The following is a 144,179-nucleotide window of genomic DNA, read 5'->3' as shown; positions in this document are numbered from 1 at the left end:
TAAAAATTTATTCTTTATCATTTTCAAGATCCAACGCAGATCTAAAGATGCCAACTGGTTTATGTTCACTGATTTTCTACTCATTGAGTTTCGTGTTTTGTATGTCATCTCTATTTATCTTTCATAGTATTGCTTGGTAACCAAGCAATGAGACACCTGATCGGAAGTGGTCATCACTGTCCATAGACATTGGCACGTAAGAAAATTTAATCATATCATACATAACCGATGCGCCACCAACCATGGGAACTGAGATGTTATGTCCCTTGTGCCTGTTACACTGGCTCACTCATCCTTCAAACCGGAACACAACAATACTAATTATTACTGTTTGCCTTTGGATATATGATGAGCGGGTAGTATCTAAGCAGGCGGGCTTGCACAGAGTCCTTCCTACTAAACATTTCGCAGTTCTACCACTCAATTGTATAACAATAAATATTAATCTCAATTTTAAAGTCTCTAATTAAAAAAGCTATGGCATAATATGGACAGACGGATACAGACAATTTCGCCATGTGGGTCCAAACTTAAAAAAAAATTATTGTCAGATGATTCATTTTGGAATAAGATTAAATTTTATTTGGCATTTAATTCATTTCTAATTTACAAACAAAGACAAATAAAGTCTTAATGTTTTGGCTCCAAAAATTATCGTAACGAATTATTAAATAAAGTATCGTCGAGTAATATTCCCACGTATCAAACACTGAAGCCTCACCAATGGCCCTATAAAGTCGTAGGCCATTATTTTTCACTACAACCGAGTATCGTACTATCGCACAGCCTATATAAATCGCGCCGTCCATCGCCTCCGGCACTTTTGATCTGGCACGTCCGCTTAAGTTATGGGCCCCTGGTGGCTGTCCTGCCTTTTGGTGATACATGCTCTGTTTACTTGCTTTGTCCGATCGACGAAAGCACTGCCTTTTGTTACACAGGATATATTCCCTCAAAATCTTCGTGATCAATACTATTTAAAATCTATATACTATTTATCTATACGATATACTATTTATCGTCAAAACTATTTAAAAATTTACTTGAACATATTTTCATTCAAATTAAATTGGAAAAAAATGTCAATCTTAATATTATAAATTTATAATTTTAAATATAATAAAATTATTAATATTATTTAATGAATATAATTTACATAAATTCTGGGAAAATACATAATAAATAAATATTTTTTACTTCTCATGTTAGTGATTAAGTCTCTGTAATAATTATCTGCAGTGTATATTTAGCGTTTTTCAATTAACATTATACCAATATACCTTAAATTTAAAACATAATAAAATTTTAATGAAATATTTTCCAGTATATAGTCAATTTGTAACGATATAGTACCGTCTTGAGACTTTACCGAGCTCTATATTACAGAGCACCGCCGAAATGTTCGCCGAAATGGTCCATAAAGATGACACATCGCGTTGGAATACACCAATAGTTTTAATATATTACTTAAGACGAAGGTACTTTATGTGAAAAATACATTTTATATGGTTCTGAATGGTGAAAAAGAATCGCCGTTTATATGTATAATAGTATTATTTAATTTATACTATTACGTTATGGTTTAGGGAGTTAATTAAAATATGTCAATGTATTTATTGGCAGGAGTATTGTACTTTAGGCAAAGATTATACATATGTATATATAGATATTGCCTAGTTTTGTGCAAGTCCGTCTGGGTAGGTATTATCTACTCATCATATATTCTAGCGTCAAGCAGCAATACTTTGTACTGTAATGTTCCGGTTTGAAGGGTGAAACGGCCAACGTAACTACAGGCACTAGGGTAACTCAGTTTCCAAGATTGGTGGCGCATTGGAAATGTAAGGAATGATTAAGATTTCTTACAGCGTCAATGTCTATGGCTGGTGATAACCACGTACCATAAAGTGTGTCTATATTATATATAGGTCTATATTAATTTGGACTTAATAAAAATTAACGTTACGTACTTAAAAATAAATTACGCAAATTACCTTGACGTGTATATTTAAACCTTAAGTTGTATTTCGTGATAAATAGCATAAACCATTACAAATTCAACGATATTCTCTAGGGAATAAATATTTTCTTTATGTGACTTAAAATTGAGATACTGCAACACGACACCTTCGGTCATTCGGACAAAAAGACGTCAAAAGGTCGCATAATAACGAGCAATGTCACACGCTATCAATAATTTATTTCATTGACTTTTCGGCGCTTTTAATGTTCCGACACGCATAGATAGAAGAAATTAATAATAGCTTGACGCCTACAAATCTATGACATTTTTATCAGTGGCCTATATTTTTCAGTCACAATATTTATAAAAATAAAAGTCTCTTTCTTTAAAAAAAGGAATACATTTTTATAATCGAATCCAATTTTATGTAAAGAGGTTTGTATTAAAAACTATATCATGCAACAAACACATTGTGTAAAAAAAAAAAAAAAACATTGTAAAAAAAAGTGTTCCAAAATCAATTCAAAATAATTAAACAGCAACACAAGAAGCAAACATGATAAAATAACATCTTGTTCCATTATTATAACAACCAAAACAAGTTGAGTGCAAAGGTTCTAAGATAAAAGTCTTGTATTAATTTTCTGACCAGTATAGAATTATTTTTATAAATACACAGATAAAAATGTTCTAAGTAATTTAAAGATAAATAATTAAACTCAATAAGAATAATACAACTGTGCACTTATTTAATATAAAGATTAAAAAGAAATAAAAATACTTATAGGTACGGCCCTCTGAGAAGGTAACAAACAAAATTAGTAGAGTCGTGTTTCAGTTTGAAGGGTGAGTTAGCCAGTACAACTACAGGTACTCAATGCTCAAGATATGTGGTGCGTAGACGATGTAAGGAATGTTTTATATTTTTCACAACGACAATGTCTATGGGCGGTGTGAATCACTTACCATCAGGAGATCCATTTGCTAATCAACCTATCTATTATAAATAAATAATATCTAGCGTGTTTACTTGAAGATTTAACATAGATGTTTAAACAGGATAGCCCTTTTCATATCTCCTGATAATCCACAAGCAAAACAACACATCGGCCATGTGACATATCATTACGAAATAATAAAAAAAAAACAATATCAAAAACGTGCAAATAAAGATGTGAATAAACTTATAATTTATTATATGTATTAGTATTTAATAATTATTAAAACGATATATAACGATAATATGTTGATTAATACTGCGTTAGTCAACTTATTCCGTTCGCTGTACCAAGATACGTAGGTTATCTGCAACCACTAAATTGTTACACGATATTTTTTTCATGTTACCGCCTCTGATAAAATGTTTATTGAAATATACGAATATTAATATATCTCAACGCAATTTAAAATGAGGTTGAATGTTTTTAGACATCACGATAACACTGTTGTTTTTCCATCGATATTAGCCAATTTAATTTAATTTTAAATATATAACTATATCAATTAAAAAAGGAGTTAACATAAACAAACCTTATATTTACGTATTCTATACGATTTGCTATGTCCTAGAATAGGACATGGAATTTCAACTTTACATAAAAATGCTACGTTTTAGTTTACGGACAGTAAAGCGGCTAACAAATATATAAAATACATAATATTTTATTATAGATAATATTAATCCTGTACGTGATGGGATTATTAGTGTATAGAGTATTAGAGTTTTTTGGTAACCTGCGTTATAGACTACTTTCCATATTTAAAATTTAATAAATTACACACTTCCCTATATACTTTCGACTCCAATCAAATTGTCTATACAGCTTCCATTCCCTTTTTAATCCTTAAACATAAAAGATGAGTTATAAAAAATCCTTTTCTTCTTATCTTGATATGATCTTAATGTTCGTCAATGTTCCATAGCGCCAAGCACCACTACGTAGTGTTGTTTGTATTCCGGTTTCAGGTATGAGTGAGTCGTTGGTAATACAGGTGCAAGATACATAACATTTAAGTTTCCAAGGTCGGGAGTGCATTGGTGAACTAAGGAATGGTCAAATTATTTTACGGCGCCAATGACTAGGAGCAGTGGTGACCACCTACCATGTGAAGGGCCAATAGCTCTACCTTTGACTTAAAAAAAAAAGAATTACTGTCACAAATTTCATATTGTTAAGCTCGTTCGTCCAAGTTCGGTCGGTCAGGGTGTGTATTCTATATCAGTTGGTCATTTAAATTTTAATTGTATTGATTATATAAGGAAATTAAAACACTCATCGCATAAACACGACAGTAGCGACAGTTTTAGCAATTGGGAGATTTCGAATAGGATTATATTGCACAAGCAAAACCGTCGGCAGATTTGGTTTGTTTTATATCATATTCCGTAATAAGTCTCGATATCTTATGCTGTAGGTTTTATGTATATTTATTGATTTAGTAGTTTTTTAAGCAATACAAAAAAACGTCTCATTCATCAATATAAATTAGCGTTTGCAATATTTTTCTACACTTTTGTTTTTAAAACATAATAAAAATAAATTGTTATTATTAATGATTACATATTAAACATTAAACAATAATTTTAACTGTACATGATCACATAAATTAGAACAGCTTAGACTTGGTTTCATGGTACATATAATTATATTTGCTATTGATGAAATTGAATATCTAATAAGATTTTTCCCTGTACACCCCAGTAGAACCTATCTCAACCGGTAGTAGCTTTACATTAAACTTAAACTCATGAAATGACTTGAGTATAGTAGATTTTGATATTGGCCCAAAAACTATGAAGTCAGTCAAATAAAATATGAAGCTTGGAACTCGAGCTCCACAGCGGCATATTTAGCAGCTTAAGCAATAAGGTAGTTGATGTCAGCAGTACCTACTAAGAAACATGAAGTGTTAAAAAACCATGAATACAAATTGAGTACGTTACCTAACAAGCCCGTCCACGCCAACTGGAATGATTTGTTGCTCTCGTACGGTTACTCCCATTGTATTTTGCATTGTCGCTACTGACAGCAGCCCTAATGTGATGTCGACTTGTTTACGAACATACATTGTTAACAATGACGATAGAAAATACGAAGACCGCGGAAATTACCTGTTTAAATCTACATATAAATATATTTTTCTCTAAGATTTGATTTATTTGTAAGTAGGTTTGTAAATTAGAGAGGGCGATTTATGCCACGTCTCGACGGTTTTAAATTCAATAAGAAATGATAATCATTTATAATCATGAAATTCAACGTGACATACCCAATTTTATTGAAAGAATCAATTTTCAACCTGATTACAGCAATTAAAAATATTATACAAACTATTACGATAAATAAATGCTTCCTGGTAGAACTTTGTGCACGCTTGTGTGGATAGAAACCACCAACTCATCACATATGCTAAAACAGCTATACTTAGTATTTTTATTGCGGTATATAAGCCAGCTTAACAAGCAATACACCCATATATATAGCAATATGGACATAACATATTAGTTCCCAAGACTAGTGGCATATTGACTACGTAAGGTTAATGTTTCTTACGAAGCTTTAATTGATTTAAAAAAGGAACAAAAGTCCAAAAATGTCCCATACAAGCACACAGACACACACAACACATGCAGATTTCCTAACGATGATCACGCTGAGCACGAGATGAATTATTATAAACATATGTAGATTAAGTACAAGGAAAGTCGGTTTTTGTATCCAGATTGGATCTCGCGATCAATGCTTGAGTTTCATATATCTACTCATAATATGCTACTATGACCAATATATATAAACCCATAACATTATATAGGTACCGATATAAATATTCGAATAGAACATTAATAACAAATATAAAAAGGTAAAAAAATCATAATTTATTACAACAACAAGAATTACATTTTTTTTGTAAATGATTTGTTGACAGCTTGCAACATTATTACACTTAAAATTAAACATGTTAAATAATACGAAACCACTATTTTACAATACAATACAACAATGTATTGTAAGAATAATATTTTTAAATAAAGAATGTACATTGCAGAGCATGCAGACGCTCAGAAGTGCCAACCAAATAAAAATAAATCACTCGTGATTTATCCTAGCGAAGTCGTTCCGGCCCGTTGCTGAAACGCAATGTATGACGCTTCTGAATTTTACAATACTACTACAATATGTACAACGGGCAAAGAAGTCTTAAGAAGAAATTATATATGTATACAATCTATCACTTGATAATATTTTTAATGAACTATTCAGTTACCAAACAAACCATTAATTAACCATTTTTTTTAATGATACTAATAATAATAATAAATGATATTATTTATGGTTGGTTTGAATGTATATTCTACTTAGGAGAATCGACAAGAACTTCAACAGATATTCTTTTTTATTAACTAGATACTTTACTGTGAATAAAAAACATAATTATATTGCTTTCACTATATTTAAATATATTTACGATACATATACATTGCTTTAATCACACTCAACCTTGATATTTATATTAGAACTGTATGAAGCTTCATTTTTAATTAAATACAAATTTATGCTTTTCACGCCTTAAATACGATGAGTAGCAAACTCATTTATTTAACTTGTGATTATTTCATTATCTGTCAACTAGCTATTGAATATGTTAATTGTAAAAATATATTCTAAATGCAACACTGGGAAAGAGAATCAAGTTTTAATTAACTCTATAATATTCTCTCCTCTTAACTTGACGCTACCGTCAAGCCCTACGGCTATACAAGCTATGCGCTTGCGCTCTCTGAGTAGGTATCACCCACTTATTCTACCGCCAAACGGCACTATGTACGTAGTATTGTGATGTTCCAGTTGGAAAAGTGAGTTAGCCAGTATAAATATAGACACATGAAATATAACATTTTAGTCACCAAGGTTGTGGTACATTGACGATATGAGAGACCACGGGACACTATGGATACCACTTACCATCGGGTGGCCAATTCGCCCGTCTGTTTGCCAATTTTAAAGTAAAAAAATATATCATGAGGCGTTCGCAATGTAAAGACCTTTTGAATAAAACAATAATCAGACTTCCATTATTATACCGCTTTACGACATCGCAAAATGAAAATTTAAATCATGTCACATCTCATCCCCGGAAATTGAAGTCCGTGACGGACGCTTGACCGCGACCCTGGGACCGACATCTGCCAAAACGTTTCGAAAAGTGTACGTCATCACAATCATATCTAGAATGACAATTATTTTACTTTTATGTATATTAATTTTTAAACCACTTCATATTTAAATATTTATATTTTAAATAAGGATAATATTTTTAATAAGTTTTTTTTCGAATTAACGCAAATGCTGTTCATCTTAATGATAATATACATCTACAATATTTTAATTTTGATATGTTTGACATAAATATTCATAAAATAGAAAAGTTACCAAGTCACTCATCCAATTGTGATGCGATGTGTTATATTGTTATAATTATTGCTTATTGGTGTGGAATGAAGAATGAGAGATCATTCTGAAAACCGAAAGCAACAATACTAAGCATTACTGCTTCGCAGTAGAATATGTGAAAAATGCATGCTACCTACCCAAACGGGCTAGCGCAACGTCTCGTTCTAAAAACACATTGTGCATAAGTGTGTGTGGTCAGATCGTAAAATGGTACCATAAAAATCAATTCATGACCCGCGAGGTCAGCTTAAACTGAGATCAAAGGAGATAGTGTTTAGACTATGGCTTGATACTGAAAATATACGGTACATGCCCATCACGACTCCGTATCGATATTACCAATAAATTCTTAGCTATATTTCCCAGTGAGATAGTATCCTTGAGTACCGCTGCGTGTGCTCTAGGCTACCTGGTGAGGAGATGGAAACTTATTATTTAGTATTTTTAAATACTAAACATATTTTTTCTACGTGAAACAAACATACTGGCTAATGTACAAAAAATAGCAGGAATTATAATAACTGTTTAACTATTATACGTTGATTGTACTAGACCAGAAATCTTAACATAAGTGCCAACATCAACTACATAATATAAGTTTAAACTTAATCGGTAATATCTTATCGCTGTAATCTGCGAATTTACACGACTCTTCACAAGAAGCAGATAATTGATGCTTATGTCACCGAAATAGTGGCATTGACAGTGAGAGGGAGTGAGGATCTTGCCTCACGAAATCGCATTGCAGCTCTCTGCGTTTCGAGTTTGCATTACACTGATTCGTAGTTTTGTGATTTGGTCGTATTCAGAAATCAGAATACTTACTTTCTCACATTGAATACCACCATTATTAATCTTAATCATTTAAAAGTCAGTAGTTCACCGGAATACCCACCGGGCTCCTATCGATATGATAGTCACAGGTTCGATCCCAGATTCCATGAACTATTGTCCTCGCGCAAGCTATATGATTAACGGGAGAAGAAAATGAAAACGGATATACGTAAGAGTGGTTTGTATTAGACAATACTGGTAATTTTTCGATAATTTCGATATTTATTAATTCGCCTAACACTTCATAAAATAAAATATAAAGACTCCAGCTCCATACAAAGCGATATCTTGTAATGAAGACATAGCGTAGTGTACCACGCCTCCTCTAAGCGGATAATTGAGTCATTATAGTGCGCGCGCGCATACCCATCGATCGAGATAGTCGACCGATATTGATAGAGCCTCGGGAACTTCGATAGATGCTAGTTCTTAGACGTGATTAAAACGTTATAGATTATTTATCTAAGTTATATTTTGATCTCTTATCATAATTTGTATATACATATTAAGGATTTACAACTATTATTATTTATTATTAACTAGACATTCATTTAATTTAAAATCTAAAAAAATAATATCTTAATTTTTTATAACTATCGATACTAACAGGCCAGCAACGAAATAGGAAATAAATAACTCTATAAAGGAAAGAAATAATATTTAGACGTGATACTTGTCAAATTTAACAGAATAAAAAATATTAGCATCGGTTTTGTCAAGAATATAATTTAAAGATCACACAATGATACACAAAAACGAAAAGGCTAAAGAAATGTACGACGCGATTGATCCTTATATCAAACAGAGGCCACAAGGTAAGAAATTAGGTATAAAGTGGGTGTTACATAGCCGCTTCGATCACTTAAATACTGAACATTTCGACCCTAGATTTTGTGACCAAAGGTAAATTTTAATATATTGTAATTTACTTCCTTACTACATAAAACCACCAATTGAATCCTCGCATGTATTGTTACATATCAACCATCAACTCGATAAAACAAATAAATTAATTGAGATCTATAATAAATATCTCATATAGTTTTTTAAATTCAAATTCACTTGGTGGTAGGGCTTTGTGCAAGCCCGTCTGGGTAGGTACCCACTCATCAGATATTCTGCCGCCAAACAGCAGTACAAAGTATTGTTGTGTTCCGGTTTGAAGGGTGAGTGAGCCAGTGTAACTACAGGCACAAGGGACATAACATCTTAGTTCCCGAGGTTGGTGGCGCATTGGTGATGTAAAGAATGGTTAATATTTCTTACAGCGCCATTGTCTATGGACCGTTGTGACCACTTCAGGTGACCTATTTGCTCGTCCGCTTACCGATAACATCAAAAAAAAAGTCAAACCTATCTTATACTATGCTCGCTACCCGTCTCGGCTACACACGGCTACAATATACAAACGCTAAGATTGAAGAAAAAACGTAAAAGTAAAATCCTTGTTTTTTCCGGCTAGGAAAGTTTAAATTCTAGACGTTTGATTGCATATATTATACATATAATAAAACCGCATTAAATTCGTTGTGTAGTTTAAAAGATATAAGTTATATCTTTTAAATATTTATATTATTAATAATTATTAATAGAGATAACCTTACCTAACTATACAATATCCATCATGAAGTTGAATAAGATCAAAGAACTGTATAAAACGCTTCGAGCCATGTGGGCGGAGCGGTAGCCTGGGTTTTGAACCCAGGACCTCGGGATTTGTAGCTTTATAAGCTAACCACAGCCTAACGATACATTGAAACGCTTACTGCGTAACATTTACCTTAGTTTATGTTTATAATATATTTGTGTAGACGTCAGCTATCCGAATTACCGCCAATACGATGACACGCCACAAGAGGAACTCGAGAGTCAGTTTAATGTGTACGAATACCCACAAAATGATATTGACAAGCTTCGTGAGAAACGTCAAGACGCACCGACCCCACCGCCTGAGGCTGATCCGAAGCCACCAGAAAAAACGGAGACAGAGTATGAAACCTATCATACCCCACTTTACGCCATCACGGCATTCTTCACTCTTTTGCTGATACTTGGACCATTGATGGTGAAACAAGGACCAAACCGAGGGTAATACGTTCATCTATAAATATGTGTTAACATCGATAATATAATGTTTATTATGATGCTAAATATTACAATACTTATGATTTTTTAGTTGATTGCCGATTAGGGAATGAAATAATCGCCTCAGGGCCATTTCAAAAATGAAAATACATTTTTTATTAATATATGAAAACTATAATTAAGTAATATGATATTTAAAAAAAATCCACATACAGTCTGTTGCCGGTTCTTTTTAGGCCCTTCGTGTTTATGTCCGAACCGGTGGCAGGTTTTTCACAGATTTAGATTTAAATAAAAGCTAGAAATTCAGGTACAAACTCTCATCGGCACCACTTAGTATTAATTGGATTACTCTGTTTTTAAATTCATTCCGTGTTCGGCGGTGAAGAAAGCGTCGTAAGGAAATCTACATGCGTCGGATGGAAATGCGTAACTGCTTTCATATTAAACATTACACTACATTAACAGCCTGTAAATTTCCCACTGCTGGGCTAAGGCCTCCTCTCCCATTGAGGAGAAGGTTTGGAGCATATTCCACCACGTTGCTCCAATGCTGGTTGGTGGAATACATATGTGACAGAATTTCGTTGAAATTAGACACATGCAAGTTTCCTCACGATGTTTTCCTTCACCGCCGAGCATGAGATGAATTATAAACACAAATTAAGCACATGAAAATTAAGTGGTACTTACCTGGGCTTGAACCCGCAATCAAGGCAAGGCGGGGGCGGCTAGAGCAGATCACCTTTCCCAACTGCACTAGCCGTCGTCGCGTTTGGACTCTACTACCACTTACCATCAGGTGGAGCAGAGTCATTTGCCCTCCCGGGCTATAAAAAAAAAAAAAATCGGTTAAGGTACGGCCATCTCGGCTCTCACATTAAAACCAATACGTTATATTGTTTTTATGTTTAAGTAAACATTCTTCGTGTTTAGGATAGTGCAAGCTTGCGTCATGCTAACCGCATTCTGCATGTGGATCTTGTAAGTGAAAATTCTATTGACTACTAATTATGTAATATTTTAAGAAAATAATATACTTTGTGGTAGAGCTTTTTGCAAGTCCGTCTGAGTAAGTACCACCCACTCAACAGATATTCTACGGCATAACTAGGTCCCAAGTATGTTACTCCTGGTGGCCGTTACTCTAAGACTCAGTTAATAGATTTGTAAAGTAAATTTATTTAAATTTTACACACTTTATTAACTTTATTAGTAAAATACTGCTCAATTCGTCGGTTCGTCACAAATCTGGGCTTCTGAAAAGATTGTAATTTTTTTGATTCTATGTCCTTCCTTTGTGTTCAATCTCGCTATATAAGTAAGTACATACTTACTAAATTTCATCAAATTCAGTTCAGTGATTAACAAACAAATAGATAGAATTACTTTTGAAATTTGTTATTAGTATTAGCAGCCCGTAAATGTCCCACTGCTGGGATAAAGGCCTCCTCTCCCTTTGAGGAGAAGGTTTGGAGCATATTCCACCACGCTGCTCCAATGCGGGTTGGCGGAATACACATGTGGCAGAATTTCGTTGAAATTAGACACATGCAGGTTTCCTCACGATGTTTTCCTTCACCGCCGAGCACGAGATGAATTATAAACACAAATTAAGCACATGAAATTTCAGTGGTGCCTGCCTGGGTTTGAACCCGAAATCATCGGTTAAGATGCACGCGTTCTAACCACTGGGCCATCTCGGCTCTCTTGTTATTAGTAAATTACTAAAAATCATTCTTCATACTTAAAATAAAGGTCTTATTAACGACTAGTTTGTAATATAAGATATTTTATATTAAAATGTGTACAAATTCTGTAATTATGTAATTTATTATGTTCTCAGCTGGTTCACAATCTATTTTGGTCAAATGAATCCCCTAATGGGACCTCGTCTCGAAAACACTACAGTCGCTTGGATCGCATACAAATTAGTAAGCACTTCATCACTTTTAATAATTCCAGCTAACGAACAACTATAACGAGCTTAAAAGAGTAACTACCTAGATTCTCGCCGGATGTTCTTTGTAGAACTCGTTCTGGACCGTTAGTGGAATTCATTTTCATCATTGGATTTGTGAAATGTCAAAACAATTTTTATTTTAATAATCTACTTTGTGTTAATAATTTTTAATCTGTTTTAGGGCAACCCTTTTGAGAACGCAACCTTATAAATATTAAATGGCTATCAAATTAAGCTATTTCGTATGAAAAATCGAGATTTTTTGTTAAAATAAAGTTAGAAGAATTAAATAATTTAATATAATTAAGTTATTGTTATCAATATAAGTAAATGTTTTTTTTTTATTCATTAAGATGTTAAGAGTGATGCATGATGGCGTTTTAGCGTGTATAAGGAAAAAAAAAAAAAAATGACGTATAAAAGTAGATGGCAATTTTGTTTCATGCGTGTTTTAATTAATATTTATGAATGTACTACTAATTAATAACTGGTATACTTGAAATTCTAAAACTTTATTTTTGCAGTAATGAGTATATAATGAGTTATTTAATTTTATTGTTACAAACATTTCTATTAACCAAATGTAATTTTTTTGTAACAATAGTGTTTAGTTTTTTGGTTCTGTAATTTTCAAATACATTGCTTTTTTCCTAAATAGGTATATCTTTTATTTAAACTTATAGTAACGCAGTCATTAAAATACAACAGTTTTTTATCAAAGTAATCATTTAAAATTCATTATCATCCTCATATAAATCAAATATTACGCAAATGAAACCGCGGGCCATAGTTATTAATAAAGCCAAATTAAAACCTTATTTCAATATCTTTATTACAATATGTCAATTGTAAAACGAACAAATTATTCCATTTTCGAATAATAAAACTGGTCCTAACCTTAACAGCATTATACAAAAACGAAAATAGCAATTAATTGTCCGATCACGCCACACAATGCAATCAAAAGGCGAGCGTTTTGAACGCCCCCGCACAAATCCCGCGGTATCGCTAAAGATCAAAATAACATTTGTTCCAAAATCATTTATCAGGACTGATTCTCTTTCCATTTGGCGTCCCCAACCGAAATCAGGCAAACCAATTATTAGGTTGATGCTTTGTTAACAGGCGAAAGCGATTTGAAGTTTGTTTTTCGATGATTAATTCAATTTCAGTGATACTATTTCGATCTGTATAGAAACCACATTAAATTAATAATAATAATTTTATATATGACTTGTAATGTTTTGCTTTAACAAATTGTATGTATGTGTCTATAAATACCTATGTACATCGTCTGAAGTAATCATCTAGGTGTTTGCCTGTAGCCATCCATCGATGCTAAAGCTGACTACACTGAACGAGAAAGTCGTCACCCTCATAGATTTAGAGTAGAAGATTTTTACGGCCTATTGATCCTACCGATCGCACGAGCTCTGCCCGGAATACTAACACGAAGATTCCAGACCCAAATTTAACCCACCACCGTAGACATCACAAGACTGCTTACTGTTGTTTCTTAAATTTTAAATATTCATGTTATTTTATTTGATAAGAGTTTCGTTTTTCGAGTTTCAATTCGTTTATTCCGATCCACTTATGTAAAGATATCGGCTACTATGATAAAGTTCATTTAATAATAGTTCTATATTATAACATCACCAAAAACGTCATCCAGGTAAAAAAAGTTTTGTTTAATATAAAATTTTATCAGAAATATTTTAATATAAAAAATAACCCGTTTTATCACTCAATTAAAGCTGTGATTTTTTATTACTATGATATTTATAAGAAATACAAATACAAAATCATTAAGAAAAGAAAAACAATAAAACTAAACCTCTTATTAACAATTTCTACAGCAATAAATAAGATATATATTTGGGGAAAGGGTAACGATAAAGTTAGTAAATCAAACAAAACAAATAAAACGCTCGTGCGATAAATGTGAACACAGTACAATCAGACTAATGTGTTTCAGGGGAATAGCTTCTTTGTGGGGAGATTGTCATTAATACTTGTTGGTGACGACACTTAGATTAAAATTTAATATTTGTATTAAATCCCGGCACTTGTTATGAATACTTAACTAACTGGAACTATCTATCATAATTTAATCTAGAAAAGTGTTAAAAAAATATAATAATAGATAAATTGTTGTGTTGCCAATGTATTGCATGTCACATAAATACGTACTAATTTAGAAACATTTGAATAACACGCTAAAATAAAGAGAACTAGGTTTTATTTAAACAAAAGATTCATGTTTCCAATAAAGCTCAATCAAACATGATTCGTGTTTAGTACGAAGCAATTTCAGAAAACTAAAAAGGTCACCCTAACTGACAATTGGCGCTGCGTCTATCTATTTTTTGCTCCCGAAATTCGCGCCATATTGCGGACTACCCCATCTAAATGATAATTCGAGGGTCCTCCTTACAATAAAAATTATTGCGGCCAGTTTATTTTATTACACTTTTTATTGTATTCAAATATCAGAAGACAAGCGGATTTTTCCCGTTCGTGGATTTCTAAAATATAGACCCTGGAGATTTGGTAAAAAAGTGGAAACCGGATTGAGGTGTTTTATCATTGGCTGCTTTCATTTCCACACCCTTTTCAGCGAAACGAGTGATTCCAACACGTCTGTCCCTTGAACGTTTTTCTTACCATTATTCTTTAACCTCATGATGCACGGTTTTATTAAGCAGTTTTCTTCACATTTGTTAAAATTTAACATAATGTTTTGTGTAAGTTACAGTAGGTTGAAATTCATTGAATATATATCAAATTTTACTGTTTAAAAACCAATCTATGTTTCAGTGAAATACACGTACATATTATCTTAGTTCCCTAGGGCTAACCTTTGCGCACAGGTGATGTAACAATTATTATTTCTTAGTGACAATTTCTATGGGCGTTAGACCAATTTTACAACCGACATTAAAAAAAATCAAAAAGCATTTCGAGTATATCAATATGAATACTCAAATTGGTACTCTGTGTAATCCGTTCATATTTCTTTTTGCAAGATGGCGTCAGATAATCATATTTATCTGACTGACTACGTACAACAATCTAATATGTTCAACCATCATTAATCTTTACTTTGCTCATTTCCGATGAGGTTGACAAATTTCAGGTGTTGTGCTTCTACTCAAACATAAATTACTGGATTATTAATATCCACCTGAGTTTGAGTACCATCCACTAGTATCGACCAGTTATCCAGTCAAACAATAATAGTTTTTTTCGCTGTTTCAACGTCAACGAGGCTGCGTGAAGCAGTAAGAAGTGGCAATTACAGAAATTATAAATTGGATGATATACTTGACAAGCTGATTATAGGAAAACTATAGCCTTAAAAAAAATTACATTGTCCACCTGCTTATTTATAAATAGCGCAGTCTATGTGACATTCAAGCATTTTAAATTAAGTTTTTTTAAAACACCTAATAGCATTTAGACCTCATCAGCTGAATATACAACATTAACACCTTCAAACAATGCAAATAATCATTATAATAGCATAGCAGATGTTTATTTATTATAACCTACCTACTGTAATAGTCATCAGGCGCAAGACAAAGCTAGCCACCCCATTCTTATCTCTATTTCAGATCGCAATCAGTGCCGCCATGTTTGATGCCATTATGAATCAAGTTCCCGCCTTTTTACTTTTTTCCATTCGCTAGGCACCGGCGTCAGATCTCACAGCCGATAACTTCTTTATTATCCTGGATGATTTTTTAATCTGTTCCTACTGTTAGTGGTCATGTTTCACACATTTTATTATAATAGTTTGTGAAATGTAAATTGCAATGGCAACAATACATATTAAAAGATAAAAAGGTGTTAAACGTATTGTGCTATTTTTTAGATTGCATTGATAATTTATTTATTAGTGCATTTATTTCAGCCAATGTAATTATTATATTAAGTGAAAATAAAATAGTAGGTACGATTTAATAAATTAATTAAATATACGAAACAATATTAGACCTTATCTTTAATAAATAAAAATAAATAACAGACAACAGAGTTCCTAAAGATTTGTGAAAAGTAGAAAATTGGAAAAACAAGGGCGTGGAGGCAAGTTTCAAAGTTGGTCTCTAAGTAGATTTTCCAATTTGAAACTCGTTACAGACGGAAAGGAGTTTTCAAGACTACACTACAAGTTACACGAAACGTATACGATACGACATCGATGTACAAATAGGTTAAATTTAGTTTTCATGTACAATTAGCTTACACTTTACTCACACAGATGCATTTAATGTATGTATTACTAAATAAGTAGCCTAATCACGGTGTAATTCCAATAATTTTTTTAAAAAAAAATTTAACAGTTTTGTTTGATACGACTCGCGCGTCAATTTTTTTATAATAGAAACCGAGCAAGTGTCAGAAGATATGTAAACAAAAATCTACTTCTGTGAATAACCGGCTTGGAAGCAGAAACCATAATTAATTATTATTTCTTTGAGGGTTTTCCTATATTTAAAGATTAAACGAATTGGGAGGTACATTCTTTCTGTCGTTGCTCTAAATATATATATCGTGTCGTTACCGTCCCGTTATATCTAAACCAAACAAAGTCTTTTTCACTTGAACTCGACCCAGGATTTATTGGTGAACTTCACTGAACTTCGAAAGAGAGACGGATGAAAATTGTCAGCGCAAGTTATTTATTGTGAACTTACAAACTTTAAAACCAGTGTGAAACGTGTAACTGTTATAAAAGAACAAGTAATCATAAAATAAATAAGATTTTCTGGATCATATACCAGACAAACCTATCTCCAGTTTCTAAACGTTTGGATGAACTGCTTTGATCTTAACGCTCATCGATCACATAACGTCAAAGGCTGCTTTCGACCAATGGTCATTCAGTTTAAGGCCAAATCCATTCATTCAATTTATATCAGAGATTTCAGAAACTGGTCTTTAGTAATTTGAAATTCAACAATAAATACGCTTTTAATATAATTTTCCGTTAAACGAAACGTTACACGAAATAATTAAATACCTTTCACATAAAACTATTTTGAAACTAATTAACTTTGACAAATTTTGAAAAAAATGACTTTTTAGAAAAATACGTAAAAGCGTTTGTTTTCTTTCTATAAATACATGTTTTAAATTAAGTAGTATAATATTCGTTTGAATAAGTGTAAACCACCAATTCTTATCACCGTTAAGCTCAACGACACCCTAGAGTTTTATCATGGCCAATATCCTTTTAAGTATCGCTATATAAATGTACATTTGCAAAATAAAACTAAGTAATTATTTGATCATCACTAGGGCGTAATGGCGTCGCTTCCGGCGCGGCGGCCATTAGTGGCCATTTCCTGCCGGCTTCCGCTTAAACAGCGCCGCATTGTGGCATTTTCTAACAACTCTGAGTGTTAAATGCATTTGTTAATGTCTCATTAGAAAAATGCTGACGATTGAGCAATTTATAATTTACTTGAGTGTATTATTACGTTTGCTTGTAACTTTTTTTATTACATTTAATTGTTTTTTCTTTTGTTTATGCTGTCAAAATGTTTTTTTTTATTTTGTTATGAAAAATTATTACAAAATAGACGTGTCAAGCAGCTTGTACTTAATAATAATAAATTTTAATTAATTGAAACGATACTTTTTGTAATTGAAATTGAGTTATATTAAAAAAGTCGAATATTATTATCAAAATTACCTGTCAAGCGAATACGTATATAAAAAGACGAAACATCTAACCATAAGTATGAAGTTTCCTGCACTTAATGGAGATATACAAACAGCGCTAAGTGGCGGAAGTCAAGTTAGATCGATTGTCGATGACTTGTAACTTAGCTATAGAAAATATTATTGAAGTGTCAATATATTTGTAACAGGCGTTAGATTATATTATCTATATACATTACCTTTTCAAATATAACCGATGGCCCAGTGACTAAAGCTCGTAAATCTTAACCAATGGTCACAAGTTCGAATCAGAGATAACATTTAATTTTTTATTACAAGAAATTCTGACATTTGTGCGTAAACACTAATCTAAAGTGGAACATGTTGGAGTAAGCTTATAAAGCGCTCTTTTAATACAATGGATGGCCTTTGGATGGCTCTAGTTATTTAAGCAGATTTATTTTCCTTCTACCCTTGGTTTTTGGCGCAAAATAAATATATAAATTCATATGTACTTATTTTATTATATATTGCATATAACGTTAATGTTGATACATTAAAATAATGAATAAAAAATATATTTAAAAACATTATATGTTAGTTACATGTTTTAGTTATAGAAAACTGTGCAAGCATATTTTATGTGACGTATGTGATATTTGGTATTATTTCGGATAGTTTCGGTTACGGATACTTGATTATTTAGAAATTGTTTGTTGGCTATTATTCGGTATTAGATATAATTACAGAAAGAAATCAAATACATTCGAAATACAATTAGCTAAGTATTGCACTATGCAATAATAAAATTGTAATAATTTATTTTATATTGGTTTTGGTTTCGGATAGATTTTCATTTCGGATGTCCGATAATTTCGGTTACGGTTACGGTTGCGGACCCATAACATCTTTGAGTTGAACATTATCAGTTCGTTATAAAAAATAATTCGAATAATAACTCTGAATTCCTCGTCGACTGTTACAAACTACTGCGGTACACTTTACTAATTTAATTATCATGTAATATGACAATTCAATAGTAAACCTTTGATTATTTATATGTTTAAAATAAAAGTTCAAAACGCGTCGAAAAAATTTGTGACCAACAGGGCCGGATCTACCATATGGCTTTTTGGGCTTCAGCCCAGGGCCCCGTGGATTCAAGGGGCCAGCTAAGTCAAATCAAAGTCAAAAATAGACGATAATGCGAGAGAATACAAAACTTTATTAAATTCAACAGATCGTATGGTTTGCACTTTGCAGCCCTGCGAGTCCTGCAATTAATCAAACCCATTCAATTAATTTCATTCAAGTCTTCGTTCAGATATGTCTCAGGTCCCCTAAGAAGAATTAGCCCAGGGTCCTATAAACTTACGGTCCGACCCTGGTGGGCAACCATTGGCGAGTATCAAGCGTAGCTGTTACGCACACCAAGATATTAAAGATAGCTCGTTTGTTTTAGTTCTTTTTTAACTCGACACTCGACTCTAGAATTCTTGGATTTTTCATATACTCAATCTAGGTATATGAAAAATCCAAGAATTCTAGTAAATAAAATATATATTTTTTGTTTATTTTTGATTACCATTTAACATATACGAAGTATAATTTTATACAAATTGATAATTAAGTGGAGGTTTCTCGTTATAAAAAATATTTATGGAAAACCCATTAGAATTCCGTTCGGTCGCAAGAGATGCTGCGGGTGATTGAGCCCGGGAAAAATTCAGATGATTTTTTATCTCTTAGTTAAAAAACATACGCTTAAGCTTTCTTGTTAGTTTGTTACATAATATATTAACAAGAAATGTATCGCCATGAACGCAACGTAATATTGTAATTTCCATAGTTTGTGCTTTTGGATTCTAGTATTCATTGATTATAAACAAGAGAAACCGTCGGCAGACGTTGTATGGCATATAATCTATAGATTATAAACGAAGCCTATAAAAAACTATTTGTATAATAAAGTCTTCTCCGAAACGCTGCATTTTTCAGTATAAGTATTATGAAGAATGATTACAAAAGGAATTTAATCTATATTTATTTGATGAACTAGAGGAATATTTAAGAGGGTGGCTATATCACTAATATATAATTATATGTGATGATTATTCACAATAATTATATAGTTAGTGAGCTATATGTTTTTGTAGTTTTTTTCAGTTTGGGTTACAAACATGGGTTACAAAAAAATGTCTACTTGTCTATTACTTTTATTCTTATATTTATGTCTCCACCGACATATTGCCCTTATTGTATCTTTAATTGGTATTTTCCTTAAGTGGGCCTTCATTACTCGTTTATTAAAGTACATTTTTACAAGACAAGGTATAGCTTAGTACATGATTATTTATTTGAAAATTAATAACATTAAAGAATTTAGTAAAAGTGATGTGATAATAATATATGTATACACAGAGGCTTACTAGTCAGTCAACGCGCTAGCCGGTGACATAGATTGTCACCATGTCATGAAAATCTCAATAAAATGTAAACGACTTTTGAGATCTACAGTCTTGCGAGGCTTAAACTACAAATAGTTTGGTGTTACAAGAGTAATTATTGGTAAAGTGATATAAAAACTAGATTTAAATGGGCGTGGAGCCTCGTACCAGCAAGGCTCTTATAATGGAGCTATTATTGCGTTACCACGGAACCCCAAAGACACTCTTTGCCTAAAAGTCTAGAGACGACAACGTATAGATACTCCAATCGCTCCTGATAGGCAAACAAACTTGCAATGCTATGTATATATCGGTGCTCAAGTTCGGAAATAAATTTGAAATGTTATTGAAAATGTTTAAGCGTAAAAACAAACAATATAATTATATTAATTGGCGCGCTCGGTTAAGCCCAATGATGTTAAATGAGCAAAACCACAAAATGCTAAAATGGCGCTGGCCGCTTCACCATTATATTGATTTCGACGCCATTAAAGCGAACCGGAAATTAAAAAGAAATAAAAACATATTGCTTTCCCGCGCGTTCCGAACTTACCCAATTTGTACATTCGAGCTTCGGTATTTTTGGATAATCGAATACGTCCGACACGATTACATTCGGACGAAGTAATTACAACCTTATCTTTTGATACTAAAGTTGATTTTTATATAGGAAATATTTGGTAAAATTTGTAACGATTTCGATCGGAATATAGGGTAGGTAGATTTTATTTGGCATGCCATTATTGTCAGCGCGATATGATTATTATATTATCGGGCGATAAACGAGCATAAAAAAAGATATATCGGCAATCATCTCGTAGGGCTTATGACGTCATTACACATATTACGAAGTTCCGTATGGGTTTATCGGGCACGTACTGCCTAATTAGCTTTCTGATACAATGGGAGACGATAAATCATAGTGTTTTGAGACATAGGAATGGGATCAAATAGTAATGAGGTGCAGTATGTTGGATACATTTAATTTATTAAAGTGGCAGTGTTTATTGTCCCACTTTGATTATATTTTACTATTTACTTATATTTTGTTGTATTATATCTCTAGCTATCGACGCTTTAAATTAGTATAGTTAAAGAAATGTTTATGTTAATTGTTAAAATTAAAAATTGATAAATGAAATTATTTATATTTTTTTGTGTAATTGTTTAAATATCCATCCAAAAATAATATACAAATAATATATACAATGATAATAATAAATAATATAACACTATATTTAATTTACATATTCTACAATATATAAATCAATTTAAAAAATAATAATCGAACATGACGTTAAGTTAAGTTCAAGAGTGTTACCAGTATTATAATCATAAATACAGAATAAAAACAATGATTCTGTAATTGTCTACTACTAGGAATACTTAATTTAGTTTTGAGTTAACAGATAGAAAAATATTTTGCATTTTTTACATATTATTCCAATGAGTAATGATAAACAAACCCGCTGTGCACTACACGAGAACACTATTTAATTCCACTGAATTTTAATTCCAAAGTTCCAAAGCAAGTGATATCGCGTCAATTAAATGTCAAAGCTGTTTATTTCTCTTTGATCCCTCTTTGATTTGAATAGCTTTATAATCTGTACTGATTTATTTAAATTGTTCGTAAAATTATCGTTTACACTTTAAAATACTTAGACCAGTCATTACAAAATACGACACCATTCGATAGATACGAAAAAATAGGTGCAATAAAGGCTGCTTCATAATATATTTATGGATTATAGATAATATACTTTTTATTCGGAATAAAATAAAAAAATATTCCATAAAAACTGTTATATGAGTACAAGAAATAGAAACAGACTTGTAATCCCTGCTTTTCGCTTACGTTCGGTACAGAGAACGTTTATGGGCAATGGTATACGCATATAAAAAATACCGGAAAATATAATCAATTTACCGCTTAACAAACTTAAAAATTATATTAAGACAAAATTTATTAATAAATCTTTTTAGATAAAGATGTCTGGTTTTAGGTTCGGATTCCAACACATAACTGTTTAAAAACAATCACTGTGAATACTAACATTATTGTAAATCAATGCAAGTTTCCTCTCGCGGGGGGCTACTATTCGAAACGGCGGTAGAGTTGAAATATTGACGAATCAAAAATGCTTTATTTTAAATTTGAACAAAATACATTCGATAGAATACGATGTTTAGAAAAATCATAGATATGGGACTTGCAGCAAGGTGTATCACAATAATCAACATAAATAAATTCCTTAGACTGGTTGTCTTAAGATCTCATAAATCTTATTAAGATTTATTTAACTACAAAATATTATTAAAAGGAAGGTTTTTATTCATTACGGTATAAAATGTTGAACACTTTAGTACCTTTTATTTTATTTACAGTTGTGAACAGTTGATCACATCACTTCGGCAGTCACAACAATTAACACAATATTACACAGGTGTTTCTATAACAGGATTACGAATAATATAATTTATCTTAACAATGTAATAAATGAATGTAAATCTTTGATATCATGACAAAAGAAACTAATAAGTGAGTAAACTGGTAATTCTGGGATAAACCTATCTAGACATAACTGGCCAAACTTCGTAATCATCTCTTCAACGGGTGCAAAAACTTCTACCCAGCTGTAATAAGCAGACACAATTCTCTACTTGGAAAATAGACTTCGATTTTTAATATCTTCTATTAATATAGAGAAACATATTTCAAACAGACCTTAGGGCTAAGGGTTACCCACTCCCGAACTTTAATTCCGTCGCCAAACAAGCATACTTTGTTTTACTGCGTTCCGTTCGTAGTGTAAGTGAGCCAATAACACAAGTGACATAAAAAATTACATCACATAGCTGGCATCAAATTGATGGTCTCTAGAATAGTTTATATCCCAAAGGGAAAATTTGAGAAGATTCAAAACCTCTGCCAGTCTAATATTAAAAAATATATATAATCTTTTAGTCATAAACTAACAAAATATAGTATATCTACTATACTTTCACTAATCTCCAATATTGCTGTTAATTTACAACACCAATAAAAATTATTAGTATATTTACATAACGTCAGATAACGTTTTAACGAATCATGATTGTTTTACCGCTGATTGTCGGCAATGGATCAGTGGAGAGGTACATGTGAAACGCATTAACCGATAAATAGCTAATGGATCACAAATATTTGTGCAAGTCCTCGACGCCACTAAGTACGGTAGATCTACTCGGATGAAACGATTTCATATCACTTCCTTTTAACAATCCATTCGTTTCAGTAATCCTTTTAATAGGTGATTGTTTTGGCTTCTATCTACTAGTACCCATTATGTAAATTAATGTGTTTAGAATAAACGTAATATCACAAAAAAGATAATACGTGTATTAAGTTTATATCTATACATAAGCTTTAATTTAAGCAAAATCTGAACAACTCCGAAACCACAAAATTGTAACCAATTAACTACCAAAATTATTGTATTTATGTATATACATACAGTCGGCGAAACAATTGGTGTAGTTTTGGGAAACTGAAATTATTAGTATGTACTCTTTTTTTCCATTATTCTCAGGTTAATCTGGAATTGCCATTTCTTGACAAAAACAATAACAGTTAAATAAAGAATATATGCGGTGTTTATTTGCATCTCACATATTTTTTTATGTTAAATAAACACAACAACTATAGCTTTAGCAACAGAGTTAGTCAATGTCTAGTTATAATTTGTAACACACTGTTTTGTTTTTGTTTAGAATATAAAAGAAATTAAAAAAATATACATATTTTTATATTTAATAATACTCACCGCCATCCAGTGGTGAGAATTGTAAGCAAGATGTTTGCTATTCAATAATAGATGGCCTAAGTCGAGTGATACTTCGTTAATTTTATATTTCTGTAAGAGATGTAGAAGTTTTGCAATAGATGGCGCTAACATTTATCAACGAGGTCATTGTAATCTATTGTGGCTATATTCACTGTGGCTCAGTTGGTATTCGTTTTTTTTCTCACGAATCAGGTGTACGTTGGTTAAGTTCGTTGTAACATAAAATACAACTTTAAATTATATACATAAACAGTATTAATTCAAATTGACGAAATTACATTTTTGCAAATAATTTGTCTGTATTGTAAAAAAGTTCCGTTGTGTAAAAAAAACTTTTGTACAATAAAAATAAAATATATCAGTGTTTTATGAAAGAAAATTATGATACAAATAAAACTATACAATTTAAAAGAATTAAAGTGTAAAGTGTGACAAAGCAGAAACTTTCTCGTGTTATCAATTTCGCGGTGTTAGACAAAGTTATTGAAAATGAGTTGAACAAACTTCTGCCCAAGTTTTATGAGAATATTCAAATAAGAGTGTGAAAAAAGTACAAAATGACTACAGATAGATTTCACAAGTAAGTACATACCCATGTCACTTAGTATTTTGATTGGAATTCCGATTATCTGACCAGTCGAAAAGATAAGATTATATTATTCATCGATGGTTCTAGCGGACGACAGAATAAGCATTTATCTATTTCTGACCCCTTTTTTAAAACAAGAAACCGTATTGTTACGTTTTTAACTTATTTAAATCACGATTATAAATCAAGCTAAATTAGTTCGCGAAAGTGAAGCCTTATATTGTGTATATACAAAATTTAAAAATGCTTCAGCGCTTTATTCATATCACTTATTCATTAAATTAAATTAGAAGATTGCTAATTAAAATAATTGCTTCACGCTGGTTCACATGCCGCATAGAATTAGATGCCTAAATTGTTAAAAAAAATGTTAAAAAGAGGTATTATATATTTTTTACTACTAACAACAATTTACTAATAACAATTACAACAATATTATTCGTATGAGAGAAATATATTTATAAAAGATTTAAAACAAAACATCTGTTGAAATGCTCTCTATGGTTACTGTTAACAGTATCCACGTACCTATAAGGAGATGCTCGATCAATTTTGTTCGGCACTATTTCGAACTAAACTACGATAAAAAAAAATATTCGTTATCCACTTCAAGTTATAGTACATTAGAAATTTATAGCAATATTATCAGCTATATCAAGTTTGTGGTTTACATAATAAAAGCTTCCAAATTGGCATGAGATTTCCATTATGTTTAAAGATTTACTTAGAAAGGCTAAGATAACATGCATGTAAACATGCCTAGAACTAAAAAAAAAGGAGTATCGCATACTATCAAAAAGAACTTTAAGCAATGGTATTAAGACTAATTATTATTTAACTCTTCCTCCAAGTGCGTGCCAACTAGAAATCGGATATTCTCTAGGTAAGTACTGGAAGTGATATCCAATTTCTATAATCAACTAACTGTTCCGACAGGCTTCTTCCGTATGCGTGTAAAGAAAACCCTCCGCCTTAATGATCAAAACAAATTAGTTCATACTAAAAATATATACCTATTTTAAGCTGAATAATTTTGAGCATCCATAAAAGGAGGTACCAGTTCATTCTCGAAAAAGAAGATTGGTTCCGACAACACTTGTCATGCTGGCCGTTTAAAAAACGTGAATTCTAAGATTGTGTATGGCTATCTAGTAGTTTACCTTAACATGTAGCCATATACTAGTTAGCCATATCTGTGCTTCTAAATCTGAAGTTGACTTAAAAAAAGACACCGGAGATTAATTCTACAAAGCTATTATGTAAATGTTATAGGACAGAAATGATAATTCAGTATGTTATTATTATGAATTCAAATCAACTGAAATGAACAAGCAGACAATGAGTATAACCTGTTAACCAATATGGATTTGTCACGAAAATTACCGCGAATCAATTCGGTTAGTTCGTCAAAATTATTCAGGACATTGAACCGCTTTGACGGCGCATGGACCGTGTTTCCTACAACCTTACACTTCCGTAAGCTGTCCGCTGAGCTCCTGACAAAAGGGCCGTGATAATGAAACGAATACACTATTGCAAATTATGAAAAAAATCGATGTTTAATGACGTATATTACACATAGCTAAAGATATAGGTGAAATTCATTACGTATTTCACCTATATCTTTAGCTGATAAACAGACTGAACATAACTGGAGTCCTGTACAAGTGTGGATTGGTTGTAAAGTTCACTCGAAGACATTGTGAAAACAACAAATATTTGAATATGGAGTTTAGACGTCTGGGACAGGTTAATGTAAATGAAGTAAACTTTTATAAGATTAAATTATAAATAAATAATTACAAATTACAGCTTAACACTTCTTAAAAACTTATCTGGGAAACATATGATACGTTAAAAGGTAACGGTTAAAATTATCAGTCAACAAACAATAGTTCACCCTGCATGTATACGCTTCAGTAACTTCGCCCGTATGAGGGATAAAAATGTTGCAATAATGACATTAGCAAAACTAATTCGAACCTAACGTCGAAGGAATTAGATTCAGTTTAAAACTGATCTAATATTATCAGCGTATCGATCAATGCAGGTGTCAGGTTATTGAAGTAACCTCATAGCGATATACTAAACGCAGAAATTACTAACTGTGGAGAATGTTAGAGGTCTTTGCAGTGACTTGTCTTAAACTTTTACCCAGGTGACTTTAGTTCTAAAGTTAATTATGTCGTAATGATTTTCTACCATCTAATCTAAAATTGAATACGAATCTGGCATTGTAGTCCTCGTCGAACTACTCGATGCATCCAATATCCTAAAAGTTTTATTCTCGCTTGGAATATTAATTTTAATTTCGACGCGATATTAGCAACATATCAGGATATAGTTATGAAGGGCAACAGTTGGATATATAATATATAAAGTTTTAGCGACAATTCTTATATAAGTATATATTCTTATATAACAAACTATTTGTTATAAAAGAATATATACTATTTATTAAAGTGACGCAACTTCTGATTTTGTAAAGCTCTACAAACCTTTACATATATTCGGTTTAAAAGTAATATAAAAATAATGTTAACCGATAAGATCAAAATAAATAACGCGAAACCACGAAAAATAACAAGCTATTTTTTATCATATAGTTTTTTAATGTCCAGATCATGATCAGCAAACAAAAATCCAATGTGTCAAAAAATATTTAAATAAATAACGATATTATGCAATGTTGTCAAATTAATAAACAGGAATAATATATTTGTGAATGAATGAATAACGCGAGCAATTGATTCAAGTTTTGACAGATCTTAGCAATTTAGAACCGTACTGTGAAATAGTTTCATTGTTCGCGAGGTGAATAACCACTGGTACCTAACCATTTGCTATTAGTCATCTAATCTCATCATCAGATGTGACATCAATCGCAATAAATTTACAAAACTTTGAAGGTATTTCCGATAAATTGTTTTTTTTTTTTATAACATAACATGTCGTTGACTGAATTTCGAGGTGTTCCGTTGTTTAAAAAATGTGACTTATCTGAAGATTCCGGCTACCAACCACCAAGCACCACTCAATTATCATGATATTTTTAAAACATCGTCAGAAAACTTGCATGTCTGATAAAAATATATCATTAATACATCGAAATAAGCTTCAAATCTTGCCCTGAAATGACAGATAGACACACAGACATTATAGACATTAATCTCAGTAGTTTCTCATCTGGGTGATTTATATATTAGCAATTGTAATAGTTAATTTTTTTATTTTATTGTCTAGGGACTTTTAAATTATATTATACTCAGTACTTATACTTATTATAATTGGTTGTAGGGCTTTGTGTAGGCCCGTCTAGGTAGGTCCCACTAGTCAGATATTTTTCCACCAAACGGGAATACTTAGTACCTATTGTCGTGTTTCGGCTTGAAGTGTGAGTGACCCAGTGTGACAGGCACTAGGGACATACTATCTTATTTCCAATGTTTGGTGTTGCTGACGTGTTAATATTTTTTACAATACAATCTCTATGTACGATTGTGGCCACTTACTATCCGGTGGCCAATCTGCCTGTCCACCAAAAATAAAATCATTTAAGAAAAATACACTTGAAATAAATTAATGATTAAGTCGCGAAGAAAGTCTTCAAACGGGTATTTTTTTATGATGTTTGGTGTTTCAGATAATACAAAGTTATATAAATGTAGAACTGATAAAACAAATTACTTAGATATTCACAATTAATTTACGATAATCCACCTCAGGCTGGTACCTTTTATCTATTAAATTTTTTATATTATTCTTTTTATCTTAACGTCAATATTGTAAACGTACTAAGTGTAATAAAAAACGGTCATAATCATTTTAATAAAAAATAATAAAAACACGAATTTGGGCGAGAAAATGGAACTGACCGAAATTATACGTAATAATTTTATCTTCTGCTAAGTAGTAGTTAAGCATCAGGTTGCTCCAATGCTGATGGGCACAATGACGATTTAGTGTAACAGCCTGTAAATTTCCCAATGCAGGGCTAAAGCTTCCTCTTGCTTTTTAAGGAGAAGGTTAGGAGCAAAACTCCACTGCTATACTGCTCCAATGTGGGTTGGATTCACATGTAGCAGAATTTCGTTGAAATTAGGCGCATGCAGGTCTCCTCGCGATGTTTTCCTTTACAATGAAGCACATGAAAATTCAGTGGTATTTGCCTGAGTTTGAACCCCCAATCATCGGTTAAGATGTACGCGTTCTAAAAACTGTTTATCTTATCTCAATGACGATTTCCTCCTTATTGATTTCTGCAATTATTGAAAGAAACCTATTATAGAAAATATGTGGTTACGTAAGTGTGATCTGTGTGCATCTGGTGCATACCCTATTTCCTCAAAAAATTAAGAGACGGTAAATCCATTACAATTCTAAAAATTCAGGCGCAGGACCGAGGAGTATAAACACTGCGAATTTCTAGAAAAAAAACTAATAACCTTTCATGATCCGACTCCGTTTGAACCCAAGAGATCGGAATCTCAAAGTTAGCCATTAGGGCAACGATGCATTGATATGACAATTTATCTGACGCCTGCGGAGTACCTCACAATGTTTTCCTTCTCCAGCGACTTCATCGAACACAAAATCATTTATGAACACAAATTACGTGCGTGAGAACCCGGTTGTACTTGCTCAGATTTGATCGGCCTGGTTGGATTGGTTTTCGGTCCAGTAGGCTATCTTTATTTAATTAAAATGACAAAAGAAACTCTTGATGAAATTACACTCGGTAGCCCTTAAAAAAATCTCTATTTAAATGTATATTTCATAAGTACATATACATATATGAGTATAATACATAAATTATTATCTCCTTAATTATTTTATTTTTCTTTTATATATCTACAAACATTTGTTCCTGAACTTATTAGTTGCGTTATTGTACAATAATGTAATTAAAAAAATATATTAAAATGTTAGTCATACTGTGTACTAAGTGCGTTGATCCGCGGCTGCCTATGAGCTGCTTCAGCGCTATCGGCTGGGAGACTGTTCACACGGCGACATTGCCTCATCACGGTGAAAGTCATTCATTATTAGCTATTGTTACACCTTGTCATGACATGCTTCACTTTTCATTGCTTCCGGCCATTTGCGTTAATACTATTGTTATAATTTTATTCTTATTATAGTATTACAATTGCTGGGATATAGTGTATTACGCACAATCGTCATTGTTTTCAACCTAAATCTGTCCAACTGTGCTATTTAAGTTGAAAATAGTTCTATACTGGCTCTATATCTTATACAGTTGTAAATTCCGAGATAGACCACTAAAAGTAACGTGGTTATGGATTTAGAATAATATCAATGGAGTAACGATGTTCTATGCATCAGAGAGCACGTAAAACCGTTATTCTGAATCTGTTTGATTGGGTCGCAACGCCCTCCCATCGAACTATGAGTAAGGGAATAGAATAGCGCGCTTCTGTACTACTTTCAACACACCGGTTACATAAAATCTGTCTGGGTTGAAGTGTAGAATACATTGTATATGTTTTATTTTTTATGATATGTAGGCGGATAGCAGCGGCCCTCTTGATGTTAAGTGGACACCACCGCCCATAGACAATAGAACTGTAATAAATATTAATCATTACTTATATCGCTAAGGCGCCATTAACTTTGGGAGCTAAGATGTTATGTCCCCTGTCTCTGTAGTTCAACTAGCTAACTCAACCTTCAAAATGGAACACAACGATACTTAGTACTGTACTGCTGTTTGGCGCTAGAATATCTAAAAGCCCTACCTACCACCAAGCTACCACCAAGTGGATGTAGTTATTGTAGGTATATATGTAGCTTATATATATATGAATTTAATATATAATCATGATAACTTTACGTGTGAACTTATGACATATGACTACCTATTATGTTATTGTAATTTCAGAGCTGCGAAAGATGGGCTGTTGGAAGTCCTGCGAGAAGCGACGAGAAAAGAATGCAACAACAAAGATGAATCCGGTATGACGCCGACATTATGGGCAGCCTTCGAGGGTCACATAGAGGCGTTGAGGCTGCTGTGTGGACGAGGGTACGTACAGTATTAGACGTGTAACGAATCTTTTGGTTTGTGTATAACTGAATACAAAACAAACACATAAAAAGTAGCAGTCATTGTTGACGTTGATTTTTATGACATTTTCAAAAATCGTGGTCATATTTCGCCCAATTAACAGAAAACCTCAATTAATTACACACCTAACCCTGAATCAATGAATCAATCACTCATGAAACCGTTTAAAAATTGTTTGGTAATTTTTGACTACACAAGCAAACAGATAGGAAAGCATGGCGCTGGAATTTGTTTTATGTTATATGACTTTAAATTAGATACCCCTCGTTTTTAATCAGAAATATTGATTACCTCGCGTTATTTTTTCCTCAAAAGCAAGGAACTCCAAATACTGATAATCCTGTAATGTTAATACGTTTAATACAGCGAAGATTACGTCTATGTAAGCTTATCGTAATACTATTGTAACTCATTTACTACTGAATGTCATTTATTCTAAGAATTTCGATATTAGATAATCTTTCGATTGAAATGAAAATAAATGACAGAATATTTGCAAATGCAAAAAATAAATGAAAAATTTGCTAACCTTATATTTTATATCAATATAGATAAACCTAAAATTTTTGATTACTGATTGATCGCACTTTTTCCAAGATATAATAATTGATAATGTGATTACATTTGAATATGAAAATTATTGTAATATTATATACTTATTCGGTTTTTTTACCTCTGGATGAACGGCCATGTTGAATATCTGAATATTAAATATCTACCGACGATTCTGAGTTCAAAACCGGAGCAAGCACCACTGAATTCATGTGCTTAATTTGTATTTATAATTCATGTCGTGCACGGCGATCATCGCGAAGAACCTCCGTGAGGGATTAAAATCTATCACTGTTCCAAACCACATTCAAGTAGCGCGGTGGAATAAGCTCCAAATCTTCGCCTCAAAGGGGCGAGGAGGTATTTGTCCAGCAGTGAGACCGGTATGAAGTATTCACCAAGACCTAGAGAGATAGGGTAGCGTGATAAAATACGTCTCAATCCATAATAGGAGACGGGAGATTTGACATAGCAAATGCTCTTCTTTTTATTTAATACTAGCGACTCGCCCCGACTTCGAAAGGGAGCAATTTATTAATTATGAAAATGATAGATATAATATAAATGTAATTTATATTCCATAGCAGAATTTTACTACTTGTTTTTTTTAGAATTGAATCATCAGTTCGGTTGTATTATACAAACAGAACAAATTTTACCTCTTTGTCATAGTAAAGATAATAGTTGATCTAAGCTTATGTCTGGTGTTATGGACTCAATATTAGCTCGGAAGTGAAGGAAATCGTAAACGAAAATCAGTATATTTAAAGAAATGCTGATTTTTATCTGCCAACCCGTGTCTGCACGGTAGAGCAGAACAGAACTCTTCCTACTTTTTAATCGAAGATTTTTGCATTTTACTTTACGTAAGTTTGATGTTAATCCACAGTGAAGCATAATGTTATATATTAACAAATATAACAGCGATACAAATTCTAATTAATTTTTTCGCAGAAATACTTTATCTATCTTTTGTGTTGATTCATTTAATTAAAATTAATTTGTAAACAATAATTTTACTGTAAAAGTTACCTTTAAAAAATAAGATACAATTACAAGTTTTAATTCAATATTATTATTTCTGTTATATAAAATCTTAAATAAATAAAAAAAAGAAAGTATATTTTTCATTTAGAACCAATTAACAATAATTTGCACTTAATTTGTATACACTCCAAGCTATTGGAGAACATTGGCAGCCAGTGTCTCTCGTCTATTACTTAACAAAAGAACTGGTATTGATTATATGTATAATACAGACACATTTTAGTTAACGATTTTTATTATTCCAGGGGAGAGCCTGACAAAGCCGACTACTTTGGCAATACAGCCCTACACCTCGCAGCCGCAAGGGGACATAAAGAATGTGTTACGTTCCTTGTCAATTTTGGAGCCAACATGTATTCCATAGACGTCGATGGACACACGGCACAGGAGCTGGCTGGAATCAACGGTCGAGACGACATTTTACGTTTTCTGGACCAAGCGACGGGGAAATTGGAGCATAATGACAAGTATGACTTTATGAATGACTTTATAAACGAGTAACGCTTTTTTTAGGTTGAAGTTTTTTGAGTTTTTTAATTCTATGAATATTATTTAAGCAGTCGAGACCGAAAACATTTAATTCGGTTCATTATATTAGAAACTACAATTAGTTAATTTACAAATTTCAGAAAAAAAGCGAAGTCATTAAAGGAAAAGGCGAAAAAAGATCACGAGAAAGTACAAAAACAGTACACGAAGAGGCAAAGTAAAGCAGAAGTGCTGGCGGAGAAGGAACTAAAGAAACTGGCTAAGGAATGGGAGACTGGATACGAGGACATCACGCCGATGCCTCACAGGCCCAGTAATGTTTTAATGGCATTAAAGCAAAAAATGACTCGATCTTCAAGTCAAGGTTTGTAAGAAAGTGTTGATATTTAACTCCAAAACGTAGTTCATTCAACTACATATAACATCTGTATTAATATTTAAAATGTTTGTTTTTGTTATATTAAGAATCGACGTCGAGTCGACTTTATTTGTATTTACTTTAAAATTGTTGCAAAAACTTTATAACCTTCGATATCATCTATCATTCGATACAGACTTATTTACGATTACTTACGATACTTGACTTTAAATTAAATATACGTATATTGATTGAGACAGAACTTCCCTGGCTTGCGCTCTGTGAATAAATATATAGAGATATTCTTTCTCTCACTTTGTCTTTGAATTTTATGTTTAAATCAAGCGTTTGCAGTTTTGTTACTATGATTATATTGACAACAATCTTTTTTATTTACCAAGGTCCAAAAAGTATGTACTGTAAATAACTGTCTTGACTTAATTAAATATGGAAACATTCGTGATCTTAATTGTTTACGTTAATGTAAATAATTTCTTGACTCAGGGAATCTGTTGGAAGAACAGCCTCGCCCAACGTATAGTGCGCTGGTGGGGACGGTCAACTCCGGGGCGAGGGGGCGCGGAGCGGTGTACAAGAAAGCTCTCGCTAGTAAATTACGAAACGGTACTTTGGGGAAGAATACACCAGCGAAAGACGATTTTAAGGTAAAGGTCAATTTTAACATCTATTCATGGATATTTATCGTTCATCGGAATGAGTACCACTTTCTTGCTATCTATACTATCGCTAAGCAGTAATACAATATCGCTGTTTCAGTTTGGAGGTTGAGTGGTTATCACGTGGTTAGTGATAAATTTAGTGTTAGAATTTTTTTTTCTTACAATGCCACAGTCGATTTTGGATGGTAGAACCACATACGAGCAGATAGCCCATTTGGTTGTTTCCTAAAATAATATTATTTGTTTATTTAATAACGCCTTGTCAGTTCCGAGATTTTTAATATTTAAAATGTTAGTAATTACAAACGTATTTGATATCACGTGATCGCAGTGATTTCGAATCGAAGGCTAAGACAACTTTAGTGCAGGTACAATCAAGCCTGTCTTAACACAGGGTGCAAAGGGGTGCAAAAAACCGGCGTCACTCTTTGAGGGACACCTCACTAGTATAGTGGAGCATAGATGAGACGTCCTAAAACTCTTAAAATATTTTTTGGGAAATAGGGGAGATCGTTTAAAGACTGATTCCACCTGGGCGCTTGTTATACTAAAGACTGGATACAACGAAGCGCCATTAAGCCCGACATGGAACGTTCCAGGTGGGCGAGGTGGAGAAGGGTCGGCGCTCGGTGACGTCACTGAGCGGGCTGCGGCGCGACTCGGAGGTGATGTACGTGGGCACGTTCGGCGCCGGCCCGCAGCAGCGCGGCGCCGTCGCCGACGTCTTCACCGACAACGAGCCCAGGAAATCCACTTTGACGAGGTCATTTTATTATCACGTTTTTGACCGACACTAACGTTTGTCTTTGTAATTATCTTTATTAAATTTGAGTCTTATTTAGTTACTATTTACACTATACGCTGTTTATTACAGACTACAGACTCTTCCAGCATAGACTACTCTAAAATGGAGACAATACTGGAGTACTATCCAATACCTAATCGAAGGCAAAGATATTTAGCCATTGACAATTTTACAAGACAATTTTTTAAAAAATTGTTGCGTTTTCACGGTCAAACCATGAAGGACATAGGCATACTGCTTTATGTCTAACACCTGACAACCAATCTCCTAAAACGCGAGGGACGCAGTCAATTATTTTTTTGTGTTAGCTTATATTTAATTGTCTAATATTTAAATAATTCTTCAAAACTGAACCAGAACTGAACTGTTAGTACTCGTCGATTAAAAAGCAACTGCATCAACCTACTTACAGTACTGAATAGAAATTTTCGTCATGGTTAAACGGTATCAAAATATATTAACACTCAAACGGATATACTAAGATCCGTCTTTGTTTATATATGTAAAGTGAATTTATCTAACAGATCGGCCAGTCAGCCGGACTTCTTAGCAGCAGCGCAAGCTGAGGACAACGGTATCGGGCAGGAAGTGCTATTGCAGGAACCGGCGAGTATATTCGACAGACCGGGCTTCGGGAGCGTTGCATTCAGGTTATTTAAATCCACTATATTATATTTACGACAACTTATATTTTATAGAAAAACATAATCAATAGAATATATAGGTCCAGTCATCATAAATTCAACCGGAACGACGGTACAAAGTATTGTCGTTCCGGTTTGAAGAGTGTGTGACCATAGCCCATGGACTTCAGTTACCAGTGACCACTTACCATCAGCTGGTACCCCTAAATAAGTGGCCCATTTCCAAGACTATGTATGACATATAAAAAAAAAAGTTATCAACATAAAACTTAGAAATGTTATATCTTGATTAATCATAATATAGAATCCTTGAACCTTGGATTTGTATTCCAGGCGGTCCATCACAGCGACTCTGAGTGCGCTACCAGCCAGCGAGGAGCTGTCCATCGGCTCCGCCGGGTCTCTCGCCGCGAGACACGCCTACCAGCCCGCTGAGTGGAACTCGACACAATCCGGTGGGTACTATTACTTACTTAATAGATAAAGTTTAAAATAATTAATGTATTTATAATTAAAAAAATACTGTTACATTATAAATTACGTCACTAAATATACAAGGTTGATTTAAAAACATAGACAATAAAAATGTTTAAGCAAAACAATAGTTCATTTAAATATTAAAAAATCTACTATGTGAAAACGATTATTTAATTTTAGTCTATAAAAGTATATAAAAACTCATACGCTGTTAAGTGTCGCCAAATCGCAGCTGTTCAAATATGATTTTTTTTATTACATATTTAATTCATATGAATATTTTATTGTATTATATCTTAATAATACTCACTAAATATGAAATTATATATGATTACCATACCATGTTTAATATCAATGACATTTAAGGTTATGTTCTTGTAGTGTTTTAGTGCTATTTTTTTTTTAATTAAAAAATAATGACTAAAGTGTAATTATGAACAGCCGAATAACAGGTAGTTAATAACTTTCCAGGAAGCTCAACAATAACATCAGACGAAGAAGCCGAAGCGGAGGAGTCTGGGTACTCTTCACTCGAACGATTTCTTACTGCATGGGGCCTCGCGCAATATATACAGAAGTTTAAAGACGAACAAATAGATCTAGACGCCCTTATGTTACTCACAGAAAGCGATTTGAAATCTCTCGGCCTTCCTCTAGGGCCTTACAGGAAACTGGTCACAGCGGTGCAAGAAAGGAAACAAGCGCTATCTCACCCAGGACCTATGATCGATACGGCTATATGAAGTGTTTTTTTAATAATTTAATATTTTTTACAACAAATCAATTTATATTTTGATAAATGCATTTAATAAGGACCCCAAGTGTGATTTTGAATATTGAAAACGATTTGTGTTGTGATAGTTTAGATAGATTTTCTTGTGCACAATTTAATTTTTATCACAATACACACAGTAAGTGTTTAGACTACTACGATTTTTATATGAAATCGAAGTACATTTTATATTTTTTACTTTTATAAAAAAAACAAATTAATTGTTTCTTAATGTTTTATCGCGGTAATAAAGTTAATTGCATTATTTACACAAATTTATAAGTATATATTTTAGATTTTCTTTTTGTCTGTGTGTTTTTGCACAATTTCATTTGTTTCGTGTATTAAAAGTGATGATTAAGACAAGTCAAAATAATCTTAATGATAAAACTTGTGATGTGATACTCATTCCATTCCATCCATAAGCCATAATATTATATTTATATAAAATAAATATACATTTTTATTTTAGACTGAAAAGTTTTTTTTTTTAATATACTCTAAAGAAACAAACATGTTAATTTTACAATTTTTATTTCGATATTTTAAATACAAATTCAAATGGAAAATATACTAAAATCTCCAATGATAATACATAATACCAAAATATATCTAGGTTGATTAATTTACAGTGATACTTAACTAAACAAATATTTAATGTGACTATGAAATATAAAATACACAATATTCCATGATATTTACGAATATAAGTAAATTTTGAAATGTCAAAGGACGGATTTATAAATTTCAGTCATATTCAAATATAAATTTATTGTGATATCATACAAAACTACAATTACGAATTGCTTCGATCATTGATACATAACATGATTAATAGATTAAAAAAAAAAACTAGAATAAGATATGTTTTATTCTTATATATACGTATAATGAGCATTTAAGAATTCGTAAGGCACTTAATTCGATACGAAAGTATGCATTCAAACCGATTCAAAGGAATAATTACATCTTAAAGTCTTACGCTAAAAAAATTTGTTTTTCGATACTTATGGCGGAGTCGTGAACGACTTACTCCTAAATTAAAGTACCTACATTCATCTAACAAGTACCTTGATACATTTTATAACTAAATTCGTAATAAATTGTTCGAAAAAATGGAAACTCGTTAAGTTTCGAAATAACGGTGGTGTTAGAGTTTCGTAAAGCCGTGCTCAGAGGAGAGGCAAAAGTTCATTCGAAGCTAACATTTACATAGGGATTTTTTTTTCATAATTATTATTTTAGCTTTAGCAAAATAAAACTAACATTTGTCTATTTTTTTCCGTACATAGGCAACCTAAAGTTACCAAGCAATCTTCCATGTGACCTCTAATGGTCAGTGTGATGATTTTGTCAGGTATAATTAAAATAAACCAAATCGAGAACTACATCATTAAAAGTACTGTTCATTTTAAATCTTCGAATAACTTCAGCCTCTGCTTTAATAAAAAGTGCCAATAAGAACTAATTTTACTCTACCAGATTCGGGCCACCCATTATAAAAACAGTGTATGATTGTTACGACAATCGAGGAAGCAACTTTTATAGAAAAACATATGGGTGTGGCGTCATACACTGTAACGGCATTCGTTCGAAACTCGTAACCATTTAATATTATGACTCCATGCAATACAACCGCGCTAATACATGAATGCTAAGAACAAATTATTGTTTTTGGAAGACTGTTTTCTCTTGTTCCCCTTCGATTTATAACGGCTCAGTTGACAATTGTCGTCGTGGTAGTACGCGTACTCCGGATAGGGTATGTACGCGCCGGTCACGGGGTCCAACGGGACCATGATCGGGAGGTCCATCATCGAGGCGGGCCGCTCGTCCGACGAGCCGGAGTCGTAGCCCTTGGGCTCGGCGTAATGCGGACTGGTGCTCGCCATTTGGTTCTCCACGTCCTGACTCTGGTTGCAGACGGGCACGCTACGGCTCGTGTCGGCCGACACGTTGGAGCGCGACCGCAGCATGGGCCGCGTGGACGAGAACTCCGCGGAGTGCTGAAGGCTCTTGGATCTCGGTCGCAGAGTTTGAGGAGGGGTCTCGTCTATTCTGGACAGTGTGTGCCTCCGGACGGGTCGGTAGACCTTCTTGTCGCCGAGTTTGGGCCGTTTTATTTTACGGTGGGAGTTGTATGTTTCTATGGAGGAGGTCGAGGGCTGTCGATAGGGGTTATTGGGGGAGGGGTTGCGCGCGGGTGCCTGCGGGGCGGGGGCGTTGGCGAAGTGCGCCGCCACTATGTCCCTCATCTGGTCGCATGCTCAGTAGTTGTAGGGGCCGTACTGCGAGCCGTGGTAGTAAGGCCCGGGGTAGGCTTGTGGAGGTGGATACCCGGCGTAAGCGTACTGCTGCTTTTGTGGGTACACTGTACATGAAAAATAAGAATTAATAACAAATAATTTTCAAAAATATAGAAATAAATGTTTTATTTAAACTTTACTATTCAGTAAAAAAAATTGGCAAAATTGAGAAAATATTGATTAATTTAATAAACAGATTTCATATACTATTACTTTATTTATAAAAAAATGATATTTTAATCGGTAAGTATCCTCAATGATTATTCATCATGTTATCGCAATCCGTTACAATTAATTAAACAACATGCACCCAGGAATCAGAAAACAGAATTTGAAATTGTCTTATGTACAACAGAACCAATAACGTGTGTATTTTCAACAGTATTCCTGCTTATGGTGGTCCCTTCTGAAATTCGGAAAAATCGTCAAAATCGTAGTAAGCTCTTAGCGAAGCCGATGGAAATGAATGAATGACGGAAGCGTTTACCCGGCATGAGGTACTGCATGTTAAGCGCCTCTTCTCTCTCCCGCTCGCCGCGCAGGCAAATGGCGGCCGAGGAGAACAAGATGGCGGACAGCAGGGACAGGCCCACGCCGCACCACGCCACCATGTACGACCAGTCGTACCACACGCGAACGTTATCTCGCAATATCTGGTTTATACCGCATTACCACGTCGTGTGTGTGTGTGTGTGCAATGTTTAAATGAACATTTGAGTGTGTGAATTTAAAAAGTAAAAGTGTATTTTAATTTATATTTTTTTTAAAGATGATATTGCATATTTTGATTATGTAGAATATGGAGGTTTCGTTATTGAGAAAAGGGCGAATACCAGATGTGCAATTTTCAATTAATAAGTAATAATATTTTATAACGCGCGTAATTTTTGGATAATTCGTAACAAATATTTAATTTCAGAGAACGATAATCAGGAGACGAGTGCGGAAGAGGAATCGGGTGTTCAAACACAAATGTGCAAATTTGAACAAACAGTATGTACGTAGAGAGTCAGTTATGTTCATTATATACATTCCCATGTGTTAATATTATTTGGTAAGCGAGTTAGTATGGCGTTGGCGTAAACCAGATATTAAGATAGCGTATTTATTATAATTATGCGTTATTTTCGGTCGCATATCCGTCGTCCGTTAAACGCAGTAGCCACGTTTCAGAGAAACATGAAAAGAAAAAAAAGAAAGCATTTTGTTAGTAAATATATTCACTTACCTGTTCACTTAGTCTAGGTTAAATCTGCCTTCTGTAAACTAATCATTAATTTGTACCTCATAATGAACAGATGTCGAATATATAGTTATATAAATGAAATTATATTATTACATATACATACATAAATATATTTAGATAGTTCATTAAATATTTATACCTAATGATATAGAAATGAAAACTTAGATAATAATGATATTAAAAATAATAATGTGTTTATATATTCACACTTAAACAGCTTGTTTTATCCATAATAATACATAATGATATATAATAAATGTGTACTATTTATAATCTGTAACGAAGGCACGTAAAAAATGTACAAAAGTTCATCGCATCTTAAACAAGGTATCCTTAACCGTCAAGCGTTAATAACTCCACCGCTCCGCAAAATGGCGGACGCCGCACGAAATGGCGTCGCAAGATGGCCGTCTAACCTGGCATTATGTACTGCACGTTATTCTGCTGTTCGCGACGCTTCTCTTTGTCGAGGCAAATCGCCGCCGAGAAGAATAGTATGGAGCTCCCGAAGGAAACACCCACGGATAACCAAGCCAGGATGTAGGACCAATCGTACCAAATTGAAGAGTAGTCTTTTAACACCTGTTTTGGAGTCGAGTCAAGTTCTTTCAGATTAAGTCGTAGATATATCGATATTAATTTTAATTTTGAAGCCCATATTGTAAAATAGAGATTTCCTTGTATAATCTATGCACATAGGTATGGCGTATCGAAAACATACGCATTCCAGTAAGAATGACATATTGGGTACAGAAGTATTATTTAAATTCATATTTCTTATTTTATTACATAGATAATAATATAAATAAGTATTCTTTTGAAATATAAATAAAGTTTATAAATAAAAAGGTTAAAAAAAATAATAACTTTCAAGATGCCTTGTCATTGTGTCTTATTCTCTGACTTGTGTGACTGCATTGAAGGTCTTATGGTTGGTTGGAACAAGGTCATTGAGTTTTCTGCTGATAATTATACCCAGACTTTATAATTTGGCAGTATTTACAATATTGTGCGTCGGAAAGTACGGGAAGTCGTTGGTTTTTGCCTGAACTCTTTCCGGCCTTGTCGGAAATGCCGTCCCATTGGATTATGAGAGTAAGGGAATAGTGAGTGCATCTGTGTACGCACTTGTACACTATGTGACACGCAGATGGCTAGTCTCTCTTGAGGACTGCCGACGTAAACGAAATCTGACAGGACATCATAATCATACCACTTTAAATATTGCTTTTTTGTTTTAAGTGTAATTAACTCACATTAGGCCACTGCTGATAGTATTCTTCTCCTACAACTTTTTCCTTCTCGTAGAACTCCACTCCATGCCATAATGCCATAGCACCAGCCGAAAGTAAACCTGGAATAGTATTTAATCGATTTTTTATTATTGTATTTTTAAGTTTTTATATGGACTTTATGTCTGAAATAAATGAATGATATCATTTATACATGACTATCACTAAGATCTTTCTTCTATTGAATTTTATTGGCGTGAAAAGGAGTAGCAGTCCTTTTCACGCCAATAAAATCACTCGACTGACGTTTCAGTTTTGGCCATCCAAGAAAATTTGAAAATTCACTTGTATATATAGGCTAAGCTAATTCTAATCGAAGAAGAATTAGATTTTGATATTTCGTCAAATAATACTTCAGACAAAGGTTCAAAACTGTGTGTAATATTGTAACTGACATAAAGAATAATGACAAGGACAGATTTCGGTATCGTTATCAAAATAAAAAATGTACCTTATCTTAAAGCTATAAAGCTCAATATTGATTAAATACTTACATGTGACAAGCATAAGGATAGCAGTGGCGGTGATGTTGCCGGGACTGCGCTTCCAGCAGCCGACTACTCCGGTCCAGAAAGCGATGAAGAGCGACAGGAACGCTACGATGAACAGCGCCACCGTGGAACGGGCCATGTGCAGCCTGTAAATAATACAATCAATTTTATTACAACAGATGCGAGAGTCTTAACCCACGATTGCAGGTTTAACACGAGGCAAGTATAACATAATTTGTATGTGCTTAATTTGTGTTTGTAGTTAATCTTGTGCTTGGCGGTGAGGGATAGTATAGTGAGGATGTCTGCATGTGTTTTACGTACGTGCCCAGACGGGTTTGCACAAAACCCTACGGCTAAGTAAACAGATATTTACAGAATACTTTACTTCCAGTTTAACTTTAATTATGATCACAGAAGTAACGAAATTATAATAAACAAGACGTATAAGAAATACGTGTACATAAAATCCTGAAATCTCATCGCAGCGCTATACCGGGTCCAATCTGAAGCAAAAAGCAAACACCCAAAAAATAAATTAAAATCGGTTTAGCCGTTTATGAGTTAAGTTATATATATAGGTACGGAAAAAAATATATGTTAAGATTAGTTGCACAAAAACAATAGTTGAATTGGTTACAATCAATTGATCAGATTGGTGTCTACGGCCCACTTTGATTGCAAGGCCTTATTGCGTCGTAGGATATATGACCGTTACTTTCATAGTGTCAATTCATTTGAATATACTTGGACACTTACGATATTCTAATTTAATATAATTAATGATTTCAAAGAGTTTTTACATGTTTTATATATATATTTTTTTATATTAGTACGCAAAGGGATTTATTATAATATACAATATAGACTTATTATACCGTAAATTCGTAAACTTGTTCCATATTTAAATTAACATATTGAATTTTTTTTTGATAAAACTGTGCTTACTGGTTTCCAGATCGGAATTAAATCTTAGTCGAAACCGGTTTTATTGAAAAAACAGTCACTCGGTCGTATGACCCATAGGAAAAATATTTTGCCAACCGTTTTAGAATTCCCCTCGTCGACGTCGGCTGAGGTCGTGTGATTGTATATTTAGCGTACATAACCAATGGGTGATGAAGGCCTCCTGGCTAAAATTGGCTAATTAGTTTCTATTAGCCTAACCTAGGGTTTGAGTCTGGGATCGCGAGATGTGTAATTAGTTATTAAACGAGATAGTTCCAATACATATGTATTGTTATAGTTTTAAAGGTGAGTGAGCCTAACTGTAGGCACTAGGGATATAATATCTTAGCTCCCAAGGCGCATTGGTGTAATGTGGTCGGTGGTTACCATCTGGTGGCCCATTTGTCAATCTAATCCAAACATATATAATGGCATATGGCCAAGCAAGTAGTCTTGTTACCAAAAATTATATACCACTCATAGTTTTTCGATATTACCCATTTTTTCAGATGATTGATTATTAAAAACTTGAATCATAACAAAATATTTCAAACTCGGACAAACACCACTTGAGATCACTCTTGTTTCTAAATCATCTCGCACTCGACGGAAGAAAATGATTTGACACATGCAGGTTGCATACCACTTTTGTATCCACCAACGTACTGCAGCGGCATGGTGGAATATGCTCCAAATCGACCTTCAAAGACCATCATAAGACTACTTGCAGCCATTGTTTCTTTTCTTTTATGTATCAAATTCGCTCCTCAATAATTACACTAGCCCTTCACTATTCTTAATACAAACGTTTAAAATTGTAATGTGTTGGTGGAATATTTGGCAAGTAGGTAAGTAAATGTAAATTAGAATATTTTACTGACCTGTTCATCGCATCGTCGGAGAGTCCCTTGGTCTCGTTGTTCTCGTCTGGTATGAAGTAGTCGACGTTGCTGCAATGAGTTTCTACCGGTGATAGATATATTTCAACTGGAAAGATGAAAATATATCATTTAGTAATATAAAATTAAGTCCAAGATATCTATAAAGGCATATTATGTGTAGTAATTCTAACATCACAACATTCCATAAAAATTAATTTTTGATTTATGATTAAAAATCTGTTGTGTTCAAAGTTCGACCTCAAAATGTTTATGCGGCCAGTGCGTATCATCATAATTCATATAAAATATATTTTTACTATCAGAATTCAACAAACAACTGCTTCATTACGATCAAATTCATTCGACCCGAGCTTAAATGCCAAAGCATTGAGTCATTAGCTCACCGGTATCCGTCTACAAGTCACTAGGTATAACTCTTGAGAATTAAGTAATTGACGAACTATATCATCTAAAAACCGAAACTTTGAGTTTAGAAGTGTCTCCTCAGCCATGTTTGAACATCGGATTTGAATGATATTTGATATAGAAATCTCAATCAGGTTTTAATTATTTTAATTTTCATCACCACTGTCTTTCTTGTTGATATTGGTGTAAGAGGAGCTTTACAAATTAATAAAATTGAAGTGTATGTTTATAATAACGGAATAATAGCCTTTTTACTAAATATATATTATAGAAGTATATAATAAAATAATAATAAATAAATATATACTATTTTTGTCTGTCTAAATGTCCCGGCAAATCCGAAACGGCCGGACCGATTTTTACGGGACTCAATGGCCAATGTTACGAAGAGTAACTCAGGCTACTTTTATTTAAGAAAAATAATTAATATTGCGCGAAAAAAAACCCCATGAAATTGTGAAGCAAATCCGATTCAAATTCAACGCGTCCAAGTTATAGGAACAGCTAGTTAAAGATAGATCTTAAGTTCGAATAACTCTTTGCGCGTTACATACTTCATATAATTTATCGACGATATAAATGCAAAGTAATATATTGTTACAAACAAATAGTTATTTTATTATTGCTCAAACATGACTGCATCGTATGATCTAATACAAGGAGTATTTAAAGTAAATTATCTGGATTGTTTCGTTGATGTAGTGGATAGCTTATAAGGCTGAGGTCCTAGGTTCAAACTCCAAATCTGTTTAATAAAAAATGTAAATCTTATCGACAAAGGCGCGCATTTGTTTAATATTATTTTGCATAAGTATGTAAAGCTTAAGCTTACAAAGTGCCTTAGTGTGAGTGGAACGACTGAGTAAAGACAGCAAATTAGATTACCCCAATAATTTTTGAAAGGTTATATGGTAGAAATAGATTATAGCCCCAAAAACCTAGATATAAAACGATAACAGATTGTTGGTAAGATAAATGCAATCAACTACTAACTATTGTTACTTAAAGCTTCCGTTTTCTCAGCGCTTCTTTGCACCGTGAATGTCTGAGAATAATTGACGTCGTCAACATCGCGGAAAGATTAATTAAAATGGTAAAGTTGAATACTCGCTTTCCTTCAGCAAAGAGTACCTTATGAAACCGTACAAGGTGTAGTAACAGATACCGTTTATAAGCTAAAACAAATCGTCGAACATTTCAGTACGAAACTTAAATAGTAATGTGATCAAATAAAAAATACAGGTATGATAAATTTGTAAAGGTTCACATAAAATGCCACCGAAATTTCGACGTCTTACGTTGTAATAATAATAGTCTAATCAAAAGACTAGCTAACATATTTAGAAATCCCACAAGACATATATATATTTCTCCATATTATGTCCCACGATCGTAACTATGGTTTTTACCGCTATCATTAAGATGTAATGATCGTAAGACATTCCAAGCAAAATGTCGAAACTTTACAATGTTATATAGTGTACTAATAATTTTGCATATAAAACATTTCTTAAGAGATATATATTTTTTACGTGTCAATTTATTTCGTATTAATAATAATATTTGTACTTAATTAATTTTATGGTAGAAAAGAGTCTAGTTACTCTTTTTTCACCAATTAAATATTCAGTGTTATCGGTTGAATGCATATTCTAAACCGGAAGTAGCATTAAATGCAGTTAAGCGTAGGCTTGAATCAAGTAGGTAGCTACTTGATTCAATATTACTTTGATTTTTATAAAAGTGGTTTATCATCACACACAATGTTATATTTGAAGATTTCTTTCTTTGAAAAAAAAAAAACAAATTTATTTACAAGCAAATAATTAATAATTCTCGTATAATGTTAAACATGGGATATAAAGAAATTACGTTTTTAATTCTGCAAAAACTACATGGAAAGATCCAGACCGCAACAAATTGTACGGTCCTATCATACACCCATTAGACTACAATAAAAGTAATGAAGCATTACTATTTTTTAAATCAAAACACGGATGTTGAAGTCTAAGCATGCAATTCCATGCGCTATAAATAATACTTATACTAGTTATAAATCATTTGCAAACAATTGTACAATGTGCAAACAATTCTAGTCAATAAAGAAAGCGCTTGGTGATCAATTGCGGCCAATGATTGGATGCCAACGACCAATGAGACGACAAACTTTATCAAACTCAATTATAGATTTAAATCACAGTACTTATTGATATGGCAATGAGTCAATTGATAAGTGACCAACAGCTGGACAAAATCTGGCCTTAAAAAGCTTACGATATTTAATTGACAATGCCGTTTAATTTTAGACTGCATCCACACGTAGAGATGTTCTCACGCGTGACCTTTGTCATCGGGATCAAAGTGCAATTAATAATTATACACAAATGAAAAAAACATGCGTACCAATGTGTCAACATTATATAATAAATAAATCATATAGTTGTAGAATACTAGTCAACTACAGCGGCTTCGCACGCATTTTTAAATTGCAAATTTCATCAAAATCGATTCAATGGTTTAGCCGTGTAAGAGCAACAGACAGATAAGCATACTTTCTTATTTATAATATAAGTACGAAGACGAAAGATAAGCCATGTTGTGGGCCCCGGTGGGCAAGTTGCTAAGCCACGTGAATTTTAAGCGATGATTGCGGGTTCAAAATCATGCAACCACATAATTTTACATATGCTTAATTTGTATTTATAATTCGGGGCGAAACCTGCATGCATAAAAATCTGCCCCATGTATTTCCAACAACTTGCATTAGAGTAGCGAAGTGGAATAAAAACCTAGAAAAATCCTCAGCTTAACAGTAAAAACATTAAATATGAATAATCAATGTAACTGTACAGAATTAAAAACTAATATAGTATAAAGGTTCATTATTAATGACATATCACATAATAGCTTATTTTTGTACTGTACGTTTGCAAAATAATAAGTTTCCTTCAAAGAAATATTTCGTTACTGATTCTCAAACCTGTCAATCAAGAGCTCTGAATAAAATGTATATGCGACGTCACATCCGAATGGACACAAGGTTGACAACAGTTATCGCCGAGTGTTTGTGAATGAATATTCAATTAGCATCAATAATAATAAACGCCAGAGTCATTGTTCTGCCTACATGCACTGGCATGCGGTGGCAGGAATCAATTATGAAGTCACACCAACAGGTAATGAAAAGTTATGTGCAATATGAAACTGCTTATATGTACTTCAAAATTAGGATTAAATTCAGCAGCTGAACAATATACCTTAATGAAATCTAAACTGATATTATAAAAAGGTAAAATATTTTTGTTTGTATGTAGGGGGGTAATCTCTGGAACTAATCCATTACTATAACTGTTTTCATTGGTAGAAACTAGAAAGCTACGTTATTCTTGTTTGCTATAAGGGTATAAATTATATTTACCTTAACTCTATTCCAAACATATTAGAAAAAAGCCAAATAAACAAAATTTGACCGCATATTGACGCGACATCATTGGTCGAGAGCTTGATTAATCTATGATATTCATTATGGATTTGCGAAAAATATTGCGTTTTGAACGTCGACGAAACTGTTATCGAAAGTTTAAGTAAAATTAAAGTGTAAAAATTATAGTAGAACACAATATAGCTGAGTTATTAGCAAACCGCATGAAATACATAAATCTAAGGTTTGTTTACCTTTATTCCTACATTCATTAGAATAGGCTATATATCAAATAATTTTCTATATAGTAAATTGCACTCGTGCCGTGGCGGGTCGCTAGTGTTGAAATAAGAACATTAGTTGTTTAAACCTGAATCATTATCGGAGAACGAATGGTAAATAAAACGAGTTCTTGACACTGTTCATATAAATTAATGTTATCAGTATAAAATAATTATAATTCTAGTCCATATATTATATACCTACAGCTAATACATCGCCTGCGCGATTCAGAAATGTGAATAATTTTGCCAGACAGCGTAGAGCAAGAACATTTAAAAGAAAGATACATTTATTTATTACAGAGTATAGTTACCAAATATAACGCAATGAGAGGCATTTAATCTTTTAATAAATACATTTAGATATCATCAGGTACGCTAATACTTAATACTTAGTATTTTTGTAAACCGGTTTGAAGGCTGAGTGTAACTACAAGGAGATAACATTAAGGAATGGTTAATATTTCTTACAGCGCTAATGTCTATGGGCGGTAGAAACAATTTACCATCAGGTGGCTCGGCCGCTTTCCTATATGATAAAAAAATAACCCGTATAGAATATAGATAATGATAATGATCACTGCGTCGAATAATTATCAAGTCGGTCACAATTCTATTTGGATATAGCTGCCGCATAATGATCGCAAAACTCAATTATAAAATATTCAAAAATAACTCTCTCGTTCTGATGTACAAAAAATTATAAGCCCCTGTCAAATTTCTCTAATAAAATTTAGTATTCAATGTTTATTACTCGGAAGATAATTATTTACATATTAACATAGAAGCGCGCGAGAAAGTTAGCTTTAGTGATAAATATATAAACGGAGAAATTTCATCTCAATCAATGAACTCTAAAGACCTGCTACATCGTAATCGGTTCAAAATCGCATGCACACAGTCATATATTTCCTATGTATCGTATATATTAAATCAAAAGTATCAATTTTCATTTTCATTTCATTCAGCAAAATAGTCGAATTTGTTTGAAATTGGAACTTAAATTTGTAATAAAAATTAAAAGTTTAACCGTGAAGAGGTTATTCCTACTAGAAACATTGATCTTATAAAACAATTAATACATACTTAAAACACATTTAATAAAATATTTACGTATTACTTTGTCTATCTTCTCCTGCAATTTTTAAGAGGTAAACATTTTAAAAAATATAACGATTTAGACACTCGTGACATAAAATATTCTTTAATAACTGTCATTATCTAGCAGAGTGACAAAAATAATCTTAATAAAGTTAACGACGACAATTAAAGAATAATACATATTCATAAGACTTTCAGAAGTTTAATATTGCCGTGTTATTTTAATTTAAAATTTCTAAACAAATACCATTTTGCTCGTTGACATCGTCTTTTGGAAATAATCTTGGACTAATTCTACTTATTTACAACGTTCCCGATTCAATTCCGACCAAAAGGTAACTGTTTCGATTGCGATACAGTGTCGTATTTTAAGTTTAATTAGTCCCCGTTCTATTATTAAAGAAAGCATTTGAAACTTTTATCCAAAGATTTAAAAATCGCTGTAAGTTCAAAACTTGACGTTTTCCAAATATGATAAGTAGCATGCTACAAATGGGTAACCCGGTCCGGCGACATTTCAGATGTCCGTGGGCGTGTTTAGAGAAAGTTGCGAATTCATACGTCCTTGTGTGCGTGACTGTACAACAAAGCAAGGTGTTAAACGTGCGATGGTTAATCTATTAAAACAACCTCAGTGTAAATTAGTTACGACCAATCTTTTAGTCATGACTCTTATGAATATTCTGTCCTTTTCATTAATAGTGAAAACGGTATACCTCTCCTTTTCCCTTCCAGTGTTTTTTTATATTACTAGGAAACCATACGTCGTCTTATTGTGTCGCTTGTGATTGCGCTGTCTTACCTACTCATATGTGGAGCCCATCCGCTCACCAGTTATTATACAGTTTCCATTTATAGCTCTATGACCAATCATCATGATTATTTATTTTAAAGTAGCAAATCTAAACCAATGAACTCAATAAATAACTTTAAATAATTTGCCAACATCTATGAGTTTTGATTATTATGCTACATTGCTGCCATATTCGGTTGACATCGTCATCGTGTGTATTGTATTTGAAATTATTTCGCCTCTAGATTCGTACATAGACATACATGCTATAAGATTAAGTTACACGATACATATATATTGTTTTTTCTGATCTTTTTTGTGTAAAATTATATATTCATGACGTAAAAGGAAACGTAACACGAGCGTGGAAGACCTCATTTTTTTGCCAAATATGTATCGGCATTCAAACTTCGGAGATGTTGTAAAAACTGCTAGACTGAGTCTGCTTCTAATATTAATGTATAATTGTACATGAACCATGTTCTACATTACAAAAAAAAACAAAGGGGGGGGAGAGATGTGCGTCAGATACAATTAATACGAAATTGACGTCATCACAAATTCAATAGATGAGCGAAACGCAAGGAATATTAAAGAAAATAACATCTCAAATACACAGCTTTATTAAACACAGAATCAAATTTTGTTTTTGAGAATAAAAATTGTCATAAGGTAAATTACGAAAAGTACATAGTAAATAAGAAAAATTAAAAAAAAAAACTAAATATTCATTTAAGAAAACGTACACTGAATTTAAATGACAGAGCAAATCCTATGAAATTCTAAAGCAACTGAAACGCTTTCCTCAAATTATAAATGAAAATACAAGATACTTGGCACACAAATTGTACCTTGAAAAGTACCCACTATAACTCTTCTTACTCTATCTCTTAACTTCTTAGTACTTGAAACCGTATTAGATGTTATGACGTGATCGTTACTAGTTAGTTTAAATAATTTGAACATTATAAGCTGCCCGAGCCTCCGCCCACCTTTCACACGATCGGTAATAAGGAAACGACCCAGCATACCACCGGTAAATAAACTCTTCAAACTTATGCAAGAGTTACATAAAATCATAAGTCATTTAAAACAATAGAAAATACGTGAATCTGAAGTAAATATGAATGCTTAATGTAAAACTAATTCTACAGTCATTTCGTAACGCTAAATGTATGTAAATTTGTGAATTACTCATATGTAATTTTATTTTAAAGTTTCCGTGTTCCGGACTCATCGTATTTATATATGTTATTAGTTATAATTTTGTTGTGTCGTGACTTATTTTTCCAACATGCTTCACTGTTTGTAGGGTAAACAAGAGTTCCGTATGAATAACAATCTAAACATTCATTGAAGTGGGAAATATTGATGGTTACAAAACGCATAATTTCGTTGTAATAATACCATGTGTAGAATGTTACAATATACTATAAGTTTACGCTTCCAACCGTGACTCTATTTTCCAATGTGGTAACACCGATGAACAAATAAAATAAAAACAATTAGTCGAACTAAAATTTTATTCAGAATTTCTACTTAATTATTGTGCAAGAGAATAATAATTGTTGTATAAGTTTCTTAACATAAAAATGTCCGGAAAGAAAATACAAAATGGCGGCCTCATGCAACTTTTCCCGCCAAGTATCCATGACTGGTGTCACTTTCACTACGCTTTTCCGATGTTTTAAGCACCTGTCGCTAATTGTAAAGACGCATTTGGCATATTGAAGAGAACGAGTCCGACTATACATGGTGTGAAAAATGTAGTATGTCTGCGATGTTTTTAACGATTTACATTAAAACTCGTATTTGAAATATATAATTTTCTTCGAACGATTGATATTTCGAACAGGAATTTAAATACTGAATTATATGATTTATTCTTTAAATTTTTTTCATATTTTTTTAATCATGAATTACAAACTCCTTCTAACATGGCAAAAGTAAGAATCACAAACAGTAAAGCTATTCTGTAAGAACTCGTAACTCACAACATAACTCGATCGTGATATGCGAAATTGACCATATCATAATTAAAACACTTAAAGGACATAGAGATAATAGCATTTCACTGTCAGTTTTTACCGTTCACAATAGTGATACGAAGTGAGTTCTTGCAGAGTAATACCGTTGGTGCATATTAAGACATGCAACTATTCATTTGCATTCCTTCGGTAATAAGGCTAATATAATCGCAGAGACGGACTTACATATGGAAATTAAACTTGAGGTTAGACACGAGTGTGTGAATATTCACATCAAGACGGCCATCAGCTTGCATTTAAAGTTACTGATTACCAACAGATAGACCTGTTATATGTTAATATATCATCCATTTTCCGATTATTTCTTATTTTATCTGTATCCAAGAAAAACACAAGAAGTATTAAGATTTAAAAGAGAAAATCGTTTTCATAGTGATGGCAACTCTGGTTAACTATGTCTGCAGATCATTAGAATGTTTTGAATATTAATTTAAAAACATTTTTTTTTTCTCTTAAACTTTTGTTTGTGTCAGTGAGTTGAAACATTTCTGCACAACACGGTCCAAATATTAATCTTTATCTAATTATATCAGTTTTGTACGTAATGACAAATGAAGAAAAGGCTATGGCTACACAATGACATGTGTTCACTTTAAGGCTAAGGTCCACTGTTTTTGTTAATGTAACAAGTGCCATACAACTATCAGTACACTGACTCGAACACCCTTCAAACCAGAACGTAAAGCAATACATGTACCTACCTGTTTCTAAATGTAGTTTTAGTAGTATTAGAAATTTTTCGTATTATTAATTAAATTTAAATCATTAAAAAGGTACACTGATATGCGCGATACAATTTAGTCTTATTATAGTCGCTAAAAAATGAAACAGATTTATCTCGACTATCCATTTATATGGCGTATAAATATTTGTATAAATAAACTATTAATAATATACAGTTCCCGTATACAAATAAGTCTAAATATATAAGTGGAATGTACGCGGTCAAGTAACGGTATTAAACTACAAGTGCGTGTCTATCACAGTATTTGTTCACGAATCACGATGTTCTAATATTTACTAATGAACGTTTCAATTAATAAAGTCGTTTAATCATTAATTGCATCATTAATAAGACTAGACACATTGTTTAGACATTCGGTCATAATTGTAACATTATTATTGTTTTTTTTTTTTAAATTCCATCATTTATTTTTATTGATAATACTAACGGTCTTCAATACATATTTTAAAAAAAAAAACGAGATTTCTCGTGGGACACCATGTCATGTAACAAAATCATTTAAATAATTTAATAATATAAAATTAATTGACGAGATAGATTTTTTTTATTAAAAATCCCATGTGAACCAAAACAAGAACAAAAACTAAGTTTAAATAAAACTACATATAAAAGAAAGAGACAGAAAGAAAAAGAAAAAGAGGGAAAGGTCGCCTCGATATCTGCCAGTTCACTCTACTCTAAGCCGCATAAAAGAACTTAGTGCTTAAAAATCAGTTAACAACTAGACAAAAAAGGTACTAAACTATTTTGTCTGTGCCTTATCTTAAACATTAGAAAAGCAAAAGTTTGGAAAGAGGTACGTTTGTTACTTAATCACGCCAGAACGGTTGAACAGATCTGAATGGAATTTAACACAGAGATAAAGAATCTGGAACAACACATAGGACTTTTTTAATCCCTAGCACCCGTACCCAAACGTCACACGTTTAAAAAGTTAATAAATATTTAAGTATATAAAATAAAAGTATATATAATATGATATACATAATACGTTTTCAGATTACAATATTTAATGAATACTGAAGCATCAGAGAGAGTCGCATTTCTCTAATAAAATTTAATGTAATGTCATAAAAATATATAAATAATAAATAATTCGTGATTGTACAAGAATATGTCATGATAGTGCAATGATCACATTTCAATGGACGATCATTTGAATAACAAATTACAAGTATACACACGATGACGAGAATTATGAAGTCATAATTCTCGCTACGAACATTAGATTAGAAACTTATAATTCACGAGAAATAATTAAAAAACAACCAACAGTTCCTAATAATAATTGTTTAGTATTGAATAATGCCATACTTCGTTTATGTGTGTGTGTTATAACTAAGTATTGTTTTCCTCTATCAGCCTTAATTGCCAGTAACTAATAAGTATGTGAAAATGTATGTGATTGAACCTATTCCACCACGGAAAAAGTACATAAGAAAAATTCAATTAAAATCATTGTAGCCCACGGTTAACTAACTAACAACTAAGTTATAATTTACAAATAATAAATATATATTTTATAATAAAAGATAATATAATCATATGTGAAGAAAATAAAAGTAACAGCCTTTAACAGGCTATGTAAATATTTCTCGGGCAATTGCCTTTTCTGCTACCGAGCTTATTCAACCACGCTGATCCAATATCAGATACACATGTGGCAGATTTTTATCCGACACGATTTCCTTACGATGTTTTCCTTCACCGCCAAGCACAATGTGAATTATAACATTTTATAAATGATTTAACCAAGAACTACTCGACACACAAACAGATAATGTATTAATAATGAAAGAGATTGTTTAAAAACTAAACATCCATGCAAGTCGGAGGCCTCACCTATCGCACATCCTAAGTATGAGGCGAACATTCCTTCACGGTACGTCGGTCGGTTACAAAACGCCAGATATGGGTTCAGATTCGCCAGGGCCAGGCGCTTGCGAAACTATCGCCACTCCGATTCTTAATAAGTTTTCGTGAAACATTTAAACGTACGGCTTTAATGTGGCAAGTTAAATGATTGGGTCATATTCCTTCGCGTCAAGATTCGAATACTGAATTATATGACAAAAAATTTTCAAATCGTATTATTGAACATTTTAATAACGTTCACGTGTATTTATTTAGTTCGTTATATACATATTTAAACATGAAACATTACATGTATTAAACACACAATGGGTCATAGTCTCAAAAACATGTGAATTTTATTTCTGTATCAATAATCATTTGGTCTGAATTAATAATAAATAAACACATCCAAACAAAGGTATCAACAACCTTAATCATAAATTACCAATTTCAACCCATAGGCAATAAAGTAAAAAGTAAAGTAACGGCCGCTAAATATATCACTTCTGGGAAAGGCCTTCGCCCCCTTTGAGAAGGATTTGGAGCATATATAGGCAATAGCTTTGAAACAATGCTTGAAATTTTATCAGGGTCATCTATAAAGTCTATTAATGTCTGTAGGAATAATTACATTTCACTATCTTGTGTGGACTTACTCTAATTACGTTTTTATTAATGGTGTTCTTGGATGGGCGACATTGCGTCGACTATATTTGTTTACGAGTAATCATTGTAAACATAATCATCCTTTATTACCGCGGTAATCAGTGTGCATAGTAATTTATTAGCGTGACACGCGTAACATCAACAGATTAATATAATACCACATAATGTGACCACAACACGAATTTTTAGAGGATATTACTAATCTAATCCGACCTTGTATATTCAATGCCGTAATTGAGAAAAAATTAAATTAAAAGCAATAAATATTCCATTATACATAATTTTATATAATATATTATGAGAGTATATATATATATATATAAGTTTAGTGTTAGTTTTAGACAGGCTGAAATTATATTAATAACAAAAATTGAAAGCAATAAAATCGCAGAAGCAAAAAACAATAGAATAAAAACTGATGTTGAACTCCTAAATCAAATATAAGTTTAATTAAATTGATATATTTCAGCTTCAGAACCTGTTTACTGCCTGACAGAGATTTAATTAGATCGTATGTCTTCAGCTTTACTTCTGTTAATCTTATTTAATTCATCATATTTCTCAACTTCCTCTGTTGGCCGTTTCAAGTCCATATGGGTAGGTTTACCCACTCATCGGACATTTTACCACCAAACAATAATACTTAGTATTGTTGTGTTCAGGTTTGAGGGTGAACGAGTCAGTAAAACTACAGGCAGAAGGGACATAACATCTTAGCTCCCAAGGTTGGTGGTGGCAACCAGTAACCATCTTAACGTGGCCTATTCACCCTATACTATAAAACATTTTTTTAAGTTATATTAAAAAAAAAAAAACACTTTTCCAAAATATGAGCACTCTCAAAACATCACTTTACAACTATATAAACGTGAAGATACCGGTTTGGAATGTGGATTCTGGCCGAGACTAACCGGTAAGAAATTTAGCGGTTAATATTTTATACTAATTTCAGTTCGTCTATTACCATAGGTGCTGTTAGGAATGTGTCAAACCAGTAAAAAGTAGTTATTTGTCTATGGATGTGTTTGACTAATCTACCTATATTATTTGGCCCCACACCAAAAAGCCATCTATGGGTAGGGTCTGTGCCCGGTACCTCTACACCAATTAAGTTAATTGTTTAAAAAAGACTAATAGCGATGATGATATGGCTCCGTACATACCACCTGGGTATACTTTCTTGTCTATTAGTGAAGATGTTCTTATTTCAAATATTTTTGTTGTATATCATTTACTTCCTGGGGTCTAGAAACAATCGTCGATGATGATTTCTGGGACATCATTAAAGAAATTTCATCTAGAGCATTGACTTGAGCTATCATGTGTGTTAATCTCCAATTGCGAATGTAAAAATAATACTCAAAAAAATCAAATTATATATATTATTAAATTATTAACTTTTTGAGACTATTAACCCATTGAGTAGTTTGTGGTTGTGAAACAAATCCCTTTGTAAAAACCACATTTTTTTTATTTTTTTATCTTTTATGCTCACAATAAAGACAATATACAGTATAATTTATATATTACGCATTAAAATCAAGTAATACATATAAAAATTCAAACGAATAATTGTAAAAGGGATTATTTTAAATTTGATAGCTTATTTCGCCTCGAAAAGTTGTTTATTTGAAAATGTTAATCGGGCAATTGACCTTATTAGTATTGCGTTGCTATTTCAAACTGTATTTCCTTTATCATTGAGGCTTTAACTGCTTGAATGTGCGGATTGCTGTCCATTTGACGCCTTTTAAATCACCACGTTAATTGCAGCGCCTATTAAAGTATATTTTAGCTTAAGGAATGCTTAGACTTCAGCATGGGCTTAGATACAGTAAAGCTTAATGATGTTTACGTAGGTACTGCTAATTGCAGGTAAGAGTACAAAACAGTTTTTTGTTACTTTAGAATAATTGACATTTCATTGTTAACATGGAATGCGATTTACACGAGTTAAGCGATCTGGCCGCACTGTTTTACATCATGCCGCACGCCCCCCCTTATTTGTCCCTCGTGCGTTTATTCAATTATCTTGTAATATCCTCGACTGTTCGTCTGTTGTCTGTTGAAAAACTGGTTCAAATTGCAAAGTGTAAGCGGTATTTTATACATAAAACGCTTAAAATGAATGGTAATAAATGCAAATTTTGAAATTTTATTACTAATTTTGGATTATTTTACTCAATGTTCTTATATGAATAATATATTGCACTGATTTTGGAATGCAAACTTTCCAAATACAAATACGATAGATATTATTTTTTTAATGCAATAATGTGTAATTTTATTGACCCAACTCATGATTAAACATAGACCTCAAGAACTGCAGCCTAGATATGATAAGTACTAGAATAATATAGCAGATTTAATATGGTACCAATGCACTGACCTATATATAGATTTGTTGTTGTGTCACGTGATGTCGCTTGCGGTATATTGATAAATACTTTAAAAATACTAACGTTTTACTTTTTATTTTTTTGTCCTTTTTTATAATATAGGATGAATCATCGCTTAAAGATAGCACTATAAGAAATATTAACAATGTCAATGTACCACAAACCAAAGCTAAGGTGTTACGTCTTTGTAGTTACACTTGCTTCCTAGCCCTTTAAACCGGAACACAACAATACTAAGTTTTGCTGTTTGGCGTTAGAATATCTGATGAGTGTGGGGCACCTCTACCCAGAAAATCTACTTGGTGCTAGAACTTTGTGCAAGCAACACATGAATAAGGACACTTTCTGCTTAAAATGCATCAATCATTTTAAACAGTTTCAATTCAATACTTCGCGAATTATCAAACATTTCTTTGTACTAAATATATAACTGAAACTAATGCGTTCTAAATTCTTAACCGTGAATTGTCAATTTCGTTTGTGAACAATTTGCATGGTATTTCGCTAAACTGAACTGTCAACGATCTTTGGTATGCCGATTATATTAAGGCGATATTGCTGGCTCCTTGGTCTCTTTGGATATAGAGACTAGAATATTTTATACTTTTTAGAAAAAGGCCGTGGGCTTAGAATCTAATTATTATCTTACAATCTTATCTCATTCATCTCTACTTCATATCAGCAATATATTGTAGTAATACTGTTGCTCTCGCGTAGGACCGGACCGGTCCACACTCGGTTTGTGGAACAAAGATTTCACCTGTGATACTCTGGTACGACGTACATATTAAGCTAGTGGTCCAGTTGATGCGCTATGCTCTTTGTAACAATCAAACTAACAATGTAGCAAAAACTAATAACTATTTTATATTTCATGACAGATCGTCGTTTGCCATTTTGAATTTATACACGAAATAAATTAATCATTAAACATATATGTAGCTCCTAAATATATATCTTTTGTTGTTTAACTTTAATTAAAATCTTGTGTTTATTTATAGTCATACAAAATACACTTAAGTACGTCTTAAATTCTTTAAATAAATTCGATTCGATTTTGCGTTATAGTATCTGTGAGTGGACGATCAGTCTTAGAAGTTCTCCGATTATCGAGAAAGTAACGCATCAAATGATTAGTAATCGAGAATCACGTCGTATTCGCAGTATTTATGATCATTTTGTAATCGTTCTCAGTAAAACGATCAGTCTCTCGAGTTTATTCTGCCCTCTTGGTAATGAAATCTCCAAACGGTCATTTAAAGAATAGAACAGAAAATAAGGAACTTAGTAGGTTTAATTTGAAAAACTATATCGTTTAAAAAAAAACGATATAGCTTTTTTTTTTTGTTATATATATGAGAGTAATAGTACGTTCCATTCAAGTTCGTTGCATGTCTCTGTTGAATTAATTTATGCATTGCAAAGTTGCAACGATTTTGCGGTCTTACTCAACCTGTTCGAGTTGTCGCGAAATCGTATGCTATTCAAGTATTATTGACTACAAAGTCTATTAACTAAAATAGTTTTCATGTTGTAATATTGAAATATGTAAAATAACCAATAAAGACTTATTTATGCGTGTTGTTTTTTGGTTTAGATTGGAATACATTTCATGTGAGATTATACGTATATATCCCGATGCGTTAATACGTCCATAAATGATTTAGTCATTCAATTTTATCAATCTGGAGCTACCAAAATTTATTGTATTAAAAAAGTCATAATAAAAATATAATAAAATTTCTTAAAGCAGAAACGATTGGATTGGATAACCTTTATATGAAACCTTTATAAAAATAATGAAACATTCGTACTTTATGAATTGTAGATGGTCTTTTACAGCTTATTAAATAAAATAATAACACTGAGGACGATTTTTCAATTTTAGTTTTGACCGTATAGAAAACTTGTCTGTCATGTACATGAAAGAGTAATAAGTGTATCTATCTGAAATGCCAAATATGTGGAATGGAGCATTTCCTTTCTCAAACGGAAGTCCCATGTCTTTATAACTCGAAGTAGAACAGCTAAGAAAAGAGAAAATAAGTTCCGATAGTAAACCACAAACCACGTCGTGATTTTATCAAAATATAAACGAAACCGCAATAATAAATTCAAATTGTGAATTAAAATCAAGTACATCAATAATTTATGCAAATATTTCTATACTAAAAATAACAGCTACTCAAAGCGAGTCAAAGAGAACACTTTGAACTGTTTTCTCATAAACTGTTTTCTGCGAATATGCGTATCAGAGAAATGAATATCATAGTTTAGTCAAAGATAGATTACCTCGTAATATTTCTCTGCACCTCAAAAATGAATGCAAAGATAAATTCGAATTGAACACTCGAAGACGCTCAACAGTATTTAAACCCTTATAGTTATATTGAAATCAAAGTCCAATTAATATAGAAATATTATGTATTTACAGAAGTTGTAATAAAGAGAAGAACTATTGAACTCGTGCTAATTCCTCACAATTTGCTGATCCACCTGAACCCCGAACTAGTTGTAACTTGGAGCTCATTAAATCTTGTAAAATGACCATACAAAACCTACTCGATTTGAGTTGTTGTGTGAATTCTATTTAAAGTTTGGTAACAAAAAACTTATCATTCATCGATATTGGAAACTGTATAGATGTGGAAAACGAAGGTGTGAGGTCAAGGTCTAAACCTCGGTTCGGAAATAGTGGGCGAAGGTTGGTAGCAATATTTCCTACCATTGTTAATCACTATATCCGAATCAATTCTATAGTACTGATTGTATTATGAATGAAAAACAAATTGACACTTTAGAACCACTCATTTGTTTTGACTTTAAACGTCTATTGTACCTTGTCGTAATACAATGGTGTACAAATTCCTAAATCAATGACGACACAAGATACTTATTTCCGTAAGCTTATATCATGTTTACAACATTAGCATCAGTGACATGTCACGTGGTGTAAAATGGCCGTATTTACCATTAACCTCTAAAATAATAAAGGAAACAATTTTAAATCGTAAAACTGATAAAACCTTCCCATTCACATTATAACTCCAACCTTGATAGAATAAATCGTATAATTCTAGCCTAAGACTTATGACTTGGTCAAATGTATGTCTTATCACTTAGTGTAGTAACCACACGTACTATGTAAGTTATTGCCTTGATGGACTTCAAACAGACTCAGCGTCTGTTTTCAAGGGTGCCAACCTTCCCCTTCTGTTCAAATCTCTACTTAGAAGTGAACGTTAAGGTTCCAAATTAATAGTTTTATATATTTCTTATACAGAACAATATGATAATTAACGACTAACATTAGCCCAGTTAGATGATATCCTGTGTAACAAAAGACATATTAGATTTTAAATTAACATGGTTATTTTTATTACTAACAGTATTTAAAACGGGATATTTACCATGTTTTTTATTTTTATTTGTTGGAGCTCGATATTTCGACATTATCTACGAATGTCTTGATCACGAGACGTTTGCGGGTAGAATACTACCCGCAAACGTCAAACGAAAATATCCCGTTTTAAATACTGTTAGTAATAAAAGACATATTATTTTGGCTCCATTACAGTTCACGTTGCTATTTCTGTAATTTAAAAATATAATAAAATAATAACAAACTATGCATAATTTCTTTCCCCGAAAAGAAGCAGTCACGCTGCATAATATAAAATTAAACTGATAAAATAATTCTTTTCAATAGTTTTATAATATTTAATAGTAGTAAGTTATGTCACGATCGACTTCGAAGTGATTACGTTTTCAGTTTTGTTTTTTTTATCAATAAAATGTTAACAACCCTAGATATATTACATAGTATTTGATAATGTCGTTTTCTCAATATTAAAGTTCTTTGATGATGTTGCGCCAATACTTTCTGGTGTTACTATATATTATATTGATTTCGAAAATCTACTATCTATCTATATCTATCTAATCTAAATCTACGTTACAGAATCAGGGTTTCCTAAAAATTTTAAGGACATTTGTAAGTGTGTTGGGTTTGTCTCAGGAAACAGTTTTTATATAAAGATAAGTGTAAACATTGGATAAGTTATAATAAATTAAATATAAAATATCTATTGATAAGACATCAACTATTAAAAAAAGTGGTTGAAATTTGAATGGCTTCATAATTCAATTCTATTTTAATTTGTTGCCATAGACAAAAACATTTTAAATATGTTACCGTTTTAGACTAGGACTGATTGTTTAACTAGTCACGTATTAACACAGCCTAGACCTTCGAATTAATATTATATGCATATCGTCCTAAATACTTGGTCTTGTATCGACACTTGTCGAGTAAGGCGTGACCACGCAAACTGAATATATGATGAGTAATTATAGCCTTACTTTCGACTCAACCTTCAGTTAACCCAGAGGAAATGTCGGTAACACTGTAGAGGTCGCCGACTATATAAAAAACCTCTTAATTACCGCTAAAGATTAAATGGAAGTGGAAGGAAGAACAATTTTAAAAATATTTAAAAATCATCCACCAAGGTTGAAAAAAGTTAATTATTTAAGTGTCTGATTTTTTAAATATAGCAACACTTAAAACACGACGTTCCATTAATCAATTATTGTACATACGTATTCAATTTTATAGTTATTTCTTACTAGCATTGCAATAATTCATTGCTATAATTATTAACGTATGTGAAAGTGATAATTGCCATAATGCTTTTAATATAATATTTATAATTTATGTCTGAATTGTAGCGTTTAGCTACTTTAATCAGTTCTTATAAAGTATTAGAGAAAATAGCAAAGTTGACCACTAAGAAACTCTTCTCATGGAAAGTAAAATTAATCATAATTGTACCGACGATCCATTATCTATTCGTAATGCGTAATTTTCTAGGCTAAAGAGTCAACAGCAGAGCGCAGGTTAAATACTCGCCCGAGAATGCCTTTCACACCGGTTTGTGTGGAGAAATTGTACCCGACGCGAAACCTATTTTTCTTTTAATATTACATATTTTTAATAGAAATTCAGTAATGTTATAATCCATTAGGAATTTCGGTATTTATTTTGTTATATAAGATACCTACCAAAGTTGATATCAAAAGCAGCCCTTTAATGTCGTACAATATAATGCTACTAAAAGACCTTCTATGGAAGTTTCAAACTTATTCCACAAATTCTTAAAATTTTGATTTGACGTGCACGAGAAATGTAAACAGACAGATATAAATTAAGTACGGAAAATAATCTTTGTTTAAGATCCGCATAAGTCAACGGGTCCTGCAAATGGGACATCGGTACATAAAAGCTAAAAATTTGAAACGAAAGAAATATCACAAGCATTAAACAAAAAATTAGATGAATCTATACAAACCAGATATTACTGAAGATTTATTGCTACGAATGAATGAATGATTGTTATATTATCTTTATTCAAAATCTTCGAACGAATTGAACCGAACGGTAAAATTGAACCAGTACACACGCCATTATATTTAAATAATTAATAAAAAAACTAAAGTACAAATTTAGAACACTTTTTCAATTAACGAATGCACGGAGAAAAGAAGATAGCGAAAATAATAGTCATGATGATTTAAAAACGCGATTCTATGTGCAGTTAAACACCTGTCTTAGTATACCGTACACTACTTCCAGCGGACGTTGTTTTATGGCCAGACTAATTTAGTTGCTATATTCATATACGTTAGCGCTATATTCGCTTAACTTTGAAATACTTTGCGCTCCAATAGGCTCTAATCATTACCATGAAAGTGTGTGTAATTAGGATAAATACAATGATTAATACTGTGTACTCAATGTAGTAGCAAGTATTATAACGTCTGATTTAGTAGTATGGATGTTTGTATGTATTGCCTGATATAGTAATAACAATCTTAAATGGCAAAAGTCACCCTCTGTTAAGAAGGATAATATTCTCCTTTATTTATCAATGTGCTTCATAAATGCCATAGAGTTAAAAAAATATGTTGATGGATTTGTACCAATAAGCCTTTTATAGTATTCAGTTAAAAGTTAATAAAATAACAGCGAGTTAATGTCCACTGTTCAGCAAATGCTCCTCTTGTCTCGGGGAGAAGCTTTGGAGATTATTCCTCCCTTCTGAAGGTCTCCAAGGTCTTCCCTTCATGATTTAATTCTGTCACTATTATAGTCCATATTTGAACTGGCATTTCTAATTGAAGCTAAAGTGTTTTATCCACTGAACAATTTCAGCTCATGATCAATGACTTTATACAATATATCAATTCAAGCTTTATTTAACATTTTTGTTTCTACTAATATTAATGTATTGATATGTTACTCGATGTTCGACATTTGTCTAAAAAAAATTAATTATTATTTACTAAGAATCTGTAATGAAACTGATTGCATGTCCTAGAAATAAAGCAAGTTCGTAATATGTGGCAAGTTAATTTGATAGTTATGTGTAACATGTTAACAAATAAATACTTACAGTGAACCAATATTTAATAATAATAATGAGGCTGTTTCGACTTAATTCATAATATTCGAGGAAAACCTCTTTTTACGTGATAGAATTTGAGTGCAACGTCATATATGAAACGTTGAAGGACCATTATTGACGTTAAGGGGAAAACGTCTTAGAGAATTGCAATCATTGCATTTAAAAAAATTTGGAAATGCTTTAATGACATAAGAAAATAGTAAATGGGATTTTTCAGGTTTTATATTTTTTTTTAGGTAATCGATACACGATTGAAGAAATTTTGTACGATAGAAAAAAGCTAACTTTTACCATCAGATTACAGACTTTGACTACTTTAGAACAGTTTTTTATTGCATCAGATTTTAGATTCGGAAAAACATATCACCGTACTCAATATTTATTAAAATATGAGCCAATCAAGGGGTTCCTTATGTCGGGGTACATGTCAGTCACCTCCTCGTGGTGTACCCTGGGCAACGGGGCCGGCTTGAGCTTGCTCGTCGGCCACGGCTAAGACTGGCGGGAGGGATGCCGCGGGGCTGCTCCTGGTACGTCCCTGATCGGCGTCAGGGCGAACCATGTGAGTGGCCTCGTTGGCTAGGAGGGAGTGGGAGGGCTCGCTACTCGAGCCTCCCAGGTGTTTTACACCGGCGGTCAGCGGCGGAGCCTACCAACTTATCCGCCGCAGGGCGTCAGCTTCGTTGACGCCCTGCCTCCAGTGGCGAACTCAGGGGAGTTCGCTACATTCTTACGTGGAGGATGAGGGGGAAGGCGCGCACTAGGCGCGCTTTCCATGAATATTCAGCCGCCTTACGGCGGCTGCCGCTGGTGGGGTCGCGGTTGCATGCCCTTGGCGATCCCGTGGCCTCACCACTCGGCGGCATGGTGGAAACCCGAGGATGGTTTTAGTGGGTAGGACAGGGCATTAGCACTAGCGTGCCCTGGCACGGGGCATTAGTTCCCGGTTGAGTCCCACATACCCGTCCCGTTCCCCCGACCGGGCGGCATGCGTAAATGCATTTCCTCCTCGTAAAACAAAAAAAAAAAAAAGGGGTTCCTTATGTCGGTCACTTGAACGCGACGCCTTGTGAACAACAGACCTCGCCCTAAAACTTGGAATAAAAGGCACTTATTGTAAAATGGCTTACCTGTAGGAGGTCGTTCCTTGGGGTAACAGATTCGGAACAGTCCCCTCGTCCTTGTGTAGAAATAGTATTTGCTGTTTAAACTCTCTAGTATTGCTTGCGAGTTCACATCCGTGTGATCGGTCACATAGGTCTGCAACAAGAAAAAACAATATATATGACGTATTTTATAAATGTAAAACAGATATGTTAGTTCTAGTTAAAACCAGTTTATCATATATGATATAGAAAGAGAAAAGCATATCCTTTTAAGAACGACTGGGAATTACTCCACCTATATTTTGGATATTCCCATCACTCATACACTATTAGTTATTTACGACAATTCGTATTGGTTGAAAAATCAAAAGAAAAATTACTTGTTAGAACATATTTCTGTCGTATTAAATACATACGAGGTCATTCGATATTTATCATGAATATTAAAACCAAATTAAATTTATATTTTCTAAAATTGAATAATATATATATACATATATATAAATGTAAGTATTTTAAGGCTTTTTTAAGTATTTATTTTAATATATTTTTATTTATTTATTTTATGTATTTTAATCAGTAGTGTTAGACATAACTCTTGGTATCTTTTTAAGCAATTATGGTAGGTAATTATTTCTATTCAAATGATTTTTCGTAACAAAAAATCAGGTAGCCAGAATGAAGATTACATTCATGTTACAAAAAGAAACTTATTATAATAATTACATCACTTCCAATAATATACTAAATACTAGTGCCATATTTTCACTTTGCACGCATATTATTTTAATTTAAAGAAATTTCTCAATTCCGTTATTAAATCATTATTAAAATCAATTAAGAAAAGAATAAGGTCAAGAATATGAATTAATTCATAGGGTCTTATAATGTCAATTTTATATTAACCATGCTTAATTAGATACTAATTATTAGGAACTTTATCAAAATAACGTTTATACTCATTATTTTTAAAATACTATTGTATGTTTATACAATACACTGATCAAAAGCGGTTATATATAAAACGTGAAAAATATTCTTTTATTTTTGTCGGCGAGATGATCTTCTAAGGATAACTCTACAAAGAAACCGGTCTCATTCCTGAACATCACTCAAGGGTGGAGATAATTGATTAATACAAGATCAACCTGCTCTCTGTAGGGTAAGGTAAGTTTCTTAACGTCTTCAAATTTTTGTTATAAACAAAGCTAATCATTCAGAATCTCTTATTTGTATAAAACAATTACAATAAATAATTATTTTAAGGTAATTTATTTTTTATAAAACATTATACATAAAACTAATACAGAACAAATAGTTAAGTATTTTGTCGGCTTTGCCTTACTTGTGTGTTAATATTAAAATAACCACATATATACTGCTCTAACAAATAATAATAATGCAAAACTAAACAGATTATTCAGCTTATTTTAATCATGTAAGCATAGCATCATCCTTTATTATACATATATACATAAATAGTAAGAAACTAAATTCATATTTTTTTAAATAAATAAATGTTAAATCATATAGCTTATCTAATTGAATATTATAATATAATACAGAAAAATACAACAAAATATTAGAAATTGTAGCACATCAAAATTTAAATAATTCGATCGACTAAAATCGATTCCAAATTTGAATTATTAAACTAATCAGAGATGAGATTATTAATTTTGATCAATAGTTACGGATTCAAGCATCACTAATTTTTCATGTACTTCTACTTTTCAAATCGGCCACATGCATCCACCACCCTGCAATGCAGCAGCGAGGTGGAACAACAGTTTGACAATCAATAAGTGTAATGCTTCTATATTTAATTAAGAATATTTATTTGATTTGCTTTAACTCCAAAGCTTGAATACAAGACTGGTAGAGCTCTGTGCGAGTCCGTCTGGTTAGTTATATAACCACTCACTATATATTCTACTGTAAAGCAGCATTACTTAATATTGTTGTGTTTCGAACGTAAGGGACATAATATATTAATTCCCAAGGTTGGTGACGCATTGGGGATTAATAAAGTTGAGGAATGATTAATATTTTTCGTACAGTGGGCAGTGGTAACTACTCACTCAATCAGGTGGGTATAAAATTATTAATAATAAATAAAAAAAGCAGCAGAGGAACATTTACATGCTTTAGTTTTACTAATTAAGTAACTGACACTATTATTTGTCTAATATTTGAAGAACATAATTAACAATAAATAAATTATAGAGCATGTGCAACAGATGTATATCAAGTTAATTTCATAAAAAAACACGTTCATAATTTGTATCATAAAAAGTACGTCAGTATATAAATAAAAGTCATTGTAAATTATAATTAAGTATAAGTTAGAATGTTGATGTTGGTAACAGGTAGCCAACATTGCCATTCTGAAAAGACAAATTTCGTAAAGTAGAACAACAAGAACGCGAAATCGTAAGGGAAGTGATTGTATTTATATTTAACGTTTATAAATTAAATTATTTACATATTTAATTAAATACAACATTGAACTTATGTTTTTTTTTATTCTACAAAATAACCTTAAAAAATAAATAGTGTATATTATATTATAATTAACTCAATTCACTGATATCTAACGCAAGCAAAGTTTATTTCGTTAATATTTCGTCTTAAAAAGTAGGTAATGTTTTCTAACCCACTTATTTCACTTACGCGCTCACAATCTGTCGGTGGCTTTATTTTGTGACCGCGAAAAACTATGTTAAATAAAAAAAAACGTTGTAGTACGATAGAGTGCAATTACAGAAATAACATGCGGTCGTCCATTTCTACAAGCTTTTATTTTACTAGCTATGTTTGTTTATTTAAATAAACACTTGACCGCTTGAAGAACATTTTTATCCTAATCAATTGAAGTTTCACATGTCGGTTAAAATCGGATGTCATAGCATTTTTATCGTAACGGCTATATAATATGGATATTATATTTATAGGTGTTTTTAAATCAATATATGTGTTTTTAAAATAGAATATACGTATTTACGTTCCTTGTATTTGTTTAAGATCAATTTACGCATAACAATAACATTGTCGACGCCGGAATTCCGCCAGATAGCTTTGTCATCGGTATTTGTGGAACGTAACAACAGGCATTAGTCGTGAGAAACAGGTAATGATACGAACGATTAGAAATTCTAGCAAATTCTATCATCAGCTGGTAATTTTCGTTTAATTGAACGGTGCTTTGTTTTAATGACTTATGACTAAGAGGAATATAATTTTCTTATTTACTTCATTATACTATCATCAACAGATATTTCTTTCAATACGTAACATTTTTCAATAATACGTAAGAATTACTTTGAAATTACACATATAACACTTTGACTTTCTCCAAAATTTATGTTTAAAGTTTTGAACGAATTGATCGAAATTCATAAACTAAAATTTTATGGCTTGACTTTCTTAAAATATAATAAATATATTAATAATTTGGTTTGGTTATCACACGATTTCAAGTTAGCAGTTGTCACGATCAGTAAACACACGTATTATGTACGCTATCACAGCTTTTACTTGGAAAAGAAAGTGGCGGGCACGCGGCGGCAGGTAGTCGACTGCGTAAGTTCGAGTTTTAAATTATTCAATTTTTCAATACTGTGACCCGCCTTCACATAGTCTTGCGAAAAGTGGTTGATGCGGTTTAAGGGCCTAAGTCGAGATATTATATAGGAACGCAAAAGAATAAAATCCTACTCACAAACTTTAAGAAAATGTATTTAGGTACATAACAAGAGGACTTATTTATCATCGGTCTAATTCTCTATTTGTCTTGATGTTGGTAGAGCCTTCTTCGAGGGATAAGCGTGCCTTTTATTTTTTATTTCTATTTTATATCTGGGAAAAACATTGATCACCTATGACTGGAATCATTCGTATTATTCAAAATTATTTTCTATCGTGACAATTATTTGTTTGAAGTTATTCCGAATATCCAGAATACATAAACATCTGTTAACATTTGTGCTTTATATCAAAACTTCTATATTAATAATAGAAATGTGAAAGTAACTCTGTCTGTCTGTTGCTTTTTCAGGACAAACAATTGAACCGAATTCGATGAAATTTCGTATAAAACAAGCTTGAATTCCAAGGAGGAACAGAGGCTGCTTTTTTATAAGTAATACCTGACGACCAACTAGTGTAAGATATAGAGATTTATAATTTAGAGGAAACTGTTTCTTACGTTATATAAAGTCGTAATAAAAAAAGAGTTTTGAGACTTTTAAGCTAAAATTTCATAAAATCGATCCATTGAGAGAGTTTATCTTTAGCACTCCAGGACAAATAAATATGTACATAAACACTAGTAACTGAAAATACGTGTTGCATTAAAAACATACCCGTACAATTTATATAATTTTTTTAATCAGCTTACCGCGCTGGTTAGTGCTCGTAGACTCATAATAGTTGATTCTTAGCATTTTTAAGTCGTTTATAAACCGGTATAGCTTGACGATCCCTTAGTCTTGAGGCGTATAAAGATGGTTCGTAGAAATATTTATACACATATAAGCTTTGGCGGTTTATTGAACAGCAAAGACGCATATTATTTATACGTTCTGGTTGATCATGTTATAAATATATCACAGAGGTTGTTGATATCGAAAAAAGTATTTAATATAAGGTTTTATATCTTAAAATTTATATCAATTTAATTGACATCAGAATATAACATTGAATATTAAATTATGATCACATTTATAACTTGATAAATAAAAAAACTCTTGCCAATAGAGATCATTTAAAATTTTAAGTTTGTAGAGCTTAATTAAAGTATATTTTTAGTAGTGGCAAGACATTTAATTATTTATATAAGCTACACTACATACATTAAATTTATTTATACTATTTGATGGGAAAGAGTTTTTTTTAAGTACAAGTGCATTGTGTATTTATCTAATTAGTATGTATTATAAAACATTCGTTAACCTCACTGCTTATTCAATTTCATTTCTTCAAACCATGGATTGTCCGATAGAGATCGTTGTCTTAGCTTAAAAATAACTTTATTTTTGTAAATTTGTTGATTTAAAATAAACTAATGAACATTTATTTATTTACAAATACTTTGTAAATAGATAACCAACTTTATTTTTGTGTGTTTGTTGATATACAATAAGCTAATGGACATTTATTTATTTACTAATACTCAGTAAATAGATATACATTTAAGTTTAAAGGAAAAGTATAAAAAAGTAATCATGTCCTACAATCACAATCATGCGACTCAATACGACATCTTAATTATAGTGCTGCAACCAATTTCATCACATTTATATCGATATGTAATTATCGATTCCCACGAGTACGGATCTATTCGTAGTGTAACGTAAGACTAACCCTTGTTATAGTGATGTTTTTTGTTGTATATAAATTGTCGAGAGTGATCAGCCATCCGAGCGCGACGTTCCTTCAACTCGAGTTCATCGCTCGTCGTTTTTATAATGATTCGTATTGAAATAAATGTCGAGAATAAATACTAATGTTTGCGGCAAAGGTACTACGTAATATAATATACATTTAAATGTATACCAGTAACACCTAAAGTGAAATATTTATATGCAAATTGGTAAATCAATTTACTCTCAAAACAGAAAATATTTTTTAATTTAATCAACATAATTTCCAACTTGTTTCACTTCGTCTTTTCTTCATATATATATATTTTTTTATCATAAGCTCAGGGATATCCAGTTTTATTAAATTAAATTAAATTTAAATACAATTACATTAATATATATAATTGTAATGAAACCAATTTTGACGTTGTAAAAGTTGAAACACTCATTTTATATATGAAAACAATAATATCTTCTTACTTAATCTTAAAACAGTCTATTGACTTCAACAAAATCTTAGCAACAATAAAATAAATGCAAGCTAGAAAAAACACTGTAAGTGACGCTAACAGCTCGTTAATTTAACGTCAATCTGTCACTCACTGTGATTAAAATCACATCTGGATGTTGAAACAGCACACGCAAACGTATATTATCTATTAAGATAGGAAATAGATGACATTTAAAAAACTACTCCCAACTTATCGTACGTGCCACTTGCTAAGTTACTGAACCGCCTCTCGTTGGCGTCAGATCGTCGTAACTTAGATAAAAAACTTTTCCTCGTCTCTTGATGTGGAAGCAGCGTTACTCGTATCATTGTGTCTTATATAAATGAATATTATTTTAGTCAAATAAAATAATACGAACTTTATTTAAAGTGTTTCCTTTAAATAAAGTGCGTATATGATGAAATATGTTTTTTTTTTTATTGAAATATGTAGATTATAACATTAGTAGTAATTCTCTTTCACACAATATCAAACTGGAACTACGCTTTTATAGACTCTATTAATTGATAAAAAATAAAGATTGCGACTCACTGAGCTAAACTGAGTTATATCCTCAATGAAATACATTCCAACTCTTCATATTTAAACCAAAAAAAAGAGTCACAAAATACAGCTACTATTTCGTATACTATCCATTAAATAGGCGCATCATTAATGACTTGAAAACGTCAGAATCAGACTTTCGCCTACGTCGTACGCAATTAAAACTGCCTGACTGACCATTGTCTACCGAACTTTCGCTCGAACTCACACGTCTGACGGACGTTTACGTTTATCAAATATTTGGGTACGGCGTGAATAAATTCTGTAATCAAGTGACAGTCACTTTAAACTGATGTTTGGCAATGAGTTAATTATGATGTCTTAGTCGGCAAGAATCTTAAGTGCTGTTGGAGTAGGACGTAATGATAATTTACTATTATAAGTTATCATTGCCTCTTGCTCGAATGGCGGTCAAGATGCGGTCACTCGTAATGCTAGAGTATTGTTTGCTGGCGAAAATGTACCCCTTTTCAAATATACGTAATAAATAAAACGATAATGGTAAAATTTCGATGTTCATATTTTAATCCATAGAAAACAGTATATCTGTGAAATTTTCTAAATACCTCAACGAATATTTGTCATTAAAGTTTTATAAAATAGTGATTAAATGCAACCCATAGAACATATGAAAAGTAGATCCCGTTGATATCTTTTGTACTGGAACATTATGGTTCGCCAAAATAATTTCTTATACAAACAAAAATATAAAGCTTGAAGTAGTAAAAGTAATAAAAAAAAAACGAAATAAAAACCTTTGGAACGTGGTCGTTCGACGCAAGATAAAAAAGTCTTTGTTCTGGCAACCCTTCCTTTTAATAATATCCTATACACTATTAACATAGGGTCATATTTACGATACCTGGTTTTATTACTCCTCACTAATTTATCCGTACTATACGTCCATGAACAGGCATACGGGGAAACAAACAATAGTTTTCAAATATGTATTGAATTTGTCTATAAAAATAATAAGTGATTTACAAATTTTATAAGTATGAGCTCTTAAATATTTGGCGTTCTTACACCTACTAACGAGATTAGTTTGAAAATCTTATGGTCCAACATAAAGACTTCTTAATTTTGCAAATTTGTTGTTCACGATATTTCAATTACTTTAAAAGTAATTTAAAAAAAGAAGTGGTAGTTTACTTAGCCTCCAGGTATATCCGCCGCTGAATCATTATAAATATATATTTTTTCAAGGTTTAGAAAATGGGAAAATAATTTAAAAACCTTAGGTTATCGTAAAATGTATGGAAAGACTATTCTTCAATATTAACGACGGTATTCATTGTATGGAATTCGAACATTAAAACGCCAACGCTGCTTTTATAGTTTGCAGCTTGCAACTGTATGTGATTGAGCACGTAGGAATGTTGCTCAGATTATTCTATGACATATCCACGATTGTATCATAGCGTCATAGTAGTTTCTTTGTTTTATAAATCGGTACTATTTCATACGCCATAACTACTTGCCAGGAATATCGTTAATTAATTTGCAATTGGTGTAAAGATAAAAATAAATTTAACATTTACTTTCATGAAAAGTTTAAAAATTTTAATTGGAAGTTTTATAAAAAGTTTACGCTCAAATTGTACACGTCATGTGGTTTCAGACCGACGTTTTAACCTGTATCGGAACAATGGCCTGGGGTCGAGTACGCGCTGCGCGTGCGCATGGGACTCGTCCCGATCACCTTGCAATGCCGACGTTCTTCCTCAACGCACACATTCGTGCTCACAACTCACACAACTCAACATACGACTATTAGACTAACCGTCCATCGCACATAGCTACAAAATTATTATACATATTTTATTCTATCTAGAATATCATTGTTTTAAATATTTTTCTTGCGTTAACCTTAGTTAAGAGCTAATGATGATTAAATAAAATGGAAAATGGGTAGCGAGCAAAGGTTCTTACCGTACCTCTGTGGATGTAGAGCTTTATGGTCAAGGTATCGGGTTCAAAAACCCTTAAGTATTGTAACTTGCCGGATAAATAAAATGCTTAAAAATGCTAAATGCAAAATTGAATTTTTTATTAAAGCTGCACGTTCAATGCAGTGTGTGTTTATATAATACTAACTTCCTTACATTGTATTTAGATTACACTAGTCTGTAATAAGCGTTGCACAAGTCAAAGAAAAAAGGTATTTAAGATCGTTATAAATCAACAATTTTACTTTACTTGGTGGTTGGGCTCCGTGCTAGCCCGCCTGGGTAGAAATCCCCACTTATCATATATTCTACCGCCAAACACCAATACGTTATATGTTGTACGTAATATGTTCCTATTTGAAGGATCGAGTGTAACTGTGTAACTACAGGCACAGGAGTAACATAACTTAGCTCCCAAAGTCGGTAGGGCATTGGAGATGTAAGGAATGATGAATATTTCTACAGTTCTTTTGTTTATTACTAATGCAAAATTATTTATTATTCGTTTATTAAGCTTTCACGTCGTAACTACTCTACCGTTCAACATTCAATTTTGCTCAAAAGTTGCCTGTGATACAGAAAATGAAGGATACCGGACTTACCATGTGTGGGAGCCAAAAGTTGCGGCCGAAAACTAGTATAAAATAGTATAAGTACTACTACTTAATATTTCGAACGTGGAACGGGGAAAACAAAAGAAATAGAAGGAGTGAAATAATGGTGCTTTGATGGAATTAAATAAATATTTTTTTAATAAATTCTGCAATTAAACCGAACTAATCATTATTACGAAAATCTGTCTGATCTGAAATACGCAACCAATTTACGGTAACAGGTTCAGGGAAAAATTAATGACAAGGCACAGCTAAAAATAGTTTGATATACTATATTTCTGTGGTGTTATTGTACAAAAAAACAAAATTAGTATGGTTTAGATACATTTTAAGTATATTATCGTTTATAATTTACGTGGTATTATTTAAGTCCAAGCAGTACGTTTATAAATGATTACTTGTAAACGGAGCTGTTACAACACCCCTTTGGTGGGGTAAAAATAGAAACCACCTGTGGTTCGAGGCCGAGAAACGTCTTGTTGATATTTAATCTATATAAACATATTAATGTAGACTTGTAGAAACAGCGGAAACTAAAACCTTCATTATAAAAATATGATAATATTACAAATAATTTTTATAATTTTGCTATAAGACGTCGTTAAATGATTGTTAAAAAAATGTATATATTTGCGTTGTGCTATAATTATATATATATTGTAGCATATACACAACAAACCTCGGCCTTGTTTGTCTCACAACAACAACAATATCGTGTCAGATAAAATGACAAATTTCACTTTGCGAATGGTCACGCAATAATTGTAATCGAAAGTTCTCAGAAGTGTATGTTAATCGACGATAAAATAATTACACTTACTTTTCAGTCAATTTTACCTTCTCGTGTATTAAATTTTAATGATGATTCTGCATTCTGTATACAGTATATTAGTGAGGATCCTATTTGTAAATGTTGGTGCTAGTTCAATAAACTGCACGCTTTACTTTTATGCGATAACTATGGGTGTGAGAAAAGTTATATGTATACTAGGTACTAGTAGAAGTTATATAAGGAAAGTTAATGTATTATTATACTATCGTTAAATTTATCATATATACTATTTTTATTAGCATATTTTATACCATTGAGCTTAAATATGTAACTATTGTTATAGGTGATCAAAAAAAAAATTGCCAGTTTTCTCGGTAGAACCTAAAATTGTGAATCAGTGGTGTATTTAACTTTAATGTATTAAGTTCTTTTTGCATTTTTTTTTTTTAGTTGAATTAGTCAAATTGTCTCAATCATATTTTAGACATTAGAATATTAATATTTTTCCTTAGAAATTGTTTTAAACGTGTTGTATAATATATTTATTGTTATAAAATTGAATAATATGTGGTCTAAAAATAAAAACAATATCATACGATTTAATCTATTTTTTTAATTACTCTAAAATAAATAGCAACTCGAAATTACGAAAGCGGTCCGAAATATTGTGAGCGAACAATCATGGGAGAGTAATGTGCGAATACAAAGATTAGTTCACGGTGTGGCAAGAATCCGTTAACTCTTCTAAGTTTATTGTAAACCGTGACTTTACTTTATAATAGGCTTACTTGCCAGTAACTAAACTTGCTAGTTAAAAATATATAATTACAAAGTAAAGTTGCGCTCAACTGAATGTTTCAATATTCGGCCGTAATTAATTTATCTTGTGATTAAAGTCTTAATCAAAAAACATTTAATTTAAACAGGCTTTAACAATCACCTTTGAATACTTCCAGCTTGTAATGTAGATTCAACCGAGATTAACCAACACGAAACTCAGTAGTTTTTCGTATGGATAAATTATATATAAAAACAATTCATTGAAATATCTGAAATTAACGATTACTAATTGTGTTAATGGAATCAATTTGTACAAACCATTGTATAATTTATTGGAAGAGATCGATAAAAAAAACATTAAGCAACAATTGTTTAAAAATACCTTTTACAAGTTCTATCATAGACAACCAATACTGTTTGTAAATACCTATATTATTCGATATCTTTTTGACATTTAACATTTCTCCTCTCGTTTCCCTACAATTTGCGAGTGATTGGAAACGGGACAGAAGTATGTAACAGGTAGCCAAGGAAGTGCGCGCTATATGATTCGTCCAATGAGCGCGGGATGTTAATATTGTTTATGTTTTGTATGTGAGTTGTCAAGAGATTACACATCTTATACGACTAGTGTAAGGGCCCGCTATCATAATAGACTATTATATATGTATCTACTAAAGAAATGTTTAAGAACTTTTTAGAGAGCCAATACTTTCACAAAGGACCTAATGCACTTGATGTAGTTGAATAGACGCATTGCATAAGATATCCTCAATTTAGCGCTATATTGGCGAACAGAGAAAGGATACGTTAGTAACTCAAAATTCATTTCTTAAAACGATCATGCTCGCATATATATATTTTTTTAATTGCCCGAGTATATCATATGGAAATACGAACATTGCAAGAGGTTTGAAAGTCTATATTTGTTACTAAACCAAGATGACCTAGTCGCTAAAACAAATGCATTTTATGCGAAGATTGGTGACTCAAACTAGCTTAACGAGGAGCGTCACTAAATTTTGTGTGCTTAATTTGTTTGATTTAATTCATCTCGTGCTTGACGATGTAAAAAACATCGTGAGGAAACCTGAAGCTGCAACAGGTGCATTCACCCCTCAGTGGACCCGTTAAGTGAAATAAGGTCCAAACCTTCTCAAAATAGTAAGATGACCTTTGTTTTTTGTTTTATCTATTTATTGTAAGTTATGTTCGGTGTCTAAGCATGCTTAAAACAGAAAACACATGATTTTCAGCAGCGCCAAACCTAAAGGACTTGCACAGTTCTACAACCGAAATATTCAATGAATAATAAACATTGAATGGTAATAAATGAGCGACGTCTACGTTAGCAACCGGTTCGTTTCGAAACTGAATTCAAGTGACCCTATTATAGCGAAGTGCAGCATGATTACACAAATTAGCGACTTTCGTAACTTGTAAGCAATATATCATATTGGTGAGAAAGTATAGTATCATTTTTACTGCATTTTTTATATCCGATTCCAACAACTAACCTAGTCTCTATTAATTTACAAGTATCATTGGAGACTTTTTCACGTACCGATTGTTTTGAAATTAAGTGTATTTTGATATTACCAACAACAACCAATTTATATTGGTTTCTCGTTGATCTAGTGGTTAGTTTATAAGGCCGCCACGGTGTACTAGGTTCAAGAGATTTTCTGGTCCGAAATTCTTAGTAGGAGCTCGAGACTCGGTAGGTGGCATTGTTGACACTCTTGCGCTTTGGTAAGTCGTTGTTCCGGCGTAAACTCTTTCAAGTCGTTCAAGATTTTTCATCCCATTGAATTATGAGAATACACGTGTGTATCAATAATGTACATTATTATCTTTGATGTATATCCCTCGACCGTTGACACTCATCCATATGATGACTCCTTGTCAGTATTTCATGGTTACGTACTTCACTTTTAACTAGCTAATATTGTGGTCACAAATACAAGACGCCCACACTAAATACATAATCAATGTTCCTTCATATTGTCTTATTTTAATTTCTCCTAATTTCTAAATCAATTATTTTTAATAGATATATCAATTGTAACATCTTTTCAGACCGCAGATGAGCGAAAGGACGGACCTCTAACTTTAACATCATCTCTTACACGTACAAGCAATCATCATATAATAAATAATGAAGAATATTATCAATCGATTAGAGTAGATATTAATAAATATAATATTTTTGAAAACCCAAATTGATTTTAAAAGAAATTAAGATATATACATATATTTATTAATATATGCTTCAGTATAGTTCACTTTTGTGCATTGATTAAAACGTTCGCAATTGATTGAAACAAAATCCACATTACAAGCATTTGTTTATATTACATTCGTGAACTGAAATAAATAAAATTAGGTAAAAAAAGGATAAGGCTTTTTATTACATTACAGTATTATTAATAAACTACATATTTAACTTGTTCTTTGCTCGCTAGTTTTACCTATTGGCTAAATTCTGCCATCAAAATATACTCTCTTAGAAATACATATAAAACAATACAAACAAGTTGTGCGATTCTATACGAATCCACTTCGTGTCTCACTCGTGAAATGTTAACAATCGACTTACGGTGATACGTATTTTGATACGCGTATCCTATAAACTTTATAATCACTGTATTCAGTCTCATATCACATTCTGACATTTCACACTCCTGTTCTGCGGATAATTTCGAGTTTCTTATATAATACTTCTACATACTTTAATTATTGACATTTTTATTCGTTTTAATAAGCAAATAAAAGTACATTACTTTGGCTGTTTCTTATGTATTGATCAATTTAAAATTAATATGAAGTTTCCGTAGTTTTTATGTATGTATTATTTACGTGATGTGTATACATCAAGAAAGCGGAATGGAACAAACACTGCAGTCGTAAGTCGTGGGAAGTGGGCGCACACAAGAAAGCAGGTTGATGCCGTATTGTCATTGTTAACTTCTACACATTTCAAAACGTCACATCTTTGTAATCCTTATGATAATTTTTGTATTGCTTTACTAAATCTGACCACATTTAAGTCAATTTTTACTTAATTAATAACGTTTGTAGTTATCTTTTCGAACGTGTAGTGTGAAGGTCCTTGTTAATCAGCAACCTACCTCAATAAACAGACAATGTTACGCAAAGTAAATCATTCTTATCTCATACTAATATTTCCCGAAGTCAGCGTGTTCAACTATACCACCTTTAGGCAAACAAATTAACTTGCAAATCTAAATCTAGCTCCATATTATACTACATTCATTACCAACAATCAATAATAATTAGGCTTAACTTTTAACCATACGTATAGATAGATATTCTTTTACTTTTGAATCAAAACACAGCAAACCTTTAAAAAATCAAAATGAATTTTCTTATCACCATTGAATACAAAGTATTTGTGCTAGGTTAGTTTTGATTTAAAGGCGATACTGAAACTGAATCAGTTTTAAAGTCTTTGATTAATTGCATGTAACTGGCATTGCAAAATCGGTCATTGGTCAATTTTATATATTCTGCGATTACTGGTTTAAGAAACTGGTTTATGTCTAAAACTATTCGAAATTCAAGTTTCAATCAGTTATAATAAAAACCGATCAAGTTCGTGTTGGACTGTTTAAAATGGTTCCTTGGACAAGATAATCAGTTTTCAAAACATTTAAATGATTATAGTATGTTCAAGTGTTTAGGGATATTTCTTTTTGACGTACACTTCTGAACGAAGCAAATAAAGATAGGATAAATATAGCATCCGGTCATATACCAGGTAGACGGTTAAATCTTTTTTGCTTCCCTTAACTAAAAACAACATTTTACAATACAAAAAAACTAACGTCTAATACAGTGTAGGAGAGTTTCTTTATGAATCTGCAATTGAAAACGCTAATTATTATTTAAAAATAATCTCATTAATGTTACGATTTTATTTACAGAATAATTAACACACAACTTCTGTTCGAAAACAATTACCGCATCCACTAATTTGTTTCTTATCTTTTAAGCAATATTAGATTCATTAAAACTTCGACGATTAATTTGATTTCAATTATTTATGACGTCAAAATATACTAAATCGTCTGTTTTCACTTTCTATTATTTTATCCTCGTGAAGGTTGTAACTATTTTGAATAATGTAAAAAATTAAAAATACTACTGTGCCCTATATCATGATATAACCTTCTCCAGATATCCGAAAGTGATCGATTAAAAAATAATTACGTGTTTGTCGGATTTATTATCTAGACGCAAGACACCGAACTCATTTTTATATTAAATAAAATAATTATTAAAAACCTTTTTGGTAGATATCATTTCTCTTCAATTTTAATTAATGAAATGAAGTCGAAGTTATTTAATAATTGGTAACATGGTACAAAAGTAATTTTCTCTCGACTCTACTTTCTAAAGCGGAAAGTAGAAATTATTAAAAATTTAAATTCGTTACCATTAGAAATTCATAGGTTTGAGTTCTGGCCGGATATGAGATACAAAGGAAATGATACGAGATGCATACAAGAGAGGAATGGCATCGTGTTGGGGAATATTTATCACTGGTCTTTTTTTTTTAATGTCATTGGTTGGCAGACGAGCATATGGGCCCACTTATGGTAAGTGGTCACCACCGCCCACAGACAAAGGCGCTGTAAGAAATATTAACCATTCCTTCCATCACCTATGCGCCACCAACCTCGGGAACTAAGATGTTATGTCCCTTGTGCCTGTGATTACACTGGCTCACTCACCCTTCTAACCGGAACACATCAATACAGAGTACTGTTATATGGCGGTAGAATATCTGATGAGTGGGTGGTACCTACCCTGGGGTACATGTCAGTCACCTCCTCGTGGTGTACCCTGGGCAACGGGGCCGGCTTGAGCTTGCTCGTCGGCCACGGCTAAGACTGGCGGGAGGGATGCCGCGGGGCTGCTCCTGGTACGTCCCTGATCGGCGTCAGGGCGGACCATGTGAGTGGCCTCGTTGGCTAGGAGGGAGTGGGAGGGCTCGCTACTCGAGCCTCCCAGGTGTTTTACACCGGCGGTCAGCGGCGGAGCCTACCATCTTATCCGCCGCAGGGCGTCAGCTTCGTTGACGCCCAGCCTCCAGTGGCGAACTCGGGGGAGTTCGCTACATTCTTACGTGGAGGATGAGGGGGAAGGCGCGCACTAGGCGCGCTTTCCATGAATATTCAGCCGCCTTAGGGCGGCTGCCGCTGGTGGGGTCGCGGTTGCATGCCCTTGGCGATCCCGTGGCCTCACCACTCGGCGGCATGGTGGAAACCCGAGGATGGTTTTAGTGGGTAGGACAGGGCATTAGCACTAGCGTGCCCTGGCACGGGGCATTAGTTCCCGGTTGAGTCCCACATACCCGTCCCGGTCCCCCGACCGGGCGGCATGCGTAAATGCATTTCCTCCTCGTTAAACAAAAAAAAAAAAAAAAAAAAAGGGTGGTACCTACCCAGACGGGCGCAAGCCCGTGGCGCAAGCCGAATGGTAGGGCTTTGTGCAAACAAAGCCCTACCACCAAGTGAAATAGTGTGAAGTTTTTAAAAAGATCTCGAAATCTTCTTTTACAGGACAAATATATAAGAATGAATGATAGGTATTCCGCCCTCCACTAACTTTACCAATCTTAATAAATAGTTGCTAATAATAATGCATTTTTAATTAGTTTTGACATATTATACTTTTTTTTTAGTCAATGAACCAAATCTGTACTGACGCATAGTCTCATTTAAACCTTAGTTAGGTTTCCAATTTTTGATATGCTTGTACGTTTTTATTTCCAGGTGGCTCAATAACAACGCAATTATTATATTAATAATAATTGAATACTTAAAAAACTTTATGCAACGCAAGAGTACATTTAAACAAAATATTTTTTACTGTGGCTGCTAGTTTTTTAAGGTTAAAAGATATGAGTAGTGTTACTTAATATTAAAATAAAGAATATCTTCAGGTAGAAAGTTTCGATCGCAGGTACAAAGATGACACAGGTGGCTTTAGTAAAAAACACGTAAGCAATAATAAGCAACAAACTTGATATTAATACGGTCTGAACCCATCTCCTTTTTATCACCTTATAATATAAACATTAGTTCTGATGAGCATAATAATTAAAGGACATGTTTACATAGCAACATATTTTTGTTCCAATCCGATAATAACGTATTTAACTACAATATAATGTGTTTATAACAAGTATAAAATTGGTTTTTTTTTCGTTAGGCAATGACAGTACCAGTAGGTAGGTATCTGTTTTGTAAAATAAATCTTCAATTAAATATGTACTTATATATAAGTTTTTTAAACAAATAGAATTAAAATAAAATTTGATTACTTTATTGTAGATATTAGATTAAAAAAAAATTGATTAGTCTTTTTTATAATATAGGAATTAACCTCATTTTGCTTTAAATAACGTGAGTTTATGATAAACTTCATCGTTCCGATGTTGCTTTATCTGCTCGAATGGATGCGCAGGAGTCGCTCACGGAATAGTACAGTTACCCACACATGTTCGTGCTATTAAATACGTGCATATTTATGCGTAACGTGTCTTCCGTAACGGTGCCCAGGCAAGGACTAAAAACGTGTTATACCCATCATTAATAGTGACAAAGAATGTGTGTCATACGATTTTGATAAAAAAATAACCAAATAGATTTAGCCAGTTTCGATTCCCTAATTAAAGATTATAAATTTCACAAAATAATAATTGTTAATCTACGTTTCGTATAATATGAACAGATGTTGCGCATGTACAGGTTTTTCCTTGTGCCTTCGCAACTTCGCAGTTCGCACAATATTTTTTATTATATATTTATTTTTATTGCTACGAATTTGTATATCCATAGTAGTCTGATATAAGTAAATAAATATTTTATAAATATTAAAATGTGTTAAAGACTATAATCGTTCATTATTTATAATTTTGATTAATAATTTATATAAGATTTAGTACATCATGAACTTTTCGTGTCTTCGAAGTACATATTTGTATTTTTCGATGTAGGTAGATGTCAATGATTTTAAGATAACAATAACTTTTATAGAGAAAGTTTAGTTTAGTTCTGCGAATTTAGATATAAAATAAATAAGTTTTAATATAAAAGAAAAAATAAACAATTTTTTGTTTTACCTGTATACTACTGCGCTTAACTTCAATGTAAAGCCAGTTATCAGTGGAGAATGATATTGCCATTAAAGCTGCAGCCACGATTGCTGTAATGGTCGCTATAGACAAAGTTACCGCTGAGCAAGGCATTTTTACAACCTTCAAGAGATAGTAAAAGATAGAAGATATAGGGTATGTTCACACAATCACAACACTATGTTTAATCGGGAAGTTCACCTATGCAGCATTTTCGTAAACACTTAACAGGACGGGGAAGTGGGAACACGACAGCACTCTCACAATTTAATAAAACTCATATGAATGCGGTCATCGCCTGCAGCGTACCGAGTTCGCGCGCGAGACTACTTTGCCTACTTCGCTCTGTCTTGCCTTGCCGAGTTACCGCTCTCTTGCGGATGTGAAACTTTCGAAAGCGACCTAACTCCGCCAAGTGGCGGGAATGTAAATTAAAAAACTTGTTTTGTGATACCATATAAAATTATTACTATACCGAAATACCTTTTTTTCCATAAATTAATACTAATGCTATGTATGGGGCCATTTCTATAGATAATAATATTTAATAATCCCCCGGGATAGATTACAAGCAAATTTAGCATATATTTTTTAATTTTATTTAGATTCTAGATTTATTATTAGAGAATATGTTCTAAATTTGTTCAAAAACCTTCTAAAGCTAGCAGAGCATCTTTTATAGCTTATTTTACTTTAAATAATTGTATTTATTATTTTGTTTAAATTCAAAAACTATGTAATATAAATATATTTCATATTATGAATATAACTTTAATAGTTTATCTATAATTATTAGTAATTAAAACAGGAATGCTGGCAACACTGATAAAACATAAGTCAACATTCAATGTTGAAACTTCAATATTATTAAATTTGTACATATTTGGAAAGTTGGATTTTCGTGCGAAAATGGAAACTAATTTAGAATACAATAAATACGATGACATTTTTACATCTATTTTGGAAAAAGAAAAATCTATTTTGGGCTTTTTATCATCCATATTCAACTTTCTAGCAAGACGGTATTTACGATAAATAATAAATTACAAATTTTGAAAGTTTGTGCTAGTGATGATTATATTTTAAATTAAAAAATAATAAATGATATTTTTCAGCACCGATTTCTATTATGTTCATGATGGCTTCCATACAGACATGGGTTTCCCGCCAGGTGTAGCGGAAGAATTAGTTATCAAAGTTTTAAGAAAATGTGACCCAAAGAACTGGTCACTAGATAAAGACGAAATAAATAATGAAATAATGTGTTCCACTGTCGCTCAGGAAGTAGAAGTTATTGCTCAGGAAGATGAACAAGAAATTGAGAATGTTCCTGAAATTTCCAAAGAAAATGCGGAAACAAATTCAGCAGTACAATCTGATATCAAAGACAATAGATCTATTTTTCCAGAAGATTACGAACCTCCTCTTATAGTAACACAAAAAAATAGTGAATCTTATAATGGAGCAATCAGAGAAAATTATACGTGGTCACAAACTATTATGGATATAGGTAAACACCACCACACAAATATGTTTAAATTGATTTAATTTTATAATTTTAAATATCCATGAGATTTTATTGACATTATTAATTCACATTTGTTACATGACCGACTTTATTACTGCAAAATATTTGTGACAACTATCTTACTATTCATTTGAATATTTTATTGTTGCAATCATACATTTAATTTTATCTTTTATTGTTTTATCAATTACCTTTACCGACTAGTTTACAATTATTGTTTTTTTTATAGATTAATTTCAAAATAACTAATTGAAATTTAATTTGCTAAAGAACTAATATAGGTCTAATATTGGTCACTTATATTTTTAGATGTAACAATAAAACTACCACCAGATATAAAATCTTCAAAAGATCTAAAGGTGACACTAAACCCTGGAGACATATGTGTTGCTTGTCGCAATGGTGATATCATACTAAAAGACAAACTACCCTTCAAGATTAAGACTATTGATAGTTTTTGGAGCATCAGTGAAAACCGTCTTTTAATACACTTGGGTAACTTTTTAATTTTTGAAAACTGTGATGTGATTTAAGTTCTATTTAATTGTTAACAATTTTAAAGCTTTTGTTTTATGTACTTTGTTTTATATACTGTATATACCATTTAATATGTAACTCCAAGTGGAGGTATAATGATATTGAGATAATTATTACATTGTAATTAATATTTTGTAAATATATATTTCAATGTGTAATAATCGCGAAAATCTAAGACAACATTATATATTATATTTCATTCTCATACTAAATAATCTTTCTCAAATTATTATATATTATATTTGGTGTCCAAATATGTTTTTTATAGTTTTATGCTTTATTTGTCCAAAGAAAAAATTCAAGAGCGTTGGTGGAATAAACTATTAAATAAAGAAGAAGAAATTGATCTCTCCAAAATTGACTGCTCAAGGCCATTAGATGAACTGCCAGAAGACAGTATTGCCAAGGTACCAGTGAAATATTACTCGTTAAAAATATATTTATATAAATTCAGTACAACAAATCCTCTCATCAATCTCTCCAGCATTTCTTGCTATGACAGAATGCTTAAATGAAAAATAGATGTAGTTTAGATTTAATGGTGCTCATTTTTTTCTAATATCACATTTGTTATACTATTTTTATTTAACAGGTAAGAGAATTGCAGTGGAATCAAGAACAGAAACTGAAAGGTCTTCCAACTAGTGATGAAATAAGAAATATTGAAATTCTAAAAAAGGCCTGGAATGCTGAAGGTTCTCCATTTAGAGGAACAGAGTTTAATCCAAATATTCTTAAAAAGTAAATAACATATGTTGTTGTAATCATGATCTAAATTTTAATGTATCAATATTGTAACAAAATATAATGTAAAACAATCAGATATTGATTTATTTAAAACCCAGAAAGAACAATTTTTCCAATAGATGTCTTTTCCTCTAATATTTTATGAGCCTCTTTCAAATTAACAGCATTAATGGGTGTTAAAATTTTATTGAGTGTTGTTTTTAATTGGCCATTGTCTAACATCTTCGAAATTTCCTTCAACATCTCATGGTGTTTGAATAAGTCCTCAGTGTTGTATTTTATTTTAGTCAACATTGATTCTGATGCTAAGGTGACACTTTTGTCCTTCAGTGGTTTTAAGTCCACCAAACCACTACTGTCCACTATCAAACAAATTTTTCCCTGTGGTTTAATAACTTGCATTATTGTGTCCCAATATGGATATGGATCATAATTTACCAAGATATAATCAACTCCATTTTCATATCCATTATCTGCAAGTTGTGGAAATAGATGGTTTTTGTGGTTAAGAACTATGTTAGCACCATGCGAAAGAGAAAAATCAATAGTCTCTTTTCTTGAAGCAGTTCCAATAACTTTAAGACCTAGATTGCTAGCTATTTGAGTAGCCACTGAGCCAACACCACCTGCACTGTTTATTACTAATATAGATTTTCCAGCATCCTTGTTTGATAAAAGCAATCTTTCAAAGAGGGATTCATATGCAGTAACAGCAGTTAATGGCATGGCAGCAGATTGTTCAAATGTGAGATTTTTAGGCTTAGGTCCTACCAAGAATTCATTAAGCGCTACATACTGGGCATTGCAACCATTTCTTCTTAAATCACCGGTAAATATTACTTCATCTCCTACATTAAAAATATTGGATTTTTCTCCATTTTTAATCACGGTGCCAGCCCCATCCCATCCCAAAATACGTGGTGTAGTTTCAATAACAGGTTTTGGTGCCCGTTGTTTTGTATCAATGGGGTTAACTGATATTGCTTTCACTTCTATTAAAACATCATTCTTTTGCAACTTTGGTAAGCCTATTTCAATATCCAAAAGACTATTTAGATCAGAAATAGGTAAATATTTATACAGTCCTACAGCCTTCATTGTCCTTGGCAAGTTCTTTGCCATTGTTTCTGCTTATTTGGTAGATATGTTATTAACTGTAACCTCTGGACTATCTTCGTGTTAACAGAAGTATATTACCTATTTTAGTAGTAAAAATATGTTATCACAGCCTCATATATTGTACATCGTTATCAAATATAAAATTCTTATCGTTATACCACAACCACAAGAATAAGATTAAAAATATGTAGTATATATTGCTATAAATATAACTATTTATTTTATTTTATTTATAAGCGGAACTAACAATGAAAAGCAAGTCTAAGTTTATGCTATTTTTTATAAACTGATGAAATACAATAATATGTTACGAGGTATGTTAATTATTATGCTAATTTTTTAAATGTATTAGAAATAACAGCAACATGACTTGCTTATGTACATTAATTACATTTTCCGTGGCGTATGTATAAAAGGCTATTTAATCTATGTATTGTTCAGTGTTTACAATTTTAAATAAACATGAGACGTCAAAGATCATTGTGTATAAGTAAGATGTCATTGTGACAGATCACAGATTTAATAAATTATTACTTACATGCAAGACTGACATTTTTGGCAATTATAAGTAATTTTTTAGTTTGCATACCGATGCAAAGTCAAGATGCGACACTGGAATTATACATTTTTTATCTGGTATGGTTTCAAAATATATACTGATGTTCAACTACAACGATGATGAATATGATGATTATTTTTGTCAATTGTCATGAATCTTAAGCAAATCTTTTGTTATAATTCTCACACACTTATTTGAATAAAAATTTCTATCTTAAGTTAGAGGGGGGGTTAGGGGAGGGGGGTAAATCAAAAGCGATTGTTTTCGGTATAAATAGTAGCCTTTCTTAGAGTTCAAGCCCATATATAAGACTGCAGATTCCGAGGTCTTGAGTTCAATCCCCAGGTCAGCCTAATAAAAAATTTTTTGTTGAAAATTTCTCGGTACCATACCAGAGTCAGAGTATGTGATCAGTTTTAAGGTTGTGCAGATAATATCTTATTTATATATTTTTAATTTAGACCTCTAAACGACGACATAAAAGGCTTCTTCTACTCAACTGCTGATGTATATTATATATCGGTAGTTATTTCGATAAAATAAGAGACGATTTTTGTAATTTAAATTAAGAGCTTTCTATATTTTATTCATAGCATTACAACTATAAATAAATAGTTAAACTTAGTCCGAATATCTAGTTTTTTTAATCATTTATATATAATTAAAATTAAACTATAATTTATATGCTGTTGTAATATATTTATTTTTAGAAGATATGACTATGTTTTACAATGTTTTTCACTTAACTCATTAAAAGCAGATCAATAAATATCACAGAATGGGCAATATAATTCACAGTGTGCGAAAAAATCTAAATACCTAATTAAATTAAGTTAAGAAAAATGTTGATAACATTTTCTTTATTAGGAAAGAATATAAATTTATTAATAAATATATTTTTAAAAATTATATTTTATTTTAAACAAAAATATTATGAACAACTTAGTTAATATGATGAAATAGTACAACAATATACGTAAATCGAGCAACTTTAAGACAGTTACTATCAAATAATGACAATAATAATAATTTTTATTATTTTTGACACACAAAGCGATTTTAAATACTAACAATTTTAATTAAATCGGTACTTATTTCTCATTCGAACTTCGATTCGAATGACATTCAAATTTTTTTTTTTTGTTTTTTTGGAAAATGCAGGCATTGCATACTACAGCCGTATATTGATATTTCATTTCCACAATATCTTAGTAATTAATTACAGTGTTATTTTGTACATTTGATTACAATTTAATAATATATGAATGTACAAAACATTAAAAACAAATTACCCAGGCGGCTCACTCATGTAGCTTTTACGTTAAAAACTTGTAAAAACAAAACGTGTCCTAGGTCGTTATCGTGTGATATACAAACATCCAATAGGGTTCCAAACATAAATTCTTTAGTCGTGCTCAATATGAAGCCATTTTTGCAGTGCATTAGGATTTAAATAGGTGAAGAAAACCTATCCATTTTTAAAAATTACGAAATGGCGCATGACCACCTTCGACCATAACAAAAATATTTTATTCTTTCACCAAAAAACTAAATATAAATATATGTTTTATTTATAATTTCTTAGGCTTTAATGATAATATTTTTTAAGGTTCTTATATATTTTTTATCTGTCCGAACCCACGTTACTCCAATAATATATATTTTCATTATTTAAGCAGGTACAATTTTTTCACCATAAATGCGTTATATTTCTCATAATCTTTTTATATTTTGATTATGTAAGGAACACATCGTTCACCTCAATGATATGTCCTGTTTTAAACACAAATTAAACAAATTAAAAATCAAACAGTTTTACATTTTTATAGTTACATTAGTTTTTAATACATGCCTTGTAAATCAAAATTATGTAGGGTTTATTTTATGGCTTTGATTATTTATATGTCTGGATAGACTGTCAAAGATGAGAACGTGTCGATAAGAAATAGTATTGGCCAACAGTTGGCTATTAATTACACGTACACTTGGCAAGGCTTTGGCTAGTGACATGCGTAGATGTCACGCACACAAAGTAAATAAAGATGACTCGTTTTAGTCATTTTGAAGTGCGACACTCTATCTAAATATATAGATAATCTAATTGCAATGTTTTCAAAATATAGCATTAATATTATGTAACAAGAAACGTCTGCCTATTTAGTTAATACTTTTTGCTTTTATTCTACAATTAAAAAATACAACTACTACTTTGCACATTCATTGATAGTTTAGTTTGTTAATTATAACAACTATAGGGATAACATTTGATTGTTTATATTATAACGATTTTCAGGTACGTCTACATACATAGGTACATACATTTTTACATAACAAACTCTATACGCGATCATTGTTTGCACAAATGTGCGCAGGCAAGTTCCGTTTAATGATAATTTTCGTGACTAGCAACCCCAAACTGGGTTCGAGATTCTTTACGATAAAACTTTATTTAAAGATAATTAAAAATTTGAAGGCATACGTGACAATGAATTCATTTAGTATTTTTCTCTGAACTCCAAATCGATCTTTTCGTCACTATACCTTTTTAGTACTAGTCGCTTCGATTATACACATACATAGAACATTTGTATATAATTATGTCCCTTTATAGAATTACTTCGTATTGATCAACAACATCTCATTTAACTTATGTAATTTTAAACGTAGTAAATGTTGATACTCCATATTTTACCAAATTGACATATTATTAATATATTCTATAAAAACTTGCATCAAATACACTTAATTTTTAATTTACTGACTATGAATGACTAGGTTTTATTTGTGTTTGAAAACTCAAATTCTCTTTCACTAATTTAAGCTAAACAAAAGTCAATTAGATATCCAATGAAAAAGTCAGACAGAATTAGTTCTTGGAATAATTCTACTAATTTATAATTGTTACGATACATTCCCGAATCTATTACGATTGACGACTTCGACTGAACCGCAACTGGATAGTACAATAGGAACGTTAAACAGTTACGATTAGGTTACTATTCGATTGCGAAAAGTGACAATAGTTAGTAGAATTATCCCTGAACATCACAATCGAAAATTTCCAATATTGAATGACTTTTATTATCAAGCAAATTAAATCAAGCCGAGATTACATATATAACGTCATTTGTAAGCATCTTCTATTTGTAAGATAAAATCCATTTAACATCTTTGATAAGCAAATACTACACTTAACAATCACCTAAAAAATACCCCATGATTTAAAATATAAACACAAATGTGTCTATATTGTTGTGTGTAAATGTCCGAAAGGCGAAGGACCTGTAATTGAATTTCGGTCGCTTCTTTGTATACCTCATAATATCATCAAATATTTTTTGCGTGTAGTATAAATCGACGACTTATTTCCCCAGTCACTGTACAGCGTATTCACAGAAATCATGGGCTCCAGTACATTCCACACTGGGTCTATGAGTCGAGTCCCAAATACCTGGGCCACATCTCTGACACATGCCGACAAGGGTGCAAGGGATTCGAACGAGCTGCCTGAACTGGTGGAGAAGTCCACGTGCCTTTCGAAGGATCAGGCGACCGTCCATGTACATGGCTGAAATGAAGGTAAAGATATCTTTATATGTTTGAGGTTTAATATTTCATATAATTTACTTACTTAATGGCTCTACCATTAAGTAAGTAAATCATATGAATAGAGGTAGAACTCACTTTTCATAAATATCTCCTGCCAAACGATAATTACTTAGTTCCCAAGGTTTATCAGTACGCATTGGTGATGAAAAAAATAGTTAATATATCTTAAAGTTCCCATGTCTATGGGCAGTGGTGACCACTTACCATCAGATAATCAATTTGCCAATCCGACTATCCATTTAATACTCGATAATAAAAAAAATACTAATTTAATAAAACTCACCCAATGAGCTGAAATGCAACAACATCTCATCAGTGTTGAGATCTTGAGCGATAACATCGTCAGCGTACACTGCGATGATAGCGAGACAGAGGAACAGGTGGAAGTAGTCCGTCTGGTAATTCGCCCAACACGCTTCCCACATGCGAAGAGCAACCGCTTCCGTAAATTCGCGTTTAAAACATCTGAACAAATAAAGTTGGCGAATTCAATATTAACTTTATCACTCCCTAGCTACCGTGAGGGCTTCGAGCGGTTATAAATATGTTGGTGCCTAGGGCGGCAAAATTAATAGTCGCGTCCTGTAGGTACTCATATTAAGTTACTTAATTGAATTCTTAAATTTTATACATCCTTAAAATATTTGTCCCTTACGGTATACACAACCGTTTATACTGAAGAAACATACGAAGAAAACTTCTTATATTTTTTGGGTCAGTGACTTTCACGAGTTTATGGAGAACAACCCATCGAAATCTCATCACAATCGGATGTATGGTCTAGGAACAAAGGACAAACAGCCTAAAAAATCGTAATGTTTTTATTTATAAAACATGTAAATGTCCCATTATTGAACAAAGACTCCAACCTTTTTAAGAAAGTTTTATATCGGTACTTAAGATGAGTTAGTTAAAGAGTAGATACGTTGTGGAAGAAGATTTTATCCGACACATGCAGGTTTCCTGACGACGTTTTCTTTAATGGGATCAATTATTATAAATTGAGAACATGAAAACTCAGTAGTGCTTGTGGCCAGAATCGAACTCATGATCACCGATAAGGTTTCATCTCAACTCCATCATCAGCGTTAGGGATGAATATTTTTTTTTATATTTAAACTATCACACCAAGCATTTCTATTTGCTTATTTATTAGGAGTCTACATATAATTAATATATATAATAAATATATATAATAAATACTAGCTGAAATTTTTGTTTCGGCGATATGGAATTCAGTTTATCACGCAAAAGCTTCAAGAACTACGTACAAAGTTTTATCACAATCGATTCAGTGGTTTGAAACTTGGTGAACAGTCAGAGTTACTTTACAGATTACAAATTAGTACAGATTATAAGAACATCTATAATAAGCCCCTGGCTGTCAAAAATATAGACGCATAGTAACTTATCATATTATTAAAAGAAGCGTATTAACAAGTGAATATATAGTACATAAATGTATATTTGTAATCTTAGCATCCAACATACGGTGCTAATGATTATAGTCCGTGGTGACCACATACCATCAGGTTACCCATTTGCCAGACCGCCAGTCCACCAATTCATTAGAAATTAAAAAAAAATATATAAAGACACTTACAATAATATCCATCTGTGACAAAATAGCAATTCCATGGCGTCCACGTGTTTTTCAAGGTGTTTGTAAAAGTGCGGCAACATAATCCTTATTAGTTCACGGAGATAACTCTGAAAATTACATAACATTTAGTAATTATTTTATTAATAAAAAAATATCAGTTATTTACTATTGTTTTAATTCGTATTCCTGTAAAACATAATAATATCGACCGGTCAGTATAGCAGTGTGTACATATTGCGTTATCTTATCATGCTGCATTTAGAACATAAGTCCTGATTTATAAACGCAACACACGCTGATGTAAATACATTTAAAACTATTGATGAATATTCAATATAATTAACGGGACAGCAAGGACATTAGCATCCACGGACTTTATAAGAAAGACATCTTTGCAAATATTTGATATGAGAATGTAGTAATAAATGAATAACGTCTGGTGTGTCAACGAGAAAAAGTTCTCATTTACGAAGTTCTTTTTTTAAAACCGCTTCCAAGCATATGTACTTCAATACGCATCATTGATTGTTGCCAAAAAAAAAAATCACGTTAAAAATTCAATTTTTCTAGCCTTATCACGAATTTCATTTTGAATGACCTGCCTCCTTAATGTTATGAATGTTCCTTTTTGAAAATTATGCAGCCTCTACTAAAAAATATAGTGAAAACGACTTTACCGATTTCATTGGTCTTTTTTTAAGTCTCCTACTAATACGGTATTAAAGCTTTGTAAAGCAGGACAACAAACAAGCAAACAAACAAACAAGTCTGTTCTGTCTTGGTTACAAAAGCTAACTGAAGCATAAAATTTTCAACTAAACTTTTTATGGTTCAATATCACAATAAATTTCACCTTATACTAAAATTATTACCTTAATAATTTTAACGAGTTAATAATTTTAGTTCTTTGGCAGCAAAGGCTATAATAGTTAAATAACAGTTATGTAAACCATTACTTTATCTATTTGAATTTATCTTTAAAATACAATTACTTAATATTTTACATGAAACTAATATTTATAATAGGTACCAGTTTTTAGTTTTATTTTCTATTAAGTACATGTAATTTATTATATGTGTAACAATAAATCTCGAAAGTTTAATATTTAAAAAATGTTAAAATTATATCTCGGATAAACCCGATAGCAAAATTTATAACTATTTACTAACACACTCGGCTTAGATATGTATCCATCTACATCTATAAAACGATCACTATTTTTTTTGAACACGCATTACGCAAAAACCTCTGAATATTTCGAATCAATGAAAACGATGAACTTTGTACTATTATTCAGCATGTTTCAAAGAAGGTTCTGGCTAAAGATTATCATACAATATAATTCAAAATTGTAAGATACATGAAAATATAGGCAATACAACTTTTAGAAAACACGTAATATAGATTTTAATATTCATAAGTTGTCTCTTCAATATGGGGCGAAACAAAGGAATTTCTTAATTAATTGAAGCATTCAGACGAGTCTTCGCACTGAATGCCTCTACTAAATTATAACGCAATTGTCATAGAAAATTAATTTTACTACTAAATTTGGAACAAAGAACTGGTAATTTAACTACTCGTTATTAAATAATCAGTAAATCTATATAGTGATTAAAGATGTTAAGGCTGTTCCATGTTGAGTTGAGCAAAAAAGTCATAATATCTTCATCGTTTCAGATACACTTTCTTAGATCTTCTTATTATATAAATGATTTCTAAATTAATGTATCTTTATGAGGAGCTCTTATGGGAGGAGTTGATGAATACACATGTGGTAGATTTTCATATCAAACATTCAGCATTCCCAAGATGTTCTCCTCCAACGCCGAACTCGTTATACTATTTTTTTTTACAAATATGAAAAAATAGCACATTGAAAATTTGAACTATTCGAACCGGGTGGTCAATCCGCTACAACTCACTACGTCGTATCTCAAGTGAAACTTACCAAATTATTATCCATGTCGTTATCGGTGGGCGTGCACACGAATATCGCTCGCTGCATGAGGCCGACAAAGCACCAGAATGCCTCCGCTTCACACTTAATTTCACACAGGACCGGTGCCAGTAGATCGCTCATTCCTTGGGTGTACCTACATTTAGATTAAAAAAATGCTAAAATCATCAAAATATTATTCAAAGCAATTATATATATATTTTTTTTTTGTTATATTAGGCTGTCTAGCACCTACCCTAACGCGGGATTATAAATGGCGTAATTCAGTAAAATATTCTTCATTATTTCGACATTATAATTATTATCGCCCGCAAAGAAAGGATTCCCTCTATCTGTTCTGACAACATCTTTCTCTATTACGCTTTGTACATTCTTCCAGAAGATGGCGTGTTGTTCGGGTGTCATTTTTTCCAATCGTCTCTTAGCAATTTCATCATATTCTCTCGTTCTAATTTGTAAAATAATTTCTCTTTCATCGTATGTCGAGTTATACGGGTAACAGTGTAGTAGGAACGGCCAAACTTCTCGTCTCAACTCTTTATCGAGACCTCCAAAGAAAACGCACTTTCTTAAAAACAAGTCATCTTCGATCGTGCCTTTCCCATTCATGACTTTACCATAAAATAGTTCTGGTGTAATCTTGGGTACTTTTCCTTCTTCGGGGTGTTGCTCAGATTTTTGAACCTCCGGACGACAAACCATGAAATGACGATATGGTAAATTTGGCTCTTCGGAACCTGAAATTAATAATCCAATATAATAAAAATCTATCTACCTAAATAATTAATAAAAAAGGAGTAATTACCGAGTTTTTGTCGGCTTTATTACGTACTATTTTCTACTTAATACCGGCAGTCGTAGATTAATTTATTTTGTTAAAATCACTATTCAAAAGTAGGCACTTACTCGTAAAAGCTAAAATGAATAGAGTTTTTATAGTATTATTTAAATTTTAATACTACGTTCATTCTGTTTGGTCAGATTTTAACAAAACAAGCTTTACATTTAGAAAAACTTATAAATAGCGGTACCCGCAAATGTATGAAAACAGACAATGCATTCTTAAATGACCTTGCGTCGTTTTTATTTCATAAATTATTTCATATTTACTTCTTAATTAAAACTCTCAACTAATTATACGAACCAGTTCATGATAAACAAGCTTAATTATAATAACTGGCTACTTTTAATATAAGCGCGTAAAGGTGCTTTATTAGATGTACCTAATAAAGGCTTGCTTGGCATAAATCTTAATTATTAAAAAAAATGCCCTGCAATAAATCCGGCCTAAGTAAAGCCTATCCCACCAAATCAATTAATAGGTATGTCAAATTATTGTTTATCGTAAAATAATAACAATAAGAGATAATGTTAGCGGGGAAACCCCGGTCCAAACAGCAGACACGATTTTAAATAGAAATATCGCAGGGAAAATGTTAATATTGTTAAATATATTATATAACTGGATTGTACCTGGTGTTAGTTTTATGTTGTGCAATAGTGCGTGCCATCTGTGCAAAACTTGTGCAAGATGATCCAGACCTCCATGGTGAAAATGTAATATTTTGTATTGAGACTCCCTGGAAGCCACAACCAGTTGACCACAAGTGCAATTGTCGTCGTTGAAGAATAATCGCAAGGATCGCATTTGACTTAGATCCACGGAGAACCTAGACGAAAAAAAATATTTTAATAGTAGTAGTTATTAAATGTGACAATATATTGTTTTTTAAATATGTGAACTGAATCTGTATTCAGTTTTCGCGTTTCATTTTAATTATTAAAAAAATATATTCCATAAGGTTTTATAAAAAAAGCAATCAATTAAGCAATTAGGTTATATAAGTATTATATACATACATATAAATATAACTATGTAAAATAAAAGTTATTTATTTGAATTTTAAATATTACTAGATTTCGTGTTGTTTGTAGGTTTTATATATAAGAAAGTAACCTATGTCTTTGGGTTGGTCGTTGGTTATACGAATTAATATTTCAAAATATTGATTCTTTGAAACATAAACATTAAAATAAGCCAAACGTGTATTCATTTTTTCCTTTAGAGTCTTATGTAATAAATATTAAACAGGGGGAGGTGGTCGGCCTATTCTTATTTTTTCTTATAATGGGGGGGAGGCCTTCAAAAACAAGCGAAAATAGTCTTACGTAATAAATGAATAACACCTTTCCTTGAGGTTAGGGTTGTCAGGCGTCCGGATAAAGCCGGACATGAATGGCTTTTAGATTGCGTGTTCGGTCGAAATAAACGGTGACCGGCTTGTCCGGCTTTTGTTAGGCTATTTACGTTTTATTATTTTATTTCGCAAATGAGATACATTCGATTTTATTTATATGTCATTAGATATTAACAATCTTAATTTTACATACAACTTTTTTACCGCTTTTTTAATACTGAAACACAAAATCTTCAATAATGCAGGGTGTCCGGCGTTTTTATCTAAATTTCCGGCCAAACTTACTTAACCGGTCTGTCCGGCTAGGTTTGGCGATATGGCAACCTTACTTGGGGTTTAATTCATAATATATAATTATCAGTTGAGGTTTAGCCGTGAAAGCGTAACAGACAGATTGGCACTTTTTGTACTTTCGCATTTATTATAGTATAGATCATGAAATTCTATTAATTTTATTATACAAGAATTAGAATATATTGTGTTTGCATTTAACGTTTTAGGCACTTAAAATATAACACGTTACTTGTTTATATCTACTTTAAGCTAACATTAAACTGTTTTCATTTTATAAAAACATTAAATAATGCTTTTATATATATATATATATATATATTTATAATAAATACAGCATAGGCTCTAAAATTATCTCATAAAGGGACTGAAGACGTTCATTATCCGCAATAAATGCCATAATGACATACCGGAGAGAGCGAGACCTGAAGGAACGTAAGAAAAGGCATTGAAATTCCATTTAACCATCTAACGCTCACATCTATGACAAAGAAGAAGGTTTGATGAAATTTATTTTTAAAATAAACTTGTAATTTTTATGTCTATAACATATTCCTACGGCAGAAACATTAGAATTGCATATTCCGTGCGGTTTCCTTATATTTCTGCTATATAACATACAGCTCTTCATTAATATAATTTTTATATATAATACAATACTGCTGAACTACTTAGGTATTTCCACTTTAATTCTTTCTTATTTTCAAATATCTTGTAACAAGTTCGCCTAAATTTAAATCACCTTTTTTTACAGATCCTTAATTACTTAATATATTTTATTCTCACATTAGTAATTGGTAAAGGACAATGTCTTTATTGGTATTATAAGACACTAGGCTACCTCTAAGTAAAAGTTTAGTTTTTTTTTCGGAATTTAATTGGTGTTGGCCCTATTGACCTCGACAATTTGTGGAATGGCGAGTAGTGAGACTTGAGTCAAAAGTTGGCAGTCCACTTAAGGGCTCTTAATGCACACGTCCTAATAGAAATTTAATTAAGATTGGTTCAAAGGTTTATGTGTAATGTAAAACGAGACAGAATTACTTTTGCATTTATAGTATAAGTCTGATAATTCATTTTACATTGAGATTGACGCAAGAGTTCTCCATTAAATTTGGCATAAAAATTACCATAGTTTAAATATAATTAATTTAATTTGAAATAAATTGATATCATAAATACTAATAGTAGGTATATAAAATATTATATTATTATATAATGAATATATAATAAATTTAACAATAATATGAACCGTAATTACATCATAGACAATTAAGAACTATTAGAAAAATCAACTCTCAATATGAAATAATTCTCGTTTTTTTCTTTTAAATAATTAATCAAATGCAATTGAATGCCCTATAACATTGATCTTAGTAATGTCAGAAGGTGTAGCTTCCGACATGGACTTTGAAAGTTCTAGTACAAATAATATTAAGTTAATTTCCCACTACTTGATAACGGTCTACTCTTCTCATATAAATAAGGCTTCAGGTTCAAAAGCTGCTCCAGTACAATTCATTCATATATATGTGCCTGATTTTTTCGTTCCATTTTATGTAAAATCTCTTCCTTTACAAGCGAATACGAGATAAATTAAAAACACAAATTAAGGGCAAGAAAATTTAAAGCTGCTTTGCTGGATTTAATACCGCGATCCCTGATTAAGACCCAACTAATTACTCGAAGGTAAGATAAATGCTCTTTTCTAATAATAGAACCAGTCAGATCTAGGTTAAAGTAATAAGTACTCTACGACAAATGACGGGAAATTATTTAAAGAAGAAAAACAACGTCAAATATCTACTAAGTCATCATTATCAATGCCTGTTTTCATATGTTATCTTGTAGGTTGATTATTGAAGCTTCATCACAGGTGGAAATACAAATGTTTCTCCGATAGGCTGACTGATATTACCACCTATATTATAACTTAGTAACCAATACATTATAAATATAATCAAATAAGGAATAAGAAACCTATGTAATTGTTTATTAGTATCACATAAAATGCAACAATTACGTGGTCGCGGCAAACAATCCATTTTCAAATATAATTTTCTCATCACAGGCTACATAGAAAACCGCAACAAGGTTTCTTTAACCTTCTTATTTTAAAATCATTCTAGTAATAATAAACACAGGACCGGATTTAGGGGATAAACCTAGGTGAAAATCCCCGAGGCCTCCACCCAAAAGGCGATTAACCATAGAGATTTAAAAAAAACGAATGCTGACGTGTAAACATTGATGTCGTATTTTTATCTCTGTCTGTTTAATATACTATAGCGACAAAAGTATTTTTGTTAAAATTATTTTATTTCCACGTCAAATTATTATTGCATTGCCTAACTTAAAATAACTGTTCAATTTATTCAGACAATAATATTGTGAGCTTCGGGCTTCCAGACCTCTATCTCCCAGCCTGAATATACACTCTTTTAGAATAAAATTACAAGTATCAAAATAAAAACATTTGAAAATTAAAAGCAATTAATGTCTATAAGACAATATTGTCCTAAATCAAATATAGAACAATGAATCATCTTACCATAATTATGCCTAGTAGGGTATTACAGACTCACAGTAGGACTAGTATGGGTATTCCCATGCACTAGTGTGATTCCCGCCTTTATAAAAACTAAACCCACGTGTCTTGCCATATGCTATATTCTCATATTAAAAATTTAAGACCGAATTATTATATATTTGTTTAGGTAAAAACATAAAGAACCAGAGACAATTTTTGTTTAAAACCTTATTTCTTATCAAAAACAGTAATGTGTTATACGACCGATAACTAATTGCCGGAACCTTTGAACATGACCCACATAGACTAAACTATTCAATTGTTAATAATGAATTACATTGACATACTATTAAACAAATCTGAAATATAAATATAGAATTTCCCAAAGGTAAAGATAATCCAGATGTAGAATAGAACATTTGTCATTTTGTTTACCATTTCTATTTTTAAGTTTTTAATATATTGTTATAACCGATCTTTTATAAACTCACTTTATAGTCTTTGCGAATTATAACTCGGTCGGTCGCTGGTACGAAAATAAATTAGTCACTCGGCATTCGGCATACATCATTCATCGTTAAATGCCTGGTACATACATACTTTCGTAGTTTATGAGTCTATATTATAAACGGGTACGAAATTGCTTTAAAATACTTAAATGATATATTTAAATTTAAAAAAAAAAACAATACTTGGTAAATTTCTTCCAGAGCTTATCATATATAAATCCATACTTCCATACTAATATTATAAATGCGAAAGTAACTCTGTCTGTCTGTCTATCTCGCTTTCACGCCAAAACTACTGGACCGATTTAAATGAAATTTGGTACACAAATAGTCTAAAGCCTGAAAAAGGACATAGGCTACTTTTTATTTGGGAAAAAGTGCTGTAAAGGGTTGAAAAGGTTGTAAGTTTTTGAAAGTATTGTCATGTTTACAATTATTAGGACTAGAAGCATAAAACTTATATTTTAGGCTTTACACTTACAAACTAACATATCATGACACCCACTGAGGAGGGAATTTTGGATATTCTACCCCTAAAGGAGTGAAATAGGGGTTGAACGTTCGTATGGAAGTCCGTAATTTTTTTAATTAGAAACATGAAACTTATTTTTGGTATACTGATTAAAAAGGAGTAGATACTTATTTAAGTGTTTCTACATATTCTACCCCAAGGGGGGTGAAATAAGGGTTGAAAGTTTGTATAGAATTTTTCATTTTCGAAGTTAGAAGCATGAAAATTTATTTTTGGGCTTCTGATTAAAAATAAGTAGATACGTATTTAAACGTTTCTTAATATTTTACGGCTAAAGGGAAAAAGTAGAGGTTGACATTTTGTATACAGATTAGTCTGAAAGTCCTTCATTTTGAAGTTAGAATAATGAAATTTTATTTTTGGGCTACCGATTAAAAATGAGTTGATGCGCATTTAAGCGTTTCTGGATATTCTACCCTAAGGGCTGAAATACACACCGATGTGGTATACAAAGAGGTATTACATTAACGTAATATTTTAAGTTAATTTGTAAATATATTCACATTCTACGCGAGCAAAGCCGCGGGTAACAGCTAGTATATGATAATTGGAAAATCAAATTGAATAATAGATTGAAGTTTAAACTCACCTTCGACATTTCAAAGGTTGTCGTCTTTGCGGTACTGGGGAACTATGAACGCTGTCCGGAAAAACTAAATTATGTTTCAGAGCTAAGAATTCAGGTGTGCTCATCCAATTAGGATTGCCTTCGTCGCATGAACTCATAGACAGAGACCTCATAAAGCTACCAGAAACTGAATCTGGAGTCAGATCAACGTTTTCGACGTTCGGGTTAGCAATCGTTATATTAACAGACGTCATTGACTGGGATCGTACGTGCCGTTCAAATTCAAATATCTGATCTTTCGACTCATCTTTATCGATAGAAACAAACACATCGTCCTTACTCGAATCTACAGATTTTATTGTAGGCTTAGAACTAGATGACAATTCCTCTTGAGTGGTATCATTCTGGGTGTACCTTGTATCGTTTGATTTGATGCTCTGTTTATCCGAATTCGAATTCAGACTAGTCGTGTCCGAAGAGTCAGAGAAGGCGTTCTCGTTATTGATATATTTTCTGTTCTTTTGCTGTACAGTCTTCTTGGTCGGAATGTCTTGAGGGTTTGTAGGTTTAATCCCACAGCCGATTTCATCGCTAGGGCTAGTTTCAACAGCTGACGGACACTTCTTTAAAGTGGAATTGGGTATCCAATTCAAAAATAGCGTAGGTCGTTTAGCATTATTGTGCTGATCAGTAAACACTTTCGTCGTCACTGTCATATATCCTGGATGATGTACAATATCTAATTCATGCCTCGCAATTGTCGGTGGATGGACGCACACATTATTCTTACAAAATAAAATTTCATTGTCGACGTAATCGGGAGGTTCTTCGTTGTCATCGAACTCGAGCCCTAGGAAATAACTCGACGCACGTTTAATAAGATCCGGTAGAGGCATGCTGGCTTACATTTCTTTTATTAAAACCGTATTGCGACTTAGCGTTATCACCTGCGTCAAACTTAGTTAAGCGCGGCACGAGTACTACGCGCATGTAAACACCCACACTGGGTTAAATATGTTGATAACGCGGTATTGATCGTTCGAAGCCGGCGTTCGCTTTAACGTCAGCTGTGACTGTGACACAATATCCTAGCCTCTTGCTCATAATACACGAAACGAATATTGTTGACCTGTTAACGTTTACGTGTCAAATATTATTTAAATTATAGTATTAAAACCGATTTAAATAATATATTTTGTCATAGGTATACATTACGTAACATTACGTACATACCATCTAAAAACATTTGCCCTAGATACAAAATGAATCAAGATATGTTCAATTTAACTTTAATAAGGTTATCAAAATTGTTTTAATATGTTTTAAGTAATATCAAAATTAATTCAAAATTTTATGAAGTAGATCCTAGTTACGCCGGCAACTTTCGCGTGCGCTGTGTATTGAAATTTTGGTTATCCTTTGGAAACCAATCAATATTCTGTGAAAATTAATAACATTCCTATCAACATAAATTAGATATAATGCTATTTATATATAGGTAACATCTATATTATAATTAGAAGGTTTTAAAATGATTGAAATTTATTCAAGAGGAATACGTACGGTTTTGTAACAAGTCTAATTTTTAAAACTACTATAATTTTGCCCTGTATATTGTTAGCAATTACGTAGCGGGAGTACTTATACGACAGTGGGCACTGGGTAATACTATTATTTGCCTTTTTAAGGTTTTAGGTGTACAAAACTTGTTACCTATTTTTAAGTTATGTTTAGAGGAACTTTTATCGTGATTTTAGAAAATAAAACGTATTATAGTATAACACACACGTGTAATGCCTTATGTTTACATGAAACTGAATTTGAAAAGAAATTATATTGCATATAAAAATTTTGTTTACAAAAAGCTATCAAAATTCTAAATTAAATTTAGCTTTTTTTCATTTTTTTCTCTGATTTATGATTGAGCGCAAAATATTCTGCCAATATTTAAAAAAAAAACTCATATAAATGAAAGAATGATTTATTACTTTGCTTTCATTTTATAACAGCTTTTGCTACTATTATCTACTTTAATATGTTTTAATTTAAGTAAAAAATTAAAATAAAATACTGATGTCATTATTAGCCATGTTTTTTTTAAAATCAGTAATCGTTTTTTTTATGGGTTACTACCTCGATCTTTTTTTCTTTTTATTGCAAGTTTTTATATAGTTATTGTATAAAATAATATAACAAAATATCAATAATTTCATTCTAAGTACATATTATTGTAAATAAACAATTATCGTCTAAAATTTTGCGTGAAACGTAAAAGTTTTTGTGTTTTTTGCATCTTAGCCGCATGATGGCGTTTCCGTTGCATAATTATTAATTGACGCATGCGCCACACATTGCAATCAGCTGTCAGAAAGAACATAATCACGTAAAAAACAAAATTATTTGTGTCTTTAGATAATTCCCGTCAATATGGCGGGGCAAAATCCTGGATCACCGACTGATTTTCAATATTTTTACGAAGATGAAGTGTATAAAATTAACAATCGCGGCCAAGTTGTCTTCGGCCTGGTTTTGGAGAATTATGAAGCTAACTCTAGTGATCAGGAGAGCGACATGGAAACTCCTATACAAAAAGGTGAAATTCGTGTAGTCTGGCACCCTTCAGGCACTGAGAGAGTAATTTCAGAAAAATCGGTAAGTAAAAAAATCAATGTAAAAGTTCTAAAAAGTCTACACTACTAGCTAGTCAGTAGCGGCGCTTTGTTACATGTTATTGAGAATTGTACAATTTCCTACGGCAATGAAACTTACAAAATATGTAAAAAATAATTTTCCAATTATTAAGATCAAAGTAAAAAAAAAATCTTAAAATCGTTAAGCAGAGGGTACAACAGGAAAGCAGGTTTTAAGATTTTATAATACTACTACCCACAGACCATGCTGCATCATCACAAAAAAATATATTAACGAAAGTAACCTAATTTTAAATCAGTGCATACACTTAAATGTGCACAGTTACTGCTTAAATTAATCAAGTTATTATGCTTTTTAGGTATGACAATAACTTAACGAAATAATTATTTAAATAAAAAAACAGTGATTAAATTATAAAATGGGGTAGGTTAGTTTATCGAATATATTAAAAAATAAAATAAAGGATCATGTAAATTACATTTTCAATTCAATGTTGTACTGTTGTAATAGTTTATTTAATAACAAGTAAATTTATTTTATAGCGTTGAAAATGTTTGTTTGTTTTAAAATTAAAATCTTTGGGTTCTGTTTTATAAGGATATGTAATGAATCATTAGTCATTGAAAATCAAGTAAAAATCTTTGTATTTTTATTAAATTGATGTACAATATATCTTTTAAATTGAATCAACTGCATTGAATGTTTTTTTTTAATTTGTAAAGATAAATAGGTAATATGTTGAATTTTTGCCTTTCATTAGCAATAATAAATATCATAATATATAAATACATCCTTTTTGGGTCACAATATTATACATTTCTATAATTAGATTCCACAGTTCTTTAAATCTTGTATTAAAAAATTTTAAAGCTTATGTCATTAAAACATTAATAAATAAGGCATAATACTCAATACAAGATAATATTAATGATAAAAAGTTTGGATATATTATTTGTTAATTTCTAGACATGATATATATATAAAGTTAATTGTACTTTATTGACGTACCCTGCAAATAAAATGATGTAAAAGAGTATCTCCTTACCGAGTTTCATGATGATTCTTCTCGGTAGTATCTAACACTATAACATAAAGCTTCAAAAGTGCTTTTATGAGTCTACTTAAATAAAGAATATTTTGAATTTGATATTTTAATTTGATATGAATATTTTAATTATCAATGAAAATTAATTGTTCTAATTTAAGTCTTAGTCTTTACTCCATAAAGATAAACAAACCTTAGATTTATATATTACATGGTATTTGTTAAGAATATTAACACTAAGTAATTGTTCTTTGACAACCCAAAAACCTTCAAAATTCCCTAGGTAAATCCATAATTAATCTATGATAGATTATTCAAGATCTCCACCAATAATGTTGCATCAATTTAATGAAAAAGCTCATTATTTTGCTTTACTCCTCTAGTGTCGCATAGAATATAATAATGTAGATGTAGGGCTGTGTTGAAGTTAAACAGCAAAATTAATTATTGCAAATAAATTGGTAAATATAGATGTCATATTTACATCATGTATTACTGAAATGGCCAAAAATTGCTATATTGCTTACCTACCACTGATCAAAATTTGAATCATAGATAGAAAAATAAGACCGACAGATTTTTCTTGCCTTATTTTATGTCAATATTATCAGTTGTTAAAATAGACTACATATGTTAAGAAAGACTACATATGTGTTATTATTATTTAATTTAAAATATAATATTATACAATTATAATGTTACAGTACATCATAACATTCATTTTCTTTTCTTGAACATAAAATCAATGACTCCAAGTTTGCTCATTTATTTAGTATGTTTTGAAATCTCTGTATAACTATTTGTTGTTGTGGAAGATAAAATTATCAATAAAATTGTTTATGTATGTGTATATAACTTTTATTTAAAACTGCATGATTGTAGAATTCGCCCTGGATTGTGTATAGGACTTATGATTTATTTATTGGTCATCAAAATAGCATATTATAACTTCAAAATTATTCATAGGTCCTTAGAAGCACTGGAATTGTCGTTTTATATAATAATATTAATTGTATAACTTTCTATGTTAGCAATAAAGATTCTACTGATGATACTTGCAAGTCACTTAGTAGTTACTTTTACCAACAATTAAATTACATAGGTATGTTATTTAATACAGTAATATTTTGTAAAGTTTCTTATTAAATCTAGCATTTGGCAGGTAGCAGATATATATGCTTTATAATAAATGTTTATTTTTCAAATTATAAAAGAGAAAGTTTCCCTCAAGACTATTATGTCTTCTCAAGGAAAAGCTAATGTTTATTGCCATACAAAATAACTATGGCATTCAACTAAAGTTTCTATTACTAGTATTTTTGAATAATCTGCAGGTTGGCTTAGCAGACCGCTCTCTGATGCCCGGTGATGTAGTCCGTCGTCTCATAGCTGGAAAGGATACGCAGCGCGGTTACTGTAGAGATATTGCGATGACAGCGGCATTGCAGATTGTAGGCACGAAACACGTCATTCCTCATGTGGCCAGTGAGAGATTACAACCATTAGAAGAATTCACACCAGATCTTGCAGTTTGCCTTGATTCATGGGTCGGAACATCGAAGGTAAAAAACTAGATTAATGTTTATTAATGGCACAGACCAGGGATTGTTAGGGATTTTTATCCAATATTGACCTCCCAATCACTGTCAATCTGTTATTTTTTTGCTATACTCAATTATAGCATATTGGGACTAAACTTATCAAAGTACTAAAGTTTAAAAGCAGAGAACCTTGGCACAGATTATATCAGCACCATCAACCTTTATTTATCTCTTAACACATAACTAGTTATAAATAAACAATCTACTCCTACATTAATATTAAGCACTTATAGATAACCATAAGAAAACAACATAATTAAGAACTATTTTTTATTGTAGGCAGTGCACAGTAAACTCCGTCTAGTGTCAGCAGACGGCTCTCGACTGGAATACCCTGATCTGGATACCTGTCCACTAGAGGATTATTCGATGCGCCGTCGCCGCGCAACACCCTACTCTTCATCGGAGTTCTATCCCGGACAAGTTGTATACGGTCCTCTCGGTTCCTTGGACAATGCTAATTGGCTTAACATGACTAAGGAAATGAAGTCAGCGCGAAAACACAAAATGCATGATCATAAGGCAAGTTAATATGTGTTTCTGCCTGGAATTTGACATAATGTTCAATAACATGTGTTTTGAACCATATAAAATAAATGTAAATATTTTTAATATCATATTAATATTCACTGTTACAATATTTATAAAAAAACAAAAAATAATAAAGAAATCTATCATTTACATGCAATTTTCGTTATCATTGGGGATCATATCATACATATGTACATATGTTTAAACGAATCTTTGCTGATTTAATGGTCTAACAGACACGATCTTCAGGGCAATGACCTCCAACAGTAGCGGAGTGTACATTCAACTTCGAATTTATTATATTTTTTTAGATAACACGTAAGCTTTGGTTGAGTAAGGTGAGTATGTACTCAGTATTAGCATTAAACATTACATACATGTAATGCCCTCCTACCCGTAAGCCCTACGGGCAGTAGGGCTTCATGAAATTCGTTACTCATTAGTTATTCTACCGCCAAGAGAACATTGCATTTTTTTTAATTTTGATTTGAATGATGATTGATATGTTTTTACATCCATAAGGGATATAGCAACTTATATCCCATTTTTGGCGGAAAATTGACTATGTAAGCAATGGGTTACAACCTGCCAATGTCAATACGATAAAATTTCCATTCGTCTGTATGCCTTCGTATAATAAATTTGAAAAACAAAAGAAACTCATATCTCCGTTAACGTTCCAGTTCACGGTGGAGGCGGTGATGACGGAGAGCGTGAGCGTGCACTGGCAGTGCCGCGCGCTGTGCACGCAGACGTCGGACGCGGCCGCGCCGCAGCAACCCAAGTTCCTCGTGGACGGTCCGTCCGTGTTATATAAAACCTTTTCAACGTTACCTCATTTATCTTCCTTCTTCTTTACTTTTGTGTGCAGCCCGCGCCTTGGCGTGACTAGAAGTAGGTCATACACCACAGTATGGCCTTTCAAGCGTGTCCGAAATAGGAGTCACTTACACGTCGTGTACCTATTTCAGTTTTATTACGCAGGTGTAAAATAATGCAACTGACGATATAAAGAAAGATCATGAATATAACAAAACTATTTTATTTTTATTGTATATAGTTAATATATATAAAAAGGCTATATATAAAATTGTTATCTGTAATTCAATACATATTTTAAAGGATTGTTACAATTACTTCAATCTACTAAAAAGTTTGAAATGAGCTAATTCTTTTAAACCATAGATATAATTTAAATAAAATAATGAAATATTTTTTAATTATACAATTAATAACTGCATCTCATATTGATCAATCGCATAGCTTAATCAACAAGGAATAATTTTACTTAATTTATAAAACAATAAATTTAATGATATATTATTCCAAATGAGACTAACAGTAAAGCTATTTTTTTATGATGCTGCCTACATTGTATGCACCAATAAATGGTTCGCGTGACGGTATAGTAGATCGGAAAAATGGTACGATCGGATTTCATACTATTTCATGACCATGTATTTGAATCTTTAAATTTCTTTAAAAAAATGTAAATAAAAATATTTCGTGGGTCTATACATAAAGTTTATTTAATTAATTATTTGTAATTGACTTACTAGGTGATGATCTGAAGAAACTCAAACTATTGAATGTGTTTGAGCCCTGTACACTACAGGTTGGCGACAGGAATTTTCTCACTATTGGTCCAGAGGATACGTTTGTCAGCAAAAAACAGTGGAGAAAGCAACAAAGTAAGTAGTTTTCACTGAAAAAAACATTCCATAAACGTCCCACTTCTGGGCAAAGGTCTCGAGTCCGTAACATTACTTTAGTGCGGGTCAGCCAGTGAACTTGTGGTTGTACTAGTTATACGACATATGAGATTTTGGTACGATACTATCTTCAGCATTAATTATATGACACTCAATTCTGCTTTTTCGGATTGTTGCCAGTGACCTATGATTTTCATTAGGATCTCAATACCAATTTTAATTTAACTCATCTATTTGAGGTTTAGTTCATATGCAGTGTCAATTACATAATTTTTACTTTACTTGTTAAATGACTTCATTGATAATGTTTCCATTTTATGCATGTAATATTTTTTTCATGCAGGTAAATACTACAGAAATATTCGTAAACAAAGTCGACCAACTAAGAAGGCTTCCAAGACTGATACAAATTCAACGGATCACATGCCTTCGAGGCCCAAGAAACGCGCCTCTTCTCACCGTAAACTTAAACCCACTGATGTACGTCTCACTTACTCTATGTCACCGTACTAACAAATTATTTAAATGGATTAACAAACAATGTAGTATATGACCATAATCCAAAATTTTGACTGGATTAATGATTTACATTATGATTGTACATATTGATGTATAAATTATTTATGTTTATTGATTTACTTGTCACCATGCTCTAATAAATTTGTATTTAATAAATACTACATAAAATGCAAATGTAGTGCCTAAATATAAAAAAGGTAAACACGAATTACTGATATAATGAACAGATTTTTTAATCATATGATCAATAATTTTTACAGTGTAGCTTTAAATTTGCCCCCACACATTTAATTACATAATAATATACTGGGCTATGAAATATCTTATATATATCTTTAGCTAGTAATCCACTGCTGTCATCATTCAATGCTATATATATATATATATATATATATATATATATATATATATATATATATATATATACTTGGATTTAGTTAAAAAATAAAATAAATCATCAATTAGATGTTATTAAATTTTTAAATTACAGCATGGCATGGACGTCGACGGTGATAAGGAATCGCTAGACGACGCATTGAAAGCGGACGCCAACTGCCCCAGTATTAAAATCGAACCCAGCGGAGATGTCTCACTGCCCATCGCCAGTAGTCAAGAGGATACCGCTACCGAAGAGAAAAATGATTCTGGCATTAGGTATGCATTACGCTAGTACTAAATATTATGGGGTTTATTATTTTATGTTTCTGCGTAAATAAAATAGCTGATTTTTTTTATTATGCTCAATGAAACTAAAATCTATCTGGTAGTCAATCTGCCTGTGTGCACAAATAAATACATAAACTGTAAACTTAAGCAAGTTAAGTTTTATTTTTGAAATAAAAAAATTATGATAGTAAAAGTGCGTAATTTGGGATACAATACATTTTCATAAAAATATTTTATTAATGTTACATTTATGAAGTAAATAATGAAGTCAAAGATGTTGTTGCGCGCTAAGTAAATCCCACCCGCGCAGCCCGGAGCCGGCGCGCGAGGACGGCGCGATCAACGGGGCCGACGACGACGACTCCGACAACTGGGAGAACACCAGCAGCGACGGCAGCGACACCGACAGGTGACTCTCGCTCGAAGCGACCCACTCCGGTGGACCCCAGTCCGTCCGACCCCCGCCTAATGAGCTCGTTGTCGCCGCCAGCGGGGCCACGTGGTCGTCGCGCTGCTCGTCCGTGGCATCGGGCTCGGGGCGCGGCGCGCGCTCGCCGCAGCTGGCCGTGCGGCTGCTGCGCGGGAAGCGCCTCAAGCGCGCCGCCCGCCGCGCGCCGCCCGCGCCGCCGCCGCGCCGCGCCGACCGCGTCGTGGTGGAGACGCTGCACACCACCAGCCGCGCCAATGTCGTGTGGCAGGTGGTAGCTCATTTCTGATTATCGTCATTTCCCTCTAATTATCACCTTAATAGATTACGTGTTCGAATTGTTACAATTTTGTATAAAGTAATATTTGTTCTACATCGGGGCGTATCTAGCACGTCATAGATATTACGATTATGAAGACTTATTTATATTATTTTTTTTCTGAATTTAAAAAGCTTCTTAATTCTTTATCGCTATATTTTAAGAATTATAATTCAATGAAATATTAAAAACATATTATAAATGAACCATGTGCTCATTAAAACAATCTGTTGACAGTGTAGCAAGTATATACATAAACTGTCAGTTTGTTCAATAATTGTGCAAAGCGTCACATACAGACAAATAAATAAGTAAATATATTAGTAATATTCATAGATAAAATCATCTAATCGACCTTAATGAATAAATTGAAAGCATGTGTTGTTTTTAATTTTAGGATGGCACTATAGAAATGGGAATACCTTCAACTCAACTGTACCCAATACACCATTTAGACGGACAAGAATGCTTTCCGGGTGATTTCGTCGTCAACGGAGCTTCTAATGTAGAGGAAAATCAAGTAAGTATTGGGACATAAAAATTATCAACTTAGTGATGACAATTTAAAACCTTTTGATTCTTTTTATTTATATTGGTTATTAACACACTTCAAATATAACCGTAACCACAGAAATATTGAATCTGTATATTCTATATATTCCGAATGTTTGATGATCCAGTTCCATTTAGTCTGGGATTAGCGACTATTGTAAAATAACCACATTAACTTACAGTTGAACCACCGCGAGTACGGTGTGGTGCAGCGCGTGGACCATCATGGACGGACCGCCATTGTCCATTGGTACCGCACCTATACCTGCGGAGATGAGCCCGTGTAAGTACTATTTATAAAAAAAGTAAACATATTTACCAACACTTGTATTGTGAAAGATGAAATTAATAAATATCTTAAACTAACTCAATGGAATATGTAATTAATAGAAACTGATTTCACAAACTCCTCATATTAGAAATGATCACCCATATTATATGATTGATATTCAGCGATATACTATTTTTGTAGGCCTCAAATTCTACACGAGAGTGAAATGAGCGTCTACGACCTGAAAGACCATCCAGATTTCCAGTACCGGCCGGGAACTGTCGTCATCAGAGTCGCTAACTTTACGGGCGAAGATGCAAACTGTACTGCCGGACAGGTTGGTATTTGAAAAATGTAATTTAGTCTCTCATTCCTTGTCATGACATGTTATAGGACCACTCTATTTCAAGGGAAAGCTCTCACTGTTACACGAAACTTTTATTTTTAAATCATTCCTCATGTTCTTTAAAAAGTACATATAAGCTCCTTTAATCATTTAAGCACAAGCTTACACGTTTTAAATTGACTTATCGACTTCCTTAATTTATTATATTCGTTACAGGTGATAGATAATTTCCCAACGGGTCGCGTCAAAGTATGGTGGGTCGACGGACATACAAGCATGTGCTGGCCTCAGGATCTTTACAAGGTAAATAAATTTGTTTCACTTTATTTATTATTATTTTTAGTTATCAATCTGTTTGTTGGATATCATTTTACATTTAATTCTTTTGGAAATAAGAATGCTATGCTATTTCCACTTATAATGGTATAACTGTAATTTACACACTGCTTTATATTGTAAACTTTTTATTGGTTGTCAGGTAGGAGAATACGACTCGGAAGACGGCGAGCTGTGGGGCTCGGAGGGTTCGGGCTCAGAGGACTCGTGGGAGACGCAGAGCTCGACGCACGAGGCCGAGCCGCGCTCGCCCGACGCGCCGCCCGCGCACGCGCCACCGCCGCCGCCCGCGCCCGCGCCCGCTCCCGCACTGCCCAGTAACTAGTATTATATTTGTAGCTTGATAAGATTAAAGCTTATTTCAATAAAGTTCACTTTTCTTTAGAATTGATCACTAATAATAACAGACAATATATGTAACAACAATTTTTAGATTTTTTAAATACAATAAATAAATTATATAAAATACTATGTTAGTATGTTCTAATTTCCAAAAGGACCAATCGAACGTTATCAATTTGGCACAGAGGTAATACAGTGCTCGTTGGGCGAGGCAGCGACGGCGATGGCGGCTTCGGGCGCGCTGCCCAAGCTGCTAGAGCCGCGGGTGGCGGCGCACATCGAGCGCGGCCGCATGGCCATGTGCCGCCTCGAGGAGATATTCGCTAAGCATCCCACGCTGCAGAGCCAGGAGGTGACTGATACTTGCTAGATACTACCGAGAACTTGACCGACTTAAAAGTAACGTTTTTTAGGACCATTGATTTAATTACTTATCATGATTATACATCTCACAGATAATGCGGAAATTACTGAATCTCTACAAAGACTGCCGATTTTTAGACAGACTAATGGGGACAACGTTCTTCCATGAGGATCACTTTTTGGTAAATTTTAATATACGGACATTAATATTCATGATATGAGGTTATTTTAGTTCAGACACTCACACTTCGATTGTAACCTAATCTAATAAAGACATAAAAATTATAAAGATTTATATATGAATGAATGAAATGAAAAATGAATAAGATTGCAATTACTTCAATTAATGTAAAATGTCAATCAGGGTCTAATAGAGCGAGTGCGCGAGCGCGGGGCGAGCACGCCGCGCGCGGGCGAGCGCCGCGTCCACGAGCAGCTCGCGCGCCTGTTCGCGCCCAGCGACGCGCCCGACTCGCCCGAGCCGGAGCCCGGCCTCGACGACATCGCGCTGGACGAGCGGCCCGACGAGCGCCCCGCCGAGCCCCTCGTCACCGCCAACGTCACCGTGGAACCCATGGAGGTAGACTCGCTAATATCATACCTGTCACCATTAATGCAGAAATGCATTAAAGAATTCGAACATTCGTAGACACCTAAAAAACCATGGTCGCGTATGCCACAATACAGGGATATTAATATTATGATACATTTTAACCTGACATTTTGAACTTGAAGTATGTGATAATATATAGATAAATATGTACTCTATGAATTAATTTCTATTTTATTTTATTTTATCTATATTATTTTATTAGCAATTTTCAATGCTGGTTGCTTGTTAAAGCAATGAGCGAAAAAATTGTTGGCAATTCACATACTTATACTTAACAAATTTCAATCTAATGGAACTTTGAAATACCTATTAAAATGTTTTTCTACTGATTATTTTCAGGTAGAAAGCAATTCTCCAAAGAAATCTCTACATTTGAATATAGATTCCATTGAAGCATCCAGTTCCGAGGCCAGTGGACTTCAAGATAGTAATCAAGATGCCACTGGCGAGAATCGTAAGTAATCGTAAATTTTTTTTTGTTTGCGTCTTTCTAGTTATCCTTAATTGTATCTGTTGAGTATAATGACTGCAAATAATAGCCCCGCCCAATTCGTGTATGTGTTCTATTACATAATCTATTTGTTTGAATATATAACATTATTATACATTTGTCTTTGTAGTAGTTATTTAGGCAGGAGAACCGAGAAAATGTAGATAGTAATTATATTGGTAAGGTTAGATGAAAACATAAAAAATACATTCAAATAAATCTTCAATATTCAACATTATTCAAATTAAACATATTCAAATCGTGCCTTTGCCAAATAATCTATTAACGATATGTTTGCAGAAAAAGATGTTTGACATTTAAAAATGTTCTTGAATGTTTTATGTTAAACATTAGGCCTCCATAATAATATGTCTTGTTTCAGCACCGACTGACAGCGAAGTGGAGGGCGGTTCACGCAACGTGTGTTACAAGCTGTGCTCGCTCATACATCGTCAGCTCGTCAAGGCACACGCAGAAGTCAGCAGGTACAAACTTATATTCAGCTTCTAAGTAACTTACACATAGTAATGAATGAACTTGTGGGTATATTTGTATGGGATTATGTTGAAAGTTACTCGCTTCAAACGCTTACGGGTTTCTGACGTCAGTCAGATTAATTTAAACCTCTTTTCAATAATTTTGTCTAATTTTGTAAACAATATTACTATTATTTCTTATAGATAGTTTAAATAGTAATCTTATTCATTGACAAAATATTCGTAATTATTGTTTCGACAATTATAATTGCATTCATTTATCTCTTAATACTTAATTTATACACATAATATATCTCTATACACATGTTTAATAATTCTGAAACTACAAAGACCAATATAAAATATATTCTGGGCCGATTTTGATGTTTTTTTTTTGTTTAACTTGCTTTCTTTAGGATTTTTATTCACTTATCCTTGTAGTTTCGGATTTAGTCATCTACACTAAGTTGAAACAATAAGTATATAAACGAATCATTATAAACTTGGTATTTTGTAATTATTATTATTTTATATACATATATAAACTTTTTCATATCGCAATAGAAACTCTTTTCCGACTCATCGCAGTTTAGTAATCTGAATAAGAAAATTCAAAGTTAATAGTAAGTAACTTATGCCAATGAAAATAATTAAACATATTGAAATATGACGTTGTATTAAATTTATTTTATAAGATAGAATTAAATACTACTTTTATCGAGAAAGTTAACTAAGTAAGTGTAACTTTCGAATAAATTTATTCAGATGAGTTAGTACATCAAAATTCTTATATATTTATCAACTTATACATTATATTTTGAATGGGCTAGACTAAACTCTACTTCGTGTTTTTTAACAAATCAAAAATGTTCTCTCATAAATAGTTAGTAGAAAAAATAGTTTCTTTAAGCATTAAGGTGTAACAGTTAATTTGATATATATATACAAATGAAATTATTTTTATCTGTGTAATATTTATATAAAGTAAATAAAACTTAAATTCACTAAAACATTAAAACTAAGAGTAGATATTTATCACTGATATTATTACAAAGGATATATATATTTTTTTAGGAATTATTCAAAGTTTTTAATTTCATTGTTTCTTAAGTAATGATTTTATAAACATAGAGTTTAATTAATTTAGTTTGGAAATTTTTATAATTATATTATAAAAGATAGTTCAAGGACCCAGACAAATTTTAATAAGTAAAATTAAATTGTATTAGTATAAATTTTAAACAATAAAGAGGCATTTGTTTTCCGCAGGAGAAGGCCGCAAGAGTTGGCCGATTTCCTTAACAGCTTAATGAACGGTCAAAACCCTACCGAAGAGAAGTTACCCTACCACTTTTCAGTGTGAGCCTTTATTTGTTTCTGTTTCTCCCTCTCCTTTGTAATCCTTCAAGGAGTCTGTACATATAGAAATAATTAATATCGTTTAATTACTTATATTTGTTTATAATTTTTTAATTTTGGTATATATCATGAATTTAGTCGCTGCTAATAAGTACAGATTCCTAATCTTTTTGCTATAATTTGTTTTTAGTTCTCCTTTTGTTTTTGTTAAATGCCTTAATGCGCTATATGTCACGATACAAGCATTGATTAGTTATATTTTTTATGTGCAAGTGTTGCAATATGTAAATGTTTGCTAAACGAAAACCTTTTTGAAATTTTAGTTTTATGAAATTTATTGCACAGATTATACAATTGAACTCGCATCACTTATATTAAACAAAGATGTTTGTTCCTTTATTATTTTTTGTTCATAAATTAATAAATATCTGTTCATATTAATTTGAGTCATCTCAAAAGTATTTATAATGATATTGTTTTTGTTGTTTTTATTCTTCGCTCAAATGCAATATTTTAACCATTCATTGATCATATTTAATTTTGATATTAAATTATTTTTAAATAAATTAATAATAAATGTATGTAAATGATATGTGAGAAGACAAACTTAATGGCAGATTTAAATTTCCCTGTAGTGTTTTGAATTTGAACTTCGAATAGGAACACCTTTAAAGGTTTTTAACATACATTTGAGCAGAATCAATTTTTTTTTATTTTTACACCCAAAGTAGTTTAGAATAAAATTCCCATTTAATTTCTTTCTTTTTATTTCATAGATGACTCTTAAAAGTGGTAATTTAATTTCTCTGTTTATCCGACATATTTGATTGTGGATTTTAATATATTCTAGAACCAAACGCGTAGTGTATTTAATATTTGTTTAATGTAAGTTATGCGGTATTTATAATAACCCTTGTAAGTTTGAGAGTATTTTATTTGCATGGTTTTTAAGAAATAATTACATTCCCTTTAATCGTGTTATGTATTTTGTGTGTTCTATAGATTTTGTTGAGTCTTTTATGATTGTAATGATTATAAAAATTAGTTATGGAAAGTGAACATAATTGAGACAAGTTTAGTTTATAGAGAGATTTGATTCTTCAAAGATATAACGCATTGATATAAAAAAAAAATTGGCTTTAATTATTTGGAATCATTTCAAACAATTTCAAAAATGCTTACATCAAATCGTAAAATATAAAACAATTAATACCTTTTATTAACATAGTATATAATTTTTCCAGACAATATGGGGCATTAGTTGTGAGCATTGCCGATCAGGTCAAGAGGGAAGATGTTAAAACTACGAGTAGCGACGCAAAAGACGCTCCGACTGCTACTGCTCCGAAACAGGAAGGAAAAGGTACATTTATATGCTTATACATACATCCTCTAGACACATGGAGTAAGTCAGGGTACCACCAACTCAGTATTTATTCAACTGCTAAACAATAGTTTGTAATATTATAAACCGCACCACATAGATAACGAACGATTGGATTAAAGTAAACTTAATTAATATAACTGAATATGCATTAATGATATTCTTGATTCGACCATAGCGCCTACGACGGAAACGGCCCCTCTGGCAACGGGCGAGCGCGACATGGAGGCCGAGATGGCGGATCCGGAGGTCGGCGGGGAGGGGTTCTGCGTGCTTGAATCCGCCCCCGAAACGCATCGCTTCCGACTGTCCATGCTGCAGCCCTCCGAGCCGCGGACCTTCTACTCGGCCGTCAAGAGGGAGATTAAGCTGCTGAAGAGTGATCTTCCGCCTGGGGTGAGACATTATAATTATTGAATATTAACCTGACTTCATCGATATCAATGACACCTATCATCTCTCGTCTCTATTTAAATGTTCAAACTTCAATATTGGAGGAAACCAACCGACCAACGACTGTTCCAAACTATTGTCATCAACACCAGTTAACGCACAAGAGTTCCAACCGTCACAATGCGCAGGTGTGGGTGCGCGGCTACGAGGACCGCATCGACCTGGTGTCGGTGATGATCGCGGGCCCCGACCGCACGCCGTACGAGGGCGGCCTGTTCGTGTTCGACGTGCAGCTGGGCGGGGAGTACCCGCGCGCGCCGCCGCTCTGCCACTACCACTCCTACTGCTCCGACCGCCTCAACCCCAACCTCTACGAGGACGGGAAGGTACCGTCCTCTCTCCGATTCGACACCAAATAAATATATAACGCTTTATTTTGCACGAGATTAAAATGTCATACGTGTACATTTTGCATCATAATGTCCCCAGGTTTGCGTATCGCTGCTGGGGACGTGGTCGGGTCGCGGAGTGGAGGTGTGGGGCAAGGACAGCTCGCTTCTGCAGGTCATCGTATCGCTTCAGGGACTCATCCTTAACGCGGAGCCCTACTTTAACGAGGCTGGCTACGAGAAGCAAAAGGGTACGTTGTTTAAGCCTCTGATGATATGTTTATATCTCATGTCTACGATATTCAGATAAGATATAAATTCAAAGCAATGTGATATAACGGCGATACATTATATAGACGTCATTAAAAGTGACCTGTTCTAAAGGAGATTCATTTATTTATCGTCTCAAAGCTGATAGGAGAATATGGCTCAAATACCTCTCTAATCCAGGTACCCAACAAGGTAGAGAGAATTCGCGCATGTACAACGAAATGGTGCTGCTGAAGCTCGTCCAGTCCATGACGAAGATGCTAATGAACCCTCCGGAGCCGTTCCGCGAGGAGATCCTGCAGCACCTGCGCAACTCGGCGGCCAGCCTGTGCCGGCGCGTGGAGGGGCTGGTGGCGCTGTCCAACGGCCAGCCCACCGACATCGCGCCGCCCGACTACCCGCTCATCCCGGCGTCGCGCGGCTTCTGCCTCACGCTGCGCTCGTCGCTCGAGTCGTTCCGCAGCGCCCTGCGGCGCCACGACATCGGCGTGCCGCCCTCCACGTTATAGCCCCGCATGTAGCACTAGTTAGCTTTAGAAAATTATTTATATCCTTACATTTGAGATGCCGATCGATTAAATATGTATAGTATTTATAGCGTGCGGATTAATAACGATGTTTGATATTAATATTTAAATTGAATTTTTTTTTCTTAATTTCTATGGTATTCAAAAACTCTCGTTCTCTTCAGTAAATGAGTAAAACTATTGAAATTGCGACCACGCACACCTGTAAATTACTATATTGTATATTTATTATTGGCACTCTTACATAAAGCGCGCCGAGCGCAAATTAATCGCAAATACAGTACAGTTAAATGTAATATTAACGATGGGTCCGACAGTTCAGCTAGTTTCGTTCACACACTGCGTGCCGTCTCGTTATGAAAACAAAAACTTTCGTAGTTATAGTATTTATTGTGATGTAATTTTTCGACTCTAGGAATATTTTAGAATTTCGAATCGGGCGCTAGTAGGTCTCGTTCCTGTTTTTTATTATTATTATTTTCACGAATTTAAATTAATTCGTCTATCCATTAGATTGCATGAAATTTCGAATTTGTTGTTCATATTGCTAGTTAATATGTAACTAACGCCTCACGAATGTATTTATTGAATTAAATTCTAATTGGAAAGTTCGATCTTATGCGAATTATTATTAGACATATTTATTATAGATTATTTATTTTGTTAAAAAGTAATGCATACTTTAATCGAACTTATTTTAGTACGTTAGGTTACGAGTACTTATTGAAACCACGCCGATGCTTATGCTATTCGTATTTATTATGTATTGTTTATTACAAAGACAGTTTGTTTTAGTTTACGAGTAGTGTATATTTGTACTGAATATCTATCACACGTGTGGTACTGTCGTCGAAACCAATTTTTATTGTTTTAATGTTTGAATGAATGCTATGTGTATCTCATTAATGTTTCAATGTGTGCGTTATGTTGTGTGATTATTAAAAAGTTCACTCATTTTTATGTAATTATAATTTTTACTTGTTTTTTTTTTTATAAAGAAAAAAATTATATTGTAATAATAAATTAATGAGTTTATTCCAAATAGTGCTTTTGTATAACAAAAAAACTCGAAAATACTTTAAAAAGACGATTGTTCCTCTCTGTTACCAATGCTTTAAATATTCTCTAGATCTGTCGAAATATCGTTTTGAAATTAATCAAATGTTACCCAGTGAAAACGTGCTCCTAGAATTATTGTCAAAATTACAACGTTTCGAATTTATAAACAGTAACTTTAATTTTCCTCGTTAGTGCTTCTAGTATTACGTACCGAGTGTAAAGCGCTGCGCCGCCACTTGCACAAATACGATGTAATTTCATGCCAAAGTCAATTGAGCTATGAAAGGCTTTTCTGTCGCTTGTGTACGCGATAAGTGACAAATATGTGTAATGATGATAAATAAATAATTCTTCAACCTCACGTTTTCGTTTATTTTTATATATTATTTTGTAAAATATAAATTCACAATTTTTTATATACGATTTAAAACGTATTCTACTTAAATATTCAAATATAAAAACCTACTAATAATTTATTTCTAAAACAAATTACAAAATCGTAATATTACTATTAGTCTAGTATTTAAAGTATGTAGATAATGATGTTCTATATTTATGGATAAACTAGTCGTATCCGATAAGGATCCCGTGATGCCATCCGAAGAGACGGAGTGTGTACCGCTGGATTTTAATGGCGCATTCCGTTGAATCCCTGATACATACCCACTTCATATGGGGGAAACGCGTGATTGCCATGGTCATGTACCCGATAGCATATACCTATAGACCAATTTTCATACTTTCTAAGCATAACAAACTTAATTATAGTTAGATTTCACTTGGTCAAAATAACATGAACACTCAATTCTATATTTGAATAGCGCAATTATGTATTTAAAAAATAGCGGCATAAGGATTGAGGTAGAGGGGGTAACACTTATAGGTTTGATAAACAAACAATCTTGTCTTTTAAATTAAAGAGAATATCTCAAGGCAATTCTAGTGACATGAAACAATTTACTTACAAATTTAATTATTATATCTATTAAATGGAAAAAATGGAGCCGAGATGGCCCAGTGGTTCGAACGCGTGCATCTTAACCGATGATTTCGGGTTCAAATCCAGGTACCACTGAAATTTCATGTGCTTAATTTGTGTTTATAATTCATCTCGTGCTCGGCGGTGAAGGAAAACATCGTGAGGAAACCTGCATGTGTCTAATTTCAACGAAATTCTGCCACATGTGTATTCCGCCAACCCGCATTGGAGCAGCGTGGTGGAATATGCTCCAAAAACCTTCTCCGGGAGAGGAGGCCTTTATCCCAGCAGTGGGACATTTACGGGCTGCTCATGCTAATGCTAAAATCTATTAAATGAAACAAGTACAAAATTTTAAATATTTTACAAGCTTTTACTTAACTACACCGAAATTATATATGGGTCAAATGGTGTTATTGAAGTTTATGCCAGTCCTCAATCGTTTGAGCTGAAATTATGCACACAATGGCGCTGTTGACAATACAGTAGTATTTAATTTATTAAATAGATGAAATAAAGGCTTGTTTTATTTTATTAATTTATATATTTATTATTTCCTGTAATATATATCAGTATTTTATATATAAAAAATAAATTAATTATTATAATCTTGCGAAATTCAATTCCTATTTATTGTTAACAAACAAATTACTAACGTCGTTATTGCAATATTAAGCGATATAAAACAAATATATTTAAATAACTTCCAAAAAAGAAATCTAGGCCACGCAAATGTTTAGTACATCAAATAAAAAAGGTGTGATTCAAAAGGAGACCATTTGATTCTAATGGAACAGTTTTTTAATATATAAATCTCTACTACTAGAATATATTATTACAAATAAATAAATCAGTACCGAAAATTTTGTTAATACATTATATATTTCTTATACAATTTAGAAACACGATCACTCTATTATTGTTACGTATTTTTATAAAAATATACTTCTATGATTATAACTATACATTAACATTATTATTTATCAAGTTTATAAAAATTGCAAAATATAAAAAAAGTATTTGGTATTTTTAAGCATCCAGTGAAGTAACAGGAACGAGGAAGACAATTCACATTTGACTCGACATCAGACTTCACTATGTATATATTTATATAATATATAAAATTCAAGAAAGAGTATTGTCTAAGCTGTCACGCAGAATCACAATCTAATATTTACAACATTTTATTCACATATATTTTTGGGTACGGTTTTACAACAAAGTATGATTTTAAATCGATTTATAGTATTTGAATTATTTTTTTTCATTCCAGTAGTAATACGTTTATTTTGTGCATTTGAATTTGGAAAGGCGTAGGTATTTTACTTTTTTTATTCTTTATAAATCTATGCATATATCATGAATGCTCTCCGCTCGGATTTATAATGTATTTTATTATTTATTAGTAAAAATTATATTTATAATTTTATATATTTTTCTCGTCATGTATTGCTGCATGGAGATTGCACATTTATTTGCAATCATCAAATGATTAACAAATTAAGTACATATATAAGGGCAACGAGTGCGAAGGTAAGGAGATGGTTAGAAATAATTTTACTGACACGACTGTGTTATCAAGTTTAGTAGTAATTTGTTCTTATAGTAAAATAAGTTGACTAAAATTGATGATTGTATAAAATGAACAATTTATGCGATTGATTTAAGCTATGTTATGTTTTATGTTGTTACGTTTAAAAGTCACATTTTAATTACTGAAATCACCTAAACATATTTATACATTTGAGCAAAAGTTAAGAAATCGCACATTTTATATAAAACTTTATATTTTAAATAAATATAATCTGTCGATTGTTAATTAAATTTTAAAAGTAATAACAATGAACACACGGTATCTATAAAGCTTCAAAACACTACAATATGTACTTTAAAAAAAAAAAAACATTACTCGTTGAATTAATGTCATGAGTTCCTCTCAAACATATTAACCGTTACCAATATGACGCACATAAAGGACCACAGCAACACGAATATGGCCCACGCGATATTGGAGAAGGGGCTCTTATATCTATTGACAACCCCGAGCCCTAATAAATTCGTACAATGTCGTCTCGCAGAGAGCACTAAGAAAGTAGGTATCATATATTGAATACCGGTACCGGCGTACGATCCCGTAAATTTAATCAGTATACTTATATCCTCGAGGAAGTACGTCAACAACAGCGGCGGTACCACCGTGACGACGGGAAACAATAATTTCCTGAACACAAAGTTATACGAGTCCAGGCGGCTCGTGTCTAAGAATAGACTTTGCAGATTATTCCTTAAAGTAATAGCTATTATTGGGAAACTGGTCGACAGGGTGAAGACCGGGAACAGTGCAAGGAAATATTCTACGATTTCTAATAGTATATTATCATTGTCCGTCGGCACGAAGTTAAGTGTATACAAATCATTTAACGTTGAAAACGCGAACGCTCCCGTGAATGCCAGAAGGAGATAGAAGATGCTTATGAGTCCGTAGTCAAGAGCGAGATGGAGTCCTAGACGACTCTTCCCTCGTATCGGGCTTATGAGTGCCGGCAGCGAATGGTGACACATGAAGGAGTAGACGCAGGCTCCGAAGAGAGTGGGTATCCCTGTGAAATCGAATGCTGGCGGCTTCCCTTGAGGCCCGTACACTATGAGCAGGTGTATCGCCATCGATATCATGATCGCGAAAGCTGAAAATAGATATTTTAATTATCGATCGGTTACCATAGACATATAAAATTGACCATAGACATTTGTTCGAAACTTACCGAGCCATCTCATGCCAGATGTGAACAGCTGTAAGTACTTGGTCTTTTGTACGTTGAAGAAGACAAACGGTCCCATTGCTCCAAAGAACGTAAGAAGAGCGACCCGATAGCAGTCGAAGCGGGTGTACGTCGACGTGGAGTCAGATGGAGAGTTGAAGCATGGAAGAACGTCCCAATTTGTTGTATTTGTTACATTTGACGGCACTGTTGAACTTTAAATGAAATAAATTAAACAACTTAAAAATGAACCTCTATTAAACAATGAATTAAAATAATGTATACATCCATGTGATTTTAGTAAATATCTGCAGTCTTTCAGTAACTATCCAAGTTTTTGGGTTGGTTTTGGTCAGATTTGGAATTTACTCCACCATGCTACTTCAAAGTTTATTGGTGAATATATATATACGTAAGATTGTATCCCGACACACTCAGGTTTTCCTATACCATTATTCTTCATCATTAAGCATGAGAAAAAAAAAAACAATTAGTTAAGACACTCAGGTTTTAAACAGACCACCCAGGCTCTTTGATAACTTCAGTATGATTTCTTTGCTTACCATATAACATCCATTAATGACTTTGAAACTGCTGCTGAATATATAGACAGGTCTCCGTATAAATATACACAGAGAGTGCAGTAAAACATTGTTCTTCCCGCTTTACTTAGGAACAGGTTTGCCATTTCCCCTAATTCAATACATTTATCGAGACTGTAGTAACGGGATGGGATGGACTCCCCACAAACAAGGGGATCTTCTAAATCACCATAAGCATGGGATGACGTCCCTTCTTCATCAGATTCATTTTCTTGGACCTTCAATGTGAACAAGAAGTAAATATGCAATTTATTTTTCTTAAGAAATATACTATTTTTATTTGACAACAGTAAATATTGTATTCTAGTTGTGTACTAAGCTTGAGTTTTAGAAATTGGTCCACAGATTTTTAGCCTAAAAAGTAACCTATGTCCATTCTTAGAGTTCAAGCTTAATTCATACTAAATGTCATCAAATTCAGTTCAGTGATTTGGCTGTGAAAGAACAACAGACAGACAGACAGAGTTTAGCGTTTATAATATTAGTATTGATTACTAGAGTGATGCAATGTTGTTTTCTGTAAATGTAGGCTTTTCTATTTTATAAATTTATTTGTTGTGGTTGTGGTAATTATGATTTAATGTTTTAAACATTAGAGACCAGCTTGGATATCTCCTTAACATTATGATTAAATAAACAATTATCATTTGCTGCTAATTAAAGTTTCACATATTATTTGCATTGACTCGAACCTGTTATATATACTAACAACTGAGTTATTATACCTTGACAATGTATAAGATCATTTGGATTACTACAGATGACTTTATTTCAAACATATTCGATGATTTAACAAATGCTTTTGTCATAAGTTGTGACTATTTAAGGTCACATATTTATAATTACATAATTTACGTTTAATTTATTAATCAGGATGTACAAATGTGATAAGTATGGATTCATATATAATACTTCCCTGTGTAATAATAGTACTGCATTGAAAATATACAATAATAGTGTGAGTCATATTAACAAAAGGTAATTTATGTATTTGCATATGAACTCTTAGTAAACAATGTCTATCTTAATTATTAGTTTGTGAATTTGTGAAATAACATAAAGGAAGGAATTGCTTTAATTTATCCAAAATAGTTGTTGATTAATGAGCCTATGACTGTTATCCTATAACATGAAAGTTATTTAAAACTTTTCTTTTTTTTCAATTTAGAACATTTTCAGTTAAACATCTATGTGATACTTACACTGTTTCTTTTAATTAATTGTAACCTCTTCCATTTTAATACAGCATTTGCACATGCCATTGTTTCTATCACATATGTAGCATTCATAAAGCTCATGAATGCTAGGAAGACCAGCGATATTGTACTGAGACCCCATCCTGCTCGGGCAAACGCTGCAGGGAGGGTTAGGGCACCAGTCCCTACTATCAAGTTGAAAATGTAAATTAAACCAACCTGAAAGAAACAAAATGATAGGTTAACTAATTACAATCCTGCAAGTTACATAAAAATTATTAATAAATTCTTTAATATTAGTCTTAAGAATTAATTGATTATGAATATTATAAAGCAATTACTTTAAATACAATATAACTTATTGGTTATAACATAATTAATTTTATAGTTTAGGTAAAGAAATTTAGAAAATATTTTGCTAACCATATAGTTTTTTTAAATAATTCAAACAAGTGGTACAGGTGTGTTTCATAGTTCCTTTAATTATCATAATTATTTTATGAGCTTTCAAATTATGTATTTTGTTTATTAAGTATTTTATTTAGAATTTTTAAATATAGAAAATATCAACAAAAACTAATGTTAAGTTTACTTACAACAAATTATAAAATATCAATTATCAAAGTAGTTATTAGATAATATCTATTTGTATTGATGACTAGAGAAATCAATGAATAAAGTATATAAATTATTATATATTTAACATGCTACAATCAATAAGATTTTAAAAAATTATGACTAATGCAAAGAAAGTTGTTTTAATAAGAAATTATAAGACAAATTTAATTTTCATTATATTAAAATAAATGTGTTTACACTAACAACTATTAAAAAAAACTTGAACACTTCTGTTTTAAGCGGTGTTAAAAAAAGTTTAAGCATCTGTTTCAAACTTTTTTCAAAAACTCACCATAACCAAAAATGCGTACATACTCTACAAGTGTAGTGCCTATTATAATATCTTTAATATTTGATTATATTTTTATTATTACTTACCCATACGGAATATTGATCACCAGTTTCGGTGATCGGCATCATTACTTTTTTTATTATCCACGGGCGACGAAACATGACACAAACTTCCAACACGACATATTTGTAAAGAAACAATATAGATGGCCTAAAAAAAATTACTGTTAATTTATTTCTAAATTATGCTACAGTAGCAAAAAAATTCAATATGTTCGAACTATTTCTTTATCTTTTGCTGACATCGAATCCGCATATATTTTGACGTTTCGATCATTGTTGTGTTGTTTGTCAATACGAGAAACTAATGTCTTTTTCAGGGCTGCCATCCCTTAAAATGTTTACCTAAAAAAACTATTTTTCTTATAAAATAAATAATTAAAAAATATATAAATGTGTGTCTTGTTTAATCAAGAGAAAAAAATCTTTAATTTTCTATTGCGACATTGCTATAATAATTTTAAGAAAATTCTAAAGATCGTTTTCCGATTTTGAAGCTACGCATAAAATCATTATAATCTTCGCTAAACTAGCCCTTAAAGATTATTAAATATCTGAATTTTATTTTCAATCAATTCCGCTTATAATTTATTAAACATCCTTCCATCTTTTCATATTACCTGAACATAAAATAACCGAGTATTATGTAATAAAACAATTTAACTATAAGTTTTTTTTTTATAATTTATGTTTACCCACAATACTAAAAGAACACTGTAGGAGATATTTGTAGGTTTCAAAATATTTACACTTTACATAAATATCACTAGTAATCAAATATTTATGTGTTGAAAAGTGGGGGTAAAGGTAATTTTAAACATTTGATAAATATTGCCTTTTACGGTTTGCTTAAGATATTGTAATAAATGTTTGCAGGCAACATGTGTATATACACAGCACGTGTCATTGCAATGCATTGGCTATTAATTATGTATTCAGAAATCGCCTAACTTTACTCTATATATACTTCATTCGGAATAGGTAAGTTTTTTTTTATGGCATAGGGAACAAACAGGCAGGAGGTTCGTTTGATGAAAAATTACTACCGCGCCGCCCATGGATATTTGCAGCACCGAAATGCTTGTAGGTGCGCTGCCGTTCTTTAAAAAGAGGCGGTCTATGCCCATTATGAAAAATGTATAATGTTTATAGATACTTGATGTTTTAAAAATAACTCATATATAAATTTGATTTGAATTTAATATTAGTATCGTTTCAATTATGCGGATGGCGACGAAAAATATTTTTTATTTCTGTTTTTTGATTTTAAGTATTTCTGTATTAACAAACATTTTCTTACATCCTACAAGGCAAGATGGTTTCGGGTACAGATTATTTTATTATGTCATGTTAAATGGAGAGAAAGGACTTTCAAACTTCATTATAGCTATCTTGCCTAGGATATATAGCTATATATCTATAGCAATTTCGCCAGCATTAATACGGTCTATATAATAAGTATACATTTTTACCAGAAATTGGCAAAACTCTATAGTTTTCCACAAGCAGCCTAGTCGTTCTACAAAATCTTAATATTTTTTAAGAAGTCAGGCCTGCCACCAATTTGTTCATCACTACCACCTGACAACCGATATTACAGACTTTTCAAGTCCAGTTAAATTTCTTTCCATAGCTCTTATATCATTCATATCTTAATACATATAAGTCATCAAAGACTCAATCATTAATTTTTAAGTTTCATTCATTCATATTTAAGTGAAATCAAGGATTTCAACCTAATGATACACAGATCCAGAATGTATCGCAGTTACACAGTAGCTTTGGTAAACTGCAAAAAATATATATTTTACTACACCTATTTATGTTATAGTTATTTATTGTCCAAATGAATATATTGTCTTTGATAAGGTATTTACTTATAAATAATCAAATAATTGTATGAATTATGATAACGTTTGTACCGCAGACAAAGTATTTAATAGGTATTTAATTATTTCTTATAGTAGACCGTAGAAATGGCATAAGTTTGACCGAAACCAACTACATAATATAGGTACCTAATATAATTAATGATGCCTAAAATAATGAATGCTGATATAAAACATGAATTTATTTTAATTGAGAGGTTTTATCGATAAGCGTCTATGGACTGATTTTAATGAACCTGTTATAATAATAATAATAATTATTATTTTAAGTACATACAATAGTCTCCAGCGTAATATTTTGTTGTTCTACCATTAGTCCTATTGTATGAATACGATTAATGTTTAAAATATAGCTCTACAATCTATAATCGACTGAACTAGCAAATGTCATCGATTGCATTATTATTTCATTTCAAAAGATGTACTTTAGAGATATTCATTGACAGTGTATAAAAAATAATAGATTTGAGAAAATCGAGGTGCCCATTGGTTCAAAAATGTACAGCTATTACTATCGTAGCATCTTTCCAGTTCAATATTCTAAAAACTGCACAGCAATGACATTCCTGTAATCTTATACAATAACATTACAAGTTCATAATAAATAACATAATACAACTAACATCTAAGTCGTCGTGTACTCTACGGCTATACGGTATTTATGTATTATACATTATATTGTAATAGGTATATATTCAAAGCAAATTGCTATTACCCGACAAAATTACAGAGACAGAAGCGGTTGTGTATCTTTACCGTTATTGGGTACATCTAGAATTGACAACGTTTCTTAACTCTTCGTGCGAACCCCGACGACGAAATCATTCCATCCAGCCGTCGAAGCCGTGTTCTCGGGGGTTTGGGATTGTGATTTTGTATAATTCTATATAGTAAATGTGCCAACAATTAAACAAAACGAAGGTATGTTTTGTGTAATACAATAATTTTAACAAATGTGAATTCGCCCTCATACGTATTTAGCATTTATGGCATCGCTTTCTCAGGCGTATGTTTTGTCTCGCTCCAATAAACAGAACGTCAGTATCAGACTAAATTTACTGTCTCATTCTGTCTAGTAATATAACACCGTTGTGCTCGTTCGTGTCACGTAAGAATTTTTTGTATTTTCTCTTGCAAAATTGTGATATTTGTGAATTTTTCGTATTTATTATATATTTTCTATGGACGTAAACGTTTGGCAATAATAATTTTTAGAATATTTGCTCAAATAAACTCCTATCAGGTCGTGTTAACTTTCACTCTAGGTATAGATAGGTAGTGTAGATAAATATATAACGTAGATAGATATATACGAGTCTGTAGATATTCAACATCGAGTCTCAAGGCCGAAATATACAAGTATCTACATGGTACCTGCTGCTGTGAAAAGAATAATTTGATGTAAAAATGTTAATTATGAATAATCAAATTTGATATGAGTGTTTTGTGGAAACCTGTGTTCGTAGGTACTGTTTGTTATATGGCGAGTTGGATGTCGCAAATCGCTGTACGCGAATTCGGTGTGATAGGAACATACGCTTATCGAGCCTAACCGCGACGCAATATCATGTTCATGTGTTATAATAACAAACCTTTGCGCGTCGGGTCATTTATATCAATACTTGAAAATTGTACCAGGTTCCCAAGAGTCCTTGAACTAACCTCAAAATGTATTTATTCGTGTCACTATCGATCAATGTTGGTTGTTATCAACATACATTATGTACTATAGCAATATTTTATTCTTAAACAGAAAAAGTGAAACGATCGAGCTAACTGCAAAGCTGCTCTTAAGGATCTGCCGAGCCCGCATTATCTGTGATATACAGCTCAGCCTCTCGTCCGTCCTATAAGGTAAGTTTCGACGTCATGCGTATTAGCTTCTAACTAGACAGATTTACTACAAAAATAGTCTTGAGACGTTTATTATGTCGACGCTATTTATAGTATACACTATACATATTAAATAATGTCATTAGTATAAAATGTACAATAATAGATAATATTGTTCTTATAGGTCATTTTGTTGTAGGGCTGGGCCAATTGGGGCTAGAGGCGAGTCCGCAGCAGCTTCCAGCGGTGATCTCACCCTGCCCTCTGCCACAGAGGCACAAACACTGCTACCTGCTTTATTGACTGCATCACTACGAACCATTGTTACTTAGTCTATAATTGAAACAATATGCAATCTGTGAAAATAAGTATAATACTAGGTGGATATTGTAGAAAATTATTCTATTTATAATAATTGTCTGATGTCTAATGTTTCTGTAATATTATGTGTTCCACATTTAATTAAGGATAATTGTTACTCCAATATTGATACTGTTACCGAACCAATGCAATGTAATTATTCCACCTCAATGTTGGTGGTGTACACAAATAAATTTGGTGCTTATAAGCGAGTCGAAGAGAAGGATGAAAGTCAGCAAATTAGAATAAAAATGGTAGATAATAATATTTATAATGTAGAGTTTGTTGATAGTATCCAACAAAACCAAATGATTGGCGATACGCCTAACTACTGCATTCCTTTAAAGATTAACGCCATAACAGTCCAGGGTATCTCATACAGTGACCCGTATTTCAGTAGCTTTAACTTAAACTATAAGATGGCGTTGGGAGCGCCAGAGTATATGAACAAGTCTGATTACGCTTTTAAATCCTCAGTTTGTATTATACGAGATGAGCCTTGCATGGATAAGACGCAACTACTAAACGAAAAGTCTATTCATAAAATGATATGCAAAACGAAAACTCGAATGATTACTTATAACGACAAGTCTGTAGAAACCAACCATGACAATAAAGTATTGGAAGTTGGTAATGAAACATCAACTAGGCCAGTATTGAAGACATTCGCTAATGGCGATTTAACTTTCGACGCTATGTTGGAACTAATAGAAAAGGAAGGAGAGATTATTAAGGAAATGGCTAAGACTAATGAATTAGATTCTTGGGGTGTTCCACGGCGACTTCGGCTGCAAGGTGGAGGAGAAAGTTCTCTCAATGCTGCAAGTGGGTGGGGCAGTCCACCTGCATCTAATAGTGGTAATATTATACATCTCCAACTATTAATCAGTAAATTATTTCTTAAATTGGTTTGATTTAACTTGTGTATTTTTTTCTATCAGCTGGAAATTGGGGTGGTAATTCCAGTGGCCAAACCAACAATGGAACCAACAATACTCAGCAGTGGAATAACACTCAACGACCACCCACTTCACAAACTGACAGTGAGTTAACTTATTAGCATAATTTTCTAATGATAATTGCATTTTAATTTGTTAATATTGATTCCTGATCAATAATTGATGCTAATCACAATTTTTTTGTCATAGTGAACAGTAACAAGGGAAATGGCAATCAATTGCCACCAACTAGTGGAGCATCACAAAGTTGGCAAACATCACCACCAAATATGCCAAATGCACAAAATAATAATGGTGCACCCCAAAGTAATGGTAAGTACTAATGATAGAAGATAGATTAAATTCGTGCTATAAATAAATATTAATTATAGTATATTGCAATAATATGTTTATATTTGTTAGGCACAAATAATACTGCGAATGGTAATAATGGAGTTAGCAACCCGTCTAATCCTAATGCAAATTCCAATGGTGTGTCAACGGCTATAGGAAATAATGGCAATCCAAATAATACTTCAGCCAAGATAGAGCAGTTAAACTCTATGAGAGAGGCTTTATTCAGTCAGGACGGCTGGGGAGGTGTAAGTATTTAAATTTTTTTTATTAATTATATAATTATAAAATAAAATAATATTAAGATTTGAAGAAGAAGTTATTTGAAGAATATACTTGTACCTATATTTGAAAAGATTGCAAAATACTATTTTAATTGCTATTCTGTTCAAAAATGAATATTATTCATAATATTTTTTTTGTATTTTAAATAAATAAAAGTCTTATGTGTGACCGTGTTCTTTGTTTATTTTCGTAATTAACTACTTAAAATTTATGGGCAGACTAAAATATGAGGCAAGTTGGCAAGATTTCCACAAAGTAAATTTAAATGTTATCTTTATTTTTAGCAACATGTTAACCAAGACACTAATTGGGATGTACCTGGATCTCCTGAACCAGGAGCAAAGGTAGAACCAGCTGCTGCTGGGGCACAGCCAGCTTGGAAGCCCAGTGTAAACAATGGTGCTTTCCTTGGAACTGATCTCTGGGAAGCAAATTTGAGAAATGGTGGTCAACCTCCACCTCAGCCTGCAACAAAGACTCCATGGGGTCATACTCCTACAACGAATATAGGCGGTACTTGGGGTGAAGATGATGATGCCGCTGATTCGGCAAACGTTTGGACTGGTGCACCACCTCCACAACAATGGCCTGCGGGTCCCCCACAACATTCCCAGCAGTGGGCAGTACCAAAGAAGGACGATTGGAATGCTTGGGGTGAGCCTCATAGGTCTTCTGACCCGAGACTCGATCCTCATCGCACTCCTGATCCTAGGCAGCAACCTGCCGATCCGCGTCACGATCTCCGTGGAGGAATATCCGGTCGATTAAATGGTGACATGTGGAATCAGCACCATCAACACCCCGGTGGCCCCAATAAAATGATGCCGTCCGGTGGCGTTAATCAATGGGGAGCACAGGTATTAAAGAGATCATTAGAACATTTCGTTGCTGTCAAGTGTTATATGGATGTACCAATGTACTTATTTTTTTTTTGTTTTATTTGCAAAGGGTCCAAAAGAGACGATTAAATCGTCAGGATGGGAGGAGCCATCTCCGCCGGCAGCGCGACGTGCAGGAACCGGGTTCGATGACGGTACGTCCCTATGGGCCCAGCGTGGTATGGGCGGTATGTCTCGCGGCGCACCGCAAGGGCCTCCCGCACCTCAACGGATTGCGCCTGCACCCTCCAAGCCGGATGCCGTCTGGGGCGCGCATTCGCAACGTAACGGCTCATGGGAGGACTCGCACGCGGCCGCAGCCTGGGGTGAGCGTGATGTGTCCGGGTGGCCAGATGTCACTGGACCCGCACTCTGGCCGGTGCCGAAACCGAAGCCATCCGGTCCGGCAGCCGCCTGGCCTGATGATATCGGAGAGTGGGGCGGCCCTAAACCGCCCCAAAGTGGTGCGCTCGGAAAGCAGCTGCCTAAGGAGATGGTTTGGAACAGCAAGCAGTTTAGGTATGTTGTATTTTATTGACCAGGCTAACCTATATATTAATGTTATATCAAATATTTCTTCATCGAAAAATATTTTATTAGATATCTCGTGGAAATGGGTTACAAAAAGGAAGAGGCAGAAGCAGCTTTACGTAGTCGCGACATGAACACTGAGGAGGCTCTTGAGATGCTGACTGCGACACGAGGTGATGGATGGCGGCGTGATGAGCACTTTCACCATGGACCCTTCCAGCCCCAACCTACGGTACCAGTGTCGCCTGCTGTCGTGCAGAAACTACTTAACCAGCCACCACCACCGTCTGTGCAGCATCATCCTTCTTACAACCCCAACAGGTATTATTCACTTATGTCTAACCACTTCTGGTAACAAATATAATATATTTTAATTTAAAAAAAAATGTTATTTTCACAATACACTTGATGACCTTTTATAACTTGAACAGTGGAACCGGCAGTAGCGGACAACCAAGCACAGCCCAGCTACGTATGTTAGTACAGCAAATTCAAATGGCAGTCTCGGCGGGATATCTGAACCATCAGATCTTGAATCAGCCACTTGCACCACAAACGCTAGTGCTACTCAACCAGCTGTTGCAACAAGTAAGAAATTATTGAAAAAAATCTTATTATATGATAGTATTGAATATTATTTTTCCATGTAATTTAAATACAACCCTTTACGTACACATATAATATGAAGATATCTCATCTCAAAATTTGAGCTATCAAAGTAATTCTTCAGTAAATAACTGTTACTTGTCTCATTCAATTCACATTTGAAAGGAAACCACCTGTACTGTTGAGACCTTGTGGTTTTATAGTTAAAATTAATTCTATATAGTTGAATGGCTCGCTAACAATAAATAGATTCGTGTTTGTGATTTGGTGTTCGCCGCGATCCATTCTAGGGTCGTTATGCCAATTATCTATTGTATGCAAAGCAGTCTATAGGCTATTATGCCGTGAAAGGAAAAATACCTTATGCCTGTTTTACATTTTCAACTTTAGTTGATTTATATCGAAAACACACTTAATGGCGCTGATGTAATAGCAAAAAAAGAGTAACTACTGAGTTTCTTGCCGGTTCTTCTTGGTAGAATCTGCATTCCAAACCGGTGGTAGCTTCACTTATACTTCTATAGTATATTAAATGACGATTCAAAAGTGCTTGTAAAAGCGTAGGCTTTTACATTTAAGTAGTTGAATAAAGTATATTTTAATTGAATTGATTTGATTATTTATAACAGATAACATGATGTATTTGTATTTTATAAATGATTCTCGATATAGATGATCATGAAACAATAATTAATATATAAAACATTGTTATTGTTCTAGATTAAAGTGCTGCAACAATTCGTACAACAGCACACCCTTGCTATATCAAAGGCGAATTCATCCCTTGCATTGCAGTATTCGATGCAAATTACAAAGGCTAAGCAACAAATTGCAGGCCTTCAGGTAACTTATTATATCACGATTTACATATTATATTTTTATTTATATTCATAATAATAAACAAAAAATATAATGACAAGTTTATTGGAATCCACATCATCACAATAACCAAAATATCAGACACTGCAGGATCTTTGGGATATCAAGCAAATATAGGCCAATACACATTTGGCAGAAATCCCAAAGATCAGCATTAAGAGCTTTGCAAACCTCTTTAAATTGAAGACAGCCAATTTGTAAACAGTACATTCACTCAACTTATAAATTCAGACATGATACACAAATCATTGTTGGTTGAAGTCCAATCTAATTTATTTGTTATAATTGTTGTTGGATATAAATTTACCATATTATTATTGTGTATTATATAAATTTATGATTGCATTGCATTGTTCCATAATCAAGTTTTTTTTTAATTATTTTGTACAGAACCAGATAACGACACAGCAAGCTCTCTATATGAAACAGCAAGCCGGAGGTTCCGACTTGTTCAAACAGAGCCATGACCCCCTGTCTCATTTGCAGAACAACTTTAGTGACATGAGTATCACTAAGGACACTCAATCTGTAAGTCATCTTCAAAATCAAACATTTTGAATATAAAATACTCATAATTTACTTATTAAATTTAAAAATGACAACCTAATAAATATTTTTTTTACTTCATAGGCTTATGGTGCAAGTGGTAACCAGCAATCTCGCCTGACTCAATGGAAGTTGCCATCACTGGATAAAGATGGCGAAGGCACTGATTTTAGTCGTGCTCCTGGAACAGCTAAGTCCGCAACCAGCCCACAGCTTAACCAGATTGGATTACAGCAGGATACGTAAGTTTTTAAATATGAAAACATTAGTTTTAATGTGCATTTTATTTAAATGAACTGAATATATTTTTGGATATGTGTAGAGATAGAGCATAGGTACAACATAGTTCCTACTACAATCGCAAAATGCCCTCTAAGGAAATTCAGTCGCCACAAAATTATCTTTAATTATTAAATCAATATCTGTTTGATACTCGCGACAAATAGCTAGTACTGTAAGCTAATGCATAAATGTCCTATCGACCATACGCAGCACGTGGGGCGTGGGGCGCGGCGGCGAGGGCTGGGGCGACGGCGGCGCCGACGTGGCGGACGGCAAGGACGCGTGGCCCTCGCACCCCGTGCACCCGCCCGTGTACGACCTGGTGCCCGAGTTCGAGCCCGGCAAGCCGTGGAAGGTAGGAACTTCGAATAATCATTGTTTTAGATGTATTGATTTATTTTGTTACTTTTCGATTTATTTTATTTATGTATTTTGATTTATTAATTATCACGTTCCGTGTATAGGGTAATCAAATGAAGAACGTCGAAGATGATCCCGCTATGACGCCGGGATCGGTCGTTCGTTCACCTCTTTCGCTCACCGCTATAAAAGACAGTGATATGCTCGGAGGGAAGACTTCGCCTCCTGGGGGCGAACGGTCCCTCTCCTCATCGACTTGGAGCTACGCTCCACCTGCGACCAGCGCCGGAGGCTTGAAGCCTGCGGATGCTTGGGGAGCTAAGCCTCGTCCCGCACCTCCCGGCCTAAATAAATGGCCTCAGCATCATGTCAACTCGCGCGCTGTGCCTTCGTGGCAAGCGTCTACATGGCTACTATTGAAGAACCTCACTGCACAGGTACACTACAATGTTTTTTAAGTTTACACTGAGAAATAAAATACAGAAATAAAGGAATATAATAATTTAGTTTGTATAGAAATATATTAATAAAAATAAATTCTACCAGATCGATGGATCGACTCTGAAGACGCTCTGCGTGCAGCACGGGCCCCTGCAGAACTTCCACCTCTACCTCAACCAGGGACTGGCCCTCGCGCGCTACTCCACTCGGGAGGAGGCCGCTAAGGTAACTAGGACAAATTAAAAAGGATACGATACTTGATATCAAGGGATAAAAAACATTGTGACATATTTTGGAGTAGGTAATATTATGTACTCATTGGAATGGTCATCAACAGGCTCAGATGGCTCTGAACAACTGCGTGTTAAGCAACACCACGATCTTCGCGGAGTCGCCGGCGGAGTCCGAGGTGCAGATGATCCTGCAGCACCTGGGCTCGGGCGGCGGCGGCGCCTGGCGCGGCGGCGGCGCGAAGGTACGGTAGCGTGTGAGTGGAGGCGGACGCGTCCGCCTGTGCGTGTTGTGTGCCAGCGAGTGACGGCCGTGTGTGCGCAGGATGGCTGGGGCGGCGGCTTCCCCGGGCTGTGGCCGGAGCAGCACGAGCAGCGCGCCACGCCGTCGTCGCTGAACTCGTTCCTGCCGCCGGACCTGCTCGGCGGGGAGTCCATCTAAGCGCCGACGCAGGAGTCTAGTTGTAATTACGCTTCGCCGCCTCCGGGCGGACACTTCATTCGCCTAGTCACGTCGAGCCGCAGCCGACTGTCCACAATACTATATTCTACTGTTTCGTAAGTGTTCACGTAGATTACTTAGTGTACATAAGAATTAACATATGCGCTGGGGCGGGCGCGCGGGTGAGACGCGCGCGCTCGTCGCGTCCGCGTCGACGGAATTACCAAATAATATAAGCTATCGGAGTAGAGTAGTTGCGTCGCGGGCTACCTCAGTCACTCGTCCCGTGACCTTATTTTAGTATGTATTTATTTTGTTGCGCTCGAGGGCTGTTGCTGTTTCGCCCGTCGAGCTGTTGCGTTCCGAGTTTCTTTCGTGTTTATTTTTATTTGTGTTTATCTCGCATATGCTGTACGTATTTTATGATTATTTATTCCGTTTTTAAATTCTCACTCGCGATGAGCCTTCGTTTTTCCAGTAGTGATATTTAATTCAGCAATAAATGTTTATGTGCATTTCGCCCGATTGTCGAAAGTTTTATTATTAGTTGGTAATTTTAATGAGAGTAACAAAAATTGTAATCGATGAGATTCGAAGTGCATTCTTGTAGAGATAAATTCCTTTAAGCCGTATAGTCTGAGCGGGAAGGCGCATCTTGCCAGTCGTGGGGCTCCGCAGCCTCCGCCGATGCTAAAAATTTCCCAAAATTTTTTCCAGTATTTGTGATTCAAGTGCCACTTTATGTTTAATATATGAAACGATTATCTAGATTATACGATTAATGTAAGGGTAACCTAATATATTAAATTGAAAATTGTTTTATCATTTTATATTACATACATTTGTGAGAAGTGTTATAAAGTACTATAATTGACCGTAATTTAAATATTACACTTTTGTGTATAGGTAAGAATAAAGTTCTAACTTAAATTTAGCCATATCAATATCTATTTAATAAAAGATTTGTGGTATTTTCTATAGGCTCAATTTGAACGTTATTCAAAGTGACATATGCTTTAGATATTCTGTTAATAATATACTTGTAGTCGTAGGTCTCTCGGTATTACATCATAGTAGCTGTAAGTTTACACTTAAGTCCTATCGTAGGTTACGATAAGCATACAATTGATATTTTATGGCAACGATCGCACTTGTAAATGTTCGTTATGATAAAAGTTTATTTACATTTTTATTTACTATTTAATTTATTGATGGTGTGCCACAGAGATACTCTGCCAAAATATATCATTACCAATATGTAACGGGGTTAGCTAAGTCGACAGGCGAGGCGAAGCGAGGCGAGGTGAGGCGAGGCGAGGCGAGGCGAGACCCACCACGCTTGATCCGAACGATCGGTCACAGAAAGCGATTGACTATAATAATGTACATTATATGTATTTTGAGCATCTTCCAGTGATCTTTGAATTAAACGTACGATCGTAGTGCTAAGTTAGGTGTTAAGTAATCGCTGTACCTTATCGAGTCTCGCGCTCGAGGACTCTTCACAAATTAAATAAGTTAAGTGATTGCGATGTGGAAAGTATTTGTGCGTTTGGACTCTTCGACCGCTTCGAACCCTTAGATTATAGTGTTAAATGTTTCGATGTATGATGTGTTCAATTAGAAACAATATTAGCATTTCTCATTACTGTGTATCACCTATATAGGGACCTATTCTAACGGTATTCATGTCACCGTTGTCAGTTGCATATTCTCATCGCCTTCCGTCAGTCGCTTGTAACGATACGATCATCTAGTTCAATCGTGACCAGTTACATATTATAACATATTTTTACTACAGCATTTTGGATGTTAATACTATTATTGAAGGCACTGTATATGCAACGAAGGAAACCCAACGGTTTTGCCTACTCGAAGGCCTTATCGCAGACCTTGTCGACACGACGTATATTGTTAGGTGCCAAAGAATGAGTATCAAAGATGATGATGTTTGGAACGAAATTGATTGCATCTCTGCTTAGACATATCTTCCAAATTAATTTTGAAATTAGTTTTCGGTACGGGTTTTTGATCTGATGTTCCTATTCCATTCGTGTTACGTGTACGCAACAAAGCGCAAGCCGCTTAACAGTCAACATGTCAATTCTATTGTTGTCGAGCTCAATTTTATGTGAGGGTGTTTCTTTTTAATCGATTCGATAGGGTTAAATAAAAATATATAATTTTAGTTAACTGGTGTCGTTTCTGTCCACGTCTACACCGATCGATAATGCCTCAATCGCAGTAAGTAGTCTGGTCGGAACGTGAATTTATTACAGCAATAAAGTTCGACATTTAATTTTTATAAAAATTTTCAATTAAAAAAAAAAAATTAGACAAGCCGAGTAACCGAAAGTATAATGATCCAGTGCCCTGTAGAATACGTTGTCCATAGATTAAAGACGTAAGAAGTCATGCCTTGAAGTTTTTTAGTCAGTTAAATGTAAACAGTACTTAAGTAATGAGTATGTTATTATAATAAAGATACATAATATAGGCGTTGTGGTGTAGCGGTGTTAGGTGTCGGTAGGGCGGAGTGGGACCGGCCAGGTTGTGAGCGGCGCTCGCGTCGCGCAAACTGAATCTCCTCTCGGTTCAAGGACTGCATATTTCCTGCACACGATTGCGCCACGTGCAATTTAGTCTGTGTTATTATTATGTTGTTGTATATTTATATACCTTACACCTTATACTGTAATATGTATATATTGTGAAATTATATTCTTAAAAGATTTTAATACGCTTCACGCTTTCACTTCTAACATTTTCGTGACTTGTTTCTGTTATCTAGAATAAATTTACGTACCTAAAAGTAATTATAATAATTATCATAGATTTTAATGTAAGAAAATAATAAAAAATAAAAAAAATAAAAATAAAAAACGAAAAAAAAGAAAAGCAATTAATAAAAAACCAATGATTGTGCCTCAATGAACTGTGGTACGTTACCGTAACCGATGGCAGGTTTAATAGTTTCCTTGTAATGAATTGTGCGCTAGGCACCGGTCGGGACGCCGTAGACAATATAAGGCTGCGAGCGGCGAGGCCCGCGCTCGCCTCGTGTAATCATTAATGAGCTTAGCTATGTTTTACTTTTATTATAAGTGTTATGACATCAATCAACATTTTATATATTATACTTACGTGTAAATATTTTTATCTATTTATTTGGTTTTTCATGAAGTTTACCCGAATTAATATGTAACTGAACTGTTTATTTACTTGGAGTATGATCCGTCGAAGGCATCGTGCGGGTTACGCGCGGGCCGTACATAACACTTGTATGCCAAAGTCGATGTCTTATTGCCATTAACGACCACATTATAATAATATATTCTTAGATAATCTGCGTGGATCTGTGACATCACAACAAAACTATTGATCGTACAAATGGGAGCCATTTATTTTAACAGCCGCCGCCGAGGTCGGTGTTCTGTCCAAGCTGCTCTGGTGTTATTTTAGCTCAAGTATTCAAATAGTAGTTTGCTCATAATATTGTTGTTATTATTATAATTTTTTTTTTATTTTTTAATCTTTATTTTAACTCCTCCTTGGCGCACGAGTGAAATTTTTAAAATTATGTTCGCCTTCATTGATTAGCTTTTAATTGTCTTACGGATGGATCAGTGTAACGAGTATTGCATCGTGTTCGCGTATATGTGTACCGCCTAGAACGCATCTCAGTTAGTAATATTTTATAATGATACATCGATACCGCTCGACGTCTCCCCCTGTAATAGTTCAAATTCCACTGAGACTTAGTCTAATTTAAATGAAAATTGGTAATTTGTCCGGGGACGCCGGCGCGGTATCGGGGTCGGCTTTAATAACGCATTTTTATGCGATCTCAATCGAAATAGCTAGAATATTATTTATTTGAACAGTTGACTCGTATAGGGACCAAATATATACGAAACGGTATGGTTTATTTATCCTGTAAACGTCCATTGCGCTCGACAGCGATGCATACTAAAAAGACATTTCATGTTTCCATTAACGAGAGCTCGTATAGGCGACGGGTATTGCGTCATAGCGGTATCGGTAGTGTACAGTATACAGAAGGGCCTTTTAATTTGATAAGGTTTAAAAAGTTGCTTGTTATCTTTTTTTATATATATTTTTGTACGTTGACGTCCTATTACAATAGAAGCATATTAGGTGATATCTACAAAGAAACTAGTCTTCCTTAATTACGAGGGTCGTGGCGGATCGGCGTCGGCACAAGAGGCAATCATTCCTCTAGTCTTGTTTCGTGGTGCGATTAAGAGAATACCAAATATAATCTAACGAAGGCTTTGAAGTAGCGTAGCGGTAGGCGGTAACGGTAGGCGGTAGCGGTAGGCGGTAGGCGGTAGGCGGTAGATCGGCCCGAGCAGCTTGGAACCTGTCTTAATGATACAAGGGAATGGTTGGGTAGTATTATTATATTGCATTTATTTCTCTTTTGTCATAGTCACTCAAGAATATATTTAATTAATTGAGCTAATGCCTAAAAATTGGAATATCAGAGTTTATTTAGGATGTTTAATATTTTACATTTTAGTGTTTAAATATCTAAAATTTACCTTAATTATAGTGAATGGATTTTTGTATTATTGGTATATATAGCTGTAAGACAAAGGGTGTTCTTGATTAACACAACAACTGATTAATACAAAATAATGTACTGAGTGACTTTACGTGTAAACAGAGGGCCATTGATTAAAATGTTGAAGTAAGCTAAATTCTCTATTTGGTAATTTAAATAAATGTGATTGCTGAGAATATTTTTAACTGCTATATGTAATGTTATTATAGGTCATTAAGTGGACACAAAACGATAGTCACCGAGCGCTACTCGTCAGGTCATTGGGCCGACTTCTCGCCCGGTGTCCTTCCATGGCACGTCACTTTCCAATGTCGCTTGGCTCGTATTCGATTGTTTTACTGACGAGTACATAGCGTTTGTGTATATATGTATGTGTATCAAGGCCAACCCCCCCCCCCCACCAACAGTTAATTGATGCAGTAGACTCCAGTTACTGCTCGCTAACTTCACAAGACACTGCTTCTCTAGTCTCCTCGCATTCGAACATCGCTTTAAACGAGCTTTTGTTATCGAGCATAATTAATAATCATATCCTTATATCGAAAGTAGTTATTATTCGTATTATTCTTTCATTAGATCTCTGTCGTACCTGTGTCAAATTGTTTATATTCAATGTTCGTGTACTATAAGAGAACTCGACTCGTCTCGACGCACCGTGCTTGATATACGTAATAACGTAGTTTCAACGACCAAATTTCTATGTTCCAATTAACTGTACAACCTCTCTTGTATGTCAATACGCATTCGCGTCAAAACAATACTCTGCGGTCTTACATTAGTCACTTTTGTACCTTGATTGTACTCGTACTTGAATAAATAACCTATATAAGTGAGGAACGACTAATCCAATTCTGAAAATATACTTAATTTTTAAATTTTGACAGACTGATAGCTGTGATTAAGAAAAAAAATATTTTTAATATTATCCAGTGAGTCGGATGAAAATATTTATTTTATTAGAGGTTTCCTACTGCCATCGACACGTTTTGTATGTGACGAGACATACTGCTTTGCGTATATTTTTACTTAGTATCGTATCGTGTACGTATACGAATACGAATACGAATACGAATACGTTCAGTGGTACGGGAGCGAGGCCACCGAACAGCTTACTACAGAACGAGAACAAATAATATTAAGTCAACGATTGTGTAAACTCGAGCTCTCCCTCGTAGCGATATGTGACCCAGTGTTACGTGACATCGTCATCTGTACGCACAGACTGAAAAAACAAATTTTTGTAAGTATCATTTACCACCGATGTCATTTCGTATTTATTTACGTTAAACATTTGATCTTAAACGTTGCATATCGACAAACATTTCTATAATTCGAATCGTTTTATTTCTATTCATATCCGTTATCCCGTAACTGTGTTAGGTTTTATGTAATTATAATAAAATTTTAAGTTATATCATAATAATGAAAGAACTTAATTGCCTTTAGTGATGTAGTGTTCGATAACTCTCTAAACTAATAACGGATTGGCGTTGTTTTTTATAATGAAATATATTTTTCGGTACCACCTTTGAGTTAAAGTACAACGTAGATGTAAAAACGTGTCTCAGTAACGTAATTCATTATAACGATATCACGTTATGATAATCGATAAGTTTATATTGTAGATTTAAGCTGTCTCGTCTCATTACACCAATGTTTAAAAAAATATTTCCTCAATATTTGTATTTGAATTGTATTTTTAATAGGCAGATACTAAATTTTTCATAATGATATCAATAGACTAATTATAAAAGATTTTTTCTGTGTAAATCTCTGTGATGAGAAAATTTAATTCTAAAGACGTAGTATTAACTGGTAATGAAACAGGTAATTTAAAAAAAAAATAATATTTTATATTTATATATCGCGCGTTCCGATGACACGCCTCGCGACCCGAGCTTGTCATCGGCGAGTTTTTTGGCGCGATAAAAATCTTAATTTTTCACTATAAGTGTTACCTGTTTCAAATGTGACAAAAAAAGTTGAACTTTTCAGTCTTTTTCGCGCAAAGGGTTGTGTATTAATTTTTTACGTAGTACAAATGTGTTCGCAATTAGATTGCTTCTGTAGTGTTCCTTAAGTTCTTTTTACCTGTTTCGGCATTTATTTGAAACTCGTATAATTTCAATCTCAAAAAAAATCTATGTTATTAGTCGTCAGCTGCGTATCGTGGTGTTTATTATGTAATCTTTTCCACAACTGGTTCATATCGAATCACAATCGGGCCCAGAACCGGCCGGTTTGCAGAGCTTCGCTTGCGGAGGTTCCGCACGTAAGTACGCTGCGGGACCGATCTATGTGCCTTGTCTTTACGGCGCTTGTTCCCGCACCCGAGGCTCTGCGAGCGGCCGGCGGGCGCCGCCTGCGTACCAAATAAGAGAAGCAAG

At 32.9% G+C, this 144,179-nt stretch overlaps 8 protein-coding genes and 1 long non-coding RNA gene across 17 annotated transcripts; 5 read left to right on the top strand and 4 right to left on the bottom strand.

The window, feature by feature from the left end:
• Positions 1–10,145: 10,145 nt before the first annotated feature.
• On the top strand, positions 10,146–12,270 carry LOC125066022. The gene is made up of 3 exons (XR_007119650.1): positions 10,146–10,338; positions 11,272–11,319; positions 12,182–12,270. It is a non-coding gene; the product is annotated as an uncharacterized LOC125066022 (long non-coding RNA).
• Positions 12,271–24,433: 12,163 nt separating this feature from the next.
• On the top strand, positions 24,434–37,163 carry LOC125065714 (Usher syndrome type-1G protein homolog). Its single transcript, XM_047673490.1, has 9 exons — positions 24,434–24,822; positions 30,734–30,877; positions 32,764–32,985; positions 33,148–33,371; positions 33,870–34,030; positions 34,645–34,808; positions 35,375–35,500; positions 35,828–35,949; positions 36,443–37,163. Exons 1-9 carry the CDS (start codon positions 24,800–24,802, stop codon positions 36,712–36,714), a joined length of 1,458 nt encoding a protein of 485 aa, XP_047529446.1. The 5' UTR covers positions 24,434–24,799; the 3' UTR covers positions 36,715–37,163.
• Positions 37,164–38,820: 1,657 nt separating this feature from the next.
• Positions 38,821–83,310, bottom strand: LOC125065602. Of its 2 annotated transcripts, none has more exons than XM_047673311.1 (7): positions 82,901–83,310; positions 65,239–65,368; positions 43,908–44,013; positions 42,082–42,224; positions 41,552–41,649; positions 40,712–40,877; positions 38,821–39,114 (listed from the first exon to the last, which is right to left on the bottom strand). In XM_047673311.1, exons 1-7 carry the CDS (start codon positions 83,024–83,026, stop codon positions 39,011–39,013), a joined length of 873 nt encoding a protein of 290 aa, XP_047529267.1. In that variant the 5' UTR covers positions 83,027–83,310; the 3' UTR covers positions 38,821–39,010. The 2 variants fall into 2 exon arrangements, with proteins under 2 accessions (XP_047529267.1, XP_047529266.1); XM_047673310.1 differs by lacking the exon at positions 40,712–40,877 and adding an exon at positions 39,537–39,702 and having other exon boundaries at positions 82,901–83,306.
• A 443-nt stretch (positions 83,311–83,753) lies between these two features.
• Positions 83,754–85,798, top strand: LOC125065980 (nudC domain-containing protein 3). Its single transcript, XM_047673848.1, has 5 exons — positions 83,754–83,934; positions 84,028–84,422; positions 84,750–84,935; positions 85,269–85,384; positions 85,570–85,798. Exons 1-5 carry the CDS (start codon positions 83,822–83,824, stop codon positions 85,720–85,722), a joined length of 963 nt encoding a protein of 320 aa, XP_047529804.1. The 5' UTR covers positions 83,754–83,821; the 3' UTR covers positions 85,723–85,798.
• On the bottom strand, positions 85,783–87,277 carry LOC125065979 (zinc-type alcohol dehydrogenase-like protein SERP1785). Its single transcript, XM_047673847.1, has one exon. It carries the CDS (start codon positions 86,844–86,846, stop codon positions 85,812–85,814), a length of 1,035 nt encoding a protein of 344 aa, XP_047529803.1. The 5' UTR covers positions 86,847–87,277; the 3' UTR covers positions 85,783–85,811.
• A 1,106-nt stretch (positions 87,278–88,383) lies between these two features.
• Positions 88,384–102,264, bottom strand: LOC125065799 (TBC1 domain family member 16). Its single transcript, XM_047673630.1, has 7 exons — positions 101,225–102,264; positions 96,049–96,245; positions 94,811–95,312; positions 94,567–94,711; positions 92,615–92,721; positions 91,295–91,476; positions 88,384–90,970 (listed from the first exon to the last, which is right to left on the bottom strand). Exons 1-7 carry the CDS (start codon positions 102,097–102,099, stop codon positions 90,777–90,779), a joined length of 2,202 nt encoding a protein of 733 aa, XP_047529586.1. The 5' UTR covers positions 102,100–102,264; the 3' UTR covers positions 88,384–90,776.
• Positions 102,265–103,548: 1,284 nt separating this feature from the next.
• Positions 103,549–120,206, top strand: LOC125066078 ((E3-independent) E2 ubiquitin-conjugating enzyme). 4 transcript variants are annotated; one of them, XM_047673992.1, is made up of 25 exons: positions 103,549–103,855; positions 106,235–106,462; positions 106,781–107,023; positions 107,716–107,830; positions 108,592–108,723; positions 109,088–109,224; positions 109,754–109,917; positions 110,240–110,338; positions 110,420–110,627; positions 111,073–111,195; positions 111,410–111,510; positions 111,700–111,835; positions 112,061–112,147; positions 112,323–112,497; positions 112,708–112,874; positions 112,978–113,067; positions 113,250–113,465; positions 113,838–113,952; positions 114,371–114,473; positions 115,734–115,823; positions 117,068–117,186; positions 117,386–117,603; positions 117,789–117,986; positions 118,090–118,240; positions 118,440–120,206. In XM_047673992.1, exons 1-25 carry the CDS (start codon positions 103,631–103,633, stop codon positions 118,766–118,768), a joined length of 3,969 nt encoding a protein of 1,322 aa, XP_047529948.1. In that variant the 5' UTR covers positions 103,549–103,630; the 3' UTR covers positions 118,769–120,206. The 4 variants fall into 4 exon arrangements, with proteins under 4 accessions (XP_047529948.1, XP_047529947.1, XP_047529946.1 ...); XM_047673991.1 differs by having other exon boundaries at positions 110,222–110,338; XM_047673990.1 differs by having other exon boundaries at positions 110,204–110,338.
• Positions 120,207–121,441: 1,235 nt separating this feature from the next.
• LOC125066081 (transmembrane protein 104 homolog) lies at positions 121,442–126,605 on the bottom strand. The gene is made up of 5 exons (XM_047674000.1): positions 126,378–126,605; positions 125,388–125,600; positions 124,147–124,403; positions 123,587–123,798; positions 121,442–123,508 (listed from the first exon to the last, which is right to left on the bottom strand). Exons 1-5 carry the CDS (start codon positions 126,450–126,452, stop codon positions 122,748–122,750), a joined length of 1,518 nt encoding a protein of 505 aa, XP_047529956.1. The 5' UTR covers positions 126,453–126,605; the 3' UTR covers positions 121,442–122,747.
• Positions 126,606–129,003: 2,398 nt separating this feature from the next.
• Positions 129,004–142,211, top strand: LOC125066080 (protein Gawky). 5 transcript variants are annotated; one of them, XM_047673994.1, is made up of 18 exons: positions 129,004–129,160; positions 129,993–130,093; positions 130,272–131,290; positions 131,374–131,475; positions 131,581–131,703; positions 131,794–131,972; positions 132,294–132,866; positions 132,958–133,406; positions 133,488–133,739; positions 133,850–134,006; positions 134,745–134,867; positions 135,294–135,431; positions 135,534–135,691; positions 135,942–136,086; positions 136,196–136,528; positions 136,638–136,757; positions 136,870–137,007; positions 137,088–142,211. In XM_047673994.1, exons 3-18 carry the CDS (start codon positions 130,495–130,497, stop codon positions 137,202–137,204), a joined length of 3,903 nt encoding a protein of 1,300 aa, XP_047529950.1. In that variant the 5' UTR covers positions 129,004–129,160; positions 129,993–130,093; positions 130,272–130,494; the 3' UTR covers positions 137,205–142,211. The 5 variants fall into 5 exon arrangements, with proteins under 5 accessions (XP_047529950.1, XP_047529951.1, XP_047529953.1 ...); XM_047673995.1 differs by having other exon boundaries at positions 130,257–131,290; XM_047673997.1 differs by lacking the exon at positions 129,004–129,160 and adding an exon at positions 129,252–129,347.
• Positions 142,212–144,179: the final 1,968 nt, after the last annotated feature.

This window comes from Vanessa atalanta, chromosome 8 (assembly GCF_905147765.1).
Source record: "Vanessa atalanta chromosome 8, ilVanAtal1.2, whole genome shotgun sequence".
Lineage (NCBI taxonomy): Eukaryota > Metazoa > Arthropoda > Insecta > Lepidoptera > Nymphalidae > Vanessa > Vanessa atalanta.
Note: the sequence above shows the minus strand (reverse complement) of the source record. Positions and strands in the feature narration are given on the sequence as shown.

What these genes read in the sequence shown, in the direction of transcription:
- LOC125065602 (XM_047673311.1), bottom strand. Translation starts at nt 83,026, where the DNA reads ATGCCTTGCTCAGCGGTAACTTTGTCTATAGCGACCATTACAGCAATC. An exon ending in TCCGACGATGCGATGAACAG is followed by an intron (nt 42,225 to 43,907) that starts GTCAGTAAAATA and finishes TATTATTTACAG; the next exon opens with GCTGCACATGGCCCGTTCCA. An exon ending in ACTATCAGCAGTGGCCTAAT is followed by an intron (nt 40,878 to 41,551) that starts GTGAGTTAATTA and finishes ACTCCAAAACAG; the next exon opens with GTGTTAAAAGACTACTCTTC.
- LOC125066078 (XM_047673990.1), top strand. Translation starts at nt 103,631, where the DNA reads ATGGCGGGGCAAAATCCTGGATCACCGACTGATTTTCAATATTTTTAC. An exon ending in AAAAATGATTCTGGCATTAG is followed by an intron (nt 109,918 to 110,203) that starts GTATGCATTACG and finishes ATGAAGTCAAAG; the next exon opens with ATGTTGTTGCGCGCTAAGTA. An exon ending in TCACCGTGGAACCCATGGAG is followed by an intron (nt 113,466 to 113,837) that starts GTAGACTCGCTA and finishes GATTATTTTCAG; the next exon opens with GTAGAAAGCAATTCTCCAAA.
- LOC125065714 (XM_047673490.1), top strand. Translation starts at nt 24,800, where the DNA reads ATGACTACAGATAGATTTCACAA. An exon ending in CAGCGAAAGACGATTTTAAG is followed by an intron (nt 34,031 to 34,644) that starts GTAAAGGTCAAT and finishes GGAACGTTCCAG; the next exon opens with GTGGGCGAGGTGGAGAAGGG. An exon ending in AGGAAATCCACTTTGACGAG is followed by an intron (nt 34,809 to 35,374) that starts GTCATTTTATTA and finishes TTTATCTAACAG; the next exon opens with ATCGGCCAGTCAGCCGGACT.
- LOC125065980 (XM_047673848.1), top strand. Translation starts at nt 83,822, where the DNA reads ATGGAAACTAATTTAGAATACAATAAATACGATGACATTTTTACATCT. An exon ending in TTCAACTTTCTAGCAAGACG is followed by an intron (nt 83,935 to 84,027) that starts GTATTTACGATA and finishes GATATTTTTCAG; the next exon opens with CACCGATTTCTATTATGTTC. An exon ending in CCGTCTTTTAATACACTTGG is followed by an intron (nt 84,936 to 85,268) that starts GTAACTTTTTAA and finishes ATTTGTCCAAAG; the next exon opens with AAAAAATTCAAGAGCGTTGG.
- LOC125065799 (XM_047673630.1), bottom strand. Translation starts at nt 102,099, where the DNA reads ATGCCTCTACCGGATCTTATTAAACGTGCGTCGAGTTATTTCCTAGGG. An exon ending in TGTCACAGATGGATATTATT is followed by an intron (nt 91,477 to 92,614) that starts GTAAGTGTCTTT and finishes TTATTTGTTCAG; the next exon opens with ATGTTTTAAACGCGAATTTA. An exon ending in GTTGCATTTCAGCTCATTGG is followed by an intron (nt 90,971 to 91,294) that starts GTGAGTTTTATT and finishes CCTTCATTTCAG; the next exon opens with CCATGTACATGGACGGTCGC.
- LOC125066080 (XM_047673994.1), top strand. Translation starts at nt 130,495, where the DNA reads ATGTCTAATGTTTCTGTAATATTATGTGTTCCACATTTAATTAAGGAT. An exon ending in TCCACCTGCATCTAATAGTG is followed by an intron (nt 131,291 to 131,373) that starts GTAATATTATAC and finishes TTTTTCTATCAG; the next exon opens with CTGGAAATTGGGGTGGTAAT. An exon ending in ACCCACTTCACAAACTGACA is followed by an intron (nt 131,476 to 131,580) that starts GTGAGTTAACTT and finishes TTTTTGTCATAG; the next exon opens with TGAACAGTAACAAGGGAAAT.
- LOC125065979 (XM_047673847.1), bottom strand. Translation starts at nt 86,846, where the DNA reads ATGGCAAAGAACTTGCCAAGGACAATGAAGGCTGTAGGACTGTATAAA.
- LOC125066081 (XM_047674000.1), bottom strand. Translation starts at nt 126,452, where the DNA reads ATGTTTCGTCGCCCGTGGATAATAAAAAAAGTAATGATGCCGATCACC. An exon ending in GTGATCAATATTCCGTATGG is followed by an intron (nt 125,601 to 126,377) that starts GTAAGTAATAAT and finishes TGTTTCTTTCAG; the next exon opens with GTTGGTTTAATTTACATTTT. An exon ending in ATCTGGCATGAGATGGCTCG is followed by an intron (nt 123,509 to 123,586) that starts GTAAGTTTCGAA and finishes ATCTATTTTCAG; the next exon opens with CTTTCGCGATCATGATATCG.